At 35.5% G+C, this 144179-nt stretch overlaps 1 protein-coding gene, 1 long non-coding RNA gene and 1 pseudogene across 3 annotated transcripts; 2 read left to right on the top strand and 1 right to left on the bottom strand.

Annotated features, from left to right (window-relative positions):
- Positions 1 to 19226: 19226 nt before the first annotated feature.
- LOC123387036 lies at positions 19227 to 21232 on the bottom strand (annotated as a pseudogene).
- Positions 21233 to 37985: 16753 nt separating this feature from the next.
- Positions 37986 to 124750, top strand: LOC101670770. Of its 2 annotated transcripts, XR_001177719.2 has the most exons (4): positions 37986 to 38073; positions 41807 to 41941; positions 86352 to 86480; positions 124632 to 124750. It is a non-coding gene; the product is annotated as an uncharacterized LOC101670770 (long non-coding RNA). The 2 variants fall into 2 exon arrangements; XR_001177718.2 differs by lacking the exon at positions 86352 to 86480.
- On the top strand, positions 108937 to 110154 carry LOC101683119 (ubiquitin-conjugating enzyme E2 Z-like). The gene is given in 2 exon segments (XM_045062914.1): positions 108937 to 109501; positions 109504 to 110154. Coding segments are annotated over 2 exon segments (738 nt in total). The 5' UTR covers positions 108937 to 109056; the 3' UTR covers positions 109797 to 110154.
- Positions 124751 to 144179: the final 19429 nt, after the last annotated feature.

Genomic DNA, 144179 nt, shown 5'->3' with positions numbered 1-144179 from the left:
TGGTTAAATCTACTCAAAAAAAATAAAAGCTTTATGTAGTACTAAGTTCAATAAACTCCCAAGACCACACTCTTTCTTCCCATAGGCTCTTATGTTTCTCATCATTTTGATTTTGTTGCATTTGGAATTCTCGCCAATAAAGCTTTACTATAAATATTAAATCTCCTCAACAATTCTAAGGCATACAGTTCCCACTAGTGGTTCAAGTGCTTCTGCCACTATAAAGGTCAGACAGTATCATCTAGATGAACACCTGTACTTAAGATCATGTCTCTGGGAGGCCCTGAAATTGACTCTGTTTAAACATTTAAAAAAAATTATAATAAAAAATAATAATAAATACTCTGTACTTAATCAGTTACAGTAGGTGCTGAATGAAGGAATAATTTAATAAAAATATTAATGAAAGAATTAACTAATTCACATTTAAGGTCGACATCATTCAGGATGCTAAACCACCCTATAAACAATGAAAATATTTACTGCTATTCAATCATGGAGGTCCATTCTAAAGTAGGAATACAATGGTCTCTAAAACTTATTTCAAATTTACTCCTTTCTAAAGCATAATGCACTTTGGCATTCCCCTGCTCCAAAACCTTTAGCAATTCTCTATTTCTTTTTTTTTTTTTTTTAAAAGATTTTATTTATTTATTTGACAGAGAGAGATCACAAGTAGGCAGAGAGGCAGGCAGAGAGAGAGAGGAGGAAGCAGGTTCCCTGCCGAGCAGAGAGCCCGATGCGGGACTCGATCCCAGGACCCTGAGATCATGACCTGAGCCGAAGGCAGCGGCTTAACCCACTGAGCCACCCAGGCGCCCGCAATTCTCTATTTCATATTAAATAAAGTAAAAACTCCTTAGTATGCACAGAGGATAAAAAAAAAAATCATTTGAAGTTATACAGAAGATGCAAGTTACCCATCAAGAGATAAAGACCAGAAATGGAAGGCATTCAAGATATTCCACCATTTGGTCACAACTTACCTTCCTAAGTATTTTTCATTACTTTCTACCCTATGCTGTAGTTAAAGTCAACTACTCTCCCTCCTTAACATCTTCTATGACTATGCTTTGAGCATCCTATCCTCTTTCTTACTTTACTTACTAGGCCTTATCTGTTCAGCTGCAAAAAGAAATAACAATGTCCTTCTCAATAGGTTATTTTGACGATTAAATTAGATAATATATGTAAAATGCTAAGGAGAGTGACTTAGGAGATGCCCATAAAGGACAGGATGCTAGCTCTTAAAATTACTTTTGTTAGCATGGTTTTGTTACTGTTATAATGTTTTTCTGCCTCCCAGGCAGAAACAATGTCTCGTTTCTGTTCTCCCTTTGCCAACTCTGGTAAAGGTCCAAGCATTTTAATTCTTCCAAGTACATGCCATACATACTCCATTTTCTAGAATATAAGTGTCTTGGAAAAGGAGCCATATATTATATTTTTCTTTTTTACTTCCTTATAACCTTTACCACAGTAGGCATCCTAGGGGCTCATAAATGATTATCTAAGCACCTCTTTTCTACTTAAAAAGTGCTTATCTTCTCCTCAGAAAAGAAGCAAGAAAAAAATAGAGTGAAATATTTAAAGTACTAAAAGAAAAAAAATTGCCAACCTAATATTCTTAACTCTGTGAAATTAATCTTCAAAAAGAAAGGAGACATAGACTCTCAAACAGAAATCAAGGGAATTGGTCGCCAGTACACCTGTTTTGCTGAAGCAGTTCTTTATAGAGAGAAGGGAAATTATATAGGTCAAAATTCAGACTTACATAACGAAGAGCATGAAAGAAAGAAAAAGTTAAGGGTAAAATAAAAACTTGTACTTATTTTTGGGGCACCTGAGTGGTTCAGTGGGTTAAAACCTCTGCCTTTGGCTCAGGTGGTGATCCCAGGGTCCTGGGATCAAGCCCCCGCATCTGGCTCTGAACTCAGCAGGGAGCCTGCTTCCTCCTCTCTCTCTGCCTGCCTCTCTGCCTACTTGTGATCTCTGTCTGTCAAATAAATAAAGTTTTTTAAAAGTCTTAAAAAAAAAACTTGTACTTATTTTTAATTGATCTAATATATAACAGTCCATTCAAAAATAATAACACCAGGGGCGCCTGGGTGACTCAGTGGATTAAGCCACTGCCTTCGGCTCAGATCATGATCTCAGGGTCCTGGGATCAAGTCCCATATCAGGCTCTCTGCTCAGCAGGGAGATCGCTTCCTCCCCCACCCCTGCCTGACTCTCTGCCTACTTGTGATCTCTCTCTCTATCAAATAAATAAATTAAATCTTACAAAAAAAAAGAAAGAAAGAAAAAGAAACTTAAAAAAAATAATAACACCAATAATGTATTCAATTATTTATGCTACTTATATCTTTATGCTATTTACACACACATGTATATATGCTTATGTAAACATGAAACAAATGATAGCAATAATATAAGAGACAGCAGGAAGGAATTAGGATTATTTATTATAAAATACACTACATATGAAGTTGCAAAGTGTTATTTGAAAGTGTACATAAATGTATATTACAAACTTTAGGGCAAACAGTAAAAAAGCTAAAAGAAAAAAAAAATGGAAGTAGTATAACCAATATTGTAATACAGGAGAGAAAATCCAACCATATGAAATGCTTAGTTAAACGACAAAAGGTAGAAAAACAGTGGAACACAAAAAATAGGAACAAAGAACAAGGGCAACATATAGAAAACAGTAATGAATATGCCAGACTGTATAGTCATTTTGAATGTCAATGGTCTGAATGTACCAATTAGAAGAGATTGTCAAAGTGGATTAAAAAAACAAATCCCAACTTTAGGTTGTCTACAAGATACCCAATTTAAATTTAAATTTAAAGTAAATTAATGGCAAAAAATATCCCATGTTAACACTAATGAAAAGAAAGCACAAGCAGCTACATTAATTTCAGATGGAGTATACTTTAAAACAAGGTATGTTAGCAAGGTTAAAAGAGAGCCATACACAATGAAGTGGGACAATTCTCTAAGAAGGGAGAACAACTTTAATGTATGTATGCATAACAACAGAGCATCAGATTATGTGAGGGAAAGACTAATAGAACTGCCAAGAGAAATGGATGAATCCAATATCATAAAGACTTCAAAACCCCTCCATCAGGAATGGATAGATCCAATAGGCAGAAAATCAGCAAAGACATAGTTAAATTCAATCCCATCAATCATGGGGTAGAGTGGCTTAATCAGCTGAATGTCCTGACTCTTGATTTTGGCTCAGGTCATAATCTCATGGGTCATGGAATTGAGCCCTGTGTCAGGATTCATGGTCAGTGGAGAGTCTGCTAGAAGATTCTCTCCCTCTGTCACTCCCTGCTCCTGCTTTCTCTCTCTCAAAAGTAAATAAATCTTTAAAAAATACCATCAGTCAAGTAGATTTAACTGACATCTACATACTACATCACCCAACAATAGCAGAATACACATTCTTCTCAATCTCAAATGGAATGTTCCCCAAGACAGATCACATTTTGAGCCATAAAATACAATATAAGTTAACAAATTTAAAAGAATGGTAAGTATACAATGACCGCTCTCCAACTACAGTAAATTAAACTAAAAATCAATAACAGAAAGAAACTATTAAAATCCCAAAATACATAGAGATTAAACACCATGCTTCAGAAAAGAATACTAAAATAATAAAAGAATATATTAACAACTCTATGTCCCCAAATTTGATAAACTAGTTGAAATCGACCAATTTCTTTTAAGAAACAACTTGCCAAAACTCACAGGTTAAATATACAAACTGAGTAGGCCTTTATATATTAAAAGAAATTAAATCAATAATTAATTATCTTTTAAAAAAAAAAAAAGCACCAGGCCCAGAAAGATTTAGTGATGAATTTTACCAAATATTTAAGTAAGAAATTATAACAATTTTTTAAAATCTCCTTCAGAAAATAAAAACAGATGGAATACTTCCTAATGGTTTCATAATGCCAACATTACCCTAATGCCAAAACCAGACAAAGAGATTACAAGAAAGAAATTATAGACCAGTATATCTCATGAGCACAGATACAAAAATCCTTAATAAAGTATTAGCTAATCAAATCCAACAACACATACAAATAATTATACTCTATGACCAAGTGAGATTTATTCCAGGCATGTAAGTCTAGTTCAACATTTGAAAATTAATTATTATAACCCATCACAATAATAAGCTAAAGGCAAAAAAATCATGTGATCATACTAACAGATGCAGAAAAAGCATTTGACAAAATCCAACATTCATTCATTGGAAAGCTCTCAGCAAACTAGGAATATAAGTAGATTTTAGCAACTTTATGAAGAACATCAAAAAACTTACAGATAAGTTCATTCTTAGTGAGAAACTCAAGGCTTTACCACTAAAATCAGGTACAAGACAAGAATGCCCCCTCTCACCACCTTTTTCAACACTATACTGGAAATTCTAGCTAATTCAGTAAGATAAGAAAATAAAATAAAAGGTATACAGATTGGAAAGGAAGAAGTGAAACAGCCTTTATTCACAGATAATATGAACATCTACGCAGAATATCCCAAAGAATTGGGGGGAAAAAAAAAAACTAACAAAAGATTATAGCAATGTTGTAAGATACAAACTCCATATAAAAAAACAAACTGATTTCCTATATACCAGCAATAAACAAGTTAAATTGGAAATTAAAAACAAAATACAATTTGCACTGTCTCCCAAATACATAAAATATTTAGGTATAAATCTAACAAAATATGTACAAAATGCATATGAGAAAAGTTACATAACTCTAATGAAAGTGAAAAATTAATAAATAGAAAGATATTTCACGTTCATCAAGAGGAAGACAATATTGTCAAAATATTGGCTTTTCCCAACATGATCTATATATTCAATGCAATCCCAATCAAAATTCCAGCAAGTTATTTTGTGAATATTTACAGCCTGATTCTCAAGTTTATACGGATAGGCAAAAGAAACATAATAGCTGTCACAATACTGGGAGGGAAGAACCAAACTGGAGGACTGACAACACCTAACTTCAAAGCTTATTATAAAGCTACAGTAATCAAGACAGTGATAAAAGAATAAACAAATAGATCAACATAACAGAATAGAGAACTTGGAAAAAGACTGACATAGTTAGCTGCTCCCTGACAAGGAATTAAAGGCAAAATGGTAAGAAAGATTTTGCAACAAATATTGCTGAAACAACTGGACATCCACAAATGAAAATGAATCTGGACCCAGACCTTAAATCCATCACAAAAATTAACTCAAAATAGATCACAAACCAAAACAGAAAAGACAAAATTATAAAATTCCTAAACCATGACATAGGGGAAAACCCAGATGATCTCAGATATGGTGTGATGCTTTGTGGCTACAACACAAGAGGCATGATCCATGAAAGAAATAATGGCTAAGCTGGACTTCATTAAAAGTTAAAATCTCAGTTCTGTGAAAAAACAAAACAAAACAAAACAAAACAAAAAAAACAATGCCAAGAGAATGAGAAGAGAAGCCACCAATTGGGAGAAAATACCTGCAAGACATATCTGATAAAGGACTGTTATCCAAAATATACAAAGAGCTCTTAATACTCAAACATAAGAAAGCTAAGAGTCCAATTTTTTTATCTTTCAAGTTTTTTTTTTTAAGATTTTATTTATTTATTTGACAGAGAGAGATCACAGTAGGAGAGAGGAAGGGAAGAGATCACAGAGAGAGGAAGGGAAGCAGGCCCCCTGCTGAGCAGAGAGCCTGATGTGGGACTCGATCCCAGGACCCTGAGATCATGACCTGAGCTGAAGGCAGCGGCTTAACCCACTGAGCCACCCAGGCACCCCCTTTCAAGTTTTTACTTAAATTCTGGTTAGTTGACATATAGTGTAATACTGGTTTCAGGAATAGAATTTAGTGATTCATCACTTATATATGACACCTGTGCTCATCACAAGTGCCCTCTTAGTATCCATCTCACATTTAACCCATCACCCTACCCACCTCCCTCCAACAACCCTCAGTTTGTTTTCTATAGTTTAAGAGTCTCTTACCATCTGCCTCCTCTTTTTTTTCCCTTCCCCTGTGTTCATCTGATTTGTTTCTTAAATACGCATATGAATGAAATCATATGGTACTTGTCTGACTGACTTATTCCACTTAGCATAATACACTCTAGCTCCATCCACACCATGGCAAATGGCAAAATTTAATTCTTTTTGATGGCTGAGTAATATTCCATTTACACACACACCCCAAATATAGATAGTTATATATGTTATATATATAAACACACACATTTATTCATTCATTCATTCATCAGTCAATGAATATGTGGGCTCTTTCTGTAATTTGGCTATTGTTGATAATGCTGCAATAAACATCAAGGTGCAGGTACCCCTTCAAATAAGTATTTTTATATCTTTTAGGAAAACACCAAGTAATACAATTGCTGGGTCATAGGGTGGTTCTATTTTTAACTTTTTGGGGAACCACTGTACTGTTTTTCAGAGTAGCTGCTCCAGTTTGAATTCCCAATAACAGTGTAAGAAGGTTCCCCTTTTTCTGCATACTCACCAACCTCTGTTATTTTCTGTGTTAATTTTAGCCATTCTGATAGGTGTGAGGTTGTATCTCATCATAGTTGTGACCAGCATTTCCCTGTGATGAGTGATGTTGAGCCTGTTTTCATGTGTCTGTTGGTCATGTGCATATCTTCTTTGGACAAATGTCTGTTCATGTCTTCTGTCCATTTCTTAACAGGATTACTTGGTTTTCTGGTGTTGCACTTTATAAATTCTTCATATATTTTGGATACTCTTTATCAGATATGTCATTGCAAATTATCTTCTCTCAGTAGATTGTATTTCAGTTTTGTTGATTGCTTCCTTCACTGTGCAAAAGCTTTTTATCTTGATGAAATTCCAATAGTTCATTTTTGCTTTTGTTTCTTTTGCTTCCAGAGACATGTTTAGTAAGAAGCTTCTACAATGTCAAAGAGATTGCTGTCTGTGTTCTCCTCTAGGATTTTTATGGTTTCCTGTCTCATATTTAAGAGCCCAATTTTAAAAATGGATCAAAAGCCTAATAGACACCTTACTAAAAAAGATATACAGATTGCAAACAAGCATATGAAAAGATATCTACATCATTTATCATCACATAAATGTAAACTGAAAACAAGATACCACCACACACTTACTAACACAGCCAAAATGCAGAACACTGGCAACACCAAATTCTAGCAAGGATATGAGTAAATAGGAACTCTCATTCTCTGCAGATGAGAATGCAAAGTGATACAGTCACTTTGGAAGACAGTTTGGTGTTTTTACAAAACTAAATATACTCCTACCCTACAATCCAGAAATTGTGCTCCTTGGTATTTACCCAATGGAGTTTAAAACTTATGTCTACACAAAAACCCAAATACAGATGTTTATAGCAGATTTATTTATACCTGGCAAACCTAGGAGCAACAAATATGTCTTTGAACAGGTGAATGGATAAACTGTGATACATCCAGACTATGAACTATTATTCAATGCTAAAAAGAAATGAGCTACGGAACCATGCAAAGATATGGAGGAACCTTAAATGTGTATTACTGGGTGAAAGAGGCCAATCTGGAAGGCTACAAAGAAATGAGTACAACTATATGAAATTCTGGCAAGGGTAAAACTATGAGCAGTAGAAAGACCAGTGGTTGCAAGAGCTGTGGGAGGAATGGGAAAGAAAAACCAGGGCACAAAATATTGGTATGGCAGGAAAAATACTTTCTATGATACTATAATGATAGAACAACAATGTCATTATATGCCTGTCCAAACCCATATAATGTGTAACACCAAAAACGAACGAGGGAAGCTATTCCTTTCTGACAGCAGGGATATGGGAAATCTCTGTGCCTCCCCTTCCATTTTGTTGTGAAACTTAAACTGCTCTAATTTGTTTTGTTTAAATACACACAATTGACCAATTAGAAAGAAAATGGTGAGAGTGCAGGGATCTTAGTCAGAATGAGTTTCTCAACTATTAGCAGTGTTCTATCTTACAGAACTTTCATTCCATATAGAAGTAGGGCCCTTTCTATTTCTCCTCTTTTGAACCAAGAAATAAAATTTATTCTGGCAAGCTTTCCATTAAAAAAGGAGAGGCATGAGAACATAAATAATATTAGATTGCTCTAAGAACTTCATCTTTCTAATGATAGAATAGTACATATTTGTATCTGCAAAACCTCTTTCTCAAGTCCAACACTGAAAAATGACTCAGGTCTTTGGGTTATTTAAATGCACAATCTTAACTTGGGAAGAAAATACTTATGATTTCACTGGACAGTATTTAGCATGCCAAAAAAATGGAGAATCACCCCGAACCTTTTGAAGTGAGCTGCATTCTATTTACAGAAACTTACCAGATTTGATTCAGACAGTTGCTTACTTTAAAATATTTGCCCATACTTTTATGTATTCTTTCCTGTCGTTAATAACACATAATAATTAAAAAAGGGAAACTGTGGCCAAGAGAAAAATTTTAGCAAAATAATCCTTATGTTTCCTTCTAGTTCTGAAGACAATTTGTTCTTATATGATTGATGATGCTTTATTTGGTTCCATGCCTGGAAATGTTTAAGTTTTTTCACAAATGAAGACCAGAAATATCTCTTAAGGTAGAAAAAATCCTATGGAAAGGGTATTAGTGTAATATTCTGGTTTTGGAATCATATTCTTTCAAAGAACTAATTAATCTCTAATTAGTGAGGTATATTATTTCCATAAGGAACTATGCAAGAAACACACTGATGACTCAACCTACTAATAAGGAAGAAAGTACCTACAAATGCAAACTTCAGTTGATTGTTTTTATTGCCAGACTCCATGATCTATTCCAAGGTATACTGTTTTATCCAATGTTTTGTAAGAAGAGGATTTTTCCATCTCCCGTCCTTGAAAATTTCAGACATATTTAGAGAAAATAATACTGACAATGATAAAGGTCTATAAGAAATGAAAGAATCCAAACATCATCAAGCAGACCATCAAAATCTTAAGAAGGAGTGAGGAAGAAATCCTATTAAAGGAAAAGAAATCCCCATTACCATACCCAGATCTCCAGAGGGCACTGATAGCTATAGCTAGCCAGAAGGATTGTCAGGAGATTAGGAGCAAGTCCACATTAGAAAAATAAAAAAACAACCCTTTTATAGTATAGTAAATTAGAGGAGGCAGCTATTTTATAGAAAAGTAAATAATAAGGTGCCTGGGTGGCTGTCATTAAGAGGTCTGACTTCAGCTCAGATCATGAACCCAGGGTCCTGGGATCGAGCCCCACATCGGACTCCCTGCTCAGCGGGGATGGTGTTTCTCCTTCTTCCCCTCTCTTGCTGTGTCTCTCTCTGTCAAATAAATAAATAAAATCTTTTTATAAAAAAGTAAATAATATTTTAGGAGAAAAATATAAAATTGATTTTTAAATGTATATTGTGACAGAAAAAATGTATTTCCATGGAATCTTATAGATTTCAGGATTTTGCTCTGAATATGTTCCCCTTCTCTCTAGTTTGATATCACAAGCTATCTTTCAGAGTCTTTCACAGAAGCCTTACAGTTATTTCTGGTTCCATTTTCTCTATCCTTCATACCATATTCTTCATTACTGCCAGATGGACCTATTAGAAACTCAGATCATGTTGTTGCACCGCCACTACTCAGTGTAATAACTATTTGTGATTCTCCCTTAAGCCACACAGTTGTAATTCCTCTGCACAGCAGCTGTGACCCTGAGTGCCCTAGTCTTGCCTCATCTCTCATTGTTGCCTCCCACCATATAATTTACCCTACTCAGAAACACTAAACACACCTGTGGTTTCCAAGTTCTTTCCTTTGCATGTTCTGGTCCCTCTCCCTAGAACATCCTTCTCAAGACCCCCTCATATGATGGTATCTGTGGACTTCTATTTTTACCTTTTAAAGGAACTCATTTGAACTCAAGAATTTAAGACTAAAATTAAAATACAAGTCTTAATATAATGTATGGAATATTGGCATGTTGAGTCCAAGTCTTTGGATTATTAACAGCATTCAGGAGAATACATGTGACAGTAGCAGCAACTTAACCTCTCTGGGCCTTTGTTTACTCAGTACAGTTATAGGAGTAAATTATATAATATCTTAAAATACCATCCTACTTGTAAGAATTGTATTCTATAACATCAACAAATAGTATATTATATCGTTACTGCATATAATATTAATTTGTTAAGTGAACAGGCAATCTCTAGAGAAATAACATACATTGTGTGTGTTGGTAAATCAAGAAAAGGAAATGTGTCAAAAACTTTGCAGAAAAAAACAATTTTCCCAAAGAGGAAAAAAAAATGTTTTTTTCTTGATTAGGTCATGTGGTTAGAAAATTATTATAATAAGTCATAGTTTCTGATAATATCACCCTGCGAATCAGTTAACCTCTTTACTGATCCATGGTTACAGGCAGCACAAGTATCATAAAATGGACAAAACAGGATCATAGATATATCCAACTTACCCACTTTATCTTGAAACAATTTGCTGGTAAAAATCACAATATTATGGTAGAATCACAGCATCATAATTTTACATGAGGACGAGCAAATGAGACCACTACTATACTCTTCAAACTGACTTTTTTTAACAATCATAACCTCCTCAACCTTCCATTTTTACATTAATCCTGACCCCTACTCAATATACTATCTCTTAGAACCAATTTAATCTCTTCATCATTCATTCATATTTCTTTTTTTTTTTTTGAAGATTTTATTTATTTAGTTGACAGAGAGAGATGACAAGCAGGCAGAGAGGCAGGCAGAGAGAGAGGAGGAAGCAGGCTCCCTGCTGAGCAGAGAGCCCGATGCGGGGCTTGATCCCAGGACTCTGAGATCAGGACCTGAGCCGAAGGCAGCGGCTTAACCCACTGAGCCACCCAGGCGCCCCAACAGCATAATTCAGCAAATATTTGAGAGAAAATAGGTCACATTTTGTTGTATATCTTACATAGTAATATACACAATATTATATAATAATTACCTGTTCTTGTGCCCACCCCCTCCACAAAAGTAAATAAGAAATGTTCCCTCCCTTCAGGAAATATATGTGTCATTCTTTTTACAAGTGAAAGAGTGCCCTATCAAATCCATCAAAATCCTTGAGAAGAACACAGGCAGCAACCTCTTCGACCTCAGCCACAGCAACATCTTCCTAGGAACATTGCCAAAGGCAAGGGAAGCAAGGGCAAAAATCAACTGTTGGGACTTCATCAAGATCAAAAGCTTTTGCACAACAAAGAAAGAGTTAACAAAACCAAAAGACAACTGACATAATGGGAGAAGATACTTGCAAATGACATATCAGATAAAGGGCTAGTATCCAAAATTTAAAAAGAGCTTATCAAACTCAACACCCAAAGAACAAATAATCCAATCAAGAAATGGGCAGAGGACATGAACAGACATTTCTGCAAAGAAGACATCCAGATGGCCAACAGACACATGAAAAAGTTCTCCACATCACTCAGCATCAGGGAAATACAAATCAAAACCACAATGAGATACCACCTCACACCAGTCAGAATGGCTAAAATTAACAAGTCAGGAAATGACAGATGCTGGCAAGGATGCAGAGAAAGGGGAACCCTCCTACACTGCTGGTGGGAATGCAATCTGGTGCAACCACTCTGGAAAACAGCATGGACAGGTTCCTCAGAAAGTTGAAAAGAGAACTACCCTATGATCCAGCAATCACACTACTGGGTATTTACCCTAAAGATACAAATGAAGTGATCCGAAGGGGCATCTGCACCCAAATGCTTATAGCAGCAATGTCTACAATAGCCAAACTATGGAAAGAACCTAGATGTCCATCAACAGATGAATGGATAAAGAAGACGTGATATAGATATATATAATGGAATACTATGCAGCCATCAAAAGAAATGAAATCTTGCCATTTGTGACAATGTGGATGCAACTAGAGGGTATCATGCTTAGTGAAATAAGTCAATCGGAGAAAGACAACTATTATATGATCTCCCTGATATGAGGAAGTGGAAATGCAACATGGGGGGTTTGGTGGGTAGGAAAAGAATAAATGAAACAAGATGGAATCGGGAGGGAGACAAACCATAAGAGACTCTTAATGTCACTAAAAAAACTGAGGGTGGCTGGTGGGGAGGTGGGTAGGGAGAGTGTGGTTGGGTTATGGACATTAGGGAGGTTATGTGCTATGGTGAGTGCTATGAAATGTGTAAATCTGGTGATTCACAGACCTGTACGCCTGGGGCTAATAATACATTATATGTTTATAAAGAAAATTAAAAATTAAAACAAACAAACAAAAACAACAACAAAAAAGAGTCCCCTATCATATTTCCCAACAGTCCATGTACATTGCTCCCATGAGAAGACTTCAATTCAAATTTCAGTATTATACCCAGTGTCATAGACTTAAAAAAAAAAAAAAAAAAGTATTTAAAAAAAAAAAATCAGGTCCTGGGACGCCTGGGTGGCTCAGTTGGTTAAGCAGCTGCTTTCGGCTCAGGTCATGATCCCAGCGTCCTGTGATCGAGTCCCACATTGGGCTCCTTGCTCCGCAGAGAGCCTGCTTCTCCCTCTGACTCTGCCTTCCACTCTGTCTGCCTGTGCTCGCTCTCGCTCGCTCGCTCTCTGACAAATAAAAATTAAAAAAAAAATCTTTAAAAAAAAAAAATCAGGTCTTAAGGATGACAGTCATTTCCTTACCTATTCTTCCATTCCCATTGCTGTGGAAAGCTTTGGAATAAATAGCAGTATTGTCTGGGTTAAAAGAACTCCCTTTAAAAGGCCTCTGAAATATATTTTTTTTCCCAAAATGACTCTAGGATGGTCTAATAACGTGTAGTAATTTCCACATTTCTAAGCTGTACAGTCATGAAATGGAAAATGAAGACAGTTCACAATTGCTGTTCTCTTTTCCCTTTCTAAATCTACTGCATATAAGGTGACTATAAGCCAGTAATAAATATTTAGATAAATAAATAAGGAACTCTCATAGCAAAAATAAAAGAAAGGAATATTTAAAAATTTTACTGAGAGGGGTACTAAAATTACAAAAATGATTCTGATTGAATGAGTACTTCATTTTATTTTGTTTGAAAGAAGGTGTGTGCCAGCACTGAACATGAGAACTACAATAACAAAAAACTGATGAATAAAAAAAAAAAGGTAAATGAAATAATGAACAACTGTAAGGATGAAGGAGATGGCAATCTCAATGGAGACTGGGCTGACAACAAATACCTGTCCATGAGCTATTCACTAGAAGAAAAAAGTCACATTTTTTCCCTAAGAGTTTAAGAAAAGAAATGTAGAGTTTAGGAAGGAAATGGTGGAGGCAGAAGCTGTACTGCAATATCCTCATACTTTCTCAGCTTAGGAAGGGGAAGGAGGCAAGCAGAGGATGTGCTTATCACAACTGACCATCAAATCCGTGCAGAGATGGCAGATGCTAGGTAGTGTAATATGTAGAGTGCATTGCTCATCATATACTGGAGAGAAACCACCCTCCATCAAACTATTTCCCCCAATAACCTAAAAATCCCTCCATCAGAAAATTAATATTTTAAATTGAAGAATCTCCAGCACACACATGAATTTTTTTTTAAATTTTTTATTTTTTATAAACATATATTTTTATCCCCAGGGGTACAGGTCTGTGAATCACCAGGTTTACACACTTCACAGCACTCACCAAATCACATACCCTCACCAATGTCCATAATCCCACCCCCTTCTCCCAAACCCCCTCCCCCCGGCAACCCTCAGTTTGTTTTGTGAGATTAGGAGTCACTTATGGTTTGTCTCCCTCCCAATGCCATCTGTAATATGCTAGATTAAAAAAATAATTCATGTCAATGAAACATGAATTATTTTTTTAATCTAGCATATTACAGAGGGGTGTTAAGTCTTTGTTACAGAACCTGATTATCAGTTCCCTATAGGAACTAACTGCTTTTGTGAGTGCTGATTTCACTTCATATTGTTTTATCCATGTTGTTGCAAATAGTGTCTAGTAGTAACTCAAAGTACCAGGCCTTTCCTCTGCATTCAGGGAACCTAGTGCTACATCAGACATAATGGCTATTTAAATAGTTACATTTTACTAAGAAATTAATTACTAATTAAGAACCAATTTAAGGAAAATTTACAGTCCTGCTTTAGAAAGTGCTAAGTCCAAGGATTCTTTTCCAAAGTTTACTCCCCACTCAATTCTGTATAGCCTATATTAACCACTGCCAAGTACAAAAATGAGTAAAAGAAAGTATCAATTAATTGTCCTTTCCCTCCTAGTATTCCCTCTGAGAAAAACCTAGAGTAGGATTCCGGGTTACTAAATCTGTTTTCAAGTCCATTTCCATTTAGAATGATCCATATTTTATCACACACCAATATTCTTTTTAAGGAATACGTCTGGAACCTCTCTTCCCAAAATTACACTTTAAGTCTCTATAGATTGCCAGGGCAACCCAATTCTTTTTCAATAAAATCCTATGAAAGACAAGGATGTGTTATACATCAAACTAAGCACCAGAAATGACCCAGTAAATCCCCACAGGTTATATACATGAAAAAAAGGCAGGGGTGGGGAGAGAAAAAGAAGAAACAGAATTTGAATTTGAAAGAACACAGAATTAAGAGTCAAGGCACCTGATTCATAATCTCAATTCTGCTGTAACCAGCTATGTGACTTGGACAAAAACCTTCTACATTTCCTATATTCTGTGATTTTAACAAACGTACTTGAATTTTTTTAAAAATATAACTTAAAAACCATCAAAGTTAAACTTCTGCAAAATTTTTTTTCTTTCCTAGCTAGCTGATAAAGTGAGGCACATTAAAACTTCAAATAGGGCAGCACCAAAATGAAAGTGGTTAACAAGTGCTCCACCAATAGGAGCTAATGAAGAGCTTTTCACAGAGAAGATGAGGAAGCAAAGCAAGGAAATTATTTGATGGGCTACAACATAAGCAGTCACCTTACTTAGGAAGGCTTAGTTGGCTGTTTGTGATTGGTTGTTCTTAAGTCTCATTTGCTTGGATTCAAGTGTATTGTCTCTGGTTCAGCTTCTGGTTTGCCAGACTACTACCAGGGCATTAAAGTCGTCTCATCCAATAGCCTCCAAGTTTAATTCTTTAACAGTCATAATAAAATCAGCTTTGTTTGGGGTTTTGGATGTGTGTGTATGTATGTGTGTAAGCATTACAGTTCTTCCTCAAAGGTCACTGGTTAATTAACGGCAAGCAGTGTTTAAAAAAATAAAAACCTATACATTTTTAAAAATAATATGTTTAAAAGTTAAGTGACATAATTTCATATTTGAAAATTTATTACTTCAGAATTCAAAAAAGTAAAACCAGAAGAGGTTTCTACTTGTATTCTGGTGAGAAATGTAACTGTATCTCTTTATAGTGAAGTTCCTTTGTTTGCTAGTAATGTTAACAGAAGAATAAATTTTAGACAACAATATAGGGGCACCTAGTGGCTCAGTCGGTTAAGTTTCTGCCCTTGGCTCAAGCAGGTCATGATCTCAGGGTCCTGGGATCAAGCCCCATGTCCCCTCATCCCTGCTCAGCAGGGAGCCAGTTACTCCATCTCCCCCCTACTCATTCTCTCTCAAATAAATAAAATCTTAAAAAAAAAAACAAAAAGACAACAGTATTTTCAAGTATTATCATATTAAAATCTTTAATGCATACATTACTGAATACATTACTAATTGGTCTCACCCTGAATTCGAAAAATCCAGATTTAGTAATAATAATTATAAAGCCAAAAATAAACATGAAAGAATATTATTTTAAGGTACTTGTTTTTCTTGCTTTAGTCATAGCTACAAATAATAGCCATAATTAAATGAGTTCTAATGAGATACAGAACTAGTATATGCAAAAATATGTATATACTTATATAACTATACAGGTACAAGTACACACACAGAACACGGGCATATATAATTCCATTTTCTGTGTGTAGAAAAAAATAGAAATATCTAACAAAAAATGAAAAAGTTAAAACTGATCAAATTCTCTATGAAAAGTGATAATTTTTATAAGATGTTATAAAGGAGACATGAAAATTTAACATTAGGGTAAGTGCTGAGTGTTCATATCTTTTGCAATATAATATTTTGGAGTCATTTATTATACAGTAAAAATCAACCAGTAAATATACTGCTACTTCCTCTCAGTGACTTTCTGAAAAATGTAATGAATGCTTAAGATGAGAGCTTAAAAATTCTGGTGGCAGTTGGCCTACGGAAATGTTTCAAACACTTGACTTTGGCATTCAATTTTCCACAGCCTATAAAAAATGGTCTTAAATCTCTGATTGCTACTCTATATTATTTGAGAATTAAGAATCATTTTGAAAAGTCATAGGAAGCTAGAAGGGCTAAGCTTACTGAATTATATACTTACTGTATGGTTGACGTGGGAACAAGGCAGTGAAGTCTGAATCTGATGAGAATGTCAGTCATAGGACACCTTGTTCCTATTCTAAAATTAGTCTTCATTTCCTAAACTCTTCAATTATTTATGACCATCTTAAAAAATTACCAAATTAACTTCCTGAATCATCTTACAACCCTTTTCCTGAACTGTGTTTTCTATTGCCACAATTAAAAGAAACCATGCTTTGATCTGATTACAATTGCTAAATAGTTTGTTCAGACTTTATTCTCATTATTTTAAATTTCATTTGCTATTTTCTTCCATTGAATTGATTCTTCAATTCAGAGTATCCTTTCCTATGACACTCAGTTCCAAATCAAATGATACATGAATACTAAATTGGGTCCATGAAAAAAATAAGTTATTCCTATGTAAAGCTAACAAAATTATATTGAACACATATAAATTTATTATAATTATAAGATAGATAAAATATATCCTAAGCTATGGGCATGCAGAAGTGTTCTAAGGACACTAATTCTCTGAATACATTGAAAGTGATCACATGAATTATGATATTTTTATATAATCATCTTAAACTTAGTAACAGCTCAAAAATAAGAGAGTAAGATTTTCACTTCCAGCTATGAAGGAAGTGACTTTTATCAGACTAAGTATCTGCCCAAGAATAAATACAAAAGCTGAATAAAACAGAAAGATGAACATAAAATTTGTACCAAAAGTAAGATTTTTAAGACATTAAAGAGCAATCCAAGACGCCAAGACACTAGAGAGAAGCAAAGTGTCGAGAAATACTCTGAAGATTTGGCATGCAAAGCACAGATTTAATTTTCACTGCTTTATATCAGATGGTGTTTTTACAGCAGAAAGTAGCATAGTAGATATACTTAAGATAGTTATAAAGAAGGTTTAAAAAATGACTATTTTTTCAAATAAAGCCTTTTGGAAAATAATACTTTTTTGATAGAATGCTTTAAAGGAATCTTTTTTTATTTTTTTAAACAAGGCTTAATTTTTATTTGTTTAGAGATAATGCTATTGCACACTCACAAGACTGCAGTGTCGTGGGATAAACACCTTTTATATGCACTGGGAAACGTGAAAAAAAATGATTTCCATAAAAAATATTAATTAATGAATTATGTGCTTTATGGTGATATTTGCATTATTGTGGTGGCCTGGAACTAAATCTGCCTGCCCTGGGCCCTGATGGCACCACTTTCCCCCTCCTCCCTCCAGGCAGGCCCAAGAGTGGGAACAGCTCCTCCTGTTGTTAGCATCTGGGAGTCTCCCTCTGCTTTTTTGCCTTGCTTTCTGCTTCCACAGCTCCGAGGAACAGAGAGCAATCATCTATCTGATACATTGGGCAATTCTCCTTTTGTGTATATAAGAGCTAGGTATATTTTGCATATTATACAAATTGTGTGAACATCATTTCTTTCTCTCTTTAAAATTGTTTTAAAAATTGGCAGCTTTCTTTACTGTTCTATTACTCTCTGTTACCACCAAACCGACTAAAAGTGCCTTGTAAACCGCATGGGGGAGGCCTGTTTGCTTGCCATCTCTGAAAAACTTTTATTTTCGCTACATAAAATTGAGAAATGTCTAAACGTTTAGCAAACAATATCTTAAACAAAAGGAAAAAAGTTTTAAAAAGTTAACAAAGGGAGAAAAAATTGTAACTTTAAACTCTGCTAAGATAATCAAAATTTTATGAAGTTGGAATAGGAAATTGTTGTTTTAGGGTTTTCTTTTTCCCAGTTTTTCAAATCAAAATTTATTCAGATACATATTAATTTACTTGTGCAGATGTCTAATACAAGCTTATGTGTATGAAAACAGCACACAAAAATGTTCATAGCATAGAAAAATGTTCTTAAAAAAAATGTTGATTATTTTAAATGTTTGTATCCATGCCAAATTTTGATAGTTGTTAAAGTAACTGGAGATCTTTAACTTAAATCTTTAACTTAATATTTTCTAGTTCTAGAGGGTCTGGTGAAAATAATACATCTGTAAGAATTATAGGAAATGACACTTTAATGGAAAAATACTATCTGAAAACTATAATGCTAAATCTGCTTGAATAAAAGCAATTGTACTATCAATTAAATAACTATCTAACTATCTATCTAAATAATACCTAAACTAAAAAGAGATAAGTCAAAATAACTTTAAAGACAGAAAACACATGCAGATTTTATGCTGTGGTTGTGGGAGTTCAGGACCGGCCTGTGGTGAGCTCAGTCAAATCCGCAGGGGTCTCTGGTGGTGTGGCCCAGCTGCCTGGGCCCTCAAGTCCTGGCTCTTCTCCTTCCTGGGGGTGCTGATGATCCAGGGGTTCTCTGACACTATTGGGCCTCTGTGGGCAGCTGGTGGAGGAGCAGGAGTAAAAGGGCCACTTGGGAAAAGCTGGAAGTTGGACTCCGCTTTGGCCAACATTTGCCTGTTGTAATCTCTTTCTTTCTTTAGCTCCTTGAGGCTTCTCTCGGTCAGCACAGCTGCCATCCAGCTTTCCTGAGCTCTTTTGCATGGAAGAGGATCCCCTTTTGATAGTGCCTGGCATTTTCCTCCAATTGTCTCCTGGTGTCTTCAGCGATCTCCTTGTAAAAGTCTTGAGTCTGAGACATGGCCTTGATGTTTCTATGTGTGCAAGAAAGATTCCACTTAATGTCTGTGCACTGTTCTTCTGCCTCAGACCGTTTTCTCTCAACGGGGCTGATGCATTCTTGATATAATTTAGGCAGTTTGAAGCTTCTGTTTCAGCTGCTGAATCTCTTCAAGCTGTGAATTTTCACGCTGCAAAGAGGCCTCCTTGGCTTGAAGATCTGTTATTTGTCCCATAAGCTCCTCATTCCTTTGCTTTCCTTCCTGCAATTGTCTGGCTAGTTCCTGCTTTTTCGCTTCAGCACTTTGAAGGGACACGTTGGAATCAGCATCATCAGTGACACCCTTCAGATCACCCTCTGACCCGTGGATGGGGCCATCGTCATTTTCTGTTTCCCTCTTTTCCTCGACCTCACAGTTGACATGACCCAAATGATCTCCAAGGTGAGTGGGCCCGGGGAAGGTCTTCAGCAGGTTTTCACCCACTGGTACTAACTGGCTGACTTTCTCGTTCAGGGCCTGTTGGAATCCTGCGTTTGACTGTTCAAGCCTTTCTTTCTCCTGCTCCATTTCTTGGAGTCTCTGCTTCCATCTCACAGTTTCTCGGGCGAGCCGTTCTGGACTCTGGAGATCAGGAGGGTTTTCATTCAGATCACCCAGGGTTTTCTCCCAAAGGTCTTCTCCATTAATCTCTGAGGCTTTGAAGATGGGTCTGTCACCAATCTCTTTAAGACGATTTAGGAGGCTGGCCCTTCAGTAAATTTTTCAGAAAGTCAACAGTATTCTGAAGAGACAGCCTACAGTGGTTTGTATTTATTGCTGATAAGCACGGGGATTTTAAGGTGGGAAGACTGGCCTCCACCCCGGGCAGACCTCGGGCATCATCAGCTTGTGTCAGCGGTTCCATATTCTCACTGCCTTTCCCACAGATTTCAGCGTGGGCGAAACACCTTTCGCCTGACACCTTCACCCTTCTCAAAATGTGTTGTTTCTTCACTGGCAAAACCAGTATCACAGTTTATACCAGGATCTCCCAGGGAAATCCACGGAGACCTGAAACGTGTCTCCAGCGTTCAGAAATCACCAGCGGAGGACCGCACAGGTGGTCTAGGACCAAGTGGAAATGGATCTATGGCAGGCAGGAGGCCATCCACGGCTGTGGAGAGCTCCCTAGCTCTGCCTCCAAAGGCCAGTGTTCTCTGGGTCTCAACTGAAGGCTCAGAACCTTGGGGGGCGCTCTACCTCTAAGGTAAACAGTTGCCTGACAACCAGAGCACAGCAGTTGCATTGGGGGATGGGGAGGCCAGCCAGCTTCTAGGACACAGTTGCCCTCTCACTTTGCCCACAGCTGTCCGGGATGACCAGGTTCCGGCCTTCCTTCAGGTGGATGGTGAGGAGATAGGCAAAAGGACTGGGCAGGTTACTCAAGCCATCACTGGCTTCCCCAAACATAGATTGTTCTTCAGATTGTTGGGATGTCAGAGAAGCATTCAGATCGCCACTTTCACATAGCTTCTCTGGCTCTTCCAGGGCCTCGTCTCCAGCCGGCGTCTTCTGCAGCAGATCCAGGATGCCATTGCTAGAAGGCCTCCTGTCCTCGGCGGGAGAGGCATAGGCCTCCTCGGAGTCCGTTTCCACCACACGGAGCTAGCCGGCTTCTTCCTGGCTCCAGTCCAATTCCTCCTCAGACTGTTTCAAGGAGCTACTGCTGCTCTTGGGCAAGATCCCCGCCGTTGACAGGCTGCTGGGCACCGAGGTGTACGACGACTGGGGCCCAGAGTTAAGGCCTGCCCTCTGGGGCCAAGGCCTCAGCCTCCAAGAGGTCAGACAGAGAGGCTGAGGCGGCGGTCCAGGGAACGCCTTTCCCGTAGGTCTAGGGGCTTGTTCGGGTTCTTTTTCACCCTCCTCTTGTTCAGGTTGATTAACAAAGTCCTGGTCCGCTGTTTCAAAGAGCCCCAGACAGACGGTTTATCCTCCATGGCTGCCTGAAGACCCAGGAAGTCACTCCATGAGAGAGCTCCTCTGTGTGGGAAACAACCGCAGCGGCTCCTGTCGAAGCCGCGTCCCGGGGGCTGCCCAGGAGCCTGCGCGCCCCTCACCTGCCGGGACCTGCCGCGGCCGCTGCTCGCACGCGCAGAAACGGCCGGGACACGCTGGGGGCGGGGGCACGTCTCGCGCCGTCCTAAAGGAATCTTTTAAGAATGTACTATTTTACTGTGGGGAGAAAACAACATGAAATCTACAGATTAGACCAAATTAATTTTTATAATTAGAAAGCTCACAGTCTTAAATCCAGGGATAATCCTATTTGGTAAAACTTTAAATTTTTACTTTTTGGAGAAATCTGATTTCCTGTATCAAACATGAACTAATCTAAGAACTTGACATTTTGAGTTTCCCCACAATTGTACTAATTTTATGAGACTGGAAAACTGGGATGCTATCTCTCTAGTATTTTTCCTTAAGGCAAACTGCCCTGATTTATTTTGTTTTGTGTTCTCATATGTAATAGCACAGTATATTTATACATGAACATATTCACACAGAAAATATATGAGCTACATTTGTATGCATTTCTCTCCAAAGAGTTCCCCCTTTAAAAGATCATCCCCCAAGATTTATATGTGCAAAGAAGAAATAAATTGTTGTAATACAGAAAACTACCAATGCACTTTTCCAAAGTTAAATGATTTCTCATACAAATAAGAGAAACTACAATATATAAAAGAATAGAAAGTTCTAAATATACACTATACATATTAAAATAGATCTAAAAAGAAAGTTTACTGTTCGTTATATGTCAGCTTCTTCTAGAGTAAGAAGAAAGGTCAAATTCTGACGCCCATAGAATCCATTAAGTATAGACAATAAAATAAATGATGAAGATGATAATATACATCATAAATTTGCAGATTGTAATTGTGGTAATATTAACTGTTCTATACATAATTATATGCATATACATACATACATATAACATACATAAAAATACATATATATATATATATGTTTTCTTTTTACCTTTTGATCTCCTTTATCCATTTCTCCCACCCACCACCACATGCTTCTGTTTCTGTTCAGTTAGGTGTGAGTTTTTTATTGTTGTTTTTGTTTTTTGTCTTTTTGTTTTTAGGGTCCACATATAAGAGAGATCATATGATATTTATCTTTCTCTGTCTGACTTAGCTCACTTAGCATAATCCTTCAAGATCGATCCATGTTGTCACAAATACCAAGATTTCATTCTTTTTAATAGGTGAATACCATTCCACTGTGTGTGTGTGTGTGTGTGTGTGTGTGTGTGTGTGTGTGACAATTTCTTCATCCATTCATCCACTGATGGACATTTAGGTTACTTCCATAGCTTGGCTATTGTAAATAGAGCTTCAGTGAACACAGGGGTGTATAAACCTTTGGGCTTAGTGTTTTCATTTTCTTTTCTTTTTTTTTTTTTAAGATTTTATTTTATTTATTTGACAGAGAGAAAGATCACAAATAGGCAGAGAGGCAGGCAGAGAAAGAGGGGGAAGCAGGCTCCCAGGACTCTGAGATCATGACCTGAGCTGAAGGCAGCAGCTTAACCCACTGAGCCACCCAGGCGCCCCCAGTGTTTTCATTTTCTCAAGATAAATACCCAGAAGTAGAATTGCTGGATCATATGGATTTTTTTTTAAGATCTTATTTATTTATTTGACAGAGAGAAATCACAAGTAGACAGAGAGGCAGGCAGAGAGAGAGAGAGGGAAGCAGGCTCCCCGCTGAGCAGAGAGCCCGATGCAGGGCTCGATCCCAGGACCCTGAGATCACGACCTGAGCCGAAGGCAGCGGCTTAACCCACTGAGCCATCCAGGTGCCCCTGGATCATATGGATTTTAATTTTCAATTTTTTGAGGGACCTCCATATTGTCTTCCATACTGGATGTTATAGTTTTTCCTAGCCTCTCATCAGTTTGTGGGCTTCTCAAACAGACACAAGAGGGAGTTAACATTCACAATGAAAATGTCAGTACTCCTTCCCTGTATGATGAAGACAGAACATTACTGAACTGACACCATAAAAACAAAGATAAGCAGAGAAGCTTGTGAGCTACTGCTCAGACCTTAATCAGGATTTCACTTTCTCACTGGCTGAAGTAGGGCATCGGGCTGCTTCACAGAACTGTGGGATTTGTACACTGTACAAAAGCAACCTGCTAATGGAATATGGAGAGCAAAACCTCAGCTTGGTTCCATCGGACAAGCAGTACGGTTTACTGCAGAACTGGGTCCAAAAAGAACAAAGACCATCCTGTGAGGTCATATTTATCTTTCTGAGTCACCAGCCCACAGGCTCTTTGGAGCCTAACAGGTGGCCATGGTAAGATGGATACTCACTGTCACAAAGAGAGCACACTGAATGAGGCAGACAATAAAAATGTGAGAAAGCACTCAAATTCATTAGACATCACCAACAATTCAAAAGGCAATCCAATTGTTTACAATCTCTCTCTGGATACAGCCAGAGGATGGTGTGGTAGCAGAGAAAGGAACGGCACCATTAGCCTGTGCTCTGTCAGAGGGCACAGTATTAAACTGCTAAAATTGCAGAATGCTTGACACTTTCCCAAAGTCTGTGAGGCAACCAGTGTAAAGTACCTAGCTGTACTGGGGAGAAGAGAACTGTAGGATAAGCACAATGGCAGGCCATGAGAATGTGCTGTGCTCATCTCCAACTAATAGGAGTTATCTGACCAAGGCCCCCAGCTGCTGCACTCTGAAATCCATCGCTACATTGATGCCAAGATCATGCTTCTTAAGTGCTGCACCCTGCAGGCACTGAGCACAGCAGTGACAATAAGGCAGAGCTGCCCCCAAAGACATGGGGTTCCTCTGATGACTGACTTTTAGCTTGAGGCTTTCTAATCATTGTGGTGAACCTTCCTTAAACTTCACAGCAGTTTGCCAAGTCTCCACCCAATTTCATTTTCCTTTTCCTTCTCTCTGGGTTAGACAGGTATCCAAGTCTGATGGCACCTCCAGCCTTGCCCACTGCAATCCTCATTTTCATTCATGGGCATTTCCCTTAAAAACCCTTGCAAGTTTAATCCCATTTTACTGTCTGCTTCTTCGGCTATCCAGACTAATGCATATCTTCAAAGTAATATTTTAATAGACTACCCTTTTATACATGGTTTGTGATATATCTTGTGTGCGAACTCTGCCAGTTGATAAATGTAGATATAGTCACATGCATATATAATTCTCATTGCTCCAACTACAAACTTGTGTGGCTATTGGAAATTTGGCCTTTGTTACAAAACACGATATATTTGTGTGACTGTGTTAACAAGTCAGGACTGATTTCACTGTCCCAAACAGTAGTGATAGGGTCCTTGAAGGATTTTTCAAATCTGGAAATGTAGTTCCATCCCCTTTGCTGTCACTGTCATGGAAATGATTTTTGGTGAAGCTGGAAATCCATTACACTCAAATTTGATTAAAGTGGCACTTACAACATTACCACCACTACTGTGGCTGTAGCTGATAAAGCTGGAAATCATTCCTGTTAAAAATTAAGGACAGTGACTTCTGGGTATCTACCCGAAATAATTCAAAGCAGAAATTCAAACATATATTTGTAATGTCCAGTGTTCATAATAGCAATAATCATAATGGCTAAAAGGTAGACACAACTCAAGTGTCTTTCAAGGGATGATCTGATAAAATTTAATAGACAGTACATACAATGGAACATTATTCAGCCTTAAAGAGGAAGGAAATTGACACATGCTTTAGTGTGGATGAATCTCAAAGACATTATGCAAAAATCAAATAAGCCAGTTACAAAAAGACAATTCTTATATGACTTCACTTACATAAGGTACTTAGAGTGGTCAAATTCAAAGAGATAGAAAGTAAAATGGTGGCTGCCAGGGTCTGGGGGAAGAAGAATTGGAGAGGGGAACCAGGTTAGTGTTTAAAGAGTATAAAGTTTGGAGAAAATGAAAAAGTTCTGGAGATAGATAGCAGTGATTGCACAACAGTGTGAATATATTTAATGCCACTGAACTGTCCCACTTAAAAATAAAGTGTTAAATTTTTTATGTATATTTTACCACAGTTAAAAAAATATATATATAGAACATGCTTTCTGTGTTATGTTCAAAAGATTTTAAGAGGAAGTCCCTGTTGCTTGAGATCCAAGTGACTTTGGTGATTGGTGACACAGTACTAGTTGGCCCAGGCTAGAAACACAGAGCCCAGGCTGTAATAATCCTGTGGAAAGGGGCAGCTGCTGCAAAGAAGTCTGTTTTCTTTGGCTACAGTATCTCAATCACCATTGAGTCTTGGCAAAGACCTCCCATGCTTCTAAGAACTACAGCTTTTGTTTTCTTTTCTTTCTTTTTCTTTTTTCTTTTTTTCTTCCTACACTCAGCAGTATAGCTGAGTCAGGACAAGTCCAGCATCAGTTACTCAACTCTATGTACAAATTACATTCCCCTGAAAACAAAGCCCCATGGCTAGATCTAGGCTCATTTCACCAGACGCCATCCATTTTCCTTTTTTAGGGGGGAGCAGTCCAGTATGTAGGCCATAATATTGTTTAAAACCTAGGATAGATGGAATCAATCTTTTTTTTTTCCCCTCAGAGTACTGTATCTTCTACGACATTAGGAAATGCAAATGGATACCAAGATTAGAGGATTACCCAAGCCACTAATAGAAATATTTATTCCTCACTATAAAGCTTCATACCAGAGACCTCTGATTCCTAGCTCACTGAGTTTTAAAATAAAAGAACTCCCCAAGTATTCCTTAATCAGAATGCTGTGTAATTAAAGCTACAGCAAGTGCCCAAATTAAAGAAATTTAGGTACACATTATTTGTTACAGAAAACTATTTAACAAGATTTATTTTTGTGTATTTTCTGGTTTTACACCTTTTACCTATTTTTCTTTATCCTTCCTATCCATTCATCCACTGGCCAATGAAGTAGCTTCATACTCCCACTATAAGAAGCATTCTAGTATCTCTCAATTTTTCAGGGTAAGAATTAACATCCATACTACTAAGATTAATAGAGAATATAAACAACATTAACTTGATCTCCTAGATATTCTCAGATATAGACTGTCTACTAAAAACCAATAAAATTATATCAATTATTTTTCAAAGATTTTTATTTATTTATTTGACAGAGAGAGAGAGATCACAAGTAGGCATAGAGACAGGCAGGGGGGGTGGGAAGCAGGCTCCCTGCTGAGCAGAGAGCCTGATGTGAGGCTCCATCCCAGGAACCTGAGACCATGACCTGAGTCCAAGGCAGAGGCTTAACCCCCTGAGCCATCCAGGTGCCCCAAAATTATATCAATTCTTACATTGAATCATTTCAGATGCACACTTATACCACTGCTGATGTGTTTGCCATATAACCCCTATTCTCAATACATAGCAGGGCTGGAGATTTATTAAACAATTCCCAGTGCTGATAGGATATGCGAGTTCAGCAGTGAGGCTAAACAAAAGTAATATAATACAGGGACAGTAGTTTTTCTATACAAAACATCCACACATATTTTCCTCTCCTATAATATGTTTCTAAAAATTATTTTCCTTAGACAAAGAATTCTGCAGTGTGCTACTAAAGTAGTCCCTCTAAGTGTATAAAAATGAAAAGCATGTTTTCATTTATAAAAAGCAGCACACCATGACATTACTCTCTTCTGGCTTTAACTCGTGTGTGTGTGTGTGTGTGTGTGTGTGTGTGTGTAGGGGTTCCTACTTCACAAAGTTGAAAACTGAATATACATGAGATTTGCTGAATGCGGGTAAACTATTTCAGAGCAAAACACAAAGATCATGTCCACTCTAAATTCTAGTTTCCTTTGATTTGGCCAGTTAATTATTCACACAGCAGCTATATTAATGATTACATCTAAGAAAGATGTTAGTAGAAATCCACATCTAGGTAAAATGCCAAATACAATTTCTCAACCATGTCCTCTTAGGTGCTAGAACTAGTGCTGGAAGCTATGGCGGACCAAGAGAATTTAATTCCTTTGGTGTGTAATTCATACTTTAAAGTGACATAATAGAGCTTATTTTTTAAAAAATCTAAATATTATTAAATCATTTGCAAAATGTACTTCATTAAAATTTATAGATAATATTAAAATAAAAGCAAATGTCAAAGTACCTGGATTTTACAAGCCACGTGTAATTTATCCCACATTTCCTAAAACATAAATCAAATTCAGAGTAAATGCTTAAGAGGCTGTTTAAATGAGTGATTACTCTACCTCCCCTACACAAAGATCTTAAAATCTAATTGCCTGTAAGTCCTGGGCAAAACATTTCTCTCAGTTACCTAGAACTGGCGCTACAAATCTATCTTAAAGGTATTAGCCATCCTACGTGAAAAAGATCCAGAAACAACCCAATATTCCCCTACCTTTCAATTACAATACATTGTGGTATTACAGAGAATATAACTTCTGATTAAAGAAATTTAAATACAGTAAGTTCTTCAACAGTATAAAAATAAAAAAACAAAATATATAGCCTACATATTATACATTTAAATAAAACTATTTTATAACCTAGATGCAAAATTTATCTAAAGATTTATTTTTATAAATGGAAAGCCTAATTAATTATTTTGGTAAATCTATTTTATATTTAGATCATGCTACAAACATGAAGGAGCATGTGTGTGTGTGTCTGTGTGTCTGTGTGTGTATGTGCGCGCGCGCTTATACATAGCTCTATATACGCAAACGTTTACATATATATATGTCGCTATCATTCAAATGAACATAAACAGAGATACAATAAATTTCCATAAAACTATTAAATACTTGACAGTGTAAGACTGTGATACAACAATATGTGGCTGGGAAGCTACACTGTCTTACTTTTTAGGTTTGCAAATTGTGCGTTCACTTTCTTGCTTCACCGCTGATACCTCTGTCCCCTAGGTTTCAAAACTCTTCTCACAAAGCCCATTTCTTCTGAAAGGTAATCTCCACCTTCTCTAGTGAAAAGTTCTCTTCATTATAGCTTCTTATTCATCTGAGCATCTGCCTGTCCAAATATCCAGCTCAAAGATCTTGTATTAATTTTCTGGTCAAACAGGACAAAACTGTGACTGGGTAGACTCTTTCCATGCTAAGCACAGGCTTCTTTATGATCAACATTTCACAGGGTGGGAAGAGAAACCTCTCTTGGAACCAACAAAAAGAAAAACACTTTTTTTTCCTTTTGCATTTTTGTTTTTTCTGGTTTTTGTTTCCTATATCTGACAACTCCAAACTAGGTATTACAGGTAATTTATATAATACTTTTTTAACAATAGCTTAAATTTGCTGATTAAGTTTCTCCATGTCAACAAGAAAAAATCAATTTAGGTTTGAACAATGAAGCAGCTGCTCAAGGCTCAACTGTTACTATTTTTGGCTTGCCCGAAGTCTAAGCTTTAGGAACTCCTGGACCCTTTTTTAACCTGCCTTGAGGAGAGAAAAAACAAACACATCCTTTGTACAGCTTTGGCCAAGATAGCCTTAATATTCCCTGAAACTTCACTAAATTTTAGACTGGTTTCTTTTCTAAGGATAGAACCCAGACCTTCCTTTTCTTAGAGCATTTAATTTAGAAAACTTTTAATTATCAATCCTTTCTTTGCCTATTTGTGATGTAAATATTCTCTCAGCTTCTTACCAGTTTCACAACCCAGAAGTGTCTTTCTCAAGGATCTGGGAGCCAACCCTTTGAAATGCAACCATCATGAAAAAAGGCCTCTATCTCCAGGTATTAAAGAGGGCAGGAGTCTTACTTCGTAAACTTCAATCAGCAAACACAAATGGCCTAAAACGTTCATCAATCCTCCACTAATTTCCTCCTATACTCTTCTTTTAGCTCACCCCAGTGCTTAAAATCTCCCCTGTTTTTTGTTTTAATGAAGTCCAAGTTCTCCCCTTTATTGCAACAGTCTTGAACTCCATCTGGTACAAATTTTGACCTTATAAACTAGCTTCTTTTTAAAGTCTTTTATTTTCAAGGGAATGATGGAATATGAATAGGGCAACTATTATACATAGTTCTCATACATACTATTTAAGCCAAATAAATTATGTAACAACAGATCATTTTAAAGTTAAAAGAAGTAAGACATTTAGAGACAGTTATTCAGAGCTGGAAGATAGCATTACCGGAATACAAACACAGTCACTGAAGGTAAATAAAACCTAGATTTGCTCATATCCTGCATTTAAGCATAGTTGGGTCTTTTGTCCGGGGCGGGGGGGGGGGGGCAGTGCTGAAGGCTAAAGGGCTGGACAGGAATACTCTAGGCAAAGCTGGCAGGTGATTTTATGACTTTCCCCTAAGCTTTGGGGAGCCTGCACACATCATAAAACAATGGCACTATAAAAGATAAATCCAGTATGGCCTAGTGGTTCTATGGCAAAAACAGTCAAAAACTTCCGATGATGAATAATTTTAAAGGCTTAAAACCACACGGGGCACCTGGGTGGTTCAGTGGGTTAAGCCGCTGCCTTCGGCTCAGGTCGTGATCTCAGGGTCCTGGGATCAAGTCCCACATCAGGCTCTCTGCTCAGCAGGGGGCCTGCTTCCCTTCCTCTCTCTCTGCCTGCCTCTCTGCCTACTTGTGATCTCTCTTTGTCAAATAAATAAATAAAATCTTAAAAAAAAAAAAAGGCTTAAAACCACAGTATCAACACAGTGCTAAATTTTATTTCTTCCTTCCGTCTTAACTGGATTAGGTTTAGCCAAAAAACAAAAACAAAAACAAAAGCCACTGAACACCCGGAGACAATGGAAATCAAATGGTCTTACCAAGTGTGGTTGGAAACTTCTATTTAATAGAACCAAGGATACCCAAAGAATAAGTTTAAATCTAATCTTGCAAATAACTTTAATAGCAAGTGGACAAGATAGAGAGGGCAAAGATCATAGAATTGAAAAGTTAGGAGTTTTCAGCACAAAAACACAGACTTCTTAATGCTACATAAGGCACTTTCTGACAGACTGTTTTTGAAATAGATTATTCTGACAGTTATGGTTGTTTCCAACCAGGAATAAATTAAGTTAAATATTTATCTAGCAATACAAATAAAAACATTTTGTGAAGCAGTGCTTACTTAATACAAAATAAGACATACACTAAACAGAAATTCGGAAGTATCATTTTAAATTGAAGGCTGTTTTTTATTGTTTTTTAAAAGAGTCTTTAAATTTTTTGTATAATGAGATTATATTCCAGGTATTAAAAAACTGCAGGAGTCATCCAGGACAGAAACTTCATTTTAAATAAACTAAGGCTCAGATGTATCATCTAAGTCACAGACCAAGTTAATAACAGAATACACCTCTATACTTCTGACAAGAGCATCCTGACTCCCACACTGGTATTTTTTTCCACCATCCTATATTGCATTCTATCCATGTGCTAATATAAGTAGGATTTATATTGTAAATATTGTTACAAAGCAATATTATGTATTATTTATAAATTGCATAGTGTATTAGAGTATTCTACAATACTGAATAATATCTGAAATTAGGACAACTAATATCAAATACACTAGGAAGTACTACCCTTACATAGCATAGATTTGAAAGAAAATATATACTCATGTGTTTTATAAATTATAATACATTCTAAGGGATAAATTGTATCACAAAATCCACAGATTATTTGAATAAAATGTTATCCGCATGTATTACCTTTCCAAGAAGTAAAATCCTTGAAGTTAATTTTTGAAAATCATGACATTTCTTTATTAATCAACAGCTGAAAACCTCTTGTGTACTATATTATGTTCTGTGTGAATATGTAAATAAATTTTAAATTAATCTGAAAAACAAATATGTCCAAATACCATGAATCAATAAATTTGTGAAAGACAGATGCCATCTGTTATGCAGAATGTTAAACATGCATTCATTTTTTAAAATTACTTCGCTGCTAACAAACTGCATGTCTACAGAAAAGTATGTATCTTGGTCTGACTCCTGACCTCCAGTTTTCACAAAAGTTTCAGGGATAAAAATCACTACAAAAAGCTCTTAGAGACTTACATTAGTCTAGAAGAAGTAAACCTTTCCTAAATAGAGCTTCAGGGAAAAAATTCAGTATAATTATTTTTATTGACTTTTGAAATGAGTTTGCTGCCCTTATTGGGCTTACAATCCAGCTAAATTAGCATTATTTAGATAAGGCAGATTGAAAGCAAAATATATTAGTGAAATTCAGTAAAACAAGGATTCCTTAAATTTGCATTGTTAAATTCAATTTTCAACCAAAATTCTGAGATAAAATTTTGTAGAGAGAATTAAAAACCTTGAAAAGACTAGAAAACTCTAAAAAAACAGTAAACTGGTCAGTAAATGTTTGCATGACAGCTGCTCTAAAAATATTTTAACTGAAACAGAAAAGTAAATTTGAATGAAACAATAAGGGGAACATACAGACACACAGCAATGTTTTCATCTGATTCAAACAGAACACCCTATACCAAAAGATAACAGTCTTTGCTTTTGAAGAAAAAATGGATTTTTAAAGACTTTTCAGAATTGAAACTTATATATACTATAAAATTTGAGGGAGACTAGTCACATAAACTTGGTAGAAATTTTGTCTAGTTTGGAAACACTATCAAAATTCTTAATATGACCATCTTATTCAAGTTAGCAGTTCTACTTATTGTGATCTCTGTCTGTCAAATAAATAAAAAACTTATTTGTGGAGCATAACAAATAACACGGAAGACATAGGGAGATGGAGAGGAGAAAGGAGTTGAGGGAAATTGGAAGGGGAGGTGAACCATGAGAGACTATGGACTCTGAAAAACAATCTGAGAGTTTTGAAGGGGCGGGGTGGGGGGGGCGGTTGAGGGAGCCAGGTGGTAGGTATTAAGGAGGGCACGTATTGCATGGAGCACTGGATGTGGTACAAAAAAACAATGAATTCTGTTACACTGAAGAGAAAAAAAAAATATCTTTAAAAAAAAATCACATCACATCTAACACATTTAATTTTTTAAAAATCTAAATGACTTCAGTATTTTTATTATTTCTATATGGATAGATTGCAGTTATTTCTGAATAGTTCTGACAATACTTTCTGGAAATTATTAGATCTTTGCTTCAGATACTGCATGTAACTAAAATATTTCTTGCAGATAAATTTTAAGAAATGAAGAGTTGCAGTTTGAAATATATTTGAATACTTTTAAGCAAAACTATAATCAAATATTTTAAAGGAATGGTTACCATTTCATTATTTTTCAAAAAATTATACATATAATTCTGTGTAAAGTATGAAATAAAAATCTGAAGATACTAACCAATTACACAAAAAACTTATTAAAAGAAAAATATTTTAATTTTGCTATCACATAAATAGTTATAAGTATTCTAAGAATTTATTCTTAGTATATAACAAAAGTAAAAATTAAAGGCAGGAAAGGTAAATTTTATCCCCACTTCATCGATACAGAAGACTAAAGGGCTAATTAAAGCTGTCCAAGTGCACAAATAAAATGAAAATAAATCACATGGCACCTGTAAAATCATACTTATTCTCATATCCTGCTATTTTTTCTTAAAAAAGGAAGTTATGGAGAAACAAAAGGATAAAAGGATTTAACATGTTAGGTATGAACTAAGAATGCAATTTGGAAGGCAAATAATCACAGAAACTGCTTCATTTGAAGTATATGTATGTTAACAAGACCAAGGATTCTACTAAACAATTTTTCAAAAATAGGACTACAAATATTAGAATGAGATTTAAAAAGACGGGGGGAAGATGGCTAAGGTAAAGAAAGCACTGGTGGTCCAAAATAATACCATCAGAGAAAATAAACTAGACATGTTAGAAAACAGATTTTGTTGAAATTCAAATTAATCGAAAGACTGAAAATAAGCACTGTGGATGTGCAGAAAAAGTGAAAATAGAAATAAATTAGAGAGGTAAGAAATACAGAAGGCAACGAAATGTGATTAGTAGAGACAATTAGTGTCCCTGAAGAAGAAAATCTTACAATAAAGGAAATTTTATAAGAATGAAAAATCTAACAGAGGCCAATTGTAGTTTAAGGAAAAATCTAACACAGGACAATTGTAGTTTAAGGAAAAATTGAATCTGCAGATTGAAAGAGTGCTACGCCACCCAGAAATATTAATACAGAGTATCATCAATAACTTAACCAACTTCCTTGGTTAAGTTATTCAACTTTAAATATAAAAGAATATTTCAGGTAACAAGAGAGAAAAAACAAATCATCTAAAACAAAGGAAGTGACCAGACTGGCTTCAGACTTCTCAGTAAAACTCAATGACAGACTGCAATAAAACAAAGTCAACATTTTAAGGGAAAAAAACCATGAAACAAGAGTACTATAACCAGTCAAGTTATTGTTCAACATAAAAACAAAAGGCAATTCAGTCTTTCCTATAAAAAACTACCTGACCACAAATACCAACAAAACAGAGATTAGTAAGTTACTAAATGAATCTTCATGTAAGAAACTATGAAAAAATTAAAATGTTGGTAACAAAACCTATGATGTGGGGAGATGCGTAAAAGAGAATATGTGTTAATTACTTCTTAATGCCTCCATCAGAAAGGATGATTTTCATAATCTTTTAATTAGCACAATACTTTTGGTTTTAGTAACTGTTGTGAGAAAACTGTTGTGTTAACTCTAGAAATCTCTGCAATTCCCCTTTATTTTCTCTAAATTAATTAAAATACTTTAATTTTAAAATACTACCCATAGTATAATTTCATTCTAAAAGAGTTATTTCTACCTATTTAGTCATCTTTCTCTTTAGCTACCCATCATCCATTATTAGATCTGCATGTATGCCTAAAAGGTCTTGATAATGTTTGCCAATCGTTAATGCTGGTTACTTACAGATGGATGATATTTCCTGTATCTTATTTTTTAATTGCATGTTTCCATATTTCTTGTGTTATTTAAAATACATTTAATAATATTTTTTAAACTGAAAACAATTCTTTATGTCATAACTATAACTAACATAACCAGTAACTATTGAAGTAGTAAAACACATTGATATGTATGATCCTATCTGTGTTCACACAAAATAAAAATGGGCATGAAGACTGACTGGAGAGATTTCCAAGAAACTGACTGCCTTAGAGAATGGAATAGGAAAAAGAAAAAAAATATCAGCAGCCTTTTTTTTAGAGTGGTTTTATGTTCACAAAGACTATCTGTACTCTACTAGATTGCCTTTATCCCCTTGTCAAATCAGTTGACCATATTTGTGTGAGTCTATTTCCAGGCTCTCTATTCCTTCTATAGAAGAGAAAGGTTTTTAAGTTTCCACTTTGTATACTTCTGTATGTTACTTTTCTAAATAAAATAATCTTCTTTCACTGGAAGGAATTTCACCTAATTTTTTAAAGTATTTATCCTTGGGTGATAGAATTACAGATATTTTTTTCTATGTGCTTGTCTGGTTTTTTTAATGCACTAGGTATATATTATTTGAATAATAATTCAAATAATTATAGAATAATAATATAATATATAGAATATATAGTATAGAATAATATAAAATATTATTATTCTATATTATTCTATATAATAATATAGAATAATTGAAATAATAATAATTCAGAGTAATAATTAAAAACTTCATAATGACTATCTTTTAAGGAAGCAAAAGATTTTTTTAAAAAAGAAAAATGAAAGATCCTTTTTGAAAATTTATTAAAATATTTTCGTTATTTATTTGAGAAAGTTCACATGCCCACATGTAGAATTGGTGTTGTGAGTGGGCAGAGCCCGATGATGTGGGACTCATTCCCAGGACCCTGGGATCACGACCTGAGCTGAAGGCAGATGCTTAGCCAACTGAGTCATCCAGGTACCCCAAAAATGAAAAGATTTTTTAAAAGATTTCATTTATTGGGGCGTCTGGGTGGCTCAGTGGGTTAAAGCCTTTGCCTTCGGCTCAGGTCATGATCCCAGAGTCCTGGGATCGAGCCCCGCATGGGGCTCTCTACTCTGCGGGGAGCCTGCTAACTCCTCTCTCTCTCTCTGCCTGCCTCTCTGCCTACTTGTGATCTCTGTCTGTCAAATTTGACAGACAGAGATCACAAGTAGGCAGAGAGGCAGGCAGAGAGAGAGAGAGGGAAGCAGGCTCCCTGCTGAGCAGAGAGCCCCATGTGGGGCTCGATCCCAGGACCCTGAGATCACGACCTGACCTGAGGGCAGAGGCTTAACCCACTGAGCCACCCAGGCACCCCAATATGAAATATCTTTAAAGGAGAGTAAGTAGTCTAAATTATCTCCACTTGTATAAAAAGCCCTAGCAGTGTTAGAAAGGTGTCCATGTAATGGAAAAATGACTTAGAGTATGAGGAGTCAGAGAAAAAAGCAAGATGAAGATGGGAGTCCAAGAAAGGGTGGCAGCTGGGCAAGCTCTCTCAGAGCTCAAATAGGGTGAAAGGTATGTCCATGATGGAGGTCACCTAACATGGAAGACTGCCCAGTATACAGTATCAGAGTTCCGACAGGGTAAGAAGAGCTCCAAAAGGAGTATGGCCTGAAGGAAAGCCTGAACAGGCTAAAACATGCATCTCCATCATGAGGATGCCTGACTCAGTGACAGAGCCACAGAAGGGTAAAGAGGGCATCCGTGATCCCATGGGGTGGGGTGACCCAGGACAGAGTAAGAACACAAGTGGAAGATGGGGTTACTCACATGAGGAAGTTGTTCAATCTGGCATGTAGTGGCAGAGCATGAGCCTAATAGTGAACATTCTACATGTGGACTGACACAGAATGTCAGAACCCAAGCAGGTGTGTGAGGTCACCATGTGGGAAGGTGCCTGGATGAGCAGACTGAAGGAGGATGATCTCTGTGGGGTAAAGGTATGTAACACATGACACAGAATCTGGAGTCTTTAGATAGCTAAGTAGGGCATCTACATGGAGAGTTGCCAGGCATGAGTTTCAGAGCCTGAGCAGTTGATGGAGGGTAACAACATAAGGAAAGATAAGTATGAGAAGCCTGGCTTAGGAAATTGGAGCCTTAATGTGGTGTGGAGAGCTGGATGCCAAAGATAAAGCAAAATAATAAGGAAGTTACATGGAGGGCAGTTTGATATTAGGAGTGTAAGGATGGGGGAAAAGATAGGGCCCATAACCACAGATGGATGAAAAGAATAACCACATAAGAGGAAGGTATCCCAACCTGAAATGACAGAACCCAATTTGGGTAAGAAAGGCATCTACTGATGTGCATTTAAATGCCCTATGTGGGCAGGTCTTCCTTATGTGGATTGGAGGGTGGTTCTAATCAGACTGTTTAAGTCAATGAGGTAGGAAGGGTGCCCATATAGGGAGTAACCAGACATGGGGTGTCAGGCAATGTGGGTGAGGTGCGCAATCACTTGGAGGCAAATTATGAGAGGCACACTGCAGAAATAGAACTTGAGTTTCACTAGCAGGAAGAAAACAACTCCACATAATATAGAAGGCCAATGAGAAGGTGCAAAACTGACCTGCCTGTGGAGCAATCAGAGAAGGAGGATCTGGAAGCCAGAAAGGGAGGAAAGAACTACAGCTCCAGGAACTATGAATGAAATGCCATGTGCTATATGATATCTCCCTGTCCCTTACTCTATTACTCAGAAATTATTATTCAATAAATAATACAAAATTCTCAGTGGTTTACAAAAGCAAATATTCATTTCTTCCTCCTGAATCTACAGATGTTGAGTGTGGCTGAGCTGAGCCTGGCTGGGTTCCTAGGGTCAGCTGGGCTTACATTCACATATGTCATAGTTGTGTCTCATAATGGGATGCTAGTCTGAAGATGACATGCTACCTGAGGATGCTCTTTGGATGGCAAATGGCATGAGTATAAGACAACTGGCCTTTGCAAGTTATCTGGCTAAACCATATCAGTGGGATAGGGAAGTAAACTCTACCAAACAGGGAACAGGATAGCAGAAATGAATATTGGCTAAACAAATAATCCCACCATACAAACCTTCAGTAAAACTGGAAACATAATGCTTACTAATTTGGTGAATCAAGAAAATACACTGAGTTTTGCAATAATATCTGTATAAAACTGAAAGTACAAGGCTAATTGAACGAGAACAACAAAACCCTGGATTATACATTCATTTCTCCCACATAAAACGGAAAGAAAATGAGCTCACATTTTGTTAATCAACACCTGTTTATTAGATTCTGTTCTAAGTAATTTAATTTAAATGTCTCATTTTTTTCACACCAGTCAAGAGGTTAAGTACAACTATTTTCATTTTTAGTGGGGGTTATAAACATAAAATGGTTAAGATTCTTTCTCACATTCCTGTATTTCATGTGTTAAAATTTTATTTATTTTTTTAAAGATTTTATTTATTTGACACAAAGAGAGAGAGATCACAAGTAGGCAGAGAGGCAGGCAGAGATAGAGGGGGAAGCAAGCTCCCTGCTGAGCAGAGAGTCTGATGTTGGGCTCAATCCCAGGACCCTGGGATCATGACCTGAGCCGAAGGCAGAGGCTTTAACCCACCGAGCCACCCAGGTGCCCCAAATGTGTTAAAATTTTAATTCAGGAAGAACATATCATTGAGGAAATTAGAAGGACCAAGTCTTCTATTTCTGTTTCCTTAAATTCTGTATTTGTTTATTGGCATCCATTAATCACAGGGCTGAACTAACAGCCAAAGAAAGTTGTTCACATCTTTCCTATGATCCAGCTTTCACAAGTGCATGAAAATCATGCTACAAACCTTCCAGTCACAAACCCCAACATCTGTGTTCCAACTGCTGGCTAATAGGTGATGTCACCACCTAAGAACTTCCAGTTACTATAGTAATAAAAACTCTGGCATAGGCTTTTCCCTCAGTCCTGTCTGCTTGCTGACCAACTCTGGTATTCTCCCAGGATGTGACTTGCCCCCTTCTCAGGGAAAATGTAAGTAATAAAAATCTTTCAGTGGTATTAACTTCTCCATGTTGACATGCATTCACCTCTATAAATTAAAAATCCCTGGGTTCACTTTAACATATTAAGAGGCATTAAGACCCCTGTAAGTCTTTTTTGTGCTCTCTTTCTAGGATGCCTAAGAGATTTACATTCTCTCATAGTGCAATGAATAACAAACCCAACTTGTTCATCTACAAATGTGTTCCTGGTGGTCTTCAGCTGAAGGGCACTGATACTGCCAAAAGATAAAGAATCAAAGCTTGAAGGGATAAGTGTTTCATCAAGGTCACACAATTAGTCTGTAACAGAAAGTGATTAGAGTATAGCCTTCCTGACTCCCATCAATATATATTTTATTATATCTTGTGGATTAGGATTGAAATCTAGCACAATTCTCAAAAATACACACTTTTTATTCAAAATTACACCTCATGTTTTAACTCTTTCAAACTGAAATTTACTTTCCCTGGAACAATCAGTCTCCTCCAGCAACCTTGCTCTGCAACTTAACTCAGCATCTCACCTTCGTGGTCAAATGCTGCAATCTGTCATTAACAATAACTGCACTCTCTCTCTAATCTCATCTGAACTCCAACTCCCACATGTCTGGCGTACTTTGTCTAGTCACAAAACACCAAAAATCCTTCCAAACAATCCCCACCTGCCTTTCATAAATCTTACTATTTTTTCACGGACATTTACCCATACTCTACCCATACCATCACCTCCCTACTTTCTTGGTTAAAGTCTATGGTCGATTCTTAATATTTTACCCCCCTTCTCTTTTTCTTACTTGCTGGCTAAACCACAGCCTTACTTAAAACTACCCACTTGAGACACTAATGTGACTGAAGAAAATGACACACTGTCTGTTACCACTTTCAGTTCACAGAAGACACTTCAAGTAAGTTCTTAATATTGAATAGCAATGACAAACTAGTTCTTTGGTCCATTCCCACTCTCATTCTCCTTAACCATTTCATGTTTTCCTTCTCAAAACCTCCTCAAACTCGCCTGCAGCTGGTGTCCTTGTTTTCTGATTCATTGAGAAAAAAGACACAAAATTCCACAGGCTACCAGGACATCTACCCACTTATTTATACCTTGCCAAAAATGTTTTGCTTTCCTTCCAGTTATTGTAGGTGAAATTTTCATCTTTTTAGCAAAGGCTTAGCCTTCCTCTTGGCACTAAAGCCCATTCTCTCCAGCTAATTCATAGCATGGATCCAGCAATCCCCTCTACCTCAACACACGGATCAACAATTTTCTTTTTCTGCTGCATAATGGAAATTAGCATAAATCCATACGAATGTTTTCTCATCAGAACAGCATTATGACATACTCCCTCCAGTAACTACCACCTTATGTCTTTTATTTGCTTTACAGTAACATTTTTTTTAATTATTGCCTATGAGTTCTGCCTCCAGTTTCTTCCTCTCCATTCTCAATGCAATTGCCCTCATCCTTTTGTACTTGACTGACATCATTCTCACTCTTCTCCAGCAAGATCTTTATTTTGTGAAATCCAATAATCATTTATCAATCTTAGTATTAATATAACAATATTTGTAACAAGTGATCATTTCATGATCCTTGAAACACTTTCCTTCACTAGTGTTCCAAGACGCTGCAACTGTCCTAATGATCTGGTTACACCTTCTCAGTCAACTTTGCTAGTTCCACATCATTTCCAGTGCTAAAGTGTTCCAGATCACTCCATTTACACTTTCACTTTTCTTTTTCAAAATTGGAGTCATTTTTGAATCCCAGCATGGTACACATTCAAAGTAAAAGCAAATCCTGGCAGTACTAACTTTAAAAAAAAAAAAATACCTAGACTATTGTGCCTAGAATTTTTTTTTTAACCTATATTCATTTCTGGGTGATTTCATTCAATCTCACAAAATTTACATATTACCTATATATTACTGAATTCCAAATAGAGAGTTTCAAACTGGTCCCCTCTTCTGACCCGCAAGGTGAATCAGGAATCTAGCTGCCTATTTGATAACTTACCTTTGATTGTCTACATGCATCTCACCTTCAGCATGTCCAAATCGACCTCCTGACACTCAAACACAGACTGGCTCTCTACACTGCTTTCTTAATCTTAGTACAGGTTAGCCCATTCTTATACTCAGTTCAAAACACTTGTGTTCTTTAATTCTTTCTCAAAGGCCTATAATAGTTAATGTTCATTTTACTACTTCCAACTGTATCCAAAATCTGATCATTGCTATGAGCTTATTCCAGGCCACTATTCTCTCCAATCTACATTATTTTATTATAATATCTTACATTATATTTTGAGTAGTCTTTCTGATTCATCCTTTCACCTTAACCTTGGATATATGAAAGGGTCATTTCCTCCTAAAGTTTGTGAGCTGCCTCACTTATACCGTAATCTCTTTCAGCATTATATAATGTTATTTTGGGTTCTTATTTCTTATCTAAATTACAACTATGTCCCTTCAATTCTCTCCATGGCTCCAATATAATTATCCTCTAATCCATTCCACCACATTACTGCCAGCATAACCTTTGTAAACCATTAATCACTTTACTGCTTAAAACTATCCAGTGGGTTACTACTTCTTACAAATTAGATCCTTAGCACCTCAGAGTCCCAGGTAGAGATTCCCAGCTCTGTCCATGATGAAGCTTCAGACTTGTATCAGACCAAATCCTTTGCCAAAAACAACTATAAAGGCTGATCAGTATAACTGAGTGACCATCTTCAGACACCGCAGCACAACTACTCAGGGAAGACTTGAGGTGCTAATATTACTGAAGGTAAGCAATTTCCAGAGTCCCATATTCAATCCAGCAGAAAAGGGAAGTGCAATTTAAGCATAAAGCAGAAGTCTCAATAGACAGAGGAGAAAGAAGTTGGACCTCAGCTTTACTAAAGTTGATAGAATTTGAAAAAACAACAACTTGGTCATGAGAAAGCCATAGAAACCTGAATTCTCAGATTCTACATGCAATTTTCCGTTATGTATCAACTGACTCCTAAGCTCACATGTACAGGATGAGACATAAAGACAATACAGTTTTGTCAGTGTGAACTGACAAAACACATTAGTGGAGAGGATAAATAGATGAGCAACAATTAAATAGGTGAACAACTTCCCAACAACTTCACATGCTATTCTTTCTAACTGAAATATAATTCAATCTGATACTTAAGGGCTATAGGCTGTGTTCAAACCATACCAAAATGGATAAATAAAGAACTAAAACTCTCATTAGAGCATGTAGAAGGATATTCTGCTCAGGAATAAGAGCAACACCTTAAGGATATGTGCTAATAGATCAGCCCTTACAAAGTTAAACATCAAAACCCAACAATAACAAAGTGATCTGTTGGTTATCCCTGTGTCTTCCAATAGAAAAAATAATTCTACTGGGAAGAACATTCCTCGTAACCTCATCCAGAACCTCTGGAATTGTTATATACACGACTTGTGAAACTCCATAAAAATTTTCACTACAAAGAGGAAGGCAGAGAGGGAGGGGGAAAGGGAGGGTAGAGGGAAAGGGGAGAATAGGAAGGGAAGAGAGAGAACTTAATACCCCTCCCCCCACACACACATATAAATAGAAACAGAATCTTGTTATTGACCAGATGAATGTTATTGTAGGTCGGGGGGAGGGACGCCACGGTAATGCTTTTTTACTTCTGTTTGGCTGGACAGTATACTTCATTGCCACCTCATAGGTTACCATATGGGAGTACCAGCTACCACACTTTCTGAAACCAAGGCATGGACCCGAATCCTGCTAATTTCCAGAAACAAAGACTAGGGTTTTAGAAGAGTATGCTCCAGGACTCAGGCTTCTGCCATTAAGTGAGGTAAGAAGTATATCAAAACAATGAAAGCAAATTCATGAGGTACCTTAAGTTCTCCGCAGAACGAGGCTACAGGGACCTGGGTCCCTGGGTTGACACCGATCCTATCTTGAAAAAAGTCGGCTTTTTCACAGGCAATAGTGTTTCCCGGCATGCTTCACTTATTGTTCCTAGAATGAGACGAACACACAGCTGTGTGTGGAATACTTCTGAAGTTGGGAGTGGGACACCGTGTGGGTGGAGCACACGCCTGGGTTCCCACAGCCAATGAGCTACAGTGCGCATGCCCCAAACAAAGGTGTCCGCAATGCGCATGTGCAGTGGAATTTCGCCAGCTGCTTGACGGCAATTAGCTCTGCGTTTGGAAGTGTGAGGTGGAAGAGATTTAGGCTCGAGGCCTGCCCGGGTGGCCTAGCGCGGGAGTGCAGTAGGGAGCGCCTGGATTCATCCAAAGATGCTCATTCTCCTCTCCAGGACGATGAAAACGGTCTTTTTTTTTTTTCCTGTGGAAGGAAAGGTGAGTGGCGCTGTGGCTCTTCCTCAGGTCAGAGGGGAGGCCTCGCAGGCGGGGGTGCGAATAGTGACAGCCCTGTATTCTGGGAACAGAACTCGGAAAATATGCGCCGGTGCCCTGTGGGGAACATGACGCAAGTGATGGACATAGTCTTTTGAAAGGGCACCATCCTCTCAACAAAAAAGTCATAAAGAAGGTAATAGGGGCCAGGTGACCGGAAACTATAAGGGATGGCTTCAGACAGGTGGGGACAGATTCTGAGAATGGTGTGTGCTTCTGCCTCCATTTCACTTCTGCCTGGAGCTGGACATGGCTTTCTGCCTCCCCTTTGAAGCCTGGTGTTCCTCCCTTCTAAGGCTTTTCAGCAACCAGCTGGACAGCCCTTTGTTACAGTGTCCTCAGAGAAAATCGCTTTTTGTTGCCAGTTTTAAATAAATCAGAAAATAGAAACAACTTATCCAACAATAATAAAACTCCATCAAGAAAATCAATTAGCTATAATTGTTATATGATAGTTTAGTCACATCTTTAATGTGGCCTCGCTGAAACTAGAATTTAGTTAGAATAAAAATAAAATTAACTACTTAATGCTTAAAAGAATGCTTAAAATGCATTCTTTTAAATTTGCCCAACAGCTATAATATTGGAACATTACTGGGGAAAAACAGGCAATACAAAACATTTCTGTAATATTTCAACTTCAATGTCTGGGAAGGCTTTTTAATAAAATCCAAATGAAATGCACACATGTACGCTCACAGCATAGCAAAGGACTAGAACGTATTTCCTTTTATGCTATCTAAGAATCAGTGTCATCTAGTGATCACAGTTAGTGATACTTTTCCATCATCACTACAGTTCCATTATAGCCAGGGATAGGAAATCACTTTATAAAATCGTTACTCAATAGAAGTAAAATTTTAACGAAATCTTTATATATAACCTTAGAAATATGTAGATGTACTTGAAATAGCAAAACGTTCCTAAGAATCATTAAAAAGGAAAACAATAAGTGAAATATTTCACTGTGATTCCCCAGTGCAATCACTCATTCTCAAAATGTGATCTCTTCCCACACTAACCTTCAACTGACTTAAAGTCAATGAGACTATCAACCAAATTTTTATTTTAATGAAATTACTCAAAGTGACCATCGGGAATAACAGTTGTAATGATAGAACATTTTAGGGAAAAAAACTGGTAGAATTTCCCTTATGAATAATAAGATATTTCCTAGAATTTCATTAATTAAAATACAGTCTAATTGCGATAAGAACCACAAATATTAATGAAATAGAATAAAAAAGTTACTTTAGCAGGCTTTAATGTTACCTGGTTATTATCATGGTTCTGTGTTCCTTTCATACTCCCAGCCTTGTGGGTCACTATTCCATATCTCCTCTATCGTTCAACAATTCATCCACCTGTCTCCTAGTCAACTGATAACTTGCTTTCTATTTCACTGAAAGAAAAAAACAAAAGGCAAACAAACAAACAAACAAAGGCAACTAGAAAAGAATTTGCATGAGTTCTCAGGATCACATTTGTACATTTGGATGAACCTTGCTTCTCTCCTATTACTGTGAAATGTTCTACCTCCCATATAGTTCAGCCCTTCCTCTTAGAAAACAGATCTCACCACTTGGCTTTTTAAGGATATTGTTCAATTAATTCTTCCTTGTAGCCCTTTCATTATTACATTTTCCTCTTTATTGAATTTGTGCTGTCATTTATCATATACTTAAAAATATGTTTAACTCCACTTCTCTCTTCAGTTACTGCCCACATCAGCTTTCCCTTAATTCAAAACCCATTGAAAAACTACATAGAATGACTGCCCTCTGTCCTCTCACATTTCTTCAGCAGTTCTATCAGTCTTTTGTTGCCTGCATTTCAGCAAACACCATTCTTTACCCCTTCCATACACCATTATTTAGACTTTTAGACAAAGTCTAAAGATGAACTTTTTTTAGCCAGCTTACCCTATTGTACTCAGAATAGCTACAATGTATTTAATACAAACTCTGTCCTGGAAGTGTAATAATCCTTTTTTAAAAGATTTTATTTATTTATTTTAGAGAGAGTGTGTGAGGAGAGGAGGAGCAGAGAAAGAGGGAGAGGGACAAGCAGACTGTGCACTGATTATGGAGCCCAACATGCACAGCTTGATCCCAAGAATCGAGATCATGGCATGAGCCAAAACCAAGAGTCAACTGAGTCTCAAATGACTGAGCTCAACTCATTGAACCCCTCTGGAAATGTAACAATTCTATAATGTATAGATGTATACTTAACTAATCATAAGGCATTATAGATTATAAGATATTCCATTACTTAAAGTACTAATATGAAATATTAAAACATTGGTAATTATAAGAAATCATCAATTATGTTACATCTCAACACTAGAGATAGTAAAATGAAAAAAAAATTTTGCCTAGAATTATTACAGTATTATATCTAATCCCTAAACAACTATGTTAAGTAGGAGTAATTGTCTTTGCTGTATTTAACTTAACATTTTTGTTAAATAGCAGTAATAGTACTCAAATGCTGGTGGTAATATTATTAGTTAATATTTATTGAGCACTTAATTTAACAAGAAGCTATTCAAAGCTATTTTCATGGATTATTTATTTTTTTTAATTTATTTATTTGAGAGAGAGAGCATGAGAGAGCATAAGCAGTAGAAGGGGCAAAGAAAAAGAGAAAGGCTCCCTGCTGAGCAGGGCACCAGACTCAAGAGTTGGATCCCAGGACCCAGTGATCATGACCTGAGCCAAAGTCAGATGCCTAAACCAACTGAGCCACCCAGGCACCCCAGAGCAGTTTTCACAGATTCTTATTTAGTCTTCTTGAGATAGTTATTAGCATCATCTTCATTATACTGATAAGGAAACCAAAGTACTGAAAGGAGAAAGAATATATTCTGATTGGTAGTTAAACTAGAATCTAAACCCAGCTGGGTGTTACTCCCACATTGTTCTGTCGTCATAATAAATGCATTAGTTTGCTAGAGCTGCCATGAGAAAGTACTACAAAATTACACAAAACAGATTGTCTCACTTCTGGAGGCTAGATTCTGAGGTCAAGGAGTTGGCAGGGTGGGTTATTTCTGACAGCTGTGAAAAAGAATGTGTTCAAGCCTCACATCTAGCTTCTGATGGTTTGCTGGCAATCTTTGGTGTTTGTTGGCTTCTCCTTCCTTCATCACACCAATCTCTATCTTTATGTACATGTTGTGTTCTCCCTCTATGTGTATATATCTGTCCATATTTCCCCTTTTTATAAGGATAACAGTTATACTGGATTAGATGCTTTCCTACTCCAGCAAACTTCATTTTGATTTATATTTGCAAAGACCACCTTTGCAAATATGGTAAGAGGGTAAGGACTTCAACATACAAATTTTGAGGAGACACCAATTAGTGTTAACAGATATTTAAATTTCACCAGATAAAAATAATTGTTACCTTAAGGTTTAAGAGTATGTTGCTTTGATGACCTAAAAGTAAGACAGTGTTTGAGGTTTACAATCAATTGATTAATTGTTTCTTTTAAGTTGTGAAGTAATGCACTAGAAGACCCTCAAAAGTCCCCTCCCTTCATGAGTTTTGTTTGTCCTACGCCAGTAGCCATCTAGCTGTGGTGATGCTCCTAGCAGAGAAAAACACTACTAGCTGGACTTAGGCACAGTGATAATAAGACAGGTAGTAAGCCACCTGTGCTCCAGTGTAAAGTGAACTTGATTTATTTCCTGGAATAAAAGTGAATTTATACCATTTAAATATCACCAGTTGATAAAAACTTTGGAATAGGTACTCTTTATTTCCAGAATTTACTATCTAGTTTTATATAATACATTCACAGGCAGTACAGTGCCAGGAAGAAAAATGTATGGCTCTCCTGTTAAAACATGGTATAGACCAAAATTTTTGTGATAACAAAAGAAACGTTTTTCCTTCATTTTGCTACCTATAACCAAAATATGTAAATATCTATAAACAATCATATACTAACAAATTAGACAACCTAGAAGAAATGGATAAACGCCTAGAAACATATGATCTTCCACGACTGAATCATGAAGAAATAGAAAATGTGAACAGAACAATTGCTAGTAATTAATTTATTAATTAATATAAATTACTTAATATAAAATTAATTAAATCAGTAATCAAAAAACTCCCCAATAAACAAAAAGTCCAGGTCCAGATGGCTTCATAGGTGAATTCTACTGAACACTTAAATAGGAATTATTACATATTCTCAAATTGTTCCCAAAAAATTGAAGAGAAAGAGTACTGCCAAACTCATTTTATGAAGCCAACATTACCCTGATACCAAATCCAGACAAAGACACTATAAAAAAGGAAAATTACAGACTAATATCCCTGATGAACATAAATCCAAAAGTCCCCAACAAAATTTTAGCGAATCAGGTTCAACAGTACATTCAAAGGTTCATACACTGTGACCCAGTAGGATTCATTCAAGAGATGCAAGCATGATTTAATATCTTTAAACCATCAGTGTGATATACAATAACAAAATGAAAGATAGAAATTATACAGTCATCTCAATAGATGCAGAAAAACCATTTGACATAATTTAGCATCCATGTATGATAAAAACTCTCAACAAAATGGATACAGAGGGAATGCACCTCAACATAATAAAGGCCATATATGACAAACCCACAGATAATATCATGCTCAGTCTTGAAAACCTGAAAGCTTTTCTTCTAAGATCAAGAACGGAACAAGGATGCCCATTCTTGCTATTTTTATTTCACATAATATTGGAAATGCTGGCCACAGCTATTACACAAGAAGAAGTAGTGAAAAGCATTCAATTTGGAAAGGAAAGTAAAGCTGTCACTATTTGCAGATAGCATGATGATATATGTGGAAGTCCCTAAAGACTCCACCAAAAAATGTTAGAACTAATAAATGAATTCTGTAAAATTGCAGGATACAAAATTAATATACAGAAATCTGTTGTATGTTTCTGTATACTACTAACAAATTACCAGAAGGAGAAATTAGGAAAACAGTATTGTAGTTATATCAAAAAGAATAAAATAGGAGTAAATTTAACCAAGGAGGTGAAAGACCTGTACTCTGATATTATAAGACATTCTGATGAAAACATTTGAAGATGATACAAGTAAACTGAAAGATATACTGTGCTCCTGGATTGGAAGAATTAATATTATTAAAATGTCCATACTATTAGCAATCTACAGATTCAGTGCAATCTCTATCAAAATACTAATGGTGTTTTTCACAAAACTGGAAGAAGTAATCCTAAAATTTATCTGGAACCACAAAACACCTTTAACTGTCAAAGTCCTGAAAAAGAAGAACAAAGCTTAAAGAAGTCACAGTCTGATTTCAAGCTGTACAACAAATCTGTAGGAATCAAAACAGTATGTTACTGGCACCCCAACCCCAAAAAAAATGTAGATTAAGGAAACAGAATAGAGAGTCAAGAAGTAAACCCATGCTTATATGGTCAATCTACAGCAAAGAAGACAAGCACATATGATGGGACAGTCTCGTCAATAAATGGTGTTGGGGGCGCCTGGGTGGCTCAGTGGTTTGGGCTGCTGCCTTCGGCTCGGGTCATGATCTCAGGGTCCTGGGATCGAGCCCCACATTGGGCTCCCTGCTCCGCAGGAAGCCTGCTTCCCTCTCTCTCTCTCTCTCTCTCTGCCTGCCTCTCTGCCTACTTGTGATCTCTGTCTGTCAAATAAATAAATAAAATCTTAAAAATAAATAAATAAATAAATAAATAAATAAATGGTGTTGGAAGATTGGACAGATACATGCAAAAGAATGAAACTAGGCTTTTTTTTTTTTTAAACACCATATTAAAAGATAGGCTCAATAAGACTTAAATGTAAGACAAAATCATAACACTCCTAGAGAAAAAGGCATTGACACTGACATTGGTCTTAGCAATACTTTCTTAGATGTCCGCTCAGGCCAGGACAAAAATAGCAAAATAAACAAATGAAACTGCATCAAACTGAAAAGCTTTTGCATAGTAAAGGAAATAATCAACAAAATGCAACCTACTGAGTGGGATAAGATACTTGCAAATGGTATATCTCATAATGGGTTGATATCCAAAATATATAAAGAACTTATACAACTCAAGAACAACAACAAATCAAAAAAAAACCCCAATTAAAAAATAAGTAGTGGACCTGAGTAGACATTTATCCAGAGAAGACATACAGATAGCTGACAAGCTTATGAAAAGATTTTCAACATCACTAACCATCAAGAAAATGAAAATGAAAACCGCAATGAGACGACTTCACACCTGTCAGAATGGCTATTATCAAAAAGACAAGAAATAATGTGTTGACGAGGGTATGGAGAAAAGGGACACCTTGTGTACTGTTGGTGGGAATGAAATTTGATATGTCCACTCTGGAAAACAATATGGAGGTTCTTCAAAATGTCAAAAATAGAACTGCTATACGGCCCAGCAGTTTCACCTCTGAAGATTTAAAAAAACGAAAACACTAACTTGAAAAATATAAGTACCACTATGATACAGAAGCAATATAAGTGTCAACTGATGTATGAATGGATAAAGAATATGTGGGGTGTGTATGTATTTGCACACACACACATGCACACATATCGTAATATTACTCAGCTATAATGAAGAGTGCAGTCTTGCCATTTGCAACAACATAGATGGACTTAATAGAATATTATCCTAAGCGAAATAAATCAGAAAATCTGAAAACAATTCTAAAGAGAATCTAAAAAAATAGAAACAAGATTCATAGATCCAGAACAAACTTGGTTGCCAGAGGGGAGGTTGGTTGAGGTATGAGTGAAATAGAGGGCATTAAGGGGTACATACTTCTAGTTATAAAATAAGAGATGAAAAGTTAAGGACAGGGAGTATAGTCAATAATATTGTTATAATATTGTATGGTGACAGATAGTGGCTACACTTGTCATGGTGACCATTGAGAAATGTATAGAATTGTTGAATCATTATTCTATACACCTGAAACTAATATAATGTCATATGTTGTACTTTAATTAAAAATTAAAAAATAATATTACAAATTAAGCCAGCATCACAAAGTACCAATTATTTTATGAGTTCAAATAGAGGTCCACCAAAAGTTGCACTTATCCGCATGACACTGTTTTCACAGATTGAGATTTAAATGAAGGACAAAATCTCAGTTAAATCGATTCTAATTCTTTGGTAGTCATAATCATTCTTCTTGTTTCATATTATATGGAGATACTGACAAAGGTTACAAATTGTCCTTATCTTTAAGTAATGCCTAACCTCTCCTCGACCAATAAAATCCAATTTTAATAGGCCTCCAATCCCAACCAATAATTTCACAACTATTTTTTTTTTATTTATGGTCTCTTAGAAGTTAGAAAGCATCAATACAGATTACATTTCCTATTTATGAGTTCCTGTAAATTAGGAAGCCATTAGTTTCTTACAAGTTTATTCCTTGAACTTCTACTGCCAAGATCCCAGTCCACAGTTTTTTTCTACTTTCTATCACAAGTAAGCATAATAAATGACACTAATTTTTCAGCAGGTATACTGTTTCCCATCTTAATTTCTGTGTATATTATCTAATTATCTGTTCAGTTTGCTTTATCTAGTTTTCTGCAACTGTGCTATTGAAGTGGTTTGCCATTCTTTCTTTTCTTCCCGAGATGTTATCCCACATATGCATCCAGTAGAGACCAACTATTTTGACTCAATATGTCTGTCTTTATTAAAGACAAATTAAGCTGGACCTACTACTATTAATGATATTATTTAAAGTTTTGGTCAGTATAGTTTATTCACCAAAAATGAAGTTGTCCCAGGGTGCTTGCTTAATGCTTGGAAATTGAGTGTATATTTTAGATTTGAAATACTGAGTTCCTCAGAATTAAGTAATATGGATAGTAGAGACTCCAAATATACTCAAGTTTGAGAATGCCAAAGACTTTTCCAAATCAGTGGATGTTGTCATTTTTAGTAGTGGTGTTGAGACACAAAGGGTCACTCCAAAGCTGATACTTGTTTTACTTTATCAGTGTTCTTTACCTTTCCATCCACAAACAGATGGTCTGTAGACATTAAGACACATGGAACTTTGATCTTGAGCACTGTACAGGTACCATTGAATCCAGCACCTTTCTCAACTGGTCATCACCTAGATGAATAGATACATAGTGACCCCTGGTCTTCTGTGTGCACTCAGAAGTCAACAGCTCCTGCATAGCACCTTCTAAAGTCTGTTGTAATGGATCAACCTGTAAAATGAAAATCAAAATGCCATTAGAATTATTCCAAGTGTTTTAGTATATACTATTAGTATCACTGAGACACATAATACAGATATTCCAGATTGAATGCTTCTTAAATTATCCAGAGTCAGTATAAACATCAGATTCACCCAAAGGAGATTGCAAAGACGGATAGCTTCACCTTTATAAATATCTGTAAATATAGCTAATAGCTATTACTCCTTTTCCTCAGATTCTCACAATGTACCAAGGAAATGTTAAAATTTCCTTATTGCATTATTTATTTATTTTTTTTACCTTTCCTTGAAGTAATCACTTTTCATTCTTACATTTCTCATTTTTAACTTGGACTTTCCCCTTTTTCCAGTTTAGGATTGCCAGATTAAGCCAGAAGACTGCAGAAATACAAGGCTGACCAAATTTCTTTCCCCTCTCACTCATTTCTAGGCTAATGAAATAAGTATATGACTATGGAATAAAAATACAAATAAATTAAGAATAGGAATCTTTTCTTGACCTGCCATTTCATATTCTTCCTGTTTGCCCTTTAGAAATACTGGTAATGTGCTCTCTTGTTTGACTGGTTCTGTCTCCCTTTGAGACTGCAGTCATTTTCATTGAAGTGATCATGTTTTATTTATCTTTGCAAACCAGAATTTAACTCTGTTTCAGTATTGATAAGTGATCAAATTAATGAATAAATAATAAGGCTTGATTATGTAGAATGTAGATTCCATGTTCCTAGTAGAACGCAGGAAATTTGCATAAAAGTGGACATAGGATTGATAAGATCTTAGGAAGCTACTTGTAAGATCAATTGTAATTTAGAGAGGAGGTGATACGAAAATAAAGAGTAAATGTTAGGGTTTATTCTCCTGTGTTGAACACTTGCATATCGTATTTTAAAGATTTCTTTTTTTAATCATTAAATAGCAGCTTACTGATTGCTCCTTAATGTATCTGGTTTCTGAATGTGCAATTCTCCATCCAATGGTAAGAAAATTGTTTACTGTTAGGGGGTAATGGCTAAAAGGAAGACAAAAGGTACCATTTTCTACCTTCAACCGCATCATTAACTCAACTTGTGAGTTGCACACATTATTTAATCCCTCCTGCCTCAGTCAGCTCAGCTGTAAAATTAGGTGGAAATCTGTATGTAATGGTCCATATGAGTGATTTGATTAAAGATGTCCAAGAAAATTAAATGAAATTGAATTTAAAGTACCTTCTGAGACTGAAATAAACTAAACATTTTATAAATTTTTTTAGGTCTCTATCATTACCAGAAAAGTATTCTATTTCTTTTTTAAGTTCCATGATATTTTAGTAGGATAAAGCCAACTTAAATAGGTTTTTGTTTTTGTTTTTGTTTTTTAGGGAAGATGCTGCCTCCATTGTTCTCTAGGAAGCCTCAGATAACATGAACTTAAATATTGCAAATCTAGTAACATTTGCAAATTCACATTGAATTCCCCTGTGATTAGAGTCTCTTTTCCTTATCCCCCTCAGCCAACCTCTCCTCTCTTCCCCCTCCTCCTTAGTATCATTGTGCCCGCATCTGGAATGGTTTAATGGATCTAGGTTGCCCATTTTTTAAAAAGTACCATTTGGACACTTTAACTGATATGGACATTGAGGCGCAAAATAGGTGGAAGGTCTTAGAATGAATTAATAGCAAGGAAAGGAAAGAAAACTTGAACAGCTTAAGTTTTGTATTACTTTCAAAATCTTAGAAAGATAATGATGGTTTAGACTTAGAAGAATGATAAATTATAAAACTTCAATTTTTGTATGAAGCATATTGTCTGCACCATAACTGACCTTAGAGGGATGACATGAAAACAAATTTCAGCTATTAAAGTGTTTTGAAATCATAAAATAACATATAATGAGATAGAAGACCCAGAAGATACAGTTAAAAAAAATAGTTCATAAATTTAGAAGATAGACAATAATGTAAGGTTATATATATTGATTTTATTAAAAAACTAAGAAAGCACTTAATTTTAGCAAGTAGACATTTAAATAAGCGTTTGTATGTAGATTTATCATTTCAGGTGGAAATGTAAATCTAGAAAGTTGTAGTTATAAGCAATTCATAGTTCACTGTAGCCACCAAAGTGAACTTAAAAAAATTGACTGTTTAAAATTAAACTTTGACAACATCTTAATATTTGAAAAGTTCACCTGAACTTTATCTGGTCTTTATGCTGATCACACATTGAAGGACACAAAACTATTAAAATAACATTAATTTTAAATGAGGTTTTTGTTCTAATTGACGTTTGTTATCATACAGCCTGTCTGAATTTATTTCTAGCTTGCATTTTTAAGCCTCAGGTATCAGTGTATTTCATGACACAGATGGATAGCCATCTGTATAATTTTAACACACATATGAATTTCAATGAAATTTGTCTAGACTGATATAAATGTTGTGAATGTGCAACACTTATTTTATGGTTCCCCTAAAAGGGTTATGTAAGCCTTTAGTCCTTCAAAATACTTTATTTAAAAGTATTTACTTCAAAATACTATAATGTGATTTAGGGAATATCAAGCTGTGGTGTGATAGCGTAGGAAATAACTGATTCCAGAAATAATCATTCTAGATTCTACTCTCAGACCAGGATCTAATGAAGTCAAAATTGATAATAAAGTGGAAGTAAAAGAGTCAATCCATGAAAATGTTCTCTTAATTTTATAACTTTCCCATTGGACTGACACAGACATTTCATATATTATTTGGGGCATAAAAACTTAATTTCATCTTTAAGAGGAATTATTTTAGAAATGTACTTTTTCATTTATTCTTCCTCTCAGGACTGCCTTTGTTGTGTCCCACAGATTTTGAACCGTTGTGTTTTCATTATCATTTGTTTCCATGATTTTTTTCAATTCTTCTTTAATTTCCCGGTTGACCCATTCATTCTTTAGAAGGATACTGTTTAGTCTCCATGTATTTGGGTTCTTTCCAAACTTCCTTTTGTGGTTGAGATGGGATTGGGAGGGAGACAAACCATAAGTGACTCTTAATCTCACAACAAACTGAGGGTTGCCAGGGGGAGGGGGTTTGGGAGAAGGGGGTGGGATTATGGACATTGGGGAGGGTATGTGATTTGGTGAGTGCTGTGAAGTGTGTAAACCTGGTGATTCACAGACCTGTACCCCTGGGGATAAAAATATATGTTTATAAAAAATAAAAAATTTAAAAAAAAAAAAAAAAAAAAAAAAAAAAAAGAAATGTACTTTTTCTAAATAAATTCTAGTATACCATTCAGCATCCCCTTACAATTCTTAGTAGCCTACTGAATTGTTTTGAACTAAACATTTTTTGAGGGGGTAAGCAATCATATTCTGTATTAATAGCTAAAAATGTTCAGAGCATTCTATATAACTGACCACAGCTTCCATCTTGAAGCCCCCAGATCTCAGCTTGCATGAACATATAATGAAATTTTCCTCCTATTTTATGTCTCCTTCTCTCCATTCTCAGATATTCTTCTAAATACATCTTTTGTGTTTAGAATTTTGCAGTCTTTTCTGCTGTCCTTTCTACATGTTTGTAACTGTCATACTATGATCGTTCACATGGAATATACACCCAATGTTATTTCATTAATCCAGACTCCTCTTAGCATAATCATTTGTCTACTTTCCAGTTTTCAACTTCTTACTCTTCTGAAAACAACCAAATTCAGATAGCTCTGGATGTTCATTTCCTTTCCCCTGTTAGAAATTTAGCAAAATTAAGAAGAAGGAGGGGAGGAGGAGGAGGAGAAGAGGAGGAGGAGGAGGAGAGGGGGAGGAGGAGGAGAGGAGAAGGAGGAGGAGAGGAGAAGGAGGAGGAGAGGAGGAGGAGGAGGAGGAAAACTCTCAGCAATTATTACTTGAAATATTTCTACTGCTTTTTTTCTCCTCTCCTTTAATGTTTTTCTCTCTCTTTCTCCTCCTCCTCCTCCTCCTCCCCTACTCCTCCACCTCCTCCTCTCCTCCTCCTCCTCCTCCTCTCCTCCTCCTCCTCCTCTCCTCCTCCTCCTTTCCTCCTCCATCTCCAAAAGTGATGAGCCTAAATGTAAATTGAATCACTCCACTTATCAGCTTAAAATTAATGGCTTTCAGTGTACTTAAAAATAGTATTCAGACTTCTTAGCAAGATGTGTTAGACCTTAATATGAAATTTTCTCTCTAACTGTAATTATCATACTCTTCTAGTGACCATTTGGTTTCTTTCATTTTCTGGAAAAGACTGTACCCTTTTCTGCCCCAACACATTTTCTTTCCACTCCCAGTAATGGAAAAGTTGTACTTTTCCAGAATATGTGCTTCCAGCCACCTCTCTGGCTAGTTGCCTGTTTCAACACAAAGCTCTTTTTTAATCTTCAAAAAGACCTTTTCATAACAATCCTGTAGAAATTAGGCAATCTTACACTTACTGCTTTGATATTTTTGTCAAATCATTACTTTTACTTTTTAATTGATTATAAAATGTATTTTTCATAGTTAACTATTTATCAGTGTGTAATATCTTCTCTATTCCTTCATGGAAATGTGGTCTTCGTGATCCCTGACACCTTGTCCAATGTTGACTAGTTATATGCTTATGATAAGTATGTGCTAAATGAATTACTGTGATTTGGACTTTTAAAATTTTGAGTGAATTTACTTTTTCCAGCTTATTGAGGATAAATAACAAAAATTTTATATACATATATATTTTTAGAGCATACAACATGATTATTTTATATGTATGCAAACATTGTGAAATGATTATGACAAGTTAGTACCTTTATCTCCTCACATGGGTACCTTTGTTTTTTCAGTGAGAACATTTAAGATCAACTTTCTTAGCAAATTTCAAGTATATAATACAATATTATTAACTGTAGTCACCATAGTATACATTAGGTCTCCAGAGCTTATTTATCTTATAATTCAAAGTTTTAACTTTACCATTTTACCACCAGAACTTTAACCACCATTCTTCTATAGTTGTATGAGTTTGACATTTTTAAAATTCTACATGTAAGTGAGATCTATCTACAGTTTTGTCTTTCTGTGTCTGGCTTATTTCACTAGAATGATGTTGTCTAGTTTTATCCATGTTACTATAAATGGCAAAATTAACTAACTTTATGTGCCTGAATAATACTCCTCTACGTATGTATGTGTTTATCATATTTTTTAAAGAAGTGATATGTGGATGGACATTTTTTTGGTATTATTTCCCTATCTTGGCTCTTGTGAATAGTGCTACAATGAACATGGTAGTGCAGAGATCTCTTCAAGATCCTCATTTCATTTCTTTGGATATATACCCAGAAGTGGGAATGCTAGGTCATATGGTAGTTCTGTTAATTTTTTGAGGATTTCCATAATGGCTATACCAATTTGCATTCCCACCAGTAGTGTACCAGGTTTCCCTTTTCTCTGCAACTTTGCTAATACTTGTTATCTCTTGTCTTTTTAATAATCTGATATGTGTAAGATAAGGTTTTGATTTGCATTTCACTGATTATTAGTGATTTTGAGCACTTTTTCATATTACTGGACATTTTTATGTCTTCTTCGGGGAAATGTTGATTCAAGACATTTTTCCACTTTTAAGTTGGGTTATTTGAATTTTATACTATTGAGTTCTATGAGTTCCTTATATTTTTTTATATTAACCCTGATCAGACATGTTATTTGCAAACATTTTCTTCCATTCCATAGGTTGACTTTTTGTAAGTTTTGTTAGTTTCCTCTGTTGTGTAGAAGCTTTTAGTTTAATGTGGCCCCACTTGTTAATTTTTGCTTTTGGTGTCATATCCAAAAAAAAATTATCACTAAGACTAATTTCAGTGAACTTTACAAAGGAGTATGAACTGTTTAAACTTAAGCTAAGATTTGAAAGTCATAAAAGTAGGGGGGCACCTGGGTGGCTCAGTGGGTTAAAGCCTCTGCCTTCGGCTCAGGTCATGATCCCAGGATCCTGGGATCCAGCCCAGCATTGGGCTCTCTGCCCAGCAGGGAGCCTGCTTCCCTTCTTCTCTCTCTGCTTGCCTCTCTGCCTACTTGTGATCTCTGTCTGTCAAATAAATAAATAAAATATTTTTTAAAAAGTCATAAAGGTAATTCCTACTAAGTATTGAGAAGTATTTCATTAACATAACTTACAGGTAATATTCAAAGCTCTAACAGAATTCTAAAATTAAACATCAATAACCCTAATAATATATAAACATTTTTAAAGGGGTATTAGGTCTTAGGAAACTGAAATTTTCTATTTTTCTATTACATATTAAATTATTTGGTTTGAGTACACTGTTAGTAGGGAGAGAAGTAGTTTCTGTGATAAGCTCTTTATCACTCCACCATTTTCCTACTAATTTCAGTGTTTATGATCCTAACTCTGTTGATTCACAAAGTGACTTTTTTCTTTTCAAATTAATGCTGTTCCTGTATCTTTCTTTTTGTTTCACTAGAAACTGTATTGTGTTCTTGCTATGTGTTTCCAATTAAACAATCATCATTGTCTGGGTGTTCTCAAGCATTTTTCTACTTTTGTCTTCTGAAGGTAATTCAATTGCTTCTTGGCCAACTTCATGGTTAAAAGAAAAGGAGAGCACATTTACAGCCTAAAATTAAAGTTTGCTTTGTTATTTCCAATTTACCATCCTTCCAGGCTCTTTCTCTCTTTCAGAACTAATAGCAGTTTAAAGGTACCCAGATTAATATTCCATTGAAAATTATACATATTGATAAGAATGATTTCATTCATCTTTAATGGAATAGAAATGTACTGTTGCCTATGATTCAGAAAAATTCTATGTCTTTTTATTTGGTTTCATTCTCTCATCATCTATCCATTCAGTTGTTCTTTGGAGTTTGTCCAGAAGTCTTTTCTTTATCCCCCTTAAGTGTGTATCTATTTAATAGTCTTTTGATCATAATGCTTTTGCAGCCTGATTTTCATTGATATTTTCAACTCAATAAGTTTTGGCAAGATAATATGTTTCAGGAAAAAATTATAACAAATAAATACAATGGCTGTAGGTGCTGAGGCTTGTCATCAAGATCATTGCACATATGAAGATGAGACTCAATCATTAAAGAGAAACACTGATGAAGTCCTTCACCAAGGCATGTTTATTGGTATACATAGAATATCATAGCAGCCAACATTGTGTTCATGTTTTCATGAACATGTTTTCAGCCCACATCTCAAGCAGGAAATTTCTCCTCTAATGAAGGAGTCAGTGAGACAATATCCTTTATCCCTTTCATTTTTACAATGTAAACTTGTCACAAAGGAGCAAAGGACTCATGTTCAGAACCCTGCAAACAGGGTTTAAGAGCAGCATTGTCACAAAGGGTAAACATGGAGACCTTTAGAGACAATTGGAACTAACCTCCTCGGGAGTTGATGAAAACTGTATACTTCAAATTAACATTGTACAAATTCCGATATGGAGATTGAATTGTTCTGTAAATAGTGATGTGTTCCTGGAAGAAAGAGAGTAATATAGGGCAGGAAGAATTTCATATAACAAATCAGTCTCAGTAGGATAAGACAGGATGAGAAGAATTACACTAAGCTCCAGTAAAACCCATTGTCTATCCACAGTACCTAGCAAATGCATCCTTGATGCAAAGGATTATTAAATATATATTTGTTCAGTAGAAAAATTAGTCCAGAATATACATTGTAAGTCATATTGGATTTTATTCCTGGTGAAGAAAAAATTGGAAATTAATTGAGAATATCCATATTTAATATTTCTTTATGGATATAATGTGGTTATACTATCTGAGCAGGATAATGTATTTGATATTTGTTCTCTAGGGATAGTTCAACCATTCTTAACCTATTGTTTCTTGATTTAAAAAAAATCAGGCATATCTGTATATCAATACCTGGTTTTGGTGGATTGCTATAAAGGTTTTGTAGGCAGAATTAATAAAGCATAGCAAACTAAATTTCCTATAAGGTGCTGCCTCAGGTAAGCTGATACCATGTAGGGAAGGTCATGAAGTAAGGAGGGTTGTCTTAATCGCCATTAGAGAAAATGTTTTTGGTCACAGTATGTTCAATATGAGCTAAAACTAAAAACTTATTATGAAAATATAAGTTCTGAGATAAGAGTTGACGGCAAGCTGTACTTAGGTTTTACTGAATTTTATTTTATTCATGTTTCTTTTTCCTTCAAAGACTTGTCTGAATCTGAAACATTTGAATATTTAGGGTTTGTTTTTTTTTTTTTTTTTTTTTTTTTTTAAAGATTTTATTTATTTATTTGACAGAGAGAAATCACAAGCAGATGGAGAGGCAGGCAGAGAGAGAGAGAGAGAGGGAAGCAGGCTCCCTGCTGAGCAGAGAGCCCGATGTGGGACTCGATCCCAGGACCCTGAGATCATGACCTGAGCCGAAGGCAGCGGCTTAACCCACTGAGCCACCCAGGCGCCCTAGGGTTTGTTTTGCTTCAGGAAAATTTCAGGGTTTCTTTCATTATTTTTGCAGAAGAGACTTCAGAAGATCTTATAGCATGAATTTTTAAAGCCATCTTTGGCTTTTTGAGACTTCTTCATAAAGGGTATTGTTTATTTTATGCTATAAAATTGGGCTGAAAAATGTTCTTATCTCTACTAAAAGTACTTCTTTGGAGAATGCCTCAGGAGCAATTTGAATGGTAATACTGTACCCATCATTTAGCTACATATGCTACACCTTCTGTAAGGAGGAACCCAGCAGGTTTAGATACAGTGTTTCGGATAACACTGGAATCAGGGAACCTGAGGGAGAAGGTATCCAGTATTGGTTATGGAGAGCAGGGAGAAGGTATCCAGTATTGGTTATGGAGAGCGGTGTGAGCAGAGACAGCTGAGTGCTGTAGCTGGGGTCAAAACTAGTGAGACCTAATGTGAGGGAAAGTAGTTATAAGAGCAATGTGATAGATTTGACTGGTTGCTGGCTTTGAGTTATTTTTAGTGGTCTCATGTAACATTTATTTTACAGTATTTTTAAGGCACTTATATGCTTGTTTTATGTAGAATAGTGACATGTCTGTTATAGATACCACATCTGAATAATTTTCAAATAAATTCTGAGAAGTTATATTCACAGATAAGATTACATATGGTAACAGATTCTAAAAGGGACTTGGAAAATACAGGTGGTTTATTAATGTACATATGTCATGTGGATGAGTATAATATAAAGTGAATATAAAATACATTTTAATTTCACTAGTGGAGATAACAAATTTGAAAATACTACCATTATTGCTCACATCAAGATATATATATATATATATATATATATATATATATATATATATATATATAAAGCTTTGACCTGAGATAAGCTACGTAAGGGAAAGAAAGTAACTTATCTTTGTATGTGAAACGTGAATCTCCTTTTCATGATTTAAAACAAACAAAACTTCTTTGCTTTAGCTACATTTAAACAATCTCTCACATTTTAGTTGTTTCCAATTGCCCAAAGAGCCTTAATACCTTCTTTAGATGGCTTTAAGAGATACAGTCCAATTCATTTTGAGATGCTTAAATTTCTAGAGTAAATTCATGTTTCTCATTAGAGATTATGTTGTCATCATGCTATAGCACCCTAAGAATGATTATAATAGCCTTTTTTTTTAATTTTTTTCTGAACATATTTCCCAAATAATAACATTCTTTTTTTAATTATCACTTTTTAAATTTTTTTTAATTTTTTATAAACATATAATATATTTTTATCCCCAGGGGTACAGGTCTGTGAATCGCCAGATTTACAAACTTCACAACACTCACCATAGCACATACCCTCCCCAATATCCATAACGCCACCCCCCTTTGCCCAGCCCCCCTCCTGCCAGCAACCCTCAATTTGTTTTGTGAGATTAAGAGTCCCTTATGGGGACGCCTGGGTGGCTCAGTTGGTTAAGCAGCTGCCTTCGGCTCAGGTCATGAGCCCAGCGTCCTGGGATCGAGTCCCACATCAGGCTCCTTGCTCCGCAGGGAGCCTGCTTCTCCCTCTGACTCTTCCTTCCACTCTGTCTGCCTGTGCTCGCTCTCACTCACTCTCTCTCTGACAAATAAATAAATAGAATCTTTAAAAAAAAAAAAAAAGAGTCCCTTATGGTTTGTCTCCCTCCCAAACCCATCTTGTTTCATTTATTCTTCTCCTACCCACTTAACCCCCCATGTTGCATCTGCACTTCCTCATATCAGGGAGATCATATGATAGTTGTCTTATTCCGATTGACTTATTTCGCTAAACATGATACCCTCTAGTTCCATCCATGTCGTCACAAATGGCAAGATTTCATTTCTTTTGATCGCTGCCTAGTATTCCATTGAGTATATATACCACATCTTCTTGACCCATTCATCTGTTGATGGACATCTAGGTTCTTTCCATAGTTTGGCTATTGTAGACATTGCTGATATAAACATTCGGGTGCATGTGCCCCTTCGGATCACTACATTTGTACCTTTAGGGTAAATACCCAGTAGTGCGATTGCTGGGTCATAGGGTAGTTCTGTTTTCAACATTTTGAGGAACCTCCATGCTGTTTTCCAGAGGGGTTGCACCAGATTGCATTCCCACCAACAGTGTAGGAGGGTTCCACTTTCTCCACGTCCTCGCCAGCATCTGTCATTTCCTGACTTGTTAATTTTAGCCATTCTGACTGGTGTGAGGTGGTATCTCATTGTGGTTTTGATTTGTATTTCCCTGATGCCGAGTGATATGGAGCACTTTTTCATGTGTCTGTTGGCCATCTGGATGTCTTCTTTGCAGAAATGGCTGTTCATGTCTTCTGCCCATTTCTTTTTTCTTTTTCTTTTTTTAAGATTTTATTTATTTATTTGACAGAGAGAGATCACAAGTAGGCAGAGAGGCAGACAGAGAGAGAAAGGAGGAAGCAGGCTCCCTGCTGAGCAGAGAGCCCGATACAGGACTCGATCCCAGGACCCTGAGATCATGACGTGAGCTGAAGGCAGCGGCTTAACCCACTGAGCCACCCAGGTGCCTGTACTGCCCATTTCTTGATTGGATTATTTGTTCTTTGGGTGTTGAGTTTGCTAAGTTCTTTATAGATTCTGGACACTAGTCCTTTATCTGATATGTCGTTTGCAAATATCTTCTCCCATTCTGTCAGTTGTCTTTTGATTTTGTTAACTGTTTCCTTTGCTGTGCAAAAGCTTTTGATCTTGATGAAGTCCCAATAGTTCATGTTTGCCTTTGCTTCCCTTTCCTTTGGCAATGTTCCTAGGAAGATGTTGCTGCGGCTGAGGTCGAAGAGGTTGCTGCCTGTGTTCTCTTCAAGGATTTTGATGGATTCCTTTCGCACATTGATGTCCTTCATCCATTTTGAGTCTATTTTTGTGTGTGGTGTAAGGAAATGGTCCAATTTCATTTTTCTGCATGTGGCCATCCAGTTTTCCCAACACCATTTTGAAGAGGCTGGTTTTTTTTTTCCATTGGACATTCTTTCCTGCTTTTTCAAAGATTAGTTGACCATAGAATTGAGGGTCTATTTCTGGGCTCTCTATTCTGTTCCACTGATCTATGTGTCTGTTTTTGTGGCAGTACCATGCTGTCTTAATGATGACAGCTTTGTAATAGAGCTTGAGGACCGGAATTGTGATGCCACCAACTTTGGCTCTCTTTTTCAATATTCCTTTGGCTATTCGAGGTCTTTTCTGGTTGCATATAAATTTTAGGATTATTTGTTCCATTCTTTGAAACAAATGGATGGTATTTTGATAGGAATTGCATTAAATGTATAGATTGCTTTAGGTAGCATAGACATTTTCACAATATTTGTTCTTCAATCCAGGAGCATGGAACATTTTTCCATTTCTTTGTGTCTTCCTCAATTTCTTTATAGTTTTTCTTTAAACTTTATAGTTTTCTGAGTATAGATTCTTGGCCTCTTTGGTTAGGTTTATTCCTACGTATCTTACAGTTTTGGGTGCAATTGTAAATGGGATTGACTCCTTAATTTCTTTCTTCTGTCTTGTTGTTGGTGTAGAGAAATGCAACTGATTTCTGGGCATTGATTTTATATCCCGACACTTTACTGAATTCCTGTACAAGTTCTAGCAGTTTTGGAGTGGAGTCTTTTGGGTTTTCCACATATAGTATCATATCATCTGCGAAGAGTGATAGTTTGGCTTCCTCTTTGCCGATTTGGATGTCTTTAATTTCCTTTTGTTGTCTGATTACTGAAGCTAGGACTTTTAGTACTATATAGTATAGCAGTGGTGATCATGGACATCCCTGCCGTGTTCTTGAGCTTAGCAGAAAAGCTTTCACTTTTTCTCCATTGATAATATTTGCAGTGGGTTTTTCATAGATGGCTTTGATAATACTGAGGTATGTGCCCTCTATCCCTACACTTTGAAGAGTTTTGATCAGGAAGGGATGCTGTACTTTGTCAAATGCTTTTTCAGCATCTATTGAGAGTATCATATGGTTCTTGTTCTTTCTTTTATTGATGTGTTGTATCACATTGATTGATTTGCAGATGTTGAACCAACCTTGCAGCCCTGGAATAAATCCCAATTGGACATGGTGAATAATCCTTTTAATGTACTCTTGAATCCTATTGGCTAATATTTTGGTGAGAATTTTCCCATCTGTGTTCATCAAGGATATTGGTCTGTAGTTCTTTTTTTTTTTTTTTTTTGATGGGATCCTTGTCTGGTTTTGGGATCAAGGTGATGCTGGCCTCATAAAATGAGTTTGGAAGTTTTCCTTCCATTTATATTATTTGGAACAGTTTCAGAAGAATAGGAATTAATTCTTCTTTAAATGTTTGGTAGAATTACCCCAGGAAGCTGTCTAGCTCTGGGCTTTTGTTTGTTTGGAGATTTTTGATGACTGTTTTGTCTCCATGTATTTGGGTTCTTTCCAAATTTCCTCTTGTGATTGAGTTCTAGCTTCAGAGCATTGTGGTCTGAAAATATGCAGGGAATGATCCCAGTCTTTTGATGCTGGTTGAGACCTGATTTAGGACCGAGGATGTGTTCTATTCTGGAGAATGTTCCATGTGCACTAGAGAAGAATGTGTATTCTGTTGCTTTGGGATGAAATGTTCTAAATATATCTGTGATGTCCATCTGGTCCAGTGTATCATTTAAGGCCTTTATTTCCTTGTTGAACTTTTGCTTGGATGATCTGTCCATTTCAGCGAGGGAAGTTTTAAAGTCCCCTACTATTATTGTATTATTGTTGATGTGTTTCTTTGATTTTGTTATTAATTGGTTTATATAGTTGGCTGCTCCCACGTTAGGGGCATATATATTTAAAATTGTTAGATCTTCTCGCTGGACAGTTCCTTTGAGTATGATATAGTGTCCTTCTTCATCTCTTATTATAGTCTTTGGCTTAAAATTTAATTGATCTGATATAAGGATTGCCACTCCTGCTTTCTTCTGATGTCCATTAGCATGGTAAATTGCTTTCCACCCTCTCACTGTAAATCTGGAGGTGTCTTCAGGTTTAAAATGAGTTTCTTGTAGGCAACATATAGATGGGTTTTGTTTTTTATCCATTCTGATACTCTGTGCCTTTTGATTGGGGCATTTAGCCCATTAACATTCAAGGTAACTATTGAAAGATATGAATTTAGTGTCATTGTATTGCCTGTAAGGTGGACTGTTACTGTATATTGTCTCTGTTCCTTTCTGATCTACCACTTGTAGGCTCTCTCTTTGCTTAGAGGACCCCTTTCAATATTTCCTGTAGAGCTGGTTTGGTGTTTGCAAATTCTTTCAGTTTTTGTTTGTCCTAGAAGATTTAATCTCTCCTTCTATTTTCAATGATAGCCTAGCTGGATATAGTATTCTTGGCTGCATGTTTTTCTCGTTTAGTGCTCTGAATATATCATGCCAGCTCTTTCTGGTCTGCCAGGTCTCTGTGGATAAGTCCGCTGCCAATCTCATATTTTTACCATTGTATGTTACAGACTTCTTTTCCCGGGCTGCTTTCAGGGTTTTCTCTTTGTCACTAAGACTTGTAAATTCTACTATTAGGTGATGGGTTGTGGACCTATTCTTGTTGATTTTGAGGGGGGTTCTCTGCACCTCCTGGATTTTGATGCTTGTTCCCTTGCCATATTAGGGAAATTCTCTCCAATAATTCTCTCCAGTATACCTTCTGTTCCCCTCTCTTTCTTCTTCTTCTGGAATCCCAAGTATTGTAATGTTTTTTCTTCTTAGGGTGTCACTTATCTCTCGAATTCTCCTCTCATGGTCCAGTAGCTGTTTGTTCCTCTTTTGCTCAGCTTCTTTATTCTCTGTCATTTGGTCTTCTATATCACTAATTCTTTCTTCTGCCTCATTTATCCTAGCAGTGAGAGCCTCCATTTTTTATTGCACCTCATTAATAGCTTTTTTAATTTCAACTTGGTTAGATTTTAGTTCTTTTATTTCTCCAGAAAGGGCTTTTATATCTCCTGAGAGGGTTTCTCTAATATCTTCCATGCCTTTTTCGAGCCTGACTAGAACCTTGAGAATCGTCATTCTGATCTCTAGATCTGACATATTACCAATGTCTATATCGATTAGGTCCCTAGCCTTCGGTACTGCCTCTTGTTCTTTCTTTTGTGGTAAATTTTTTCCACCTTGTCATTTTGTCCAGATAAGAGTATATGAAGGAGCAAGTAAAATACTAAAAGGGTAGCAAAGACCCCAGGAAAATATGCTTTAACCAAATCAGAAGAGATCCCAAATCAGAAGTGATCCCAAATCGTGGGGGGGAGAAAGGGGATTAAAAAAAGGTTCAGGGAAAAAAAAAAGGAACAATTAAAAAAAGAAAATGAATAAAGAAAAATATATAAAAAAGAAAGAAAAAAAAATATATATATATATGATAAACTAGTTAAAAAGCATTAAAAAAGAAATGGGTAAAAGTTTAAAAAAATTTAGCAGAAGAAGAAAAAATAATTGAAAAAGAAAAATTAAATTAAATTAACTGCAAGACTAAAGAATCATGGGGAGAAAGCCATGAGTTCTGTGCTTTGCTTTCTCCTCCTCTGGAATTCTGCTGCTCTCCTTAGTGTTGAAACTGCACTCCTTGGTAGGTGAACTTGGTCCTGGCTGGATTTCTTGTTGATCTTCTGGGGGAGGGGCCTGTTGTTGTGATTCTCAAGTGTCTTTGCCCCAGGCGGAATTGCACTGCCCATGGGCCTGGCTGAGTAATCCGCTCTGGTTTGCTTTCGGAAGCTTTTGTTCCCTGAGCGCTTTCCGTAGATTTCCGGAGGACTGGAATGAAAATGGCGGCCTCCCAGTCTCTGGCCTGGAGGAGCCGAGAGCTCGGGGCCCCACACCTTAGTGTGCCCTCAGAGAATAGCGCCCATTTACTCCCGTCTGCCTGGCCTCCAGCTGTGCTCCGAGCTCCCCAAGGCTGTGACCAGTTCAAGGTAACCCTGAGCTGTGAACTCCACTCCTCGGCTCTGTCTCTATAGCCGGCTTCCCCGTTCTAATACCTGCAAGCTCTGCGACACTCAGCCACCCCCGACCCTTCTGTGACCCTGTGGGACCTGAGGCCACACTGACCCCGCAAGGGCTTCACCCCGGTTTAGCCTCCGGAGCGATGTCCCTCAGCAGAACAGACTTTTAAAAGTCCTGATTTTGTGCTCCGTTGCTCTGCCACTTGCCGGGAGCTGGCCCCTCCCCCTGCGGTCTATTTTGCCATGGCTTTGGATTCACTTCTCCGCCAGTCCTACCTTTCAGAAAGTGGTTGATTTTCTGTTTCTAGAACTGCTGCTCTTCTCTTTGATCTCCCGTTGGATTTGTAGGTGTTTGCAATCTTTAGATAAGCTATCTAGCTGAATAGATAAGCTATGCTACCTGAAGTAGTCTCAGCCTGCTACTTCTCTGCCATCTTGACTCTATCCTTCCCAAATGATATCATTCTATTCCTGTTTTTTCCATCTCATTTTTTCCTCAACAGATCATTTCAACTAGCCTATACTTTTAAAAGCCTGTTAATAAAAACATTTAGTGAAATAACTCACAATGAGATACCACTTCACAACCATTAAGATGGCTGCTATTTAAGAAATAATAATGGGTCAGTACAGTTGTGGAGAAATTGGAACCCTTGTACATTCTTTTTGGGAATTTAAAATGTGCAGCTGCTGTAGGAAACTTGTAGAGATAGCAGTTCCTGAAAAATTAAGAATAGAATTACTATATGAAACAGCAATTCCACGTTTGGGTATGTATACAAAATAATTGAAAACTGAGTATTGAATAGATAATTGTACACCCATGTTCACAGCAGCATTATTCACAATAGCAAAAAGATGGAGGCAGCCAGAATGTCTGTTGACAGATGAATGGATAAACAAAATATGGCATAAACATACATTGGAATATTACTTAGCCTTAAAAATTAAGTTTAGACACATGCTATACCATAGAAGAATGTTGAGGACATTATGTTAAGTGAAGTAAGGCAAACACAAAAGAACAAATGCTGTATGATTCCACTTATATGAGGTGCCAAGAGTAGTCAAACTTAGAGAGATAGAAAACTGAATAATGGTTGTCAAGGAACTAGGGGTGGGGAGAAAGGAGTTGTTTAGCGGATTTAGAGTTCCAATTTTGAAAAATGAGGAGTTCTGAGAGTTACTTGCATAATAATATGAATATACATAGAATTACTGGACTGTATACTTAAAAATAATTAAGGTGATAAATTTTAAGCTTTGTATATAATTTAATAGATGCTTTGTGTATATGCTTAATATATGCTTTGTAAATAATTTAATATAATTTAAAAGAAAAAATAAATTAGTGAGATTTTAAAAAAGTGAGCTTCAAATAATTCTGAGAATTATCTAGAATATCTAATTGTTTATATGTCATCACTACATCAGTATGCCAAATTTTATGTTTTTTATTACCTAATATTTTCAATAAGACTGGCACTATGCTTTTGTATTAATATATGGTGACTAGCTATCAGCCAAGTTAAAGGTTTCATTTGAAGTTTTTCATTTCTCAGTATTATAATTATTCATCAATGTATAGAATCATTTGCCATTTATGTCCAATAAACATACATATATATGCAAACACTTTATAGTTAACACAATATAACATAGTGTTTACAACTGAACTTTTTTTTCCATAAGATTTTATTTATTTGACAGAGAGAGCACAAGCAGGGCAAGTGGCAGGCAGAGAGAGAAGGAAAAGCAGGCTCTCCGCTGAGCAGGGAGCCCAACATGAGGTTCAATCCCAGAACTCTGGGATCATGACCTGGGCTGAAGGCAGATACTTAACTGACTGAGCCACTGAGGCAACCCTGCAACTGTACTATTAAGACTAGTAAAAATAAATATATTGATAAACACGCATATAATTTTTGGAGCATTTTTTGGAAGACAAACATTAATGTAAATTTATTGGCTAATTTTAATTTCACAAAAAATGGTTATTTTATGCATTTGTTCAACTACATTCTCTGTGCAATGTCTACATAACACTCTTGTGTAATACGTGCATGATGTTCTCTATAGAAGTTTCTCAAGAATCAGGAAGGAGAAAGCAGAATCTCAAGTTCTGAAATAAATTACTTAAACCTCAAAGGAGATTATGCTGGCCAAGTATATAGTCATGCATAGTCTCTAAGAAGGGTTGGCTGCCTTGAAAGTTGATTTTATTATTGAATAAAGCTTATTGAAACAGAGAAGTCATTCAGATAGTATAGTTGCTTGGGATATTTCAAAGAAAATGATTTTATAGTCATTATACAGCAATATTTTTTAGGGGTCATCAGATATATACTATTCTATCTCTTTTATCTGAATTTTCCTGAAATATTCATACTATTCTTCAGAGAAAGAGAGGTATATGTGTTTACTAATAAAACACAGCACGTTACAAAAGCAGAAGGAAAGGTAATTCCTTTAAAATATGTATAATTTGCTATAATCAATAATTAATTTGTGGCCACAGCTGGATTATAAAATTATTTACAAAAGAGTCTTATTCTCTATGCTTTCAGAATGCTAGTTAAACAGAGTGCATTGAATACATTATATTTTATATGTAGTGAGAAAGGGACCTCACATTTGTCATTTAAATGATCAAAATTACTTTAATTTTCAAAGCAAATAGTGGGACAATGTGTGTGGTTTTGGAATTTGGTTGTGGAGAAAAATATTAACTCCAGAATTATGTAATTTGTCCTGTGTGGACAGTATTTCCTGCTAATGCTTGTAGAACCAGAGCTCCCCTCTATAAAGAAGTGAATTTATTTTTCTAGAAAATTATCACTAAGGTAACTGTCAGTAATCTGTTTATATTGGTACCATTGTTATGCTTTAAGAAACTGAAGGATGAAATGTCATTAAGGCTATGAAGATATCATCACCTATAACTGCACTTTCATTCTTCTTATAATAGATATTGTTGAATCCCCATAGTGTGTCAAGCACTGTTTTACATTGTGGGACTGTCAACATGAGTAAGGAGAATAAAGAGTGGATGCAGAGAGGACAGCTACATGCTTAGTAACTGGCAAGACTGCTGAAATGCTATTTAAACAGACTTATTTGAAGTAAGTGATGTAGGATCCACTTGAGCACCTTTAGTGGGGGTGTTCCAGACAGAACAAAACCCCTGAGGTAGAGGTAACCTTGTCACGTTTGAGAGATAGTAAGGGAACTAGGAGGGCTAGAGCGCCATGAAAAATTAACACATAATGCATGGCCATGTAAACCATGACATAGTCTTTGCATTTTACTCTAAGTGAAAGGGAAAGTCATTGAGATGTTTTAAGAAGAGCAGTGAAATAATGTGAATTAATGTTGTGACAAGATTATTCTGCTTTGTATATTGATAAGATTTTATGTGTTAAGGGCAGAAGAGGAGAAATGGGAGTTTTAAAATAGTCTCCTTTCTAGTTCAGAATGGTGACTTGGATTCATGTGTTCAGTGAGAAATTAACTTTATGAGTTTATCAAAAGTGAAGTCAACAGTGTTTGCTAATAGATTAGATGTATGAAAAGAGGAGGCAAGCTTTGGCCTGAGAAAATGGAAAACTTCAGTTGCCAATTATCGAGATGAGAAAGAGATTTCAGGAGGAAAATCCAGGAATTGGCTTTAGGTATAATATATTTCTCATATAGTATTATATCATCTAATCAAAACGTTAAGTGGGCAGTTGCATGTACAATTTTAGGTATCATGAAAAATAGTGGTCCAACCTGAAGATATGCATTTTTTTAGCTATCAACATACAGATGGTATGTAGGTTATGAGACCAGATGAGATTACCTAGAGAATTAGCATAAACAGAAAAGAGAAAACATCTAAAACTTGAGCCCTGGTATCATTCTGAACTTCAAAATTAGGAAAGTGAAATGGCAATATGCAATTAGGTAAAGGAGAACTAAGACAGAGTTTTGTTTTCAAGGCTGCCTGGTACAGTCTGGCACATTGAGTCTTGAAAAGGATGACTGTCTAGAAGCTAGGTGGCAAATGGAGGCTGAAATCTAACAGGTGTCTGACTTGCCAAGCACTAAGTTCTTGCTCAGAACTACATCTATCATAAGAAAAGGTATCTTACAATAATTCAAATATAGTTGTCCTATAAGCTACTAGAATACCTAGTTGTTATAAAAGTTAGGTGAAGAGAGTACTTTAAAGCAGATTTAGCACCACTGTCAAATGCTGTGTATCATTAAGTAAAATGATGTTTAGCAATTGACCACTGCACTTGAATACATGTAGGCCAATCATGGAAGCCTTATTTGGGGAAGTGAGAAAATTAAAAGAGGATATGGGAAAAATTAATACTTGCAAATGTTTGGGGGAAATTTTTTGCTATTTAAAGGGGAGCAAGAAAATCACATGATGCCTGAAGGCAGATATGGCGTTCAGTAAAGAACAGAATACAATTGTGTATGCTAATGGATGAGGAAAATGTAATATAAATTATAAGATAGTAATACCACTACTGTCTTTTTGTGCTCAGGAGGAGATGGGACCTGTACAAAATTGGGGCAATTGGCTTTTGAAACAAAGTCAAACATGACACCAAGAATAGCTTAAGGAAGGCAGAGTTTATGGCTGCAGCTGCAGAAAGGGTAGTGGATATGGTTTGGAGAACCTGTGGATATTATCTTTTGAATGCTTTTATTTTTTCAGAGAAGTAGAAAGGAAGAATCATGAACTTAGTAAAAGGAATTAGGATTTTATAGAGGTTTTGTTAGAGAGTAAAACTTGTAAAAATATTTTCCTGGGTAAGTAGAAAGTGAATACTATAGGTATATTTATGGATCTATATAAAGTTACTGACCGTGAATAAGAAATGATACCTATATTCATGGTTTATTTCTTCTCCAAAGCTATATTCATCTGGCTTGATTTAGACAGAGTAGGTGGACTTGGATTTAGCCAGGTGAATATAGTGAAGGCTATATGCAGTTGAGTGAGTTTAATGATGAACCATTGCATCTAAGCACCTGGGTGAGGGAAAGAGTGAACATCTATTGGAGGCAGGACAATGAAAAGATTGAAAATCTCAGTGGGGTCAAAGACTTTGGAGTTTGATGTATGAGAAGGAGTAATGCTTGAAATCTAGATGGTAGTGGACAAAGACCTGAATGCTGGGAATTGAGATTGCCTTAAGGATGCAGTTTTCACCCTTTTAATTCTGTACTTACTGAATATGAAGTCACTGCGGAATACACATGTGGAGAACAGAAGAGAGCAATATGACAGGAGGCAGAGATTTGTGAGTGTCAGTGTTTAGATGGGCAATGGAGCTACGGGAGCAGATGTGACCAAGATCACATTCCAAGGAACACCCTTATCTTGAGATTTCTTAAGAAGGAGAACACTGGGTGGACCTAGAGGGTATATTTGGGATTTATGAAGAAACTGGTACAAGAGTCATGGAGGCCATTTTTTACCAAATGCTTTTACATGAAAAATCAGGCAGAAAATTATCTGTTAGATTAAGATACAAGGAAGTTTGGAGAAACAGTGAAGAGGCTGGGATGAAAATTAGTTTATAGAGTAACAGAGAAATAGGAAAGAAGACACTGGAAATGAAAACAACCAAAAAGTTTGGCTGTGAAGGGACAGAAATAGATGACAAAGTAATTGGCATGAGTTGAGGCTAGGAAGGGCTTTTCTTTAGAGATTAAGAAGATGAACATGTAAAATACTGAAATGATATAATAAGTAAGAAGGGATTTTTAAAAGAGAATAGGGAGAAAAATCCCCAAGGAAAAGGAACAGAATCACATGGCAATCATTCCACATGGCTGAGTGGAACCAGGCAACAGTGCTCTGTGTTCTTAACGAACTACATGACATAACCCTAAACAGGAAATAGAGACCATTAAGGCATTTAAGGCAGAGAAGCCATATATGACTTTAAAAATAGCCATTGAGTAGGGGTGCCTGGGTGGCTCAGTGGGTTAAGCCCCTGCCTTCGGCTCAGGTCATGATCCCAGGGTCCTGGGATCAAGTCCCGCATTGGGCTCTCTGCTCAGCGGGAAGCCTGCTTCCCTCTCTCTCTCTGCCTGCCTCTCTGTCTACTTGTGATTTCTCTCTGTCAAATAAATAAATAAAATCTTTTAAAAAAAAAAGAAAAAAGAAAGAATATCCATTGAGTAGATATGAGTTTAGAATCAAATGAGAAACTTTCAGAGACATTTAAAAACAACAAACAACTTGTTTTGTGGTTGTTAAATTGATTACCCAAATGCACACCAACAAATATTAAACAGACGCAGACATTGCTCAAGGTAATACACTTTTGTTTTATGTCTTCACTAGCAATAATTTGTATTTATTCTTAAAGGGGAGAAAATCGTAAATCATAGATCCTGGAGCTTGTGTCAGAATGATATGTGTATTATCCCTATCTTCCTAAATCTTACAAGTTTTATTCCAATATGCACAGCTGCTAAATCATTATTCTTGCATGAGTAATTGTTGCAGATGTTCATACTGATTAATGGGGAACAGCTATATTTATGGTGGTTTCAGTGTGGGAACTATACAACTATGACTGCTCTTAAGACAAAGGACACCGTGGTGTGCTACTAGAATATGGGGTTTCTTGTTGACTGTCATTCTTTAGTACTTTTGACTTAAAGTGTTTTTTCTCAGTCCTGCTCTCTCCCACCCACTGGCATGACTCTGTCCTCATTAAACAGGAGATGTTTTTCTGGAGAGGTTGTTTTCACATTAGACTTAGGCATACCAATATTATAGTTAAGTTTTGCTCTCTCAACATCAAATTCAATAGCACCAACAAAAGTGATCACCAACAATTGATTCTTTGAGGGCCTATTTTCTCTTCTTCCATTTGCCAACTACATCCTGTTGGTTGTTAACATTTTTTTTTTAAATTGACTGACTAGGAAATAGACCTTTAGAAAAAAAAGAAAAAAGAAATAAGCTTGGTCAAGGAGGCAGCATAAAATGCCCCACAGAGCAGATTATTTTTTATTTGTCAGGTTTTTTTGTTTAATTTGAATCCAGTTCTGACTCTTTACCAGTTGTAGGAAGACCACCAGACTCTGGGATCATGACCTGAGCTGAGGACAGATGCTTAACCAACTGAGCCACCCAGGTGCCCAGAGCCATAAACTGCTGTAATACCTAAAACTCTCTGCTCACTTCCACAAGAACCAGTTGTGTCCCTCTGGGAATGATAGCACATTTATTGAGTAAAATAACATAGGTCTCTTGAAACTAAATTTTATGTTCCTTAAATTCTAGGGAAGAGTTCTTCAACTGTATGATAATATTTTAAGAATGATAGCATGGGTTATCCTGGTGATGGGTGTTAAGGAGGGCATGTATTATAATGAGCACTGAGTGTTAAACACAAATAATAAATCATGAAATACTACATCAAAAACTAATAATATACTGTATGGTGACTAACATAATAAAAGAGAAAGATCATTCAAATATTCTATTAAAGATTATTGATCACCTAGTACATCTTGCTGAAATAAATGCCAGAATGAGATGCAGACCCCTGTATTTTGGGAGGAAGACACTGTGAACACACAAAAAATTAGGGGCAAAAGAAAGTGGGAACAAATATTGTGGTATGGACAGCAGTTTTAGAGGCCTCAGAATGACTCCTCTGTTATTAACTGCGTGCTCTTTAAGTCTATTAGCCTCTTGAGCCTCCTTTCCTAATCTTTACAGTGGGACTAACAGCCACTCTCCAATTTACAGCAGATTTGAATTCAAAGCAGAAATGAGACTATATAGGTGATTACACTTTGAAAGCTGCCAAGCTCTGTACAAGCATATGCTGATGTACAGACCAGAAATACAGGCCTGCTGTAAGGCAGAGAAAGAGCAGCAGGAGATGGAACTGTCAGAGCAATGAAACTTTGGAAAGATAAGAGGAACATAAGCTGTGATGTCCCTTGCTCTTCCAGAAGGTCCCAGAGTTGGAGAGCTATGAGCGAAGGTGCTTGTCTTTATGCCAGTCAGAAGGGCACTGGGACCTGGAGGAGAGCCCAGAGTACAGCCTGAACTGCTTTGTGAATAAGGAGGCCTGGACGGAACTGGATTCATCTCTTCTCCACATGGGAGAGGGAGGGAGGTTGTTGAGAGTATCATGTTGAGAAGTACTTAAGAATATCTAAAGTGATACTTATAGACAAAGAAGAAATAATTTAGTCCAACTATGTTTTGATGGAACAGAGTAAAAAAAAAAAAGTAATGCGTTTCATAGTGTTAATTAGGAAGCTGAGGAAATAGAAGTGAATTTAGGCTGTGTGTTGCTGGCATCAAAGTTTATAGCAATAACAGCAGCTGCTTCAATCTGTGGGGATCCCTCTTGGGCACAGGATTTTAGCTGGTGTCCCAGTGAGTATTTCCAGCCCAGCAGTTTAATCATTTAATCCAAAGCTGATGCTGAGAGCCTGGCCCATTGCCTTTGATCAACCAACCATTGCTTGGCAGCCCTCATTTGACTTCATTGCCTGTTGGGCACCTTCCTGTGTTATTTACTTTCTGTGTCATGGGCTTGATTTGTTGGCATACTCTCTCTGCTTAACATAATCTCTGGACATGATGTCCTTGCCTCAAATAAGGATATCTATAAATTTGGCTGACAACATTTTCAGTTTAGAGATCAAGTGTCTATGAAAGAGGAGGAGACAGGTAATTGTCATCACTAGGTAGCAATTGAACACTTTTAGACAAAGCTAACAGTTCCTTTGGCACCATGTAAAAGTACTGAGAAAAGCTGGCCAGGTAATAATGCAATTCACTGCACCTGAGTAGTTAAGAATTTGATGGCTTGTGAAATACTCCATATTTTTTTCCCTGAAACATTAGTCCGTGTCCATAGCCCTTGCTTCTTTATAATTATCTTTTTAAGAAAGAGAAGAAAGTATTTATTGATGGATGCAGTCATTTGTCTTACAAAGCCAAGATTAAAAGAACAGAAAAAAAGAAAATACTTTGAGCATAATAAACAATCTTTCCTAAAAATTTCAATAAGTGAATAGAATAGAGATTAAGAGCAGGATTCTGGAGCTACACTCTAGGTTTGAATCCAGCTCTGCAACTTACTAGCTACTCAACCTCTGCAACTTTTTTTCCTCATCTGTAAAATAGAGACCATAATAGTACCTATCTCACATAGGTTTTTGTAAAGAGAGTTTCTGTGTAATATGAGGATATGAGGATTAAATTGGTTGATATACATACAACTCTCTGAGAAGTCCATAATACAGAGTAATTAAATGTTGATTTTTTCTAATATAAATAAATTATACTTAAGTATTGATTTTTTCTAATACAAATAAATTATACCTTTTAGGTGGATAGATATTCTGACACTTTGAACTATGTCAAACTAGTCAAGAAATATCATTTTAATGATAAGCAAGAATATTCCTCTAATAATATCCTGGGTTTTTTTTTAAACTTCTGTTGAGATATTATATGGCATTATATTTTTGTTCAGGTATAAGGAACATCCCTCTTATTGGAATTACCATATTTTCTGAAAGACTGAGTTGTTGCCAATAGTATTACCATAGCTTTTGTAAATTTAATTTTAAGTGGCATTTACACCTACTGCTGAATATGTTCAATATCATCCTATATTAATCACAGGTCTCCAAAGGTATATGTGTATATCTATAGACATACACACATACATCCTATATATTTTTATAGAAAGATCAAGATTTATTTTATGGAAATAGCTCACCTAAGTATAGAGAATGGCAAGTACAGAGGCAAAATTTGGAAGGTAGGCCAGCAGGCTGGAGACACAGGGAAAGCATTACAGTTTGAGTCTGAAGGAAGTCTACTGGTAGAATTCCCTTTTGCTTGGAGGAGGTCTGTCTTTTCCTTAAGTCCTTCAACTGATTAAATGAGGCTCACCCACTTATAGAGAGAAGTCTGCCTTACTTAGTTGGCTTAAATGTTTGTTAATCCCATCAAAAAAAAAATCCTTTCAAAAAAGCGACTGTGCTATTTGACCAAATATTTGGTACCATGGCCTAGCCAAGTTGACACATAAAATTGACTATCACACTCCATATACTTCATAAGGAAGTATATTGTAAAAAAACAAAGGATAAGTAACTTTTAATCTTCTTTGAAAAATATTATTTATACATGCAAACTAACTGAAAAAATATGCAGTGATACAAAATAAAGTGCTGAATTGTATTGAGCCATAGGACAATAGGAATTAATAGAAGACACATTTCTATTTCTATCTTACGTGATTTGGGAGAAATTGCTTAAATGTATGGAAAATTCTACTACTGAAATAACATACATATTTTAGTAGTACAATTTAGTTTTAGTTCCTATAATATAAAAAATGTTTAAGCCATGCTACAGAGTAGTAGAATTTTTTGGCCACACTACCACCTATAGATTCGGACACTGGACCCACCATTTACTAGAGAAGTAGCATAGGCAAATTTAATCAATCTCTCAGTTTTTCAGTTTCATTATCTGTAAAATAATAATGCATTTGCCATAGGATTTCCATGAAAGTTAACAGAGATAATACATATAATGTACTTAGAGTCTGGCCGGTAATATTGTGATGGTGATGATCTTAGTCATTGTATTGCTTTCAAAAATGGAAAGAGAAAATTGAAGTAATGTTTGACTGCCCAAAAAAAGTGCAATATACTTATTTGTAAGATTCAATTGTAATCATTCAAATGGAGTATAAATAATTTCACTCTTTTAATTGATATAAAAGAAAGGAATTCTTTGTAATTACCTCCCAGCACAAGCTATCAAAGGGCATATTCTATTTTAGGAAAAAAACTGAAATAACCAGTGTTCAAAGGAGCCAGATGATTCTTCTTATTCCTCTAAACTTGTCCACAAAATCAGTGGAAAATGTGACATATTGTGATCATTACTGATTGATGGGATTTTTTCCTGAAGTTTAAAAGAGAAAGGAAGAAAACCTTTATTGTATGGAAAAAGTGCCCCTCAACATCATTGTTTTATCAGTATAATACTCATTATAGAAAAACACAGTATATTTCATGAATCACTCTCAAGTTTTCAAACTTGGAATTGAGTTTATAATTGTAAATAAATCATATAACACTTTCCACTGATTGAACTTTTCTAGTTCTTGGTTATGACTTGTATTTATAACTTGACAAATCATATCAAACAAAATCCATTGGACACAGTGTATCTATTTTGTTTTGCTTCTCTATGTATATCTACTTTATTACAGGTGTTCTTTTATTTCATCCAAAAGTTTTTTCAGATGAGCACAATTATACTGTCTTACTACCTTTGTTCCTTCTATAGTCTGGCCATTTATCTTCTTCCTACTTGTTTATTTATTTTTACTTTTAAAAAGTTGTCTGCATTAACGGATAAAAATTAATGTTTTCTAAAATCTTCCACATAGTCTTTATTATAGTAGGATTTATTTTCCCTGTAAGAACTGGGATTAATGTTTAAAAAGTCCATTGACAAGATTAGATTTGTGTTAAAAGGTACTTATTTTGAATTGAAATAATGTTCATTTTATTGCACTAATATCCACATGACTGAACAATAATGTTTTGAGACACTGTGGTTGTAACTAGGGAATCTTCATCTAAACAAATAGTTTAAAATTCCATTTCTCTGAATGGTTGTGAACTTCTAGCATGGTGCATGGTACAGTATGGCAAAAAGTATGTTTTAAATATAGAAATGAGCTTTTTAGTTCTCAATTTAGCATTTAAAAATAATGTTTGATTTTTAATTATACAAGTTAATAGATTATTATAGAAGAATGAGGGAAGAAAAGCATTATGCTTGATAAAGATTAAGAGAATTGGAATTTGACATTGTTTGGGAACAACTAAAATATAAAAATTGTATAGTATTAGAAATATTAATGTTGTTAAATTAACTTTATCCAAAGAGAGGTCTGGTCTTTGCCTGTATCCTAGAAGATGATCTCTAAGCGCTTGGAATACCTAAGGAGAATATCTTTGTTTACCTGGCATCTTTGTGCCACATTAGATAGTTTAACAATATGATTTAGGGTGAGGGCTGGAGACTGAGGTCAAACATGTGGGTGGCCAGCCAAGTTTAAGAGAACAAGTCCAAATAAAACTGGACTCCAAGATTCTGATGTAATTGATGAGTTGGAAGTATTCTATATGCATTGTCACACAGCAATGATGAGAAATTAGCATTGCCAATGACCCTAATGAGAAAGGACAATTGGAAACTCCACATGTGAAACTTTCCTGGATTCTTCCCCATGATTCTCTTCCACTGGCTTATTTTAGTCTGTATTCTTTTGCTGTAATAAATCCTAATCATGAGTACAACAGCTATCAGTGATCTCTGTGAACTCTTAATTATCAAAACTGAGGGTGGTCTTGGGGAACCCCAGACTGGCAGAAGTGAGGGTAGTCTTGGGGACTGTTGTCTAACTTAACAGATTTTTTGTGTGTGATTTTCTCTTTCTCACTGTTTAGAACCATGGGACAGCTGTGAAGTTCAAAACATAATATGCTTTTTTAAAAATTTCCGACTAGTACAGATATAGATATTTATTGATGGTCTGTTATCTTGGTAAGATCTATTTAGTATACTGCAATATGTTACCAAACATAATACTGAAAGTTGTTTGGTTTCATTTATCTCTCATAAAAGAAATTTAAAATTAAAGTCTTGATTTGAATTGTCTGAATCGTATTTACAAAATTTAAGTGGTAAATAAGCGTGAAGACCTCCTTTTTCACAGTGTGTTTTCGTTTTCTTTATGATTTTTAAATTAACAAAATATCTTTCTCCATATATTTGATTCAAGAAAACTTCTCATTTAGTTTTCTGTTGACTATTTTCATATTTCATAGCAATTATTTAGAAATAAAAGCCCATTGTTTTCTTCCCAGATTTTTCCCATTTTTCTTCCCAGACAGATTTTCCTTTCATCTGCACGTAACAGGGCTTAAAAATAAAAGCTCCTCATCGTAAAAAGGACCGACTTCATGCTAAGTAGATTTTATTCCCTCACATTAGGCTTTTGGCAACTAAAACAAACACTTCATTGATTTTATGTAATCTTCTCTCAGACAAGAAAACAATGAGCAAATAACAATGGAAATAGTCTTAAAGTTAGTTTTCTAATAAGAAATAAAAGTAGTAAAACAAGTAGGTTTATTTTTTATGAACTAATCTATTTCTAGACTTAGATTTCTTGCATATTAAAAATTGGATAATTTAAAAATTATACATTTAAAAAATAGAATTTTTGATATTGTGCTTCTCTGAATTTAGTATCTAAAACAGAGCAGCCATTTATGTTTCAGTTTTGTGTGTGCATTCATGCTTTGTGTGTGTGTGTGTGTGTGTGTGTTAGTTTTCTATGGCTGTTACAAATTACCACCAACGTGGGGCACCTGGGTGGCTCAGTCAGTTAAGTACCCAACTTTGGCTCAGGTCATGATCTCGGGGTCAGGGGATGAAGCCCTACCATCAAGCCCCACCCTCAAGCCCAGGACACTGAGCCCCACATCCACCCCCACCTCTAGGTGAGCCTGGTTCTGTGCTCAGTAGGGGGTCTGCTTCTCTCTCTCTCTCTCTCTCTCTCTCATTTGCCCCTCCTCCTGCGAGCGCTTGCACATTCTCTCTGTCTCTCTCAAATAAAATCTTTAAAAACAAGCAAATTTCCACCCTTGTGGTGGCTTAAACAAATTATCTTACCATTCCATAGGCCAAGAGTCTGAAATGCCACACTCCCTCCAAAGATTCAAGGGGAGAATCCATTCCTCATCTTTAACTTCTGATGGTTGTATCACTCTAATCTTTGCCTCAGTGGATAGATACAGTGCCTTCTCTTTGTATATGTAAAATCTCTCTTTGCCTCCCTCTTATAAAAGTTCATATGATTGCATAGAGTTCACTCAAGTAATCCAGGCCATTTTACCTACCTCAAGATCATTAAATTCACATTTATAAAGACCCTTTTTTCCATAAGATAGCATTCACTGGTTTCAAAGAATAGGACCTGATTTTTATTTGGGGGAGAGGGGTACATTTTCAGCATACTGTGGTATATATCCTTATAGCTTTTTGTGCTATTCAGAACTCCAAATAACTAACAGTATTAAGCCTTTTCTCTGTGTTTATTAGGTGATAAAGTTCTCTTAAATTATGGCTCTGCTTTGTACTTATCCTATTGTTATATGTTCTATATGAACAAAAATATTTCAAGTATAAAATAAAATACGTTTTATTAAGAGTTTTTTTTAGAAGAGATCTATTTATAGAGATAGATGGATAGATCCCCATTATTCAAGGAAGGAAAAATGAAGACCTAGCTAACATTTTTCCTAAAATCCCTAAGTAGCACTTAGAAGAAATAATAGCTTTCAAAAAAAAATATGAATTTTATCAAATATTCTTTTTTTACTTAATTTTTTCAAATATTCTTTTATCTCAATAATGTTTCTTTCTCCCTGTCCCAAGACTTACTTTAGAATTATTAAAATTAAGTTAACTTTTGATACTTCCAATTACCTTTTCAGAATTAATGATCAAATCTAACACCTAAAAATCTTAATTGTCTGCTAATGTTTGACTTCAAAAACATTACTAGAACATCCATATTAGTTTATTCTTACATTTCTACCTACAGAAATGTACTTGTCATATATAAAAGTCAAAATGCACCCAAAAAGAATACATTTTACATAAGAGAAAAGAGATTTATTTTCTATCAGTAGGGACTGGGCATTTATTGTTGGGAGATTATACCCCTTGTGGTTGAAAATGAAAATGATTTTTGCTTCTAGAACTGATGGGGTATGAGACTAAAAAAAATGATAGCTATGCAATAAAATTGCAATGAAAAAATGAGAACAATTAATAACATGATATGAACCGCTCTTTGTCAATTTACTTCTCTGTATGGCTGATTAGAATGCTGGCTAGGTTTTCATATGAAGATATTGTAAATATTTATAAATTTGTAATGGTAACTGGCATGAGTACTTATGTGGGAAAATGTCTCCCCTCTGAGTGTGCTGATTTAGTTGTTGCTGTGCCTTAGAGGGTAGCTGTGCCTCTTAGTACTCATCTGAAATACTAAGCAGAAAAAGTGACATTTCAACCTTTCTTTGCCAGCCATCATGTGGGTTTATAAAGAAATTTTATGTGTCTCGTTATGTGGGGAATGCTTACTCTGGTGGTCATTTTGAATGATTTGCTAAGGAAAACCTAACTTAAGATCTAGATACTTTTGCTCATCAAATCTTCTTATGCAAACGTGTATCAGGCTAGGTTGGAGTTATTTTTTAAAAAGTCAAAATTCAAGTGAAACATTAGAAGCACTATCTAAATGAAATTATAATGGAAAAAGAAAGAAAGAACCAAAAGAAATAATTGGACGTTTCTAAGGAAAAATCATTTATACCCATGTTGTTGTAAATGCTAGAGAGTATGTAATGTGGATAGAACTAGAGTGTGTTTTGCTAAGCAGAATCAGTCAGAAAAAGACAAATAATATGTGATTTCACTTATACGTGGAATTTAAGAAACAAAACAGATGAACATAGGGAAAGGGAAGGGAAAATAAACTAAGATAAAAACAGAGAGAGAGACAAACCGTAAGAGACTCTTAACTATATGGAACAAACTGAAGATTGCTGGAGGACAGGTAGGTGGGCAGATGGGGTAAAAGGCTGATGTTCATTAAGGGGAGCACTTAAAGTGGGTACTCGGTGTTATATGCAAGTGATGAATCATGAAATTCTACTCCTCAAACTAATACTACAGTGTATTTTAACTAGCTTGAATTTTATAAAATATTGAAAGAAAAAAATTATTGTACTGGATATGTTTTGAAGTGCTATTTATTAGATACTGGATTTTAAATAAATGATCTTATTTTATTAATGCCTTTTAAAAGAAGTAATCTTTTAAAAAAGTAATCTTATTCTGGGAGTTTCGTTCTCTGAAACAACAGTTGCAGTTAGTAGAAATGAGTTCAAATCAGAATTTTCAGTTTAAGTCTTATTCAAAATGTAAATATATTTTAAATACTTGACATAGGGAAACTTGTTTTAAATCTATTTCACCTTTTATTTTTTCAATATATACACTCTTCCTTTTTAAATTGAGTAAGTCTACCAAAATGAAATCAAACTACCCCTAAAATTAATATATCAGATTAATCTTTATCTATAGGTATTTATATTAGAGATTTGCTTTCATAACTTAAAATAGTTAACATACATACCACTATTTACTAAACACCTAATACGTGAAAGCAATTGTGACAAATGCTTTACGTATATTATGTCAAGCAAACTAGGCAACACTCTGAGACAAATACTGATGCAAGAGTTCTGTTTCACACTTGAGGAAACTAAGGTTTAAAGTCTTTAGGGGTCAGAGATCTACCACGTACAGCAACTAGCATTTTATAGAACATTTCCAACTGGTAAGCAACAAAACATTACCATTTCTTCTTTCCAATTTATTTGTACATTTCAACCCATAAAATAAAAATATGTTTTTATTGCAAGTAAAACAATTAGATTTTAAATGCCTTGAGATCAGAGATTGTGTTTATATTCATTCATTTTGCCTTAGTTGTTATCACAGTTCTGCCACATAGTAAGGGATGGTAATTCTATTCTTAAAAATTTTCAGGCGTCTGGGTGGCTCAGTGGGTTAAGCCTCTGCCTTTGGCTGAGGTCATGATCTCAGGGTTTTGGGGTTGAGGCCCGCATCAGGCTCTCTGCTCTGCAGGGAGCCTGCTTCTCCCTGCCTATTTGTGATCTCTCTTTCTCTCTTCCTGCCTCTCTCTGCTTGCTTGTGATCTCTCTTTCTCTGTGTCAAAAAATTTTTTTTAAGATTTTATTTATTTATTTGACAGAGAGATCACAAGCAGGCATAGAGGCAGGCAGAGAGGGGGGGAAGCAGGCTCCCTGCCAAGTAGAGAGCCTGATGTGGGGCTCGATCCCAGCAACCTGGGATCACAACCCGAGCCAAAGGCAGAGGCTTTAACTCACTGAGCCACCCAGGCACCCCTAAAAAAATTTTTTTTTCAGTATATGGGGGTGTCTGGGTGGCTCAGTCATTAAGTGTCTGCTTCGGCTCGGGTCATGATCCCAGGGTCCTGGGATTGAGCCGCACATCGGGCTTCTTACTCAGGGGAAAGCCTACTTCTCCCTCTCCCACCCCCCTGCTTGTATTTCCTCTCTCACTGTCTCTCTGCCAAATAAATAAATAAAATCTTTAAAAAAAAAATATTCAGGGATGCCTGGGTGGCTCAGTTGGTTAAGCAGCTGCCTTCAGCTCAGGTCATGATCCCAGTGTCCTGGGATCGAGTCCCACATCGGGCTCCTTGCTCAGCAGGGAGCCTGCTTCTCCCTCTGCCTCTGCCTGCCATTCTGTCTGCCTGTGCTTGCTCCCTCCCTCTCTCTCTCGGATAAATAAACAAAATCTTTAAAAAAAAAAAAAAAAAGTAACACTTCCTATCTCCAGTCTTTATTAAATAAATAAAAAAAAAATCTTCAGTATATGCTAGTGATTCCATATATGTTGTGTACTGGCCAAAGGCTGGTAATAACTCTAAGGTATGTAATTATCCATTTAAAACTAAATCTGTTGGGGCACCTGGGTGGCTCAGTAGGTTAAGCCTCCCTCTGCCTTCCACTCAGGTCATGATCTCAGAGTCCTAGGATGGAGCCCCACATCTGGCTCTCTACTCAGCAGGGAACCTGCTTCCTCCTCTCTCTCTCTGCCTACTTGTGATCTCTGCCTCTGTGTCAAATAAATAAATAAAATCTTTTAAAATAAATAGATGAAACTAATTCTATTATAAGATGTGTTCTATTCAATGGGTTACTATTAAGTAAAACATTGCAAATTTTCAACTATAATTGTAAACAGATTAAAACATCTGCAAAATAAATTTGTGTAGCTTCTTGTAAGTGTCAGAAGTATTCAAAGCAGCATTGTATGATCATGTTTACTTGAGAGTACTTTCCACTGGCAACACTATATTTTTTTCTGGGCAAAGGATCAGAACATTCTAACAAAAATTTTTAAAGTGAAAGAGGTAGACACCTAGCTGATTTACCTATCTCCCTCAAATCCGGAAGACTTAAGTATTTTTTGAAATGAAGAAATACCCTTTTAGGTCTTCCTTTGAATTTGAAACACAAGTTTTCTTATTTGCCTTTTGAATAGAATATATAGTTCTATGTGAAGTTTTGAAATTTCACAACTGTAAGTTGGAGAAGGAATATTTCCTGTGCATTTAAACATATAATTATTGCTAGAGGGAGAAGAATATTGCCTTCCTTCTTTGCCCTTATTTTGTTGTTGTTGTTGTTTTCGTTACTGTCTCTATTCCTATCCTTCTAATTTTTTTAAATTGTCTTCCATTCTTTAATCACAGGTCACACCTTCTTTTGGTGTTTGTGTATCTATGTGTTCATTCTTCCCATGGCTCATCTATTATTTGCCTTACTCTTATTATTTGCTCTTTTTCTTTCTCCTCAGGTTTTCTTGGTATATTAGTTTCCTGTTGCTGCTTTCCAAGCACAAAACTGGCAAAATTTTAATTGTTCTTCTTTCACTCTTCAAAGTCTGTTTTATTCAAATGCACAAATAACCCAAGTTAAAGTATAATGTATAAATACCTTGTCTTTAAGGAAAATGTAAAATTCTCAACTGTATTCCTTCTATCTATTATTTTTCTCATATTGTAAATACAATAATACAGTATTACAGGACTGACCATTTGGTTTATGGAAAGGTTTGAATAATAAAGTAATATTTCATTGGCCCACATGTTCTGCTGATTTAAATCTGTCTCCGTGGGCAGAAGTGCTACACCTTTTCTCATGTCTACAACTTACAGCCCAGTGGCTTCTGTGGAATATTTACTACCATTTTTGATTGTTTACAGTTGTGCTAAGAACAGGCACCATTTTGAAATGAAGAGATGTCTTCTTTCCTTTTCTTCAGGAAATATCCCAAAGAAAGATTTAAAATTTCACACTATTTCTCTCAATTCTTTTGGGAAGACCACAACCAGTTTAATAAGCAGTCTCTCTTTATGTTGAATAGAATTGTCAAGTCTTTGCGCACAATTCATTTTTTCTAAAGAACCAATTTTATTTTGCAATAATGAATGGATATAATAGCCCCCAAACAAGATTAAGATCTCTTTGTGCCAAACTAAGGATCAGGGGATTTTTCTTTGGCTTGTATTCTATCTTATATCTTTTCCCCTTTTCCTCTATCAGTAAATGTGGCAATTTTTAAATGTAGAAACAGCAGTGTCTCTTAAAGATGTGTGTTGTACTGCTTCCATTTTTTAGAAAAAAGCAAAGATGATTTTGATATAGTCTATTCATCTAGAGTTTTGGGTAAAGTCTGCATAAATATGAAAAGCCTGATAAATTCCAAAAAAGAGCTACTGCGTTAACATTTTGATTTAGATATTTCCACTGAAGTTTTATAATTCTCTTTTATGTGGTTTTTAAATAAAATCACTTTTCTGCAAAATAACAAAGATGGGCTAAAATTAAATTTAGTGCTCTCAGCATCTCTAGTACTTGGATGGGGGTAGTTCATTTAATGCAGACAATTAGGGGAAATCTCTAAATAATTTCCAAACTTGTCTTTTTAGTTTATAGTTTAGAAGTTCCTAACTTCATCTAGAAGGAAAATGACTTTTATTTACCTCTGTTCTTATAGATAATAGTCAAGTGGCCAGAATACTGCCTAGATCAAATAGAAAAGTGATACTCCTAGATAATCCTTGGTTATACAAACAGAATCCTAAGAAGACAGTTTGATTGTGTTAGCACAGTCACACAGTGTGTCTGAATTTGGGAATATCCTGTGTGCTAATTTACACCAGATAATTTTGAAAAGAGATTGGGAAAGAGCCTGGCCTTACTAGGCAGACAAATTTAAAATTAATTCCCAGTTTCACTGCTTAACAACTGTGTGAAAACCACTGGTCTTTGATGTCTCTCAGTTCATAAAATGTTGACTTATGCAGGAGAGTGATATCATCAAATGAGCTTTTTATCATCTTTCTATCATCTTTCCCTCAAAGAAAACCAATTCTGACAAGAGTGTGCTTGTGGAAATCTGGGAGTCTAGTAAAGAAGTTCCAGCACAACACTGGAGCTAAGATAAAAAGAAAGAAAGAAAGAAAGATCCAAGATTGGAGGCGTTGAAGATGGTAAGAGAAACTGTTTCACTTTATCAGCATCACCCCTGCCCCAAGACATCAGAGTTCAGTGCCAAGAGAGATCCCTGGCAATGATTTCTCCCATCGGATAGTGAGAGCATATGAGTGGGTGTTTAGCTTCCTTAACCGTGCTGCATGATACCAAAAAGACCCACTTCTTTTTCACACCATACAAAACACTGAGAGATGCTGTACAAATGAGGGATGGTAAAGGTTTGGGAAAATAGCAGCCACGGCTTTTAGAGGGCATCAAAAAGATTTGCACCCTCTTAACTGCTTTGTGGACTTCTCCACTGAGAAGCTTGCTTATGGATTTCCCCACCTGGCCATGGACACCTTCAACATTTTGTGTCTCACTCACATACTGCCCTCCTCACATAATGACTATCTCCCTGTGCATACCTCCAAAAACAGTGAAAGCAAGCCTTTACAAATGACTAGTGAGCATGAGCAGAAGGTCAGTCTGACTGTGCTTAGGACAAACCACACAAACTTGAGCATTCAGTAACACCCTAGGGAAAACAAACAGGAGGCTTTGGGCAATAGCATGATTTTGCAGGATTGACCTAAGTCACACAGTCTTAAAAATTCTTCCCTAATTGGTAATAAAAAACGTGGGACATGCATATCCATAGCAAATGTCTGAGAAGGCCTAAGAACCTAACAGGACTGACAGAAGGTATTATCTCCCCAAGTCAGTCATTAAGACCGGAGAAGGTGACTGATTCTTCAGATGGGAAGACAGCAATGCAAAACTTCAGAGAATAAGGAAAATCAAGAGCATATAACATCACTAAAGAAATACAGTAATTTTCCAGTAACTGACCCCAAAGAAATGGAGATAAGTGATTTTCCTGATAATGAGTTAAAATTGTTTTAGGAAGCTCAGTGAGCTACAAGAAAACACATTAAAAAAAATCTGACAAAATTATCTGTATATGAACAGAACAGAAAGTAGAACACAAGAGACAGAAGTCATAAAAAAGAACTAAAAAAATTCTAGAGGTAAAGAATACAATGGATGAAATGAAAAAAATACAATAGAGCACATTGACAACAAATCTGACAAGTTAGAAGGAAGAATCTGTGAAGTAGAAGACCTTTGAAGATGATTTGAAATTATTCAGTCTGAGGAGAACAGGGGGAAAAAAGAAACAAGAGTAACAAAGCCATTGTGAATTATGGGATGCCTTTAAGAATTACAACCTACACATTATTGGAGTCACAGAAGGAGAGGAAGAGAAGGCAAAAAGCTTACTTAAAGAAATAGTGTGAGGGCACCTGGGTGGCTCAGTGGGTTAAGCCGCCGCTGCCTTTGGTTTAGGTCATAGTGTCAGGGTCCTGGGATTGAGCCCCATCATTGGGCTCTCTGCTCAGCAGGGAGCCTGCTTCCCCCTCTCCCTCTGCCTGCCTCTCTGCCTACTTGTGATCTCTCTTTTTCTCTCTCTGTCAAAAAAAAAAAAAAAAAATCTTAAAAAAAAATAACTGTGGCTGAGAAATTCTCAAATTTAGGAAGACCTCTGAATATTCTGTTTATAAAGCTTTCAAGTCCACCGACATTTTCAACCCAAAAAGTTCATCTCCAAGGCACATTATAATAAAAATATCTAAAATCAAAATCAGAAAGAATTTTAAAATTAGGAAGAGAAAAAAATTCTTCATGTGCCAGAGAACTCTATTGGTCCATCAGCAAATTTCTTATCAGAAACCTGCAGGCCAAGAGATAGTTGAATGCTGTATTCAAAGTGCTAAAAGCAAAAAAACTGCCAACCAAATGTAATTTATCCTGCAAAGTTTTTTTTCCCCCCCAGAAATGAAGAGATAAAGACTTTTCCTGACAAAAGCTGAGCGAATTCATCACTGCTAGATCTGCCTTTAAAAAATGCTGAAAGGAGTTCTTCAAAATGAAATGAAAAGACGTTAATTAATAACATAATACCTACTAAAATATAAAATAGTAAATGTAAGTATTTTCAAATTCAGAATACTCTAATCCTATAATGTAGTGGTGTATTAATCACTTAACTCTAATGTAAAGGTAAAATGACAAAGTATAACATAACTATAGCTAAAATTATTTGTTAATGTATGTACAGTATAAACATGTAAAGGCAGACATCAAAAACAAATTTTGGAAGGGGAGTAAAAAGGTTTTAAGAAGTTTTGTATGCAAAAGAAGTTAAGTTGTTATCAGCTTAAAATCAACCATGATAAGATAAGCCTCAAGGTAAATTCAAAGCAAAAACCTGTGGAGATACACAAAATACAAAGAGAAGGGTATCAACACAGTTGATTCAGTTCACAAAGTATGGCAGCAAGAGAGGAAGAAAGGAAGAAGGGACTATAGAACAGCCAGAAAATACCAATAAGATAACATTAATTACTCCTTACCTAGTAATAATTACTTTAAGTGTAAAAATATTAAATTCTCTAATCAGAAGGCATAGAGTGGCTAAAGAGATTATAAAAATCTAACTATATGCTGCCTAAAAGAGATGCACCTAAGCTATAAGAACACATATTGCCTCAAAATATATTCCATGCAAGTGGAAACCAAAAGATGGTAGAGATAGCTCCAGTTAAATCAGAAAAATTTGACTCTAAGCCAAGACTGTCATAAGAATTAAGAAGGTCATTATACAATAATAAAGGGATCAGTTAGTCAAGATAATGTAACAATCACAAATATATATGCACCCAACATTGGAGGACCTAAATATATTAAGAATATACTAACAGATCCTTAAGGGAAAAATAGACTACAATATAAGAGTAGCAGAGGACTTCAATACTCCCACTTTCAATAATGGACTGATCATCCAGACAGAAAATCCATCAAGAAATATTGGACTTGAACTACCCTGTCAACCAAATTGACCTAAAAAACATACCATCCATAGCAGCAGAATATACATTCTTCTCAAGTGTTCTGAAGATTATTCTCCAGAATAGATCAAAAGTTAGCTAAAACAAGTCTTGGTAAATTTGAAAAGATTGAAATTATACCAGTTACCTTTTCTCACCAAAATGGCATGAAAGTAGAAAGGAATACAGGAGAAAAATTGGGAAATTCATCAGTATGTGGAACACACTTTTGAAAAACCCATGGATCAAAAAATAAATAGAAGGGAAATCAAAGAATGTCTTGAAAACAATGGAAAACAGAAACACAATATACCAAAACTTCTGGGATACAGCATGAGCAGTTCTAAGAGGAATCAGATGTAGGTATTTATAATAATAAATACATAGTGACAAATACATTAAGAAAAAAGAAAGATCCCAGGTAAACAACCTCATTTTATATCAGAAGGAACTAAAAACAAAGCCCAAAGTTAGCAGAAAGAAGAAAATAACAAAAATCAGAGCAGAAATAAATGAAATAGAGATAAGAAAAATAATAGGAAAGATAAATGAAGAGTAGGGTTTTTTTTTTTTTTTTTAAAATACAAACAAAATTGACAAAATGTTGACCAGGAGGCAGAGAAAATGCACAAAATCAGAAATAAGCGAGGAGATAGATCAACTGATGCTACAGAAATACAAAAGATCATAAGGTATAGTTCTAAACAATCATATGCAAACAAATGAAATTTGTTGAGAAATGCATAAATTCCTAGAAACATACACCCTACCAAAACTAAATCATGAAAACTAGAAAATCTGAACAGACCAGTGATGAATCAGGAGATTAAATCAGTACTCAAACACCTCCCAACAAAGAGAAGCTCAGGACTCTAGATGGCTCCATGGATGAATTATTTAAAGAAAAATTACTTAAAAAAAATAAAATTGAAGAGGAGGGAACACTCCTAAACTCATCCTATAAGGCCAACATTAACCTGACACATAAGCTAAAGACCCTACAATAAAGGAAAACTGTGGGCCAATATTTTAATGAATATGGATGCAAAATTTTTCAACAAAATACCAGCAAATTGAACTCAACAAAAATCATACACCATGACTTAAGGGGATTCAACCCCAGGATGCAGGGATATTTCAGCATCTACAAATCAATAAATTTGATTCACCACATTAATAGAATGAAATGTAAATACCATATAGTCATCTCAATAAATGCAAGAAAAATTGACAAATTCAACATTCTTTCATGATAAATATCCTTAATATATAGAGTATAAAAGGAGCATATCTCAACATACTAAAGGTCATGTATGACAAGCCCAACACCACACTCAGTGGTAAAATGTTGAAAACCTTTCCTCTGAAAACAGGAACAAGACAACAGTGTTCACTCTTGCCACTTCAATCAACATCATAATGGAAGTCCTAGCTAGAGCAATTAGGAAAGAAAAAGAACTAACAGGCATCAAAATCAGAAAGGAAGAAGTAAAAATGTCTCTGTTTGCACACGGTGTGGTCTTCTATATAGAAATCCTAAATATCTCACCAAAAAGCTTAGAACTAATAAATTCATTAAAGTCATAGGATACATATTCAACATGTAGAAATCATGTGTGTTTTTAAATAAGAAATATCCTAACAACAAACTATTTTGAAAAAAAAAAAAAAAAAACAGTTCTATTTACAATAGCATCAAAAACAATAAAATACAGGGGCGCCTGGGTGGCTCGTGGGTTAAGCCGCTGCTTTCAGCTCAGGTCATGATCTCAGGGTCCTGGGATCGAGTCCCGCATCGGGCTCTCTGCTCAGCGGGGAGCCTGCTTCCCTCTCTCTCTCTCTCTGCCTGCCTCTCTGACTACTTGTGATTTCTCTCTGTCAAATAAATAAATAAAATCTTTAAAAAATAATAAAAAAAAACAATAAAATACAAATGACAAGATCTCATTCTTTTTATGACTAATATTCCACTGTAAATCAACAATATTTCAATAAAATAAAATTACCCAAAAAATACCCCAATAAGATAAATAGGAATAAATGTAACCAAGATGGTAAAAGATCTATATGCTGAAAACTATAAAACAGTGATTAAATTGAATATACAGATAAATTAGTAGTTAGTAGTTAATTATCATGCTTCTGTAATAGCCATATATTCTAGTTCAACTTTATTTCTATCTTGCTAGCAACTGTGTTCCCATATAATGGCTTGGGATCTTCTTCTACTCACTCATTTTCATGAACATAGTTCTGTCAATATCTAGCCGCCCAGATGATCTAGAATTTTTCCAGCAGCGGCAGCTCAACAGGCATTGGAAGATGTTGTGACCCAACAGAAACCAAGGTGGCAAGATAGGCCTCTCTTCTGATAAGTTTCAGAAGCAAACTGTTTTTAAATGCAAATGGGAATAGATTAATCGTATTGCCAGTACTTCTTAAATACTTCTTAAGCGTGCATTAGAAATACCTGAAGGGCTTGTTAAAATTAAAAAAAAGATTGTTGGGCCCCAATTCCTAAGTGCCTGATTCAGCAGGTAAGGGATGAGCCCCTCTCCCCTGCAAATTGGCATTTTTAAGAAGTTCCCAGGGAATGCTAATATTACTAGTCAAGAGCCACATGTTGAGAAACTTTACCTTAATCCTACCCTGCAACTTATTTTTGGTGCTGACTGAGGTAATGGGAGTAAATAAACTCTCCCAGGAACTGTATGCAGTATATGGTAATTAGATTCTCTCCTTGGGCAAACTCTAATCAGACCCTCCTGAACTTGTTTTCAACTAGGCTTAGACTTTTGAATTTCCATGTTCCTTTCTGCATCGTTCAGTTTTAACAAGAATCCTGCTGAGTACGTTTAGCCAGAATCTCTTCCATATCATCTTCCATGTCTGATCACCCTGAAAATGTAATCAGATTCCTCATCCTCCACCATCCTGCAGGTGATATCTGATCACCCAGGTCTGCCTTCAGCAAAAATCCTATTATGTCAATTTAGTTAGAATTCCCCAATTCCTTTGATGTTTCCTCTTAGGAATTTTGCATCCAGTGACCCCCAACCTGTTTCCCCGCTATAAATTTCCACTTTTCCTTGTTTTATTCAGAGTTAACACACTTTCCCCACTACTGCAAGACTCCATTGCACTGATCCCTGTAACTTTGCAATAGTCCTTCCTTGAATAGACTTATTTACTGTCTTGTTGGTGCCTTTGAGTGATTGTTTTTAAAACAGATTGAATGTTTTCTTGTTAACAATGGCCAGAGTCTGTTCTTCAATTCTTAAAGATAAATCTGTTTTCCTAGTTGGTCTATTCCCCAGTACATACGCTTTTGGAAATATACACTTGATGGTATTCATCTCATAAATCACTTGCCAAGCAGCCAGATTTTAATTTGCACCAAGCACCACACTTTATACCTGAACCATCTTCAACAGTTTTCAAAGTAACAGCTTTATTCAGCTTTCTAACAGGTTCTAAAAGTTGGCTACAACATGATCGTTTGGTTTCCTAAGAAATCCCAGCAGGGAATCATGATGAAGGGAGATTCAGAAATATTTGATCAAGCTGTTCAGACATTCCTTTTCTCAAAATCTATCTCCATGTGTTTTCTATCACAACATGCTCATTTTCTGTAGTAACTCCTGCTGCTGCTACAGAAATGGTATTCAACTGGGGCAATTTTGCCCCTCAGAGACATTTGACTAAGTACAAAGATATTTTGGTTGTCACATTTGGGGAAGTATTACTGGAATCTGGAGGTTAGAAGCCAAGGATTCTGCTAAACATCCAAAAATGCACACAATAGCCGCCCAAACAAAGAATTATCCATTTCAAGATGTCAATATTGCTGAACTTAAAAAATTTGACTGCAAAGCAGAAATTTGCAAACTGTGGATTATGGGCCAAATTGAGCCTCACAACCTTTTTTTTTTTTTTTTTAAGTACTTGTGTGTTGGAACTCAGTTATATTCATTTGTCTACATATTGTCCATGTCTACTTTTGAGCTACAGTGGCAGAATTGAAAATTGGTAACAGATATATATGGCCCACAGGCCTAAACTGTTACTATCTTGTCTTACAGAAAAAGTTTGTTAACCAAAGATGGGTTATTGGGCCAATATCATCATCATCATCATTGCCACTTGGGAACTTGTTAGAAATAAATGCAAATTCTGGAGGCCAACCTCAGATCTACTGATTGGAAATTTCTGGAAGAGGGAGCCAGCAATCTGTATTTCATAAGTTCTCCATGTGGTTTTTGGCAAACTTTGAGATTATTGCTGCAGAATATTATATTCTGTAAAATGTTATCCTGATTAGCCAATAGACTGTAATAGAATTGCTTCTTTTCTAATTGGTACATTTAAGTATTCGATAATAAACATCATTAGTAGATTTTGTAGTAGAGCAGGATTAAGTTAATAAAACCTGAAACAGAAGGTCTGTAATGCTTTATGATAGACTGAAGTACCCATGTCATCTGTGGAATTTGTAACTGCTTTCTTTCCAATCTTATTGCAATGCAGATTTGTGTGTCCCCCCATGGATAATGAATTAGAATCTACATTTATATGATCTGGGCTACTGATAAGAAGCACTCCAGATAATTCTGGCAACCTGGTCTGGTTACACAAGAACCTTTTGACTTTTCAGGTCAAAAGGGGGAGAAATGGAAATGAAAACTTTTGTTTATTTGGCTTGGGTCTTTTTATATATATGCAAATACAAGAATCTGAGAGAATAAACATGTAGATAATCAACTACTGTAGTAGATGGAGAAATCTGAATTTTCAAAGCAAAAGGATTTCACAGTATATCATTGCATTAGTAAAGATGAAAACTCATTAGCTTTAACTTACATCATTGAAAACGTTTTTTGATGTGTTTTAAATTGTACTTTAGAAGTAGATGACCCAGATTTGGTTATCAGTGTCATCAAGAATCTAGACTCATTCAGCCCTTTCCTCTTTGCTATCCCCAGGATGATGGCTGACTCCATTCCTGTTTGATCCCAATATAGGTGCTACCTCTTTAAGAATTTTACCTTCTTCATGGGACAGCAACATGCAAACTAAGAGGCAAAGGAGCTGAAAGAGATTTTTTCCTTCCATATCTCTCTTGTCTTGGAATAGAAGACTTATTCCATTATGTCTTATTGACTAAAACCAATTCCAAAATTATGGCCACTCTTAGAGCAGTTATTGACAATATTATGAGAAGGTTATGACTGGTTGAAACTGATTTAACCCCTTTAGACTGGGCACTACTATCCAAATCAAATCAGAGAATGGCTACTGGGCAGACACACACCAGTGGTGTCTGATGCAACCATGAACACTAATAAGCTATTAAGAGTAAGTTTTACGATACTACAGTTTTTCAGATCACCTACATGAACACAATTTCCATTAGATTTCTTTCTGTCCTCAGGTAGAAATGTCTTCATTCTTGTAAGAAAACCAGATTAAGGAAGTTAGGACATTTTGTTGAAGTCAATACACATATATTATAACATGGAGATTCCAGGACTTCCTTATATGACTGACACTCCGTTGTATGAGACTTTTCAAACATTTTCAAACATTTATTTAAAAATATGAAACATTTCATTCTTGGGGACAAGTGATTTTTTTGATACTAGGCTCTATCAATTCTTTAATAATAATATCCTTTGATTGTAAAAATTGAAAAATTGTTATGGTCAAACAACATCAAAAATCCAGAAATTAATTAATTTCATCTCACTTCACATTAAAACTTAAATTTCATTATTTTTTAAAGATTTTTTTTTAATTTTATTTACTAGAGAGAGCACAAGCAGGGGGAGGGACAAAAGGAAAGAGAGAAGCAGACTCCGCACTGAATAGGAAGCCAGATGTAGAGCTCCATTCTAGAACACTAAGATCATAACTGAGCTGAAGACAGGTGCTTAACCTACTGAGCCACCTAGGCACACCTTAAATTTCATTAGAAATGACCAACTGCTAAGGAGCTGAGTTTTATATTTTTTCCTAACATGATGATGGGCTCTAGTAAGTGACCAAGTCTTTGTTCTTTTATGACCAGTGTGGCATATGTGTGAAAAAGATGATCAGCAGTAAAGATCCAATGAAGAGGATTTGCAAAGAAGTAGAAAATGCTTTTCCTCTCTTCAGAGCTTCATAGAGACATATTTGTATATCGGTTTTTAAATTCAAGTAAGATTAACATACAATATTATATTAGTTTCAGGTGTACGATATGTAATTCAACAGTGCTGTACATTTCTCAGTGCTCATCAAGATAATTATACTCTTAATTCTCTTTACTTCACCCATACTCCCACTACCTCTCCTTTGGCAACCACCACTTTGATCTCTGAATTTAAGATAATGTTTTTCTGTTTATCTCATTTCATTGTTGTTCATTTGTCTTAAATTCCACATCTGGGTGAAAACGTATGGAATTTGTCTTTCTCTGACTTCCTTATCTCATTTAGCATTCTGTTCTCTAGGTCTATCCATGTTGTTGCAAATGGCAAGATTTCATTCCTTTTTATGATTGAGTAATATTCTATTGTGTAAACACCACATCATCATCATTTTATATATATGTGTATATGTATATACATATATGTATATATATAGTTTTTATATTTTAAATTTATATTTATAAATTTAAATTTATAAATATACTTTATATTTATAAATTTATATTTATATTTATTTATTTATTTGACAGAGCTCACAAATAGGCAGAGAGGCAGGTAGAGACAGAGAGAGAAGGAAGAAGGCTTTCCGCCGAGCAGAGAGCCTGATGCGGGGCTCGATACAGGGCTCAGTTCCAGGATCCTGGGATCATAACCTGAGCCAAAGGTAAAGGGTTTAACCCAATGAGCCACTGAGGCACGCCTATGTTTATATTTTATATCTATTTTTCTATAATTTTTTTTTATTTATTAAAACTTGAAATGGTGATAGATGTTTCCATTTAAAAGAAGTTAATCTTGGAGTTCCTGGGTGGCTCAGTCATTAAGTGGCTGTCTTTGGCTCAGGTCATGATCCTAAGATCAAGCCTGGCATCAGGCTCCCTGCTCAGCAGGAAGCCTGCTTCTTTCTCTCCCATTCACCCGGCTTGTGTTCCCCCTCTCGCTGTGTCTCTCTCTGTCAGTTTAATAAATAAAATCTTTTAAGTAAAAAGAGAAGTTGTCTTTCTCTGCTTGACTTATTTTGCTAAGCATGATACGCTCTAGTTCCATCCATGTTGTCGCAAATGGCAAGATTTCATTTCTTTTGATGGCTGCATAGTATTCCATTGTGTATATATACCACATTTTCTTGAAAGACAACTATCATATGATCTCCCTGATATGAGGAAGTGGTGATGCAACATGGGGGCTTATGTGGGTACGAGAAGAATCAATGAAACAAGATGGGATTGGGAGGGAGACAAACCATAAGTGACTCTTAATCTCACAAAACAAACTGAGGGTTGCTGGGGGGAGGGGGTTTGGGAGAAGGGGGTGGGATTATGGACAATGGGGAGGGTATGTGCTTTGGTGAGTGCTGTGAAGTGTGTAAACCTGGTGATTCACAGACCTGTACCCCTGGGGATAAAAATATGTTTATAAAAAAAAAAAAAAGAAACAAACAAAAAAAAAAAAAGAGAAGTTAATCTTTTAATCCATTCCTTTTTTAAAATTGATCCTTTAATCAAGAATTTGTTGCTTTCTCATTCCAGAATCTAATTGATAATTTAATTCCCCTAAGAATACAGTGATTTGACACTGTCCCTTAAACCCCTTAACTATGTTGTTGTCAATTGTAGATCATGTTTGTGAGTATTTCCACTCCATAAATTGATAAACATTCGATCTCTGTGTATAATTTTATGGAAGTTGATAACTATCTTTATCTGTTTAGTTTTACTATTTCAACTTCTATGAAGTTGAAACAATATTAAATTACTAATATACTATTTGCTAATTATGAACTAGCTAATTACTTGAAATTACTATTTTTAATATTTTATTTCTTGGATTTCCTATTCCCTGGTTCCCTAATGACAAGAATTAATGGGTATGAACAAGTAATCAAACATTATCTGTGTTAAAGTATGAAGCAGAACATAGTTTCTGCTGCCATAAATATTCCTGTCCATATGGTAAAGGTACAATATTGGCACTGAAGCTTGCAAGTCCATCTGGACAGAACCTAATTTTCCTGGATAAGGCAAAGCTTTCTAAATCAAGCCATCTGTTTGTATGCCTTAAAAGAACCTGTAAATAAAATAAAGGCAATATGTGCTTGTGAAAAGAGAGATCAGAGTTAGCTTGACATTTATGTAGCACATTAGACAGCCAGTTTTGATCACCTATTGATTATTTTCAGATGTATTATTTCTGCTGCCTTAGACCAATCAGTAGATGTGCCTATGGCCTGTAAAGAACAACTAATGCATGTGTTAATCATCAATACTTAAAGCTCATTAAAGCTAGAAAGGACCCCAAATTTTTATCAGCCTGTTTCTTCTTGAAGAACTTCTCCTTAGTGCTTTTATCATTGCATTTTATAAACATTTTTCAGAAAATTTTAAAAGAGTGCATCTTAAGAAAGTATAAGGAATAGATATTAAATTACTCTGTAGAAAGATGTATTCGAAAAAGTTAAAACCTGCCTATTAGGAATTTACAGCATTATTTTTTATACAAAAATCAAATCTTCATTTATACTGCAAGTATAAAAGATCTCTTCTGGACATGCTATGCTAAATTTTTCTCATTCAAACAAAAATTTAATAAAAAAGCAATAAAACATCAAAGTACATCAGGTCTAAGGAATCAAGCTGTCACAGCACTTGATACATCCTGGATAGAAGGTTTTCCACAAGAAGCACATTTACCAAAGGAAGAACTAGACAACTTGTAGAATTGAAGATTGGTAAATGAATCCATATGAACAGTAATATAGGTTTCTTAAAACAGTGTAGTTGCCTATGGGAGCTTGGGAAAAAACATATCAAAAGTCAAGCTAAATTAGTTAACAAATTTTGTTTGGGTGGAAGTAAAGGAGGTGAGATTTCATGGGACCAGAAGTATTCTTAGAAATATATTACTAAGATATCTTCAGAATAGATTATAAATCTAAACATTAAAAAAAAAAGTACTTCTGTAAGAAGTTTAATGGAAATCTAAAGGAAAAAAAAAACTGTCAACAAACCACTGGTTGATATGCAATATTGCTAACTGCTGTATTTGCTTTAATAAATTCTAAGATGGCTCCCATGACTTTGCCCTTAGGTATTAATCCTGTCTTTATGTTACATGGAAAAGGTCATTTTGCTGACATAATTAAGGTTACTAACCAGTTGATCTTAAAACAGGGGGATAACCTGAATAGTTCTTTAAAAGCAGGAGTTTTCTCCAGCTAATAACAGAAAAGGAAGTCAGAGTCTGGCCTGAAAGAAAGTTGATGTGCAGTTTTTAAATTGGGTATGCATACTACAGCCCTGGAACTGTAGTTGGAATCTAGGAGATAAAAGTTGTATCCGGCCAACAGCTAGCAGAAAAATGGGGACCTCCGTCACCTAATTGCATCTAAATTCTGTCAACACTCTTATGATGGCCACAAATTTTTAATACGCTTTCTCCTTCTTTTGGTTCTGGTGGAGTATTTGGCTCTGTGGATGCTAAGTCCTCTAAAAGTGGCCTTCATGCAGAACACATTTTCTGTGTTGTTTATGTTTGTTGGGAGCAGGTAACTATACTCAGGAATAGTCATTTGTTCTAGAATAGTAACTGTGATGTCACTAGGCACACATTTATATATATAATTTATAATCACAGTGATGTGAAATAAATCAATCCTACATATATTTATGTGCATAAAACTATTATATTTAGGTATAATTAGTATTTCACACTCTTAGAGCACTTTTTACAAATATAAAATGTAATTTTTTTCTTAATTTATTAGTTTCTGAACATACATTATTAGTTGGTGTGGTAAATTTCCACAAAATGTGTACAATCATAATGACAAAAATACTCAAGTTCACAGACACATGGACACATACTTGTTCTAGATTGAATTCCTCAACATATGGGGTTCTCTCTCTATTTTTTTTTTAATTTATTTGACAGAAGGAGATCACAAGTAGGCAGAGAGGCAGGCAGAGAGAGAGAGAGGGAAGCAGGTTTCCTGCTGAACAGAGAGCCCAATGAGGGACTCCATCTCAGGACCCTGGGACCATGACCTGAGCCGAAGGCAGAGGCTTTAACCCACTGAGCCATCCAGGTGCCCCATATGGCGTTCTCTTGAATCTAAACCTTTCTTGCCAAGTTCTAGGTTCTGAGTTCACCTTTCCCAACTGTACATTTAGCTTCAGGCTGCTCCAATTCTTGGAATCCTGTGTTTATTCTCACTTTCCCTTAGACTAGGACTTGGGGATCTTTAAGAACTAGAAATTCTAAGAGATACATTACTGTCAAAGCACTACCAGATGTTGTGGTGTAATGGAAAAGGCAGAGGAGAATCCCAGGAGGGATCTTTGAGAAAGCTCTCCAAAAGTTAAGCGTTCCGAAAATCAAAATAGTTTTCAAGTAAAAAAGAAAAATTCTCAGATACACCAGATAGACAACAGAACATTAATCATAGGACAGAGGAGTTTTATTTTCTTGTAGAAACAAATCATATCTGTTTTCCTTTCTAGTCAGTGTCTATTTCATTTAATGAAATGAAGAAAAGTATTAGTGTTTTATAATCAGATAAAGGTAAATATTAGAGACTTTAAAAGCTTTCAAATACTTTGGATGGCACATGCCTGATATTTTCAGGATAAAGTGATAATCTGTAAAAATGTTCATTATATTACTGAAACAATAAAATAAGTGGAACACACAACAAGTACTTCTCTTTGGAAAATGCTTAAGTGTTTGGTGAATGGTAAATTTGAGGGGCAAGGTTATAATGATTATAAGCATGACAGTAAAGAGGAAATACTTCTGACATAAGTGAGTCTTAACACTATCATAGATTCAGAAAGTTTCAAAAATATGTAAAAGTTTTAGGTGATATGCTAAATATAATGCCAATATTATATAAATATGTCAATTTGTTATAACTATACAAATGTTATTTTAGCAATAACAGTAATTGTGGATGTGTATATTTTGTTAAGTATAGCATGGTGAAAAGAGGGGAGCAGAAAAGCAGGGTTTGAATTTGGTTTTTGAAAATAATGATTTTGCATCACTTTTAATGTTAAGTGTTTAATCTGCAAAATAGGCATAATGCTGACCTTGGTTTATTGGGAGGATTAAATTAAATGGAAAAATATTGAGGATAACAATTGATGTTTAAAATACAGAAAGATATAAAAAAATCAGAATCATACTGATTCTGTTAGTATGCTGACATACTGATCCAATCAGTATACACATTGTAATATTTGCTTTATTTGCTAGACTCCAATTTTATTAGAGTTTAATAATTGTTGATATATACAAGGTTTCTTAAATACCTAACCGCATTTTTTGTGATGTTAGAATACAAGTTATTCTAAAGGCTAGTTTGTAGTTTGGAGCTAAATCCCCGAATCAGATAAGAACAAAATTTCTTTGTTTTACTGAAAAGAGCTTAAATTAAGTCCAATTTATGCAAATACCAGTATATTTCTCTCACAACCAGTAATGCAGCTGTTGGAGAGTAACTTATCTTTGTCTACTGATTTTACATGAAAGGGCACAGAATGAGGCAACATCCCACCTCAAGGCTGGTCTAATTTAGTATAGATAGATGATAGATAGATATCTCCAATGCAAAGAAAAATCTTAGGTCTACTAATTATCACCATTGCTCATATAGCCTACAAAAATGGTATGATTCATTCCAAAGTGAAGGTCATTATACCATATGTCCTAAATCATTCTGACACAGAGTAAGTTTTCAAATTTAATTCTCTATGTTTTGATCTTTTATGTCATCAGCACTCATGACTATAGATGATTTATATAAAGTACGTGAGAAGACCTCCTGCCCTCAAGGGACACACAAAATATGTAGTAGAAATTGATATTTATTTTAAGCAAATAGATTAGGAAATCAGTGTTCTAGGCCATCATAGAAAATAGAGATTAAGATTGATTCCAGTAATCTCAGAAAACCTTCCTGGAAGAAGACTGATTAGAGTTTGATCTTAGAGAATGTCTACAATTAGATATGTAAAGAGGATTAGGAAGGCAATTTGAGGAAATGTGTGAGTGTAGTGAGAGACTATTGTGTTGAGGGCTGAGTTCTGAATTGTGTAACGGAACATTCCAACTGATGTACAGACTATGTTGGGTAGGAATAATGGTTAAGTGAACTGGAGGAAAAGACTTGGATATAGGCAGAGCTTTGAAAATGTAACTTTACAGGCTATAAGAATGAATTATAGAATTTTGAAATGTAAAATTACTTGATGAAAGCAATGCTTAGAATGTTATTCTAGTGGCATAGTTTTGAGTGGAAGGATACTAGAGGGAAGAATTTGGAAAATTATTGCCATAATCAAGACATAATTAGATGAGACTATAACTAGAGTAAAAAAAAATGAAAGTTGCATAAAAAGCAAAATATGAGATGAAGGAGGATATTTATATTAAGCATATGAAAAAATAAAGAAGAAGGTACAGAGAGTTTCAGTGATCTATTTACATGAGAGAATAAAAATGAAAGTCCCAATATACTATCTCCCAGAACAGGATTTTTTTTTTTCATTAACTAATAAAGTCTCTATGATGATATCATGGTGGTGGAAAAATCTCATTCAAATTCTTTATTTTGTTATTTGTTGTCATTAATACTACTTCTCTCTTCTTCATTCAATCTGTCTTATTTTTCATCCTGAAATGTTAAGAAAGCTTTACTAAATGTGCTACTGAGTCACAGGTAATTCTGATCATAATCAGAACTTTTTTAGCAATCTCAAATCTTAGTAGTTCTTCCCCATATAGGCCTGTCAGCTGAATCATTATATTTTGCTATCACTTCCTTTAACATTCTCTTGCTCTTCTCTCCTCCTGAAACATCCTTTCCCATTGACCTCTTGGATACCCCATGATACACTAACTCTTGCTTGCCCCTCAAGATTCAGTGATGATTCGTTTACCTTGTAGAAGTTTTCCTGACCCCATTAGATTGAGCTAGAGTCCCATTTTCCCATAGTATCCTCTTACCGTCTTTTGTAACAAATATCATACTTATGCTTTTATGGACTAGATACTCTAAATTCCATAAGGCAAGATTGTATATGTCTTATCTACCACTATTCCCAGCACCTGACATAATACTAGTATCCACAGGTATGAAGTAAGTATTTATTGAATGAAAAATGGCCTAAAGGAATTAAGATGATGTCTTGCTATTAGGTTGTCAGCATTCTCTACCTGATCTTTGATAATCAGGGCATTCTTTCTAAGTGCTCACAAGGCATACCTCCAGTGTATCTGCAGTGGAGTTAGTGGCTTTATATTTTGTGCCCCACAGCAACTTGCTCTATTGCACCTACATTGCTAAGTACAGTGTTTGGTAACTCTCCATTTACATTATGTGTACAGGGCACTTCCCTGAAAAATCAGCCTTTTGTCTAGTAATAATAGTGGGGGCATCTGCCACTGACCAGCTGGTTAATGATGTTACCTCACTAAACATGGTTTCTCAAATGTAAAATGGGAATAATAATATGCACTTTCTAGGATTTTAGTAGAGGTTGTGTATTTCAAATGAAATGAGACATATGATATGAATATGTACAGTATATATCCTGCCAGGTAGTAAGTTTTTAATACATCTGTTTCTTTCTTTTTTTTCTTATATCTTTCCATCTTGTTTTTCTCCTTCGTGTCTTCCCTCTTTCCTTTTTCATTTGTTTTAAAAATATAAATTCAAGGAATGCTATTTAATTTTCTTTTGTGCCACTAACAGGGAAGCATAGTAGTTGCAACATAGTAGTTTTTTTGATAAATAGGATGAAAAAAATGAGTAAATGAAATGACAGATCAACTATCAAGTTACTTATGCTCATTTTGAAAGTTAAAATCTGTATAGTGATGCTCTATTCTAAACAAAACTCTTAAATGTATGGGCAATTGCCAGAAAAGGGGTGGGAGAACCTGTTACCCTTAAATACCATACACCCTCTCATCTGCTTGAGTCTTAAGGATATGATAAATTCAATAATCATAGAACTGTAGAGAAAATATTTTCATGTTTCTGAAAAGGCAGGGCTTTCTCAGCAAAGGAATTTGGGATGTATGCTAAAAGGACAAGTCTCAGAAGTTAAAAGGTGATTAGATGACCCTGAGAACTCCAGAAAGGTCTACCTTCCTGGAGGCATGTATTTACATTTCATTGGGGAAAAAACTGAACTGGGTAACATGTTAAGAGTTGTAAACTCAGAAATACTTGTATTTTCTCTTCCCCAGAGATGTTTATTTATATTACATAGATTAAGAATCTAGGGGTTTTCTTTTCCCAAAGATAATTTGTTTAGATAGGTTCCTTTCTCTCTCTCAGGAGAGGAAGGTGGCAGTTGGACATCCAGTATATGAACTTCCAGTTTCTTAATTTCAGGGTTCCGCTCTCATTGTGTTAGAAAACCCCCTTTTGGCACATACAGGACTATCTATCTGACTTATCACATCATCCCAGAAGGGGGAAGAATTGGGGCATAGTTATTGCCTATTCAAAAATTTTGTGCTTGCATGCAGGATTATATAAACAAATAATGATATTTTAAAATTACCAATCATTTATTTGAATCAGACTACATGGCATTGAATATATATATATAGAAAATAGCATAAAGCCATAGGAAGACATGATACCATAGTAGCAATGGGTTTCCAGTCCTTTCCTTGGGAAAGATTTATTTGTTTATTTTTTTTTTTATTTTGAGGCCAACAATGAGAACGCTTGGCCTGTAAATAAAGAAGAGGCACCCAAGAAGGAAGGTAGAGGATGTAGGGACACAGAAAGGAAGTGGGGTAAACCTGGCTAACATCACAGGGATGAAGGTGCTGTGACCAAGAGTGACATATCATAGGAAAATGGTCCATGGAGTGGTCCAGGTCTGAAGAACAGGGTTCAGACTGCCAACGAGCAGCTGTGGGAGGAGGGCAGACAGTCTCTCAGCTTCAGTTTTCTCATATGAAAGATGAGGGGCTTGGACTAGATGTTTTTAGAGTCATTTTTAAATTCCTGTCCACAAAGTAGCCATAAAATAAGGCTCCCTGGTCTCTGTTCTGAGATCTTGATTTTTACAAATCCTAAGATCTTTATTTTTCACCCAGCTCTCCGGGTGATTCTTTTTTTTTTTTTTTTTTTTTTTTTTTTTTTTTAAGATTTTATTTATTTGAGAGAGAGAAAATGAGAGAGAGAGCATGAGAGGAGAGAGGACAGTGGGAGAAACAGACTCTCTGGCAATCAGAGAGCCTTGTGTGGGACTGGATCCCAGACTCCAGGATCATGACCTGAGCAGAAGGCAGTTGCTTAACCAACTGAGCCACCCAGGAGCCCCTCTCTGGGTATTCTGATGTGAAGCTAAGATTTGGAATCACTACTGTTGCTGGTAGTATGACTATTTAGGTTGCATGACTTGTCCTCTGGCTTTTTTTTTTTTTTTTTTTTTTTTTCAGGAAAAGTAGTGAACATATCTTCTGTTTCTGCTCAATTATGAAACATCAATTGTAGCACTTTCCTGATGCATGATACTTCTCAGAACTAAGTAAATTTTGTCTCCCCACTGCCTCTATTAATTATACTTGATAGTTTTGTCACTGACATAGTTTATGTAGGTGGAACAGCTCAGCAAAAAGGAGATGCTTTATTAAAAGTCCTTGCAGCCCTCTCTTACAGGGGTGAATGATGGATGTCAGACTCAGAGATCTGGAAAATTCCTGCATCAGACATTGTGATTTCTGCTTAAATCCCTTAAGCAAAAGGGTTTTCCCTTTGGTCTGCCTTTGACCTCTTTCTCAAATTCTGTACCTTAAAAGAAAAGAAAAAAAGAGAGAGAGAATAGCAGAGCTTTCTGGGGATATATCAAAGTATACCAGTAAAAGAAACATGTGTTGAAATACTAAGAAACCAAAATAAAATTCAGGAGAGTCTGAAAAGTAAACAGGTGCTTATAGACCAGGGGCTAAAAAGTATGAGCCTCAATCCAAATCTGGGCCACTGCCTATTTTTATAAATATAGTTTTATTGGAACACTGCTGCACCAATATGTTTACATAGTTTCTATAGATGCTTTCATATTACAGCAGAAGAGCTGAGTAGTTAAAATAGAGCAATAGTAACAATGTGGCCTGCAAAACCTAAAACAGGTACTATCCAACCCTTTGCTTCTAACATATGTTTGTTTCACAGGAAATCCGTGAATAACGTATATCCCATAGTTGTATCAGAACTACTTGTCCTTTCTTAATTTAGTAGCAGAGAGAGTAAGACTGAAGTGCAGATAAGAAAGGGTGCCATTAGTAAAAATACCTGAATTACAGGGCACCTGGGTGGCTAAGTGAGTTAAAGCTTCTGCTTCAGCTCAGGTCATAATCCCAGGTTCTGGGATCAAGCCCCGAAAGGGGCTCTCTGCTCAGCAAGGAGCCTGCTTCCTCCTCTCTCTCTGCCTGCTTCTCTGCCTACTTGTGATCTCTGTCTGTCAAATACATAAATTAAAAAAAAAATCTAAAAAAAAAATACCTGAATTACAAATAATAATCATAGACTAAATGGATATTTAATGAACAAAGTCACAGGAAGAAATGGATGAGCTACAGTGAAAACTCAGTATTCTTAGACATTTGCAACTGTCAAAAATTATCCCCCAAAAGGCAATTAATTGGAACTTTTTCCAACGAATGAGAAGTATTCAAATATTTGCTGGATGATAGTCTCAGAAAATAAACAAAGACAAACCTCCTGGGAAGCTAGTAGATTGTTTATAACAAAATGCCAAATTATCAGGAAAGCTACACAGTGTCCTAAATCAATAGTAAATTTGTGTTTCTGTTATAGTTTTTTATTACTCAGTAGAATAGAAATGGTGATTTATTTGGTAACACCAACATCATCCTGCATATTTTCTGATGAGATTTTCTACTGATTGTGTGAGAGCTGTTTAGAAAGAAAGCCTTGTCACCATTTTGTTAAACATTTTTTATTAGCCTGTACATTTCAAGATATATTTGTACAATTCCTGGAAATGCTGGGTTTCATTCTTTTTCAGTTTCAAGAAGACATAAAGTATCTCTCCCTGATGTTGGATCCTAACAATCCCCAAACACACAGTCTTTAAAATCAATCCCACTTCATTCATTTTTCAATATTAGAGCAAACAAGGGATACAGAATGTTCCACCTGCTTTGAGACTATAGATTATGATATAAAATGTGCTGATGTAATCAACTTAAATTCAAATTAACCACTGCATGAGAGATCTCCCCACATGCTGTGTACTTAACTTGATGGTACTGGTTTTATCTTCGGTGACTGCACAGTTCTGCTCAGGCAAGTGAGCACAAAAAAGGAAACACTGGGTAAAGGAAAACAATAGGAAACAATTGACTATGCCAAAAGAATAAGCAAATTATAAGACAAATAAATTAATTAATGGGATTAAAATTGTGGAATGCTTTTTGTTTAAAAATTGTGCAAACTTGTTTGCTCTCAAGAAGATCCAATTTATCCTTTCTACAGAGCCTATGGTTCCAGTTGTGTTTAGGCCAGCAGCCAATATTTATCCTAGCCTGGATGCCTTCCTTGCCCATAGGCAGCTGCTACCTGAGGCAATTAGTATCTTCAGCTGGGCAACTTGGGCAACACCCAGGCAAGATACAGGACTGGCTTTGGCCTTACTGGAATTTATTGAAAAGTCTTTACATGACCCAAAGTACTCTTTAATGCTGTGTGGGTGGGGATCTTGTTGCTGGCTTCTGATGATCACTTTTCTCCTATGTCTTTCTTGGCTTTTAAGTGATGTCATGCCCTTTTGAGCCCTTATTGTGTGCCTTGCTCTCTGTTCTAATGATTGATCACTGGTAATACTATCACATAATCTATAACCTATTCCTTGTCTGAATTTCTCTGTCAGTGGATGCCTTTCAGAAAACAAAGAAACAAACAAATATACAAATGAGAAAATACACAAGCTTTTATAAAAAATACTAATTTTATTATCATCATTACTCATTAGGGTCTCTTATTTCTGTGTGTACTACATGAACACTTAAGCTTTTGAGTAGCTATAGTGCCTAGTTCTTAAGGACTGAGAGGAAGTAGTAAAAGCAACTGTTCTGTGGTCCATTCACTTTTTGGTAAGGGGAAACAAGGAAGAATTGAAGATTACCTGAAATCTCTGTCAACTCAATTCCAAGTAATGATACTTCCCAAGAAGAGTAGTCTGTATTTCTAATGTATCTAGCAATATTTCCCTGATTAGAGATTACCTATAGTAAACAGAACCCAAAACTGTGAAGCATAGTGCCCTGGAAAAAGTCCAGTAGTTGATCATTTAAATGTTCCTCACTGTACAAGATGCTTTTAGGAATCTCACCTAGAAACACTTTCTGGAGCAAAGTGTTTAGGTCCAATAAGGGGAAAATCGAGGGAGAAACCTTGGTCATCCCTCTGCTTCACTGGAGACTTTGATTGCCTATAGCTTTGATTTTATTTAGTAAAGCTTAGTATTATTTAGTAGTCACTGGGTATTATCTCTAATTTGACAGTTCAACCCTGTGTGTTAGCTTAGAATTGTGGTTCTTATGTGAAACTGTATTTGAATCCCTGTTCTCTGAATATTACCTGTGTCAGTTTGGACACATTACCTAGTTTTAATCCTTCAGTCATTTAGTTCCTCTACCCTTAAAATGGTCATTATGAATATAATTTTCTATTTGAATTTTCTATTTTGAATTAATTGATATAAACCTAAAACAGTGGTTTAGTCATAGCATTTTTAAGACTTAGCAAAGGAGGTTCTAATACTATCTAATATGAGTTCTTCACGAATTATGTTCCAGACAGTCTTAAGCATTTTAAAAGAATTATTTCTTTTCTAATAACTCTCTGAGATGTAGAGAGCAGTATATGAGAATGGAAAGGGGGCTGAGACTGAAGTTTCCTTTCATATGTATTACCAACCCGTATATTTAATCTGTAATAAAATTTAATTGCATATGATTTCCCTCTTCCAAAGCAACCTCTAGAATTCTGCTACTCAAAATAGTCTATAGCATCTGTCTTCTGAGTCCCACCAGAGACCTATAGTATCAAAATACGCATTTTAACAAGATTTCTGTGTAATATTAAAATATAGATCTTTTTAAATGCTAGAGAAATCATTGATAAGATTTTAAAGGAGGTTTAATCTCATGTTTGAAAAGCATAAATTAAAATAGTCAACCAATACAAAGCCAAGAAGCAAAGAAAGAAATATGAACAAAAACATTTGAAACAAATAAATTATTAGAAATACAAATCATACCTGATTAAAAGAAAGTAAGGCTCATCTGTATGCTGCCTATAAATAACCATTTTAAAGATGAAGACCCCGCTGCCCGGGCTCCCGCCCTCGGCTGCTGCCCACGGGGCCGTGCTGCTTAGCCACTGGGACCCCACACTCAGCTCCAACTGGGACGGCGAACGAACCGCGCCGCAGTGTCTACTTCGGATCAAGCGGGATATCATGTCCATTTATAAGGAGCCTCCTCCAGGAATGTTCGTTGTACCTGATACTGTTGACATGACTAAGATTCATGCATTGATCACAGGCCCATTTGACACCCCTTATGAAGGGGGTTTCTTCCTGTTCGTGTTTCGGTGTCCGCCCGACTATCCCATCCACCCGTCTCGGGTCAAACTGATGACAACGGGCAATAACACAGTGAGGTTTAACCCCAACTTCTACCGCAATGGGAAAGTCTGCTTGAGTATTCTAGGTACGTGGGCTGGCCCCGCCTGGAGCCCAGCCCAGAGCATCTCCTCCGTGTTGATCTCCATCCAGTCCCTAATGACTGAGAACCCCTATCACAATGAGCCTGGCTTTGAGCAGGAGAGACATCCAGGAGACAGCAAAAATTACAATGAATGTATCCGGCATGAGACCATCAGAGTGGCAGTCTGTGACATGATGGAGGAAAGTGTCCCTGCCCTGAGCCCTTACGAGGGGTGATGGAGAAGTCCTTCCTGGAGTATTACGACTTCTATGAGGTGGCTTGCAAAGATCGCCTGCACCTTCAAGGCCAGACAATGCAGGACCCTTTTGGAGAGAAGCGTGGCCACTTTGACTACCAGTCCCTCTTGATGCGCCTGGGACTGATTCGTCAGAAAGTGCTGGAGAGGCTCCATAATGAGAATGCCGAAATGGACTCTGATAGCAGTTCGTCTGGGACAGAGACAGACCTGCACGGGAGCCTGAGGGTTTAGACCCTGCTCCCTTCTCCCCTCCCCCCACTCAAGGGTCCCAGCAACGTCCCTCCCTCCCCCCCACCCCAGGGATGGAGAGGCACTGTGTATCTCCCTCCAAACGTGACGTCATCCTGCAAGATGGCAAGAACCAAGCCAGCTCGGATCCCAGGGTGTGGGAGTGGGGAGGCTGTTCCTGACCTGACCTCCCTGGCTCTCAAGCATCCGGGGCTATGTTCATCCCATAGCAGGGGCCAAGGTACCGACGCAGGAGCACCCAGGGTGAGGGCCTCTGGCAAACACAAGCGGCCGACACACCTCTCCGCGGGGCCAGCTCCTCAGGGGGAGGCGGGAGACAGAAACTGTAATTCCAAGAGGGAGCGTGGATATCTGGAAGGGATATCTGGAAGGGAGCTTTGGGTGGGGACTGTGACACTTAAGCAGTCTGGGTGGTTGTCTGTCTGTCTGCAGTCTTGAAGCAGGGCTTCCCGATGCCCTTTTCCTCCCTGCCTCTCTTCTCCCAATACTTCCCATGGGCCAGCATAATTTTGTTTTTCCTAATTTATAGTCACTGTTCTAGACAGACCAAAGAGAAGGAACAGTGGTGGAGTCTAGGCTGCTGATCAGTGAGCTTTACCTAGCACCTGAGCACCTTTCTCCTCTGCCCGCCCCCATTTCCTCGCCCATTTCCAGATTTAAGACAGAAGGTAAATGTGACTGGGATGGAACTGAGGTCCTGGTAGAGCCTGCACAGGCACCATGAGAAGCTGATTTTGTTCCCGTAATCACTGATTTGAAAAGTTCCCAACGCAGCCAGCTGCTGTTTGTGGGGTACTAGAGCCACTACATAGAATAGTCTTTTACAGATGTTCCTAAATGCTACCCACGATGAGGGTATTTCCCCTGGGGGTGGGGTGCAGTGGGGAGACTGATGCTAGTCCTCTTGTGTTCTGTTTGGCTGACCTTGTGTATTTTCACCCTGGCCTCTAGTTACCCCCCCAACCTCCCTCCCACTTCAATGCCCAGGGACTTGTGGGGAGCAAGGGTCGCCAATGGCAGAGGGGCTGGAGCTGGGACTTGTGGGCCCCGCTGCTTCTCTTGCCTCTCCACCTCCCGTCCTTCCCAGCTGCTCTGTCACTGGCTCTGATGGCTGTTTGCCTGGCTGTGTTGCTTCTCTGTCTGTATCTAGCTGCAGTGATTCTTTAGCTGGTTGGCTCAGAAGAATGTGTGTTAGGCGCCCTGTGGTACTGGGCACTGAGAAACTCCAGCCTTCCCCTTTTTGGTGTGTTCTCCCCATACTTTCCAGATTCTTACTGTTAGGGCTCCCAGGGGGTGTTGGTGATCCGTGTGACGCAGGGCCTCAGTCAGTATCCAGCCGCGTGTATGGGAGAGGATGACTTGGGCCTGCCCTGCCCGCTGCTGTGGAGGCTTCTGCCTGCGGGTCATGGGACTTCCGGGGAGTTCGGAAGGGGTTGGGCACGAAGGAGAATGTCCAGATTGGGAGGGCAGGAAGCAAAGAAACTGGACAGGAAGTGGGCTTGGGGAACGGAAGTTTATCTCGGATACCTAAGGCTGGGTCTCTTAACAAGGAGACTTAAAGAGGGACCCCGTTGCCAATTTCCCTCTTCCATTCCCAGAGCAAGTACAGGGCTTAGCAGAAGGCCCTTGGCCTGTTGGTCCAGTGGTTGTCTGTCATCCATTTAAGTGCTCCCACTTTCAAGTGACAATCCTCTCCTTGGCCCTGCCGTGGGCAGAGCATGTCTGGCATACCAGCCTGACTTTTATGCCCTAATCTTGAGTTGAGGAAATATATGCACAGGAGTCAAAAGAGATGTCTTTATATCTGACTGTACATAAATGAAGTTTTTTTTTTTCTTTTTGGTACAATAAAGTTTGTTTTGGCAGAAGGAGAAAAAAAAAAAAAGATGAAGACCAAAAGTAGTTTAACATAAATGCATAGAAAAAATAGCATGCATTCATCCATCAGCAGAAATTTGGAGGGTCAGGCCAACTTCTGAATAAGGGATATTACCAGATACTTTTTAGAAAGGAGCATAATAATGATGATAAGGTTATTTTACTACAAAGACATAGCAATCCTAAATACTTATATTCCTAGCAAAGACTTGAAAATACGAAAAATACAAAAAGGACAAACTGATAGTACTGAAATAAGTTGGAACATTAACACTCCTCTCTCCACAAACAATAAAATGTAGTCATAAAATCAGTAAGAATAGGGCTTCTAGGTCACACAGTTGAGTAAACATCTGACTCTTGGTTTCAGCTCAGGTGGTGGCCTCACAGTCATGATCCAGCCCAGCTTTGGGCTCTGACCTCAGCATGTAGTCTGCTTAAGACTCTCTCTACCTCTCCAACTACCCCTCCCCTGCTCTCACTCACTCTCTTTGTCTGTCTCTCTCAGGAAGAGGGAGTACCAAACTATCAATATATTGACATTTTAGTGAAACTCCTCTCCAAAACAGAAAATATATTTTTTTCTACAAGCATACATAGAATATTTACCAAAATTAATCATGTTCTACTCATTAAGGCACACCTCAACAAATTTAAGACCTGAAATACAAAATGTCTACTCTGAAAAAATAAATTAAGCTAGTAACTAATAATTGAATTTCTGCCAATAAATGAAATATATTTGCAAAGTACCCAAGTACCAAACAAATAAGCAATACATGTCTACATTCTACATAAACCTGTGTGTTAGAGATGTCACAAAGGAAATTACAAAATAATTTAAATGGGATGAAAGTGAAAGTATAACACATCAAAATCTGTGGAACACAATAAGTGCTTAGGTGGAAATGTAGAACATGACATATATTAGAAAAGAAGAAATGACAAATCAGCTCAATATTTCTATCATAAATATTAGTGAAATATTAAATAATATTAAATATTAGTGAAAATTTAACACAAAGTACACAGAAGGAAAGAATAAGAGAGCAGACAAAAGAAATTAAAAACAATAGCAAAAGAGAAAATGAAAGCAAATTTGATTCTTTGAAAGGATTAATGAAATGTATAAATTTCTGATCAGTCTGATCAAGAAAAAAGGAACAAAAACAAGTTGCAAATACCAAGACTCAAAAAGTGGACATCACTACAGATCCTACATTAATTAGTAGAATGACAAGAAAATAATGTTATCAACTTTGTTCCAATAAAATTGGCAATTGAAATAAGCAAATGCTTTGAAAAACAAATTATAAAATTCAATCAAGAACAAATTGTGGAGGCCAAGAAAAACAAGGCTGTACCCACCTTGAATCTAGCCCAATTTCCAGAGACAAATAACTCAGTTCCTTAAGCCCTAATGTCACCCTCCCCTCCATAAACAAAACTGAAGGAGGCTGAGGTAGAAGGAAAAGTAAATAAAGTTAAATTTCTTCTAAGCCCAAATCTCACTAACAAGGATGCTTGATAGCAAGAATGTGACATTCCACCAGGAAACTCCCAATTGTCTTCATGCTAGTGCCTTATTAAAGGGAAAAATGGCCTTGGCTTGATAGTAACCAGACCTTCAATATCCTGACAGTCTTCTTTACCCTGATAGCCCTTCTGAACACTCCCTTTGTCCTCATCCACCGCTGAGTCCACCCCTACTCTGCTTTTAAAAACTCTGACTGTAATCTGGCTCGGGGTCCAAGTCCCTATTCTGCTGTGTCGGGTATACTTGGGCCCAAGCTTAAGCTTGTCAAATAAACCCTCATGTGATTGCATTGGTGCTTGGCTCCTTGGTCTCTCAGACATGAAAACTTGGGCACAACACAAATAATCTTAAAATCATATTTTTAATAAAGTTAATTTGTATTTAAAAGTTTTCCAATGAAGAATAATCCAGGCAGAGATGGGTTTTTGGAAAGTTCTATGAATCACTGAAAGGAAAAAACACTGATCCAACACAAACTCCTCCAGAAGGTGAAGGAAAGGGAATATACTTCATTTTATTAGCCTAACATTACTTTGATTCCAAAATCAGACAAATACATTGCAATAAAAGAAATAATAGGTAAACATCCCTTTTGAAGTTAGATGTTAAAATTCACAATGAAATATTCAGAAATTGAATCCAACCATATTTCAACAAGATAATACATCCTAGTCATTTGAAGTTTTCCCCAGAAATGAAAGGCTGGTTCTAAATTTGAAAACCAATTAATGTGTTTCACTGTATTTACAAACCAAGGAGGAGAAATGTTGGAGGCCACGATAAGGCTTGAGACAAGGACCAAACGAGGCCCTGACTTGTGTCTCCCTTTAAGTCCAAATACCTTAATAAAGGGTTATGGACAGGAAAGGTTGAGTAGCACTGAGAAAGGGTCTGTGCTATGTGTCGTGTGCTCACCTCCATGACTTCCCACACTTTCCCCAAACAGAAGGAAACAATGTGGTCAGGGTCATGAATTCTTAGTTGGTCCTTGTTGTTCCTGTACTTCCCATAACCCACTCCCTGGTTGATTGTAACTTCTTGTATCAATAGTAGCTAATGGCATTAGCCACGACTACCTGGCATCACGAGATTTGTTTATAGTTAATGTAAACTTATAGGAACTTGCGGTTATCTGACTAGATACTGATGTATTACTCCTATTGTGGTCTGCCTTATAAATGCTTGTAAGATGTGGAATAAAATCAGCACTGTTGGACATCCTCCTCAGTGCTCTTCCTGCCCCCATCTCTTTGTCTCTTAATTTCTTTTCACCATCCTCTTACCTTCACATTCCTGGTCAATTTGTTGTGCCGGCCACGACAGAGAAATCATATGAACATTTTAATAGATACAGAAAAAAACTTTTGAAAAAATTCAAACTCATTTTCAAGAGAAGGAAAATTCAACCTGATAAGAACATTTCCAGTAAAACTATAGCTAACATCATTTTTACTAATGAAATCCTATATAATTCACAAAAGTGCTTTTATAACTAATAAATGAGTTTAACAATGTTACAAGTTATGAAGTCAATATATAAAAATGATTTACTAAAGAATAACATTTAAAAATAGATAATTATTGTTAAAACTGGCAATCCTCAGTGGAATATTAGACATAAGAGAACTTGAGTAAGAGAGAAGTTTCTGTGAACATCATTGCAAACCCTAGTTAAAATTTGTATGACTTACTTGAGAAATGGAACATAAAAATGACTTTAATTAACACAAGCATTAACACTGTGCCAACCACAGCATACATGCTAATGACTAAAACAAATAATGGTAGCAGCAATAATAATAATAGTTTAGACTTCATGTAGGTTTGACTAATAACTTCTTCTCCAGATATAAAATTCCATCACTATTTCAGGAATATAGAATTTCATTTTAGGAATGCATTGTGGTACCTACCTTTTTTAAAAACTAATTGATGAGCCACAATTCTACTATTAAGGGATTGACATCATGCCTTTTATTTATAATATATATCTTGTTTGCTTGTTATTATGAGTGTTAGGCATTTATATAAATGACCTCAGAAGCTTTGTCCCTTATCATCAATACACATTTTTAATTTCTTTATTCAATATGTTTATTTTCAGTATTTTAATATATTAATTGAGCCTTTCTAATAATGCCATATTTGTAGTAGACTGCCAATGAAAGCATTCATAGTTAATTCAAACTGATTAAAAATAAGGTTTGGGTACAATGATTATAGTTATCAGGAATTACATTTTATACATGATTTTAGTTATCCATGAAATTTTATAAAAGACATTAACATCTCATAAATTTTTGAAAACTATTTTGAGGTCTCCAGATTTTTCCAAATCCCCATTTTGGAGTTCCAATAGCATTTTTCAAGTTCTTCTCTGGCAAATTCATATTAATAGTTGAAAATAAAAGCAAAGATAGAATGAAAATTTTTTACAAAATGAGAAGTATCATCGACTCTAGTAAAAGCTCTTACTTGATTTATTCTGTAATTAATGTAAACATATTTGTAGCTTAAGATGTTCTATATTTTTTTAAATTTTAATTCCAATTGGTTAACATATAGAAACATACTAGTTTCAGGTGTACAATATAGTGACTCAGCACCTCCATACATCACCAGTGCTCATCACAAGTGAAATCCTTATTCACCATCACCTATTTCACCCATCCCCCACCCACCTCCTATATGGTAACATCAGTGTGTTCTCTCTAGTTAAGAGTCTGTTTTGTGGCTTCTCTCTCTCTCTTTTTCCTTTGTTTTCTTTCTTTAAACGAGTGAAATCTCTTTCTTTCTTTAATATGAGTGGAATCATATGTTATTTGTCTTTTCCTGACCTGTTTCACTTAGCATTATACTTTCTAGCTTCATCCATGTCATTGCAAATACCAGTATTTCATTCTTTTTATTTCTTTATAAGGTGTTCTATCTTTTTTTTTTCTTAATTCTGGTAATACTGATGAGGTGACATGAAGGATGTAACATGAAGGATTTTGCTTTATATAAATATTTATCCAATTATAATCTGAGTAGTATATGAAAATGTTATTAAAAGCCCTTACTTTACAGAAATCTCATGTAAGTTATATGTCCACAGTGTCATAACATTCCAGGTATCTATTTTTTAAATTTTCTTTTTGTGAAGCAAGTTACTAGAGGTTCTCAAGCTGGGCATATTAAAATATCCACGTGAAGTGAGAGTCAGTGTAGCATCATGAAGGCCTTTGTTGTCATATGGAATCACCCCTAGCTCAATCACTGACATGCTTTTTGATTGTGGGCAAGTCACTTAGTATTTGGTATCTCAGTTTCTCAATAGTAATTTTTTTTTTTAAAGTCCTCGATCCCAGGACTCTGGGATCATGACCTGAGCTGAAGGCAGTGGCTTAACTCAATGAGCCACCCAGGTGCCCCACTCAATAGTAATTTTTAGTTTAGCTAGGGAAGAAAATGTATAGAAGAACTTGAGCATTGAATAAGCTCATACTTACAAATACTGGAGAAAGCAGAAGGCAAGTTTTATAAACCTTCAGAATAAGAACAATCACATCATATGATTTTTAAGGCAATTAGGTGTTAAGGTGTTAGAAAAAAAAATGAGAAATGCTAGCATTGTAGGCAATGCCCATATGTTATAGTTTATATAAATATCTGAATCTGAGAATGGATGTTTACTCAAATGTTTTATTTAAAAGCTTACAGAGTTAGTTACAAAAGCTTACAAAGACAGATAATTAAATATCTTCACAGTTTTGTATATGTTTTCATTTTAAACTTTGCTTTTTGACAGATTTTTACACTACTAAAAAGTTTAATTAGCACAGGTGAGATTCATTAAGGAGTTAGTTTTTTGTCTTTGAAACAAGGTCAGAAGAACAAAGATGTGCTTGAAAGAGATTTACATTTAGTGAAAAAGAGGATAAAGATATTTTCAAAAGCTCAATAAGTCATGGAAACTATTGTATCAGGATAGCTTAATGCTTAATGTTTAATGTTGTATGTATATACATATATGATTTAAGATATATAGAGAAATGTTCTAATATGTGCAAATATAGTTTGCTTTTTATTATAGTTTGCCTTTTACTGTCTCAATTACTAATAACCAACTTGAAAATTTAATTTTAGCAATTAGGGATGAATTCTTCTCTACTGCTGAAAAAGTGAGTGTATCCTCCATGTCTCTGCATGCTCTTTTCACCCTTCACACACTAAAGTGTCCGTCTGCCAAAAGTCCTTGACTTTGCTCCTCGTATCTGTGGTATTTCTTTATTTTCATACTTTCATTATGCCCATCTTGGAGCTCAGGAAACAGAAGACCCTGCAATTAACAAGACATATTTTATTTATCTATTTATTTATTTATTTATCTGTTTATTTATTTATTTATTTTTATTTAAATTCAGTTAGCCAACATGTAGTATATCATTAATTTCATATATAGTGTTCAAAGATTCACATATTTACTCGAACGAAACCTTCTACTGATCTGTCTTTGTGACCTGAGACTTTAGAATCTCACCCCTCTCCACTTCCAGTAAATGACTTCTCCCCAGGTGACCTGTCTTTTTCAAATACAATACTTTGCTCAAAGTAAAATTTCATACTGGTTTTTAAGAATATACAGTTTATCTCGATCCACACATAATAGTAACTTGGTTTTGACTATGTATACTTCATTTTTATATTTTAAGGATCCCTTTAAACTAAACTTAATTTCTTAGTTATTTACCACTGTTAATGCAGATAACACTACTCTCAACTTTAAAAGGAGAATGATAGAAATTATACTCTATAAATGTCAATTTCAAAAACAAAACATGCAATTTTAAATAACATAATTATTTTCATTTTTAAGTGATCAAAATATTCAGCTTTTGAACTTTCTGGAGGAATGGGATCTCCATTTCAAAATTGTGGGTGGATAGATAGTTAGATAAATGCTCGGACACTGTAGATGTGACGTTCATTATGTTTCCTATATAGAATTGCAACTGCTTTGAAGTGAAATTAAGTTCACTTTCTTTTACTTTCCTTTATTTTTCTTTAATTTTTTATTTTTTTATAAACATATAATGTATTTTTATCCCCAGAGGTACAGGTCTGTGAATCGCCAGGTTTACGGACTTCACAGCATTCACTATAGACATACCCTCCCCAATGTCCATAACCCCACCCCCCCTCCCCTGATCGCCCCAGTAACCCTCGGTTTGTTTTGTGAGATTAAGAGTCACTTATGGTTTGTCTCCCTCCTGATCCCATCTTGTTTCATTTATTCTTCTCCTACCCCCCAACCCCCCACATTGCATCTCCACTTCCTCATATCAGGGAGATGATATGATAGTTGTCTTTCTCCGATTGACTTATTTCACTAAGCCTGATATCCTCTAGTTCCATCCATGTCGTCGCAAATGGCAAAATTTCATTTCTTTTGATGGCTGTAATATATATATATACCGCTTCTTCTTTATCCATTAATCTGTTGATGAACATCTAGGTTCTTTCCATAGTTTGGCTATTGTAGACATTGCTGCTATAAACATTCGGGTGCATGGTCAGACCACTACGTTTGTATCTTTAGGGTAAATACCCAGTAATGCGGTTGCTGGGTCATGGGGTAGCTCTATTTTCAAATTTTTGAGGAACTTCCATGCTGTTTTCCAGCGTGGTTGCACCCGCTTGCACCAACAGTGTAGGAGGGTTCTCTTTTCTCTGCATCCTTGCCAGCATCTGTCATTTCCTGATTTGTTAATTTTAGCCATTCTGACTGGTGTGTGGTGATATCTCATTGTGGTTTTGATTTGTATTTCCCTGATGCCGAGTGATATGGAGCACTTTTTCATGTGTCTGTTGGCCATCTGGATGTCTTCTTTGTGGAAATGTCTGTTCATGTCCTCTGCCCATTTCTTAATTGGATTATTTGTTCTTTGGGTGTTGAGTTTGATAAGTTCTTTATAGATTTTGGATACTAGCCCTTTATCTGATAAGTCATTTGCAAATATCGTCTCCCATTCTATCAGTTGTCTTTTGATTTTGTTAACTGTTTCCTTTGCTGTGCAAAAGCTTTTGATCTTGATAAAATCCCAAAAGTTCATTTTTTCCCTTGCTTCCCTTGCCTTTGGCGATGTTCCTAGGAAGATGTTGCTGTGGCTGAGGTCTAAGAGGTTGCTGCCTGTGTTCTCCTCAAGGATTTTGATGGATTCCTGTCTCACATTGAGGCCCTTCATCCATTTTGAGTCTATTTTTGTGTGTGGTGTAAGGAAATGGTCCAATTTCATTTTTCTGCATGCAGCTGTCCAATTTTCCCAACATCATTTATTGAAGAGGCTGTCTTTTTTCCATTGGACATTCTTTCCTGCTTTTTCAAAGATTAGTTGACCATAGAGTTGAGGGTCTATTTCTGGGCTCTCTATTCTTTTCCATTGATCTACGTGTCTGTTTTTATGCCAGTACCATGTTGTCTTGATGATGACAGCTTTGTATTAGAGCTTGAAGTCTGGAATTGTGATGCCACCAACTTTAGCTTTCTTTTTCAATATTCCTTTGGCTATTCGAGGTCTTTTCTGGTTGCATAAAATTTTAGAATTATTTGTTCCATTTCTTTGAAAAAAATGGGTGGGATTTTGATAGGGATTGCATGAAATGTGTAGATTGCTTTAGGTAGCATAGACATTTTCACAATATTTGTTCTTCCAATCCAGCAACATGGAACATTTTTCCATTTCTTTGCGTCTTCCTCAATTTCTTTCATGGGTACTTTATGGTTTTCCAGGTATAGATTCTTAGCCTCTTTGGTTAGGTTTATTCCTAGATATCTTATGGTTCTGGGTGCATACTTTCCTTTAAAAACTAATAATTGCTAAAAAGAACACTCACATTAGCTATATCATTGTCTAGAATGCCATTGTTAAAAAATGGGATATAAAGTATTAATATGCTAATCAATTTCTATATTTTGGGCATTCAGATTATTGGGAGTAGGTAAAATGCACATTTGAAAACTACATATTCTTGGTAATCTGATTTTGTTTGCAAAAGTACCAGTTTGTATATCACATCTTGCGAATTATACAATTAACTGAAATCATTTACTACTCGTTCAAAGGAAAATAATAAAAAGTGAAGAGCCAAGAAGTGAGTGATTTATCTGTCAGAATTGCTGTCAGTAAATTTGACAAAAATGCCTATTTAAAAAATACATACATATTTTAGGGCGCCTGGGTGGCTCAGTTGGTTGGGCAACTGCCTTCGACTCAGGTCATGATCCTGGAGTCCCTCATTGGGCTCCCTGCTTGGCAGGGAGTCTGCTTCTCCCTCTGACCCTCCCCCTTCTCATACTCTCTCTCTCAAATAAATGAATAAAATCTTTAAAATAAAATAAAATAAAAAATACATACATATTTTATGTCAAATAAATTTTGTATACTTAACATAGAGATCTATTTGACCAACCCATTGCAACAGGACATATACACTCTAGTTTCCATTGCAAACCAGTAAATCCTGAGCACAGCATTACTAATATCCAGTCTTTCTATAAAACATTAGACTTTATACTTATCCCATATTATGAAATGCTAAAGTAAACCAAGTTGTTACAAATTTGCGGTGTTAGACCTTTCCTAAGCCTCTTTGTGACAGAAATACAGGGAAATGGAAGATGCCTTTTTATTTAAAGAAAGCAATTTTTTTTTTAGATTTTATTTTATTTGTTTAAAAAGAGAGGGGAGCGGGGTAGGGGGAAGAAAAAGGGCGGGGGTGGAGTAGGAGAAGCAGGCTCTCAGCTGAGCAGGGAGCCCAAAGCAGGACTAGATCTCAGGAGCCCAAGGCAGAGGCAACCAACTGATTCACTCAGCCATCCGGGAAGATTCCTTTTTCTTAAAATTCCAATCATTTTATTTCTTAGACTTTCTTTCCAAGTTATGATACTTTAATTATGTTTGATGCTCCTCAGATGATGCATTAAAATATATATCTTCAAGTTGGTAATTTGATTTTTTCAAACAAGTGTTCTTGAAACATATTGACTTCCTAGATCCTCCAAAATAAAAATATTTATCCTTTAAACAAATTTTAGATCCATGTTTCTGTGGCAAATAGAGAAAATCATAGAATATAGGTTTAAAATTTAGAAGATTATTATTTTAATTACCAAGACTTACCCCTTTAGATAATGCTTGGCCAAAAAAAAAAAAAACAAAAAAAAAAAAAACAAAGAAAGGAAGGAGGGAGGGAGGAAGAGAAAATGAAGAATTATAGCATATTTAAGTGCAACCAGCAAATCAGTGTAGCAAAGCTGTTTAGTTGATTAATTAATTTCTCATTAACCCTGCCAGTTGCACTGAGAGACTCAATGACTTCTAGCAGACTACAGGATACTTGAGAAGTTATTTTTTTTTAATTTTTTACTTTTTATAAACATATATTTTTATCCCCAGGGGTACAGGTCTGTGAATCACCAGGTTTACACACTTCACAGCACTCACCAAAGCACATACCCTCCCCAATGTCCATAATCCCACCCCCTTCTCCCAAACCCCCTCCCCCCAGAAACCCTCAGTTTGTTTTGTGAGATTAAGAGTCACTTATGGTTTGTCTCCCTCCCAATCCCATCTTGTTTCATTTATTCTTCTCCTACCCACTTAAGCCCCCATGTTGCATCACCACTTCCTCATATCAGGAAGATCATATGATAGTTGTCTTTCTCTGCTTGACTTATTTCGCTAAGCATGATACGCTCTAGTTCCATCCATGTTGTCGCAAATGGCAAGATTTCATTTCTTTTGATGGCTACATATACATTGTGTATATATACCACATCTTCTTGATCCATTCATCTGTTGATGGACATCTAGGTTCTTTCCATAGTTTGGCTATTGTGGACATTGCTGCTATAAACATTCGGGTGCACGTGCCCCTTTGGATCACTATGTTTGTATCTTTAGGGTAAATACCCAGTAGTGCAATTGCTGGGTCATAGGGCAGTTCTATTTTCAACATTTTGAGGAACCTCCATGCTGTTTTCCAGAGGGGTTGCACCAGCTTGCATTCCCACCAACAGTGTAGGAGGGTTCCCCTTTCTCCGCATCCTCGCCAGCATCTGTCATTTCCTGACTTGTTGATTTTAGCCATTCTGACTGGTGTGAGGTGATATCTCATTGTGGTTTTGATTTGTATTTCCCTGATGCCGAGTGATATGGAGCACTTTTTCATGTGTCTGCTGGCCATCTGGATGTCTTCTTTGCAGAAATGTCTGTTCACGTCCTCTGCCCATTTCTTGATTGGATTATTTGTTCTTTGGGTGTTGAGTTTGCTAAGTTCTTTATAGATTCTGGACACTAGTCCTTTATCTGATATGTCGTTTGCAAATATCTTCTCCCATTCTGTCAGTTGTCTTTTGATTTTGTTAACTGTTTCCTTTGCTGTGCAAAAGCTTTTGATCTTGATGAAATCCCAAAAGTTCATTTTTGCCCTTGCTTCCCTTGCCTTTGGCGTTGTTCCTAGGAAGATGTTGCTGTGGCTGTGTTCTCCTCAAGGATTTTGATGGATTCCTTTCTCACATTGAGGTCCTTCATCCATTTTGAGTCTATTTTTGTGTGTGGTGTAAGGAAATGGTCCAATTTCATTTTTCTGCATGTGGCTGTCCAATTTTCCCAGCACCATTTATTGAAGAGGCTGTCTTTTTTCCATTGGACATTCTTTCCTGCATATTCTAAATATGTTGGTTAGGAATTAGATACAGTCAGATTAGCAAATTAGTTTAAATAACAACATTTGATGGGTAGCTTCAAATTAGTATGATTTAATAGTGATTTAAGTGTTAGAAAGCCTCTGAATTATGTGGCATAATTTTTTGTTTCCAAGAGAAACAATAGAAGCATGTCCATGGAAGTTCATTAAATTGAGTACAATATCCTATTAAAAATAATAGTAATACTATTTTTAAAATTTTAAGGGAAACCAAAAATACATTTCTTAGGCTCTTTTATCCCGAAACTAAAATAATGGAAATGTTTTCTTAAATATAGTATGAATTCCTCCCCTTCAAAACTAATGATTATGCATGTTTTTTCTTGGTTACACACAGTGGCTTTCATTTTTACTGATACAATTTAATTTTGTTCATTTATTTTTCTATTTTTTTCTTAAAGTATCAATCTAACAACAGAGACAGGTACCTTTGCCTTTTAATTGTTCAGACTGAGAAGACAATAATATACACATTTAGATATAACATTTTATTCCAAATGCTATAAGTGCTATTTTATAAAAAAACTTTTTAGAACATTTCTGTTACTCTTTTTCTCTTTGGAGTCCTCTTTTAATTCATAGTTATTTCTAAAACTTCAAATTTAAATACTCTTTTTATTGATTTCTATCTCCCCTTTTACTTTCCTATCTTGATCCTCTCTTCTCTTCCTTCAATAACAATAGACTTTTGTCATTCATTATGCACAACTGGCTCTCTCTCATTTCTGTACCTCTGCACATGGCATTGAAATAACTTGACTAAGAGCTTCACCTGGCTAACTCCCACTCAAACTAGTCAGACTAAGCTCAGGTATCACCACTTCAAGGAGCATTCTCTGATCCCAGACTTGAGTTAGATGCTCCCAGGACTACCTCTGTAATGCACCTCCTTATAACTTCCCATGGTAAGAATACTTAGTAGTGCTGATAACCCACAAGAATGATAGCTCCTAAAAGGCAAAGGCTGTAGACTAATTATATATGTAGTGCCAGTGCTGAGATCACATTATACTCAGTTATAATTTAAGAAATCAGTAAGTAGGTGGGTATCTAAGAAGCTGGGTTGCTGAATATACTAATGAATCAGTGCACAAATGGCCCTGTGTTGGTTGACTGTACTTCACTCATCATCGTAGTAGAGTGGTACAAAGAACTATTTTAAGTAGTTTTGTTGTCATTTTCTGAAAATTCCCAATATATAATTTAGAGTAACTCTTGATTCAGCTTATATATTATGGAGAAAAGCCACTATAATTCATACATATGAGAATCATCATTTTTTATGACATTACACATCACCTGGATAAATCTAAACTCATTTTCATCTGCTAGATGTATTATTTATGCTAACATATTTATATTTACTTCCATTGATCATAATTGCTTTGTAGAAAGACTTGCTGCTTTGATGAATGGAATCTCTTGGTTGGAGATATGTGCCATTTATATATTTATATAAATATTTATATAAATTTAAATAAATATATATAAGTATAAATATATACATCCAATTGGTAGGAAGAGAAGGTACTTTTGTATTTTGATATCATTATAGTGAGTGATTCTCAGGGTTCTACATTTGTTTGAAAATAATGATTTTGAGCTTTTTCTAGGCATTGAACATATTTAGAATGGTATTTTTTTCTTTTTAGGAAAGCAGTCTGAATGCATGTCATCCTTCTTTCTGAAGCACACAAAGAAAAAAGCTGATTTGTTCACCTCATGCATGGACTTAATACAGTTTCCAACAATAAAATATATGTTGATTATTGCTTTGCAATGTTGTAGCAGCCTCATTAGTTTCATTACACAGCTTGAAATGGTTTCATGCCAAATTAAAAATCTAGGTTATTCAAAAGATTAAGGTTGCTAGTTCAGCCTGAAAAAATTTCAAACTCACCCGTATTAAAAATTTCATTTTATTATCATTCTATTGCAAACCATTTTTCATAATAGTTATAATTGTATAGTTATCCTTTCAAAAGCACTTATAATTAAATTATTAAAAACATATACCTTACATGTATACTAGAGAGTAGAACTTTTAAAACAGTAATTATTAATGACTGACAAAGTAATTAAAAGTACTTAAAAATACTTTAATGTCATAAAGCAATCTTTTTCCAAAATATATTCTACAAAAGATTAAATTACTTGCCTCTTAATGTATGATATTTGAATAATCATACATAACCAAATAAATTTGGAAAACATTGAATTAAACTCTAATGTGAGTTTCATTAATGCAGAAGTTTTCGATCTGTTGTGTACAGTGAAAATTAAAATAAGCTCTCTTATTAAGGGCATCAATGAGAGTAAAAATATTTGATTCCCCAGTTCTCAATTTATTTTACTTTTCAGTCCTATTCAATATTTTCAGTGATGCTTCTTATTTTCACAATATTCAAATTTGCTATTTGACTATGAAGAGGTAATGCATTTACAAACATCAAAATGTATAACCAGTGTATAGTTTAACTTTCCACAATTTCTTTATGCATAGACTAGTGTATACATACATTTTTTTCCTATTTTACACAAAGATTAGTGTGACAATATGCAGATTAGATGTAAATATCTTGCCTTTTTACTTAATAGACTATCCTAGAAATCTTACCAAATTACCTTAATTTTTCCTTTAGTTTTGTTTTGTTTTTACAGTTCTATAGGATTCCTTTTTTTTATTTAAATTTTTTCAGTGTTCCAAAATTCATTGTTGATGCACCACACCCAATGCCCCATGCAATACATGCCCTCCATAATATCCACCACCAGGCTCACCCAACCCCCCACCTCCCCTCCCTCCAAAACCCTCGGTTTGTTTCTCAGAGTCCAAAGTCTCTCATGGTTTGTCTCCCCCTCCAATTCCCCCCACTCACTTCTCTCCATCTCCCAATGTCTTCCATGTCATTCCTTATGCTCCACAAGTAAGTGAAACCATATAATAACTGACTGTCTCTGCTTGCCTTATTTCACTCAGCATAATCTCTTCCAGTCCCATCCATGTTGATACAAAAGTTGGGTATTCATCCTTTCTGATGGAGGCATAATACTCCATTGCATATATGGACCATATCTTCCTTATCCATTCATCTGTTGAAGGGCATCTTGGTTTTTTCCACAGTTTGGCAACTGTGACCATTGCTACTATGAACATTAGGGTACAGATGGCCCTTCTTTTCACTACATCTGTATCTTTGAAGTAAATACACAGTAGTGCAATTGCAGGGTCCTAGGGTAGCTCTATTTTTAATTTCTTAAGGAATCTCCACACTGTTTTCCAAAGTGGCTGCACCAACTTGCATTCCCACTGACAGTGTAAGAGGGTTCCCTTTCTCCACATCCTCTCCAACACTTGTTGTTTACAGTCTTGTTGATTTTGGCCATTTTAACAGTCTTGTTGATTTTGGTATCTCAGTGTGGTTTTGATTTGAATCTCTCTGATGGCTAATGATGATGAACATTTTTTCATGTGTCTGTTAGCCATTCATAGGTCTTCTTTGGAGAATTGTCTGTTCATGTCTTCTGCCCACTTTTTGATAGGATTCTGTTCCATAGATACACACAATTGATTTAAACTATGTTTAGAGTTGGATATTAAGTTGTTTCAAAATATTGCTACTAAAAATAATGCATTATTTGTATCTGTGCTAGTATAGCTAAGAGATAATTTCACCAAAATGAAACTGCCTAGTAAAAAAGTATTGCCATTATAATTTTGATTAAGATTGCCCAATTGCCACCTATAGCAGTTAACAAACACATAATCTGGCCATGATAAGGTAATGCCAATTTTTTTTTTATCCAGTCTGAGGTGGGAAATAGTATATTAGTGTCATTTTGATATGTATTTTTATTAATCTGAGCATAGTTGAGTATCATCTTTCAATTGGTTTAAGAGTCCTTTGTATTTCCTGTTCTGTCTTTTCATATGCTTCACTCACTTTTCTGTTAGATTTAAGTTGATCATTTTCTTAAAGCTTGATAGACACTTTTGTTAAGGAGATTTGTCACTCATATAACAGAGAAACATACACACAAAGGGTAAGAGAGAGAGCCTCAGATAAATACCACAATCCCATCTAACACCTTGATTGGAACTTTATGAGATCTTACAATGGAAGACCCAACTATGCTATAAACAGATTGTTGACCATAAAAACACAATATGATCCAGTAATTCTACTATGGGTTATTGACTCAAGGAAACAAAAACACTAATTCAAAAAGATACACATATACCTATGTTTATTCCAGCATTGTTTACAGTAGTCAAGATATGGAAGCAACCAAGAATAGATTAGTGAATAACAAAGATGTGGCATATATATATATATATACACACACACACACACACACATATAAAATTTGTGTTATGGTGTAATGTATTACTAGTGTGATGTGACTGTGTTACTAGTGTAATGTGTTAACTCCTATAGGTAGCATACATATTATATTCAGTCATAATTATATTATTTATATTCAGTCATAAAAAAGAATGAAACCTTGCCATTTGCAACAACATGAATGGATCTAGAGGGTATAAGGCTAAGTGAAGTAAGTCAGAGAAAGACAAATAGCATATGATTTTTCTCATATATGAAATTTAAAAAGCAAAACAAAGAAAAAAGAAGAAAAAACAAACTCTTAAATAGAGAACAAGTGGTTGCCAAAGGGAGGTAGGTGGGGGATGGGCGAAATAGATAAAGAAAATTAAGAGGTACAAACTTCCAGTTATAAAATAAATCATGTAGATGAAAAGTACAGCATAAGGAATATAGTCGATAAGATTGTAAAAACATTGTTTGGCAACAGATGCTGACTATACTTATGGTGGGCAATGAATACTCTTTAAAATTGTTGAATCATTATGTTGCATACCTAAAACAAATATAATGATGCATGTTAATTATACATCCACAAAAGGTGATAATAAGATATAATGTGACAAATACATTCTTATTTTAAGATACTAAGTTTATACGACAGATAGATAAGTTATGCAATAGGTGTAATAATAAATACTACCCTGTCAGGTATTTGTCCAGATCTATTTCAGCGAGAATGCCCTTTACAACATTTCCTAACTGCTGTTGAATGATTCTCCTTCATTATTAAGCAAAATCTGAACTGCATAAAGGCTTTGAAAGTCTGGTTTCTATCAGTTCTACAGTCTGGGATGTGTTCTTTGCCTCCATCATATGGATCTGCAATTTGTCTTATAGTGTCATTTCCCTCCTGCCACTATGCATTTGTTCACATTTTCCACTCACTAGATACATCTTCTGCCCTGCTTTTCCTACTTAAATACTACATATGCATTTAATCTCAGTTAAATTGTCACTTCCTCAAGAAAGCCTTATTTGAATGTCCAGTCTAATAGGAACCTCAGAATAACAAGTAACTTCCATCTGTATTATATGTTATAATTGCTATTTTAAGCACTTACTTGCATGATTACTTGATTAATGCTATCTCCTTGACAAAACATATCAACTGACTCCTCAAGACAGTCTTAGTTTGCACAGTAGAAATATATATATTTTTTTCAGGGTTTTAATTTTTTATTTTTTTATAAACATATATTTTTATCCCCAGGGGTACAGGTCTGTGAATCACCAGGTTTACACACTTCACAGCACTCACCAAATCACATACCCTCCCCAATGTCCATAATCCCACCCCCTTCTCCCAAACCCCCTCCCCCCGGCAACCCTCAGTTTGTTTTATGAGATTAAGAGTCACTTATGGTTTGTCTCCCTCCCAATCCCATCTTGTTTCATTTATTCTTCTTCTACCCACTTAAGCCTCCATGTTGCATCACCACTTCCTCATATCAGGGAGATCATATGATAGTTGTCTTTCTCTGCTTGACTTATTTCGCTAAGCATGATACGCTCTAGTTCCATCCATGTTGTTGCAAATGGCAAGATTTCATTTCTTTTGATGGCTGCATAGTATTCCATTGTGTATATTTTTAAAGATTTATTTATTTATTCACTTATTTGAAAGAGAGAGAGAGCATGAGAAGGGGGAGGGTCAGAGGGAGAAGCAAACTTCCTGCCTAGCAGGGAGCCCGATGCAGGACTCCTTCCAGGGACTCCAGGATTATGACCTGAGCCGAAGGCAGTTGCTTAACCAAATGAGCTACCCAGGCATCCCACATTGTAGAAATATTATGGAAATGTACATTGAATAAATGAAGTGTGTGGATTCCCAAATGAATTTAATCATGAAATCCTCATTTTGAGTTGGAATAACTTACAAGACTAGGGTTCTGACAAATACATTATCGGAAATACTACATAGAATATTAAAGCTGAAAGGAAACTTTAACGTGAAATTCCTTCATTAAATAACAAACCTGATTCCAAAAGAAGCTAAGTAACTTGGCCTAATTCATAGAAGAAAATGTTGACTTGTTCTAGGCTAAAACTAAAACAAAAATCTCTTGGGTCTTTATTTCCATGATGTTATTGAATTAAAAATAAACTTCTGTGACTTTTTTGTTTGTGTTTTTTAAATGTTAGGCTTTTTTTTTTTTTTTTTTATTAATTTTTTATTTTTATAAACATATATTTTTATCCCCAGGGGTACAGGTCTGTGAATCACCAGGTTTACACACTTCACAGCACTCACCAAATCACATACCCTCCCCAATGTCCATAATCCCACCCCCTTCTCTTTTTCACACATAATGAAACTTTTATGAATTAGGAGTAGATAGGTAAAGCCTCTATAATCATAACTTTTAAGAAAAAATTTTAATACTATTGAGGAGGTAGATGCATTAGGAAAATATTCATTACATGAAAGAATCTTCATTTAAATGTATAGAAAATTCCTGTGTTCTTCAAAAACAATTATGATTTTTGTTTAAAATGTTTTAAAAAGCTAAAGAATATTTAGATTGTAAATCATTGTAAAGTTTTAAAAATGTGATTACTGAATAAAAAAAATACATACAGAATGAAATGCAAATAATTTTTATTGGAATAACAGGAATTTTTTCCACCAGTGAAGCCTGCCATTCTATCTTAATCATCACTATTGCTTTGTACAAAGAATAGAACATCAATTCATTTTTCCTATTTATTTTTACCTTTCAGTATGATGGGTGAATCTTTGTTAGAGGAGACTCCTGTGAAATCTTTAGAATCAAAGTCAGAAAACACTCTGGAAACAGATTACTAACAGTCCAGGAATTACCTTGTAGCATGAAATGACAATCATATTGGAAGAAATTTCATATTTCTCAATCATGTTATTAATTTTAGTTTCCTAAAGCCCATTTGTTTAATTAAATACACATCTTATCTTTAATGTTCTGGAAAATTTTTTAGTGGCTGTGTAAAAAATCATTGGCCCTAACAACAGCTAAAGATCATTTGATAACTGTGCCATCCATTGTTTCCACTTGGCTGTGCTGACTCACTCCTTTGAATTCTGGACACCAATTGAGCATGTTTTCATCAATCTTATTTGACTTATGCAAAGTTCATTATGGATTTAGGAGCAGATGGGCCAAAAAATCTGATGTTTGGGCTATATCTACTTTCATTATGTTTAATTATTTAATTGAAAGAAAGAAAAATAAATAGTAAGTTTGTTTAATACATATATATATACCCATGCACACAAATATAGACATATTTATACATATTTAGTATGTATACACATATATATTTGTATAAATGATAATATGCAATAGACACCACTCTCTCCTGAATTTTTGCTAAAATGTTTATTTTCATGTGAATATTGAAATTGCTTCAGATCTACATATTTTGGGTATAATACCTACAAGAACTTCATTGCTGTCTCCCAAAAAATATGCATTGCCAACAGAGGCTATAGTAAGTAAGGATATGTGGTTAATTTTCACTGAGAATTTTAGGAATATAACGGCTCTCTTGGAGCTGGGCCTTGAAACTGAGTTTTGTATAAGACCACCAAAAACATCATTACTGGCAACAAATAATGAAGATCTTTTTATAATCATGAGATTTGTGGTGAAATGGGAAGATTAAATTTTTTATTGAATGATATACTGCATTACTAAAAATCTCTCATGTGAAATACCAGAATCATGTGAAGGAAGCAAATCTCTACTTTTTCTCTCCTCTGTGGCCAGTAGATTTTCTCTAAGAAAAATATAAAATGTTTTTATGCACTACTTGCATTCTATCAATGGATTTCAAAGTTTTTCCAGTTTATAAAGATGATATGAATGCTAGTTCTTTAGCCTTTATTTATACTTTTCCTAAATACTTGTTTGTGTAACTTGGAGGGAAAAGTTTATGATGAAATTGCTTAGTAGTGAGCTCCTCAAAGCATTACTACTGTGAATTTCAATAAGGTTTCCCTCAATGTTAAATAAGAAGCCAGTGGTTTAGCCCAAATGGGTTCCCTGGTAAATTCTACTGAACCTTGAAGTAAGATATTGTTCCAATTCTTTACAATTTCCTCCAGAACATAGAAATGGTGGGAAAAGTTCACACAACATTCTGTGAAACCAAAATTATGCTAATACCAAAACCTGACTGACATTAAAAGAAGAAAACTATGGACCTACATCTTCTATGAACATAGATCTAAAAATCCTTTAAAAAAACTGGCAAATAAAACCTAACAATATATAAAAATTATACACCATGACCAAATGAGATTTCTTCCAGTTATGCAAGACCAGTTCAACATTCAAAAAATCAATGCAATTTAGTATTACCTACAAGAGCCAAATTACGGAAACAGCTCTAGTGTCCATCAACTGATAAATGGATAAAGATGTGAGATATATATTGAAATACTACTCAGCCATAAAAAAGAATAAAATTTCACCATTTGCAATGAGATGGGTGTGACCTAGAGAGTATTATGTTAAGTGAAATAAGTGAGTCAGAGAAAGACAAATACCATATGATTTCACTCATATGTGGAATTTAAGAAACACAACAAACTAGCAAAGAAAAAGAAAAGACAGAGAGGCAAGCCAAGAAACAGACTTAACTATAAGGAACAAACTGGTGGTTACCAGGGTGGAGGTGGGTGGGGGAATTGTTTAAATAGATGATGAGGACTATGGAGTGCCTTTGTTGTGATGAGCACCAGATGTTGTGTGGAAGTGTTGAATCACTATATTGTAACCTGAAACTAATATTACACTGTATATTAACTAACTGGAATTAAAGTTAATTTTTAAAAAATCAGTGTAATTAGTCACATCAATAGGCTAAAGGTGAAAAATCACATAATCAAAACCATAGACACAGAAAAAGTATTTGACAAAAATCACACATCCATTCACAATAAAACCTCTCAGCAAACTATGAATAGAAAGGAACTTCTTCAACTTGATAAAGAACATCTATAAAATATACAGTCAACATCACACTTAATGGTGAGAAACCAAATGGTTTTTCTGTTAGGATTAGCAACAAGACAAAGATATTTCCTCTTAACATTCATTTTCAACACCCTACTAGAAGTCCTACATAACTCAATAAAAGAAGAGAAAGAAGTAGGAGGCAGACTGAGAAATAAAAAATAGAATTGTTTTTATTTGTAGAAGAAATGATTATCTATGTATAAAATCCCAAAGAGTTGAGAAAAAAATTCTTGGAACTAAAAAATAATTATAGCAATGTTACAGGACACAAGGTTAATATACCAAAGTGATTTGTTTTCCTGTATATCAATAATAAACAAATGGAATTTCAATTTAAAAATAAAATATTATTTACATTAGCACTAAAAAATGAAATACATATAAATTAATAAATTATGTATAAGAGCTATATGAGGAAAACTACAAAACTCTTATGAAAAGAATTAAAGAAGAACTAAACAAATGGAGAGATATTCCATATTCATGGGTAGTGATATTTAATATTTACAAAATGTAAGTCCCTCCCAACTTGATCTATAGATTAAGTGCAATCCTAATGAAAATCTCAACAAGTTGTTTTGTAGATGTCAACAAACTGATGCTAACGTCAACAAACTCATGCTAACGTTTTTATGGGTAGGCAAACTCAGAATAGTCAACACAATATTGAAGAATGGAGCTGGAGGACCAACACTTCCTGACTTTAAGAATAACTATAAAACTATAGGAATCAAGACAGTGTGGTACTGACAAAGGAATAAACAAATGAATAGATTAAACAGACTATAGAGTCCAGAAATAGATCTACACAATTATAATCAACTGATCTTTGAGAAAGCAGGCAAGGCAAAACAATGGAGCATTGATAGTCTTTTCAATAAACAGTGCTGGAACAACTAAACATCTACATGCAACAAAATGAATTTAGACACACCTTTATACCATCCACAAGAAATAACTTAAAATGGATCACAAATCTAAATGTAAAAGGCAAAATTATAAAGATCCCAGAAGATAACGTGGAACAAATCTAGATAATTTTGGGTTTGACAATCACTTTTTAGATGCAACACTAAGAGCATAATTCATGAAAGAAAGAATCGATAAACTGGGCTTCAGCAAAATGAAAACTTCTGTGAAGACACTGTCAAGACAACGAGAAGATAAGCTACAGACTGGGAAAAAAATATTTCTGAGGAAAAAATATATCTGAGAGACATATCAATAAGTGACCATTAACTAAAATATAGAAAGAACTCCTAAAATTCAACAGTAATGAAACAAAAACCCACTTTAAAAATGGGCAAAAGATATAAAAAAGATATACAAATGATAAGTATATGAAGAGATGATCAATATAATACTTCATTAAGGAAATGCAAATTAGAACAGCAAGATAGCACTATTCACATATTGGAGTGGCTAAAAGTTAAAATACTGACAATACTAAATGCTAAGAAAGACATAGAAAAGAAAACCCTCATTCATTAGTGGTTGGTGCATAAAATGGTACAGCCACTATAGAAGACAATTTGGCAGGTTCTTAGAAAACTAAATGTATTTTTCCTATTGATTCAGTAATTGCATGCTTTTGTATTTACCCAAATGATTTGAAAACTTATATTCACACAAAAACCTCCCCATTGATATCTATAGCTGGTTTATTCATAACTGCCAAAACCTGGAAGCAACTGAGATCTCTTTCAGTAGGTAAATGGATAAATAAACTGTGCTACATCTGTAAAGTAAAATATTATTCAGGGCTTAAGAAAAAAAAAAAAAGAGCTATGAAGCCACAAAAACACATAGAGGAAATTTGAATGCATTACTAAGTGAAAGAAGCTAATCTGGAAAGACTATTTACTATACAACTCCAACTATGATATTCTGGAAAAGGCAAAACTATGGAGACAGTAAAATGATCATTGATTTTAAGAGGTCTGGAAAGAGGTTAAGATGAATAGATGGAGCATAGGGAAATTTTCAGGCAGTAAAATTGTTCTGTATCATACTGTAATGGTAGACACTCATCAGTATACATTTGTCAAAACACATAGATTGAATAATATATACGATGAATGTAAACCATGAACTTTACTGATAAGTTGTATTTAGAACTTAAAATTACCTGGAATAATGAAGTAGTGGCATGTCTAATGATTGAGATTGTGTTGTATCTTTTCTATTTCTAGGTTAGTTCTTGTTAAGCCTGTTCCAATGTCCAAAAATCTTGATGTTTTATCTCCTTTTCATGACGGATATTAAACTTCTATAATTTTTCTCTTGGCTTGCAAAGTGGACAACTGAATAAATTCCTAAATTATTATCTTATACTTGACCAAAGCATTAAAGTTATTTCCTTCTTGAACAAATTTTGAGACCTTTGCTTTGTGAATAGAAGGGCAATGATTTTAGAGTTTGTGGCCTTCATTTTAGGCATCTGCACATGTGAATGTATCTAAACCACTCTCCTTATAAAGTTGTGAATTATGACATAGGGCTGATTGGAAAAGATGACCTTTTCAATTCAAATCGTTGTGTAAATTGTCACTTCTTTGTAACAGCTGAGCCTACAGGGCAAGAAAGAGTCAGTCAGATGTTTATTTCATGGAACATGATTATAGAAAATGCACCTGCCATGCTATGGGCATGACTTTTTAAGGAAATTTGCTTGTTTTCATATTTAATATAAATTATGCAAGACATTCTTGGAGTACAGTTTTAGTGCTGTAGCCAGTTAACTTCAGCACTCATTGGCTGTCTAGAGTAGAATATGCAACCTAAGGATGATTAATGTTTAATAAATAATACATATATAATAAGAGATAGCATAAATTCTATTCCCAAAAGTATAAACACAGCTCAGAGTGTGAAGGCATTATAGGGGTTATGAGCATGGACTCTGGAGCCTACAACTTGAACTAGAATCAGATTTCTGTCACTTACTAGTTCTGTGACCTTGGGAAACCATTTAACATCTCTGTGCCTGAATTTCTTCCTTTGTAAAACAAGGTTAATAATGTCTTTGCCTACTTAAAAGTTAATTATGGGGATTAAATCGGCTAATACCTGCCTGGTATATAGTAAGCTGTCACGATGGTGATGACAATGATGATGATTATGGTTGTTACTTCCGTCAGTTTACTGACTTAAAAGGCATTTTGTTCATTACCTAGAATTAGGTATGGGGCAGGTGCTTTCGGAGACATGATTGGTCTGTTAGGAAATAGTGTAAAACTGAATTCATTTGGACAAAGGAAAAAATCAATATTTCTGATAAAATATTTTATTTCTTTCAATTATCCATTTTTAAGCACATACTTTAATTCACACAAACATAAATCATTTTCCTTCCTTCATTCATTAAAATATATTTAAAGGAAGCAGTGATATAGAGTGAATAATAATCAGACTTACCTCATATGTTATTTCTACTCCACTTTTTGACAATTATTTTTAATATTTCTGAGTCCATATCCTCATACATATATTGGTACTTTTAAGTTATAGGAAATAAATGAGATAGCCTATGTATAACACTTTAACCTTGTGCTGGTTCCTTTCAAAGATGTTCTGAAGAATAAACTTAATAAAAAATAAAAAAGAGTAATTTACATTAGCATGAGAATTAGTGGAAGTTCAAAAAATTATTTTCTTAAAGATATTAGGTATGGAGGGGTGCCTGGGTGGCTTAGTGGGTTAAGGTTCAGCTCAGGTCATGATCCCAGGGTCCTGCAATGGAGCCCCTCATCAAGCTCTCTGCTCAGCAGGGAGCCTGCTCCAACCCCCCACCGCCCCGCGCCTGCTTCTCTGCCTACTTGTGATCTCTGTCTGTCAAATAAATAAATAAAATCTTAAAAAAAAAAAAGGTATTAGGCATGGAATTAAAACTGTCCCTGGGACATAGTGGTAAGTTTTTAGTACCTATATTTATTTGTCTTATCTTGACAGCAAATACAAGTTTTCTGGATCAGAGGCAGACCAATTATTTACTTACAGTAAATGTGTTCCCAGTGTCACATTTCTCCATCGAGTGACATGATCAAGGCAGATGTCATCAATCTACTACAAGAGAGAAACACTGAAATTATGACTTTCAGAGTTCCCTCAGAACAATTGCACAGCTCTCTCCCTTTCCTTTGGAGAGAGGGACAGAAATCTTTACTCCGTAATGTAATTACACCATATCTGGGAAGAAAAGACGAAGATCTTTAGATTGTTACAAGACTTCGTAATATAAACAACTGACCTTGTGTGTGTGTGTGTGTGTGTGTGTGTGTGTGTGTGTGTTGAAAAGGGAACAAATGACTCCAGGAAAGATAAACTTGTGAATCTGTCTAGGGTATTTCCCTGTCTTTCACATTCAAGACTTGTTTGCTATCCTTTAACCCAGGTTGCCAGTAATTTTTGCCAAAAAAAACCTTGACTCTGTAATAACATGAAAATATCCACATTTTTTCCTAATATACAGCAGGTACTCAGTAATGGCTGACTGGTTGGAGAACTGAAGGCAATATCTTGTGATATTGCAGAATAAATGAAGAACATGTATATCCATATATGGATAAGACTTTCCCTAATCTGGGCCCAACCTATCACACTAATGGCATTTTCTACCAATGCTCCATCCATTCTACCTTCCAGCCAAAGTGACCTTACCAACTTCTCATGATCCAATACTTTACTACTGATGATCTCTTGTATTTTTCATCTCTACCCAGGCAATGCCATGCTTCTTTTTCAATCCAGCTGAAAGCTTAGTTATTCTGTGAATTCCTTTCAAGTTTCCCCAAGATGAATTTGTTGGTCTTTCCTTTGTTCTCCCACAGCTTTCTGTTTATATAGTGGTTAACTGTTTAGACAGACTATGGTAATATGACTTATTACTAACTACCAAGACTTTGCAAGTTTAAACGTAAGATTTTTACTCATGAAACATACAACAGATTAAAAAAAATGCCCTGCTCCCAGATGATACATGTGAATTTCTAGCAATTATTTTACCACTTGAGTCTTCCCAGTGTAGCAGTAACTTCCTTGGTATTGTTCTCAAGCTACCATCCTTGAGAACGCTCATGGATAGTATAAAAGGCCAGAGCAGCTATTCATAGCCCCAAGAGTTACATCAATATTACCTACTGCCTCTGTAGTTAGTCATTCCACCATTGTTTAAATGGCATAAATTTTAAAATAAATAACCATAAAATTTTGAATAATTATTTTTTTATTTTCCCATATTTAGTTTGTCATATAAATAATATTTTATGGTATAGGTTTTGGAAAGTTTATTCTATTGTAGGGATCTGGTTAATTGTCTGATTCAATTTGATCCTCAGAGTCTTTTTTTTTTTTAACTTTGCTTTGTATTATAAAATATAATATATAGAAAAGTTTGTGAAACATAAATGTAGAGTTTAATGTTGTTATAAAATTACTAATCATTTAACCCTCACCTATCCAAGAAATAAAATATATAATATACCAGTTTCTCTCTTAATTATTGTAGCCTTGATAAGTTTTTAAAAGTCTTATTAGCTTATATCATTTTCTTCTAAAGTTTCTTGCAAAATATTTTTTTAATTTTAGTTTTCCAATTAACATCTTTCATGAAGACAGAGCATTTTCTTTTTTTTAATTTAAATTCAGTTAGCCACTGTATAGTACATAATTAGTTTCATATGTAGAGTTCCATAATTCATCAGTTGTGCAGGGTTTCTTGCAATACATTATTATAAAAATGGATAAATAAACTGATAAAACACAACAGAAAGTCCAGGAATGGATAAAGTGACATGATTTATGACAAAAAACATTGATACAATCCATTGGGCAAAATAAAGGTTTTAAACCATAAAGTCTGATATACTGTATAAGGAAAAAATTAATCTTGACAACTATCACATTAAATGAAAAAATAATTTGGAAAGAATCATGAGGATAAATGTAAAAGCTAAAAATTTTTTTAAATGTTTCTATATGCTGGCTAATTGAACATAATAACAAAAAATAAATTAATTTTAAAATGTTTCTAGATGAAACATAAGAAATATCCTCATGATCTTACGATAGGCAAGGTGAAGAGGATACACAGAACACTAACTTTAAAGAAAAAATTATTTTTAAGTTTAAACTTAAAATATTCAACTTTGTGCATGTCTCCAAATCATATGATGAACAATTCAGTATCACTAGTTGTCAAGGACTACAACTAAAATCCACAACACTATCATAAATCCACAAGAATGGTTGAAATGAGAATAGGATGACAACTGACTGAAACTCACATGTATTGCTTGTAGTTCTATAACTGGCACAACTACATGGGAAAACTTTTGGTAATATCTATCTACTGAAGTTGACAATAACTGAGTAATTCCATTTTATGTGTATATTCAATAGAAAGTAGTGTTTATGATCAAGAAAAGACATAATGTAATAATATCACTATTAATGATAACTAAAAGTTTCTAAGTAATCCAAATATCAATCAACAGAAGAATGCATAAGGAGTTCCGGCATATTCAAAGAAAACAATTGCTGGAAACACCAGCATGGTTGATTCTCACAAACACAATTTTGATCACAAAAATGTGATACAGAAAAAGTATATATTGTGTGATTTTTATCTTTATAAAACTTTCACAGACAAAAGTGATCAGAAGTGTGATCATCTCTGAGATGGGAACTGACTAGGAAAATCTATCCCAACAGTAATGCAGTGGAGGGAATATTCTGGGAATGCAAGTAATATAAATCTTGATATGAGAATAAGTTGAATGACCAACACCTACATGTAAAGCTTTTAGCTATATTCTTATAAAAAAGTGAGCTATATCTGTAACATTTATACACTTTAGCATATGAAAGTTATATCCGAAAAGAAAGGGGAATATTGTGTGCCTGAGTGGTTCAGTCAGTTAAGCTTCTGCCTTAAGCATGGGTCATGATCCCAGGACCCAGACTGGGCTCCCTTCTCAGCCGGGAGAGAAATAAATAAATAAATAAATAAATAAATAAATAAATAAATAATTTTTTTTTTTAAAGGAGGAAATATTTCCTTGGCTTTTGCATTATAATGTAAATTTTAGAATAACAACTTTAATAATATTTACTACACAAAGTTGGTGGAAATGTATTTACTTTAGTGATCAATTTAGAGAAAATTGACATCTGTGCAATATTAAGTATTCTAAATGCAAAATATGACATATCTTTCCTTTTTAAAATTCTTTTTCATTTTTTCAAAGATGTCTTATATTTTTATACATGGAGTTTTCATATACTATGTTAGATTTATGTTTCATAATTGCTCTTTTTGATGTTATTGCAAAAAATGATTTTGTTTTCACTGAGAATTTCTTCTTATTTCTTCTATAACTCACTGGACCTTGTACAGCTCTTGGTAAATAATAAAGTTTCGATTCATGTTTATGGAATCTGACACAAAGGTAATAACACAAGTCAACTCTTATCTTTGCATTTTCAACAATTCTAAATTAATATGTGTACCTGTAATGTGATGATGTACAGTACCTTTTAACAAAACCTGGAAGCCTCAAAATAATAGTAACCACTTACAATCATGACAAATATTTATTGTGTATTTGCAATATGCCAAGCACAGTATGAAATAATTTACATATGTAACCATAATTAACATTCACTCAAACGTAAGATTTAAATTTCATAGTTATACTCTTTTTATAGGTTGGGAAACAAAGGCATAGACATTAATAGTCCTGATACCACACATTCAGTTAGTTAGAGGGAAATCCAAGTTAGTGATCCAGGAATTTCTGACTCTAATGAGAATGAGTTTAAATATGATTTAGTTTCCCCTTCATTAATTATAGGATTCAGTATGATTATTGATTAAAACATACCAAAGCTTCCTTATTACATGCTTTAATATAACAAAGACTATTTATAATCCTTTCCATGTGGGGCTTAAGTGTTTTTTTAATCAAGTGTTGATTAAGCTCAAATATTGATTAAGGGCACATTTCATCATATTGAAAAATAATCCCACCTCACTGTAAATAGACTAACTCAAATAATTACTATTTCCCAAATAGTGTTACAGTCTGTATTATATGTTTAAAGTGGATACAAAATAATACTTAAATCCAAATTTGCTCTAATGGACTTGTTCTTTAGTAGAAAACACAGTGCTTTTTCAAGTGACCAGTAAATTTAGCCTCAGTATTTTAAAAAATGAAAAAAAAATTCTGTACTTGGTTAAAATTACATGAAAGTTTAAAAGTATAAAGTGTAATGAGATATATGTGTAATTGATGCTTTTATAATAATAGTAGTCACTGGACTTTTCTTGATATTATTTTGTAAATAAGTTAATTCACTGAACAGAAATTTGAAAGTAAACTAATAAAAACATCTTTAGTTAAATGCAGTTCACAAAAAAAAAATGCAGTTCACAAAAGAGGATTATGATTTTCACAGCAGGTAAAGCATTTCCAAATGCTTCCAAATTTCCAAATTATTTTTAAAATGTCAATAAGCTAACTGATTTTTACCAAAATATAAACCATATAACCAAAGAGAAGTTCCTGATTCTGCACGGTGAGGAAAAGAGAATTTCTTAGATAAGACCACATCACTGTATGGTTAATGGTGGCAACCACTTCAGTTTGGAGTGAAGGATTTTACAGTAGTAAAACTAACTTAATGAGCCAGTTCACTCTGTCAATCATACTGTTAAAATCTGCTACTGAATATTGTAGGGAATTACCATACATTCAGTTTATTTGCAGCCTCTGTCCTGTATATCAGTAGAACTTTCTTTTTCTCAGAGAGATGAGACAGCAACAGCACAGTAAATCTGAAAACAACAAAAGCAATTACACTTTTTTTTTAAAGATTTTATTTATTTATTTGACAGAGATCAGAAGTAGGCAGAGAGGCAGGCAGAGAGAGAGAGGAAGGGAAGCATACTCCCCACTGAGCAGAGAGCCTGACGCGGGGCTCCATCCCAGGATCCTGGGATCATGACCCGAGCCAAAGGCAGAGGCTTTAACCCACTGAGCCACCCAGGCGCCCCAGCAATTATACTTTTTAAAGAAACAGAAAAATACACATACACTCACCCATGACACACATAACACAAACTTCATGAGCTTTATTTTAAAACTTCATTCTATAAATAACATTTCAATAAGATTAAAAATATAGGTCATTTTGCTTATTTAACCCATTCATGATATATTGAATTTAAACAGTGATAATGTGTAAGAAAATATCTTATTAGTGTCATCTAATTTAATGAAATTTCATCTACATCTGGAGCCTATACAAAGGAGATTAAATTAATCCTTATCATCTTATTTGGGAAATCATTAATCTCCTTTATCTAATAAAACTGTCATTAATGCTTTTAAACTTAAAAAACCACCCCCCCAAATTCTTTTGAAAGGGTAAGTCAAGAATGACAGCAGAAAGATGGCAGAAGAGATATCTGACTTTCTCTCCTCCCAGGAATGTACTGAATAGACAGTTACATATGGATTAATTCCCTCTGAGAAAAATCCAGAAACTAGTTGAGAGACTCCTACATACCAGTGACTGAGAAGATACCTATAATGAAACAGGTAAGAAAGCTAGGACACCCTCATTCCATAAATGGCACCCTTGGCACAGCACCTTACAATTGGAAGGGAATCTCTAGCTCCCAGTTTCTCCCTGGATGAAGGAACAAAGTGTTTGGACCACACAGTTAGCATCCCAACTTTTAAGGCTATTACCAGAATGACTGACCCCAAAGCACCTAGCTCTCCATTCATGGAGGTCCTCAGAGACCACAGAAAACAGGCAGTCTTGAATGGCTATCCCTCCAGGCTCAGTGCAAAAGGATTAGGCAAGGCAAAAATGTCCAGCTTCTGAAGGCGTTATTGATTATGTCATCAAGTTGGATATATAAGTATTTTATATTATATTACATTATTTTTATATATATAGATAGAGATGGTATTTCTGACTCATCCATTAAATCATATGGGTAAAAATTGAAGGGTAAAATAAAATGCCCATATTGAATATAATTTTATACTCAACAATTGGTTTGTTCTTTAAAAAAATTTTCAATCTAAAACATATATTAATATATCTATGATTTAAAGTTTCAGATCATATTTGTTATGTCATGTTTATATGTCTTTCTTATATTCTTTTTCTAGATTTTAGGTGTTTCCTCAATTCTATACTCAGTAAACTAGAACTTTTTCACATTATTAGTATCATCAGAGGACTCTTATGTTTTAAATTTTTATTATATAGCTTATGGTTAGCTTTATTCATACTGATGGGAATAACTTTATATCCTATAGTTTAAAAAAAGGATTATTTTCATGAAATAGTGCATGCTATTATTGCTATTAACTATATCTCACTTTTTATTAATGTAGACAGCCCTGTAAATATTTGAGACTCAGGATGTATATGAATCTATTTTGTGCAGAAAACGTATATTGCTTTTTTATTCTGTTAAGTCCCAAAGTTAAAATTCAATGTTATGGTGATGGTGGAGGAGGGAGGAGGTATGTGAAAGGAGACTAATTGCCCCTTAAAATCTCAGGGGCAATAATCCTCTATGCATACTCTATCACATAACAGGTGTTCTTCATTTTCCATATATTCCACTAATGTCCAATATAAAATGTCATCTACTATGTGTAGTTTGGGTAGCAAATGTACAAATTCACATAATTTCATTCTACATGTTTGAAAGCTCTAAAATAAACACTTTTTTAAGCGTGGTCACAAGTACTTATGGATATGTTGAGAGGCATGTGTATAAAAACTATCTGTGCATTTGTAAATTCTAATTCAGAGATGGGAAATTTATGTAAAGATTCATGTTCAGTTAGTTTCAATCATCACCCTTTGGATGCTCCTCCTTTTTTTGCTTTCTCTTTTATTTCTAACCTCTGCTATTCTTTGATCTATATTCTTGGTTTTTTTATCCTTCTAGTTGTTGAAGGCATTTACTTTGGTGTGTTTGTTTGACAACAGAAAATACTTCTGTTTAATTCTCTCCTTTTTCATAGATCTTACTATGTTCCTATAATATTGTCATGTGCTTAGAAGAATAAAAACAAGAATCATGCTGAATGATCCTAATGGATATTATAAGAAGTTAGTCTGTATCAGTCAAGGTATAGTTAGTAAATTGAACAGGGAAATTCAATGAATATGAAAAATTTAGAACTGTGTAAAAGTTGATTAACTACTAAAAAAGATAAGAAATCACTCTAGGATATGGCAGCAAAAAGTGGCTTCAACACCTTGGGCTAAGGAAAATGTAAATAATGAAGAAATAGAGAGGAGGGTCCCTGAAAGGCTGAGAGTCAGACAGTTCCTAAGAGGCTATTGTTCTACAAGGAGACACTACTTACGGTGAAGAAAAATTTGCTGGAATGTGCCCACTGTTGTACGGAAAGGCCTATAACTATTATAATAAAGAAGGTATCTGGAGGGCATCAGCATAAGAACCACAAAAATTGTGACCGGTGTGATGAATGCATGCCAGTAATCTTGCTGTAACACTGAAAATCATGAAAACAGGAGGAATATAAAATTGCTTCCTCCTCTTCCAGCCATGCAGTGTCCTGTGGCACCCTGCACTGGCAGAAAATAACATGTAGCCAGTAAATGAAAAAGAAATGTAGGTCTGGTTCAAGAGAGCAATGTAGAAGACTCTGAACTCACCTCCTCCACAGACTATACCAAATTACACCTGCTGATAGAATAATTCTTCCTGAAAAAGAACTGAGGGCTGACTGAACAACTGCTGAATAAC

This window comes from Mustela putorius, unplaced genomic scaffold (assembly GCF_011764305.1).
Source record: "Mustela putorius furo isolate JIRA1106 unplaced genomic scaffold, ASM1176430v1.1 tig00003845_pilon_pilon_pilon, whole genome shotgun sequence".
NCBI lineage: Eukaryota > Metazoa > Chordata > Mammalia > Carnivora > Mustelidae > Mustela > Mustela putorius.
The sequence above is the reverse complement of the archived record's forward strand: the minus strand, read 5'-3'. Positions and strand labels throughout refer to the sequence as shown.